At 32.3% G+C, this 132,116-nt stretch overlaps 6 protein-coding genes across 9 annotated transcripts in view; 2 read left to right on the plus strand and 4 right to left on the minus strand.

The window, feature by feature from the left end:
* The window catches only part of LOC111703498 (uncharacterized), a gene marked incomplete at its 3' end in the record, with an annotated part of 4,767 nt that extends 1,172 nt beyond the window's left edge, over window positions 1–3,595 (minus strand). Inside the window, exons 1-3 of the mRNA XM_023475447.1 lie at window positions 3,500–3,595; window positions 2,745–2,816; window positions 1,553–1,674 (exon numbers count right to left, since the gene is read on the minus strand). Of these exons, the coding sequence (XP_023331215.1) occupies window positions 1,553–1,674; window positions 2,745–2,816; window positions 3,500–3,517 (212 nt within the window). The remainder of the gene's footprint in view (window positions 1–1,552; window positions 1,675–2,744; window positions 2,817–3,499) is intronic.
* A 17,689-nt stretch (window positions 3,596–21,284) lies between these two features.
* On the minus strand, window positions 21,285–22,635 carry LOC111703497 (uncharacterized). The gene is made up of 2 exons (XM_023475446.1): window positions 22,239–22,635; window positions 21,285–22,062 (listed from the first exon to the last, which is right to left on the minus strand). Exons 1-2 carry the CDS (start codon window positions 22,454–22,456, stop codon window positions 21,900–21,902), a joined length of 381 nt encoding a protein of 126 aa, XP_023331214.1. The 5' UTR covers window positions 22,457–22,635; the 3' UTR covers window positions 21,285–21,899.
* Window positions 22,636–26,291: 3,656 nt separating this feature from the next.
* Window positions 26,292–36,877, plus strand: LOC111703499 (electroneutral sodium bicarbonate exchanger 1). Of its 2 annotated transcripts, none has more exons than XM_023475448.1 (7): window positions 26,292–26,426; window positions 28,965–29,071; window positions 32,875–33,001; window positions 33,370–33,424; window positions 33,712–36,389; window positions 36,483–36,575; window positions 36,724–36,877. In XM_023475448.1, the coding sequence occupies exons 1-7, from the start codon at window positions 26,409–26,411 to the stop codon at window positions 36,802–36,804; spliced, it is 3,159 nt and encodes a 1,052-aa protein (XP_023331216.1). In that variant the 5' UTR covers window positions 26,292–26,408; the 3' UTR covers window positions 36,805–36,877. The 2 variants fall into 2 exon arrangements, with proteins under 2 accessions (XP_023331216.1, XP_023331217.1); XM_023475449.1 differs by lacking the exon at window positions 26,292–26,426 and adding an exon at window positions 27,890–28,020.
* A 3,723-nt stretch (window positions 36,878–40,600) lies between these two features.
* Window positions 40,601–81,274, minus strand: LOC111703495 (myosin-VIIa). Its single transcript, XM_023475444.1, has 35 exons — window positions 81,109–81,274; window positions 79,418–79,509; window positions 75,063–75,166; window positions 74,270–74,379; window positions 73,722–73,779; window positions 72,735–72,842; window positions 72,379–72,442; window positions 69,222–69,293; window positions 67,483–67,530; window positions 66,521–66,643; window positions 65,492–65,556; window positions 64,916–65,030; window positions 62,600–62,696; window positions 61,861–62,065; window positions 61,550–61,560; window positions 60,972–61,000; window positions 59,488–59,556; window positions 58,936–59,039; window positions 57,682–57,768; window positions 57,445–57,506; window positions 57,044–57,137; window positions 56,902–56,967; window positions 54,373–54,450; window positions 53,308–53,424; window positions 51,782–51,898; window positions 51,370–51,425; window positions 50,495–50,703; window positions 49,489–49,545; window positions 48,141–48,256; window positions 47,721–47,796; window positions 46,774–47,499; window positions 43,670–46,483; window positions 43,493–43,592; window positions 43,241–43,342; window positions 40,601–43,112 (listed from the first exon to the last, which is right to left on the minus strand). The coding sequence occupies exons 1-35, from the start codon at window positions 81,122–81,124 to the stop codon at window positions 42,730–42,732; spliced, it is 6,750 nt and encodes a 2,249-aa protein (XP_023331212.1). The 5' UTR covers window positions 81,125–81,274; the 3' UTR covers window positions 40,601–42,729.
* A 5,339-nt stretch (window positions 81,275–86,613) lies between these two features.
* LOC111703492 (uncharacterized) lies at window positions 86,614–101,579 on the plus strand. Of its 3 annotated transcripts, none has more exons than XM_023475438.1 (19): window positions 86,614–86,696; window positions 87,659–87,699; window positions 90,894–90,957; window positions 92,065–92,151; window positions 92,611–92,710; window positions 93,195–93,304; window positions 93,488–93,576; window positions 93,977–94,090; window positions 94,281–94,387; window positions 94,572–94,648; window positions 94,729–94,836; window positions 94,894–94,950; window positions 95,087–95,158; window positions 98,685–98,812; window positions 99,114–99,212; window positions 99,277–99,365; window positions 99,518–99,621; window positions 100,965–101,057; window positions 101,423–101,579. In XM_023475438.1, the coding sequence occupies exons 1-19, from the start codon at window positions 86,629–86,631 to the stop codon at window positions 101,562–101,564; spliced, it is 1,749 nt and encodes a 582-aa protein (XP_023331206.1). In that variant the 5' UTR covers window positions 86,614–86,628; the 3' UTR covers window positions 101,565–101,579. The 3 variants fall into 3 exon arrangements, with proteins under 3 accessions (XP_023331206.1, XP_023331208.1, XP_023331207.1); XM_023475439.1 differs by lacking the exon at window positions 86,614–86,696 and adding an exon at window positions 86,827–86,897; XM_023475440.1 differs by lacking the exon at window positions 94,729–94,836.
* Window positions 101,580–108,057: 6,478 nt separating this feature from the next.
* LOC111703496 (ammonium transporter Rh type B-A) lies at window positions 108,058–126,960 on the minus strand. The gene is made up of 13 exons (XM_023475445.1): window positions 126,849–126,960; window positions 120,218–120,281; window positions 115,858–115,963; window positions 114,872–114,953; window positions 114,025–114,099; window positions 113,316–113,433; window positions 112,692–112,799; window positions 112,274–112,437; window positions 111,464–111,573; window positions 111,143–111,218; window positions 109,885–109,935; window positions 109,647–109,766; window positions 108,058–108,310 (listed from the first exon to the last, which is right to left on the minus strand). The coding sequence occupies exons 1-13, from the start codon at window positions 126,916–126,918 to the stop codon at window positions 108,138–108,140; spliced, it is 1,317 nt and encodes a 438-aa protein (XP_023331213.1). The 5' UTR covers window positions 126,919–126,960; the 3' UTR covers window positions 108,058–108,137.
* Window positions 126,961–132,116: the final 5,156 nt, after the last annotated feature.

Raw genomic sequence — 132,116 nt, forward strand, 5'->3', positions numbered from 1 at the left:
CCCCGTACCCCTTGTACTCTCTAAAAGTCCCCCCCCCTGCAGCTTTAAAGTCTCTGATATCAGAATATCATTCCTCCTTCAGCAAGTCAATATTTTCCTTAGCTTCTCTACTCTTCTTCCTTACAGGGATATTCACAAAGAATAAGAAACTCTTTGAATATAATGACGGCTTAAATCCTAACTTAAATATCTTTTTATTGCATATTTAACAAGTTAAAAAAGAAAGAATTGCGTCTATTACAGATGCAGGGACCGAATTTAATGATTTTTGACTACCTACACGCGCCGGTTTGATAAAAAAACGATCGTTTTTGAAAACGATCCTTTTTTAAATGAAAAACAATATTTTTTTTTAAAACGACCGGTTTTCGTTTTTTCTTCGTCGTTTTAAATTTAAAAGATCATTTTTTTCAAAAAATTGGAAACGACCCATCCCTAGGTGACCAGCAGCCTAAAAGCCTTGTTATATATCATATTTAACACAGGTAACTAAAATAACTTTTAGATGTAATAACTATAACGAGTTTCAGTTTTACTTAATCTACAGATTAGGACGATTGATATTAAAAGTAACAGATCCAAAGGACATGTATTATTAAAATAGGGGAAATAATATCTTAATATAAAAATGAACCCATACCAGTTACCCTTTATAAACAGTACCCAAAGATAGACATACAGATAAAACAGAATTTGAGCCGTGGGGGGGAGAAGGGAGAAAATGTTGTCTTTCTTATTAAAATCTCATTCTTTGTGGAGTACCCTGTATGTATTCCCTTTTAGGAAAATAAGCAACTCTCTGCTAATTAGTTCGAGAACCTTTAAACTTTAATACAGAAATTGAGAGGAGGGGAAAAAGAGGGTAAGAAGTGGAAACTTGTATTTTAATTTGTGGACGGTATAAACAACAGTTAATACAGGAATTATGTCTGCATAAAGGTAAGGTTGGGGAGAAACGTTTTTTCCCACCTTTACAGGTGGATCAAAGGGAGAGAACCCTTAAGTTTGTCTGCAGGGGGGTGTTAGGTATTTTCCCCAAGGCAATTTTCCAAGAGCGACTTCCCAAATGACAATTTCCCAAATGTGTAATTTCCCAAGCGGTTAGGTTAGGCCGTTTGAGGCGCCTCAGGTTGCAATGTGGGCCGAGTGATTCGGCTAAGATGGGCCAGGGGACCATGCGCTTTTGGTAGAACAGGATAGTGGCCGAGCGCTGCGGCTAGGACAGACTTGGGAAGTTGCCGCATGGGATATTGCACAGCTGGGAAGTTGCCTATAAGAACTACAAGACCAACTGTATGACTTACATTGCTAATATAAGGACTTCAATGCCAACTGTATGACTTACATTGCAAATGTAAGGACTGCAAGAGAAAATATTTGACTTACAATGTTAGTTTAAGGACTGCAAGAGTAACTGCTTTACTTAAATTGCTTGTTTATAAGGACCTCAAGATTAACCATTTGACTTACGTTGCTAGTATAAGGAATACAAGACCAACTGTATAACTTACGTTGCTAATATAAGAACTACAAGGCCAACTGTATGACTTACATTGCTAATATAAGAACTACAAGAGCAACTATTTGACTAATTTGTAGAAGATAAATCTCAGATTGCTCCTCAGCTGATGGAGCCTCTTCTTGTCCCCGCATTAGATCTCTCTGTAAAACAACCTAAACACAAGGTTTGGCATTTTCTCTTTTTCTATTAAAAATAAAGATCATTCTTCTATTTATTTATTATAAAATGTGGATTATTTTACTAGTTTCTTCATCAATAAAAAAAAAGAATTATTCTAATTCTGCACAATAGACATAATTTTCTTCCATTTTCCTATTAGGAAATATAATTTTTTTCCTATTCTTTCTTCACAAGCAAAATAATATATTCTTTTATTTATTCATTTAGTTATCTTTTTCAGACTGACATTTAAAAAAAACGTGACAATATAAATTATAAATGAAGTTTTGATAATTTGTTCCACTTAAGCTCCTATTCACCCCCTGGGGCCCCTTTATCTTCTACCCACATCCATACTCGTTAGTTCTTTTATCTTATAAATTAAAAATTTATCTACCCCTCGCCCCCCCCCGTTCATCTTCTCTCACTTGTTTCTACTCAACTTTTTATCTCTATCTAAAAATAGTTCCAACTTTATTGTAACAACCCCCCCCCCTGTACNTTAAATTGTTTGAGTTACACTCCTGGTCCCCTGGGAATAGATGATATTTTATTAATAAGAACAAATTTAAAAAGTAAAACATTTTTGCAAATTTCGAGAGGGATCATAGGGGTTAACCTAAACCTGACTTTGTTTTAACTATAGATTTGCATAAACTTATTAAAAATCCAAATACATGGCTTTCCAATTCAAGACCAAAAATATTATATTTCTGCATGGATTAGAAGAAAAGACCAACTTTAAACCTTAAAATATTAATTTCATGGCATTTCATGATTTATCGAGTATTGTTCAGAACTTAATTAATATACATTTTTCTCACGATTCAATGTCTGAATTTGATTTCCTACAGGAAACAGATTTATTTCGCAACGCAAAGTTTCGTCTCATGATCAGAATTAAGGGATTGCAAACGGATTTTCATGTGACCCTCCATTTAGCATAGCCAATTCACAACGGTAACCGTTAAACTATAGGCTGATAACGAATGACGGAGTTATTCTTGTTTTATTCACAGAAATATGTTTTACTCTTAATTTTTGTATTCAAGCTTACAGTTACCTCGCCATAGCAGTAAAGTACTTTTCCTTTAGTAAACCCTCCTTCACCTGAGGAGGCGCACATACACGTTCCCTTAAGCAATACCAGCTCAATAGTAAATAGATATAGTGCACGTTCCCTTAAACAATACCAGCTCAATAGTAAATAGATATAGTGCACGTTCCCTTAAACAATACCAGCTCAATATTAAATAGATATAGTGCACGTTCCCTTAAACAATACCAGCTCAATATTAAATAGATATAGTGCACTTTTCCTTAAACAATACCAGCTCAATAGTAAATAGATGTAGTGCACAGTAAAGTCCTATAACAGTAAAGTGATGTACAAATACTTAAGATTTGGTGACGATGCTGGACCAAACCTCATAGAGTTGATAAAGTAGGTGTTAGTTCCACATTTTATTGAAAATATATTTCTGTATAGGTTGACCCCACGTCATTCCAAATGATGATAAACAAAAAAATCTTTAACAAAATTTTAAAATTATAAATAAAAAATTAAAACTAAAAAATAATTCCCTACCTTAAGAAACTCACATTAAATAGTATAAAAAATAAATTTTGGAGAGTATTACTATTAGGGGGTGTATTAAAGATGTACGTCAAGACACATTAAAAAAAATTGAGTTGATTAAACTTTTACTGTTTTTAAATTGTTTGAGTTACACTCCTGGTCCCCTGGGAATAGATGATATTTTATTAATAAGAACAAATTTAAAAAGTAAAACATTTTGAGAATTTGAAATACAATACCTGACAAATATGAAACATCTTGGCTGAGAATTAAATATTTTTCTGGATAATAGTTTCCAAATATATGCTCTTCACATTTCATCCAGTTTCCATTCTTTCTCTGAAATTTTATGAAATATAAACATTTAATTTGAAAATTTAATCCTGAGAATATAAGTATTTGAAAAATATTTTGTCTTGAGGGGATAAAATTTGACTAGATTTGGACCCTTGACAAATTTTAAAAAAATTACACCAAAGTACTGATGAATATTCTCTTAATTAAAAAGATCATTAAAATTACACTTTGTGTTTATCATAAATCAGTCATAAAAAAGATATGTTAGTAGAATTAACAACAAAATTTTCTTTTATTTTTTCTTTTAAATGGACCATCTCCTTGAAATTTGTAAAAACACTTTTAGCTAAATTTTTTGAACATATGTTTGCAAAATTTCAAATAAATATTCTTTATTTTCTCTTTATTTAAGGTTCGTGCCAACTCATTTCTTCAATGACTCCTATCAGTCTATTAAATAGCTCTACTGAGTCTACTTGAACATTCATTAGTTTTATTTTATTCATTAGCTAGAAGACAGTCTAATTAAACCAGTTTTACTGAAATATCGGATCAAACAAGGAACAGGAGGTTTCGTATCAAAAAGTTTTGTTTCCTTTCTCTTCAGTGAGGGTTGATTAAAGAGTGTGTTTAAGTAATTCTAAGTGACCCTCCGTGCATTAATGACACTGCCCGATTTATATTTGTAGTCTGTACCCTTGAAACCTTTATCTGATCAATAATGTGAAATGTTTTTCCGGATTTGAAAATGTTTTTTTTGAGAATTCCAATATTTTTCTGCAGTAGAAATACCCAGTCACTTTTGTTAAGAAACCTCCACAATTGAAAATAAAACTCAAAATTATACTTGATTAGAGAAGGCTTTTAAGGGCACCATTGTAAATCGGGCAATGACATCTTTGCATGAAGGGTCACATGAAATTTAGCATACAGTTCCTTTAAATCAACATAGAGATCGCAGTTCTAACTTAAAGTGTATTTTTGTTTGTTGTAAAATTCCATATAATCCTAATTTTTTTCTTGTTTGTTTCAGCAGAAAGCAAGGTTTTCCCCTTTGCGTCATGTCGTCTTCTTTGTTTATTTTTCTCTTAGGTTTATAGAGTATTGACGTTTAGAGTGAGCTACCACTCTGTATCCCCTGTATCCTCGGTATCCCTTTGTATCCCCTGTATTCCTCTGTATCCCCTTTATCAATCTGTATCCCCAGTATTCCTCTATATCCCTGTATTTCTCTGCATCCCTCTGTAACCCCTGTATCCCTCTGTATCCCCCTGTATCCCATTGTATATCCCCCTTTATCCCCTGTATCACTCAGTATATCCAGTATTCCTCTGTATCCCTTTGTATCCCCTGTATCCCTCTGTATCCCTCTGTATCCCCTGTATCCCTCTGTTTCCCCTGTATCCCTCTGTATACCTCTGTATCCCCTGTATCCCTCTGTATCTCCTGTATTCCTCTGTATCCCCCCTGTATCCCCTGTATCCCCCTGTATCCCCTGTATCACTCAGTATCCCCTGTATCCCTCTGTATTCCTCTGTATCCCTCTGTATCCCACTGTATACCTCTGTATCCCCTTGTATCCCTCTGTTTCTAAATAAGACGTTCATGTGTGGATAATTAGGAAAAGTGGAGGGGAAGGGGAATTTTGGTAATTACTCCCCACCCCCTCTCTCCTTCAACTCACTCTCATTGTTCCTTTTAGGGTCCTTTAAAATAGAAATAAAAACACCCTATTGCAACAAAACTTTAAATTGATATTTTATTTCTAACAGCGAAAGTAGTGCATTGATTTTGATATTTCAAAATAAATTTTGTATTATCTTTTTCTTTAAACTGAATATGGAAAACAAAACGATAACAAGCCTCTGAACGCCCGATCAGGATTACATTTTAATTCTTGAAAACTAAAAAAAAACTTAATTTAATTTTGAAAGAAATTGAGTCTTTGCCACAAATCACAATTTTCTAATACCTACATCTCTAAAACCAGATGGCGTAAATCTTTGATATTTCAATCTTTAATTATTTGATCCATCAGAGATGTAGAGATGAAGGGATAAAAAAATCAGAGTTTGTGGCAATGACTCAATTCCTTTGTCTTTTTCTTCTATTGTAAAAATAACAATTTCATCTTCAGACTCGGTATTTACTTAATACAGGGTTACTTATACATAGACACAGGGTTACTCCTTCCCTATACATAGATACAGGGTTACTCATTCCCTATACATAGATACAGGGTTACTCATTCCCTATACATAGATACAGGGTTACTCATTCCCTATACATAGATACAGGGGTACTCGTTCCCTATACATAGATACAGGGGTACTCGTTCCCTATACATAGATACAGGGGTACTCATTCCCTTCACATAGATACAAGGTTACTAATTCCTTCTACAAAGAAACAGGGGTACTCATTCCCTATACATAGATACAGGGTTACTCCTTCCCTATACATAGATACAGGGTTACTCATTCCCAATACATAGATACAGGGTTACTCATTGCTTTTACATAGATATAGAATTACTCATTCTCTATACATAGATACAGGGTTACTACTCACTCCCTAAACATAGATACAGAGTTACTCATTCCCATACATAGATAAAAGGTTTTTTACAATATACATACTCAGACATAGATGGAACATTTGTATTCTCGGAGCTTTACTTTTTAATATTTTTTCGTTTCCCTTTTTCCTCTGCCTATATTAGAATCCCTCGTGGATAAGTTGTCTTAAACCCAACAGCTGTATTTGATAAATTGATCCCTAATGATTCATTTGGATGCATATATTCATATAATTTATAGATATATTTCATAAACATTGCTTTATTGTCCGTATATATCTACAGTACAGGGTTACCCACAAAGGATAAGACTTTAATGATAACCTGCAACTCTTTAGTTACAACCATTTTATGGTTGTGTTTTGAATTCTTTCCTAAATCTAGACTTTATAAGTGGTATTATGGAAGATTTGACAAGAAATAACAATTTTGCAGGAATGAAAGAAAACTTTCAAAAGAAATGAAGTCTGATCCTTTATGAATAAACAATACCTTGGTGCCGGTCAGAAAACTAACGACTGATGATCAAACGAATTGGATCGTTCAGAGAAATAAAAAATATAACAATTTGTAACGAACGAAAATAAACCCGATTTAAATCATTGAAGATCGTTTATGGATCAGTCTAACCATAAATGAGCTTGAAAAAATTATTGTTTTAAATAAAAAATGCTTTTTCTGAATGAACTGTTTTTAACGAAGTTTTAAAGAGGAAAAAACTATCGCTTTTTCACATAAAGAAAGATTTTATTGAACAAACGATCTCACTGAACAATTGCGATTTGATTGAAAGGTTGTTCAGTTAGAAAATGAACGATAATTCGGAAAACGGCCGAGTTGAAATAAAATTGAACGCAATCTAATCTTTTACGAGGAAAATCTTGCAATTTTTTAGAAACTTGAATAACATTTGTAAACAGGAATTACACACCAAAAATCTTATTTTCTAATCATCATATCTTCACAAACGGATGCTGTAAACCTTTGATATTTTAAACTTTAACCATATGATCTTAGCTGACAAATCGTGCATAGGATGAATCGAGATCTTTGCTTGATCTAGATTTTTTTTATCTGCAAATTAATGTATTTTTTAATCGATATCCCGAATGGTAATCTTACCCGTTAGGTTAAGCCTTAATCCTTGAATTAAAAGTGTCCACAGTGGATATCGGTATTATGTGTATCCAAAACAAAAGTTCCAAGCTCCTGTGTAAATTATGTTTGAAATTTCCAAGGTCTGTAGGACGCCAGGTTGCAAAGGTAAAAAGATTAAAAATTTAAATTGATTAATTGATTGAGAATTGAGTAAATGATTCTGTTAATACCCCCCAATCAGGCCGTTTTTCTTTTTACAGTGGTACATTTTTTTTGATTATATTAGAAAGATTTGCAATTAAGTCTCAATTCCACTTTTAAAGTCGTAAAACGTTCCATATCAAACTTTAAAAGGGCTGACAGCATATATGCATCATGGTTACGAAAGAAAGATTTAATAAAAAATAATAATAATAATAAATGTCTGAGATTAGTATAAAGGTTAACTATATTGGTTTCTGTTGTTAATAAAAGCTTTCCCATGTTATATCATGGTTAATCCTAGTTTCAGAGCTGGGGTTTACAGGGTGAATATATTATATTATTATATTGGGGTTTACAGGGTGAATATATTATATTGGGGTTTACAGGGTGAATATATTATATTGGGGTTTACAGGGTGAATATATTATATTGGGGTTTACAGGATGAGTATATTATATTGGGGTTTACAGGGTGAATATATTATATTGGGGTTTAGAGGATGAATATATTATATTGGGGTTTACAGGGTGAATACTATATTATATTGGGGTTTACAGGGTGAATATATTATATTGGGGTTTAGAGGATGAATATATTATATTGGGGTTTACAGGGTGAATACATAATATTGGGGTTTACAGGGTGAATACATTGTATTGGGGTTTAAAGGGTGAATATATTATATTGGGTTTTACACTTTACAGGGTGAATACATAGTATTAGGGTTTACAAATTGATGTAAACGCAAGAAAGGTTGAAAAAGATAAACTCATATTTTGAAAGAAAAAGGAAATAAATATATCTCAAGTAGATTTAATCTTCGATTAGAGAATTCATTATAGAACAAGTAGAATCAGAGAAAGGATGAAATAAAAAGAAAGGAATTATATTTTCAATAAAAGAGTTAGTTCAAGAACATATAAGAGCATTATGTCATGTTTTGATCACATTTTTCATATGAAGCTCTGCCAAAGTTATGAGCAAAACAATCGATATTTTTTCAAATCATTTTTGTTAATTTTTGCTGGTTGACAGTTTGAAACTTTCATTTTTAAATTTGTCATTTATCTCTCAAGCAAAAATCTACTTCTCAAAAGCTAAATCAAAAAACAAGTATAGTGTATTGTGTATTGTGCATACCAAATGTAGTATAGAAAACATACCTTTTTCTAAGTGTAAACAGCACAATGCAACATGACGGTAGCAAAAAAAAAAATATCAAAATGTTGTAGCATAGAAAATGCTGCACATCGTTTTCATTCATTTTTGCGATAATTATTTTGAAATAATTTGTATACAAATATATTTCGGCAAAGGCATTACGGAATTTCTCCAATACTTAAAACTTCATTTATTTCAAGAATGTAATGCATGGAAAGTTATTTCAGAAGTGCACATCTTTTGTACTACAGTGTACTTACTGTCTCTGGGCGCTAATGTTAACACAGACGGATGTCGAAGCCTGACATGGGATCCATCTTTCACATCAAAAAATCAATGAAATATTCTGGTCATAGGAAACTATTATGTCAATTATTAAAATTATCAAAACTTAATGCAAAATTTTAACCTCCTCGGATACTAAACAAACACTGATGCATCAATTCTTGTTTACAAATTCCGCCCAGAGAGAACTGGTTTCAATATGTACGCAGAGTATACACGACTGCAATTAACTTTCCTTTCTTTACATTCTTGATTTATTTCGGGTTTGGTTTCAAAATCTATCTACAAATTACTAGGGTTGTTAATTGTTTTATGACAATTTATTTCAATTTTTTTCAGAAATAAGAGTTTATGAATATTGTCTAAGATGATTTTTATTGACAGAAATATACTGAATATTTTCTGACGTTAACGTTGTTAACGATCGTTAACGATCGATAATGATCATCAAAATTAAAAAGTCCTACCTTTGTTATCGAAACAACGAAATAAAACTTAAAAAACGACATCTTCGTTTTTTTATTTTTAAAAAACAGTCTTTTTCAAAAACTATAGTTTTTAAAACGATCGTTCCGTTTTGGGTTTTTTCTTCTTCGCTTTTAAATTTAAACGATCGTTCTTCAAAACAAATAAAATGATCCCTCTTTAATTGCAACACCAATGATTTACCGGAAAAATACTCTTTTATATGTGTAGGGAATATATAAAACTAACTTAATCCATGGAAACTGCTTCAAGTCCAATCAAATCCTTTGCCATTTATTCATCATCCTAATTTAGTTTACTGGATCTTAGTTAGATTTCTGTTCTATTTTAGTTGGATTTCGTTCTATCTTAGTTGTATTTCTGTTCTATTTAAGTTGGATTTTTGTTCTATTTTAGTTGGATTTCGTTCTATCATAGATGGATTTCTGTTCTATATCAGTTGGATTTCCGTTCTATCTTAGTTGGATTTCCGTTCTATCATAGTTGAATTTCCGTTCTATTATAGTTAGATTTCCGTTTTATCTTAGTTGGATTTCCGTTCTATCATAGTTGGATTTCCTTTCTATCTTAGTTGAATTTCTGTTCTATCTTAGTTGAATTTCTGTTCTATCGTAGTATAATTTACGTTCTACCTTAGTTAGATGTCCGTTCTATATTAGTTTGATATCCGTTCTTTCATAGTTGGATTTCCAATCTTTCATAGTTGGATTTCCAATCTTTCTTAGTTGGATTTCCGTTCTATATCTTATTTTTTACTTTCAGTTCAGTTGTATCTTAGTTTCCATTCTATTTAATCTAGTTGTATAATGTAGGAAAGAACGCAAATTCACTAAACTTAGTTTTGTGAACATTCATTACATCTTCAGTAAGTATATTTCAGTTCTATCTTAGTTCTAATAGCTCTACCATATTTCACTTTGGAGTTTCTAATCTTTTTTCGTTTTTTAAAAATAATTTGTGTTTCTATTAAAATGGATCTTAATACATCTGTAGATTTCTCTTCTATACTTTTCTAAATCCAGAAGATTTTTTTGGGGCGGAGGAAGTAGGATAAAATGGGGGACATCGCATATTTGAGAAAACTGTATTTTTGCTAAAGCAAATTTAAAAAAATAGATGATACAAGGTTAAAGGTTAACAAGACAGTTCCTCATTGTTTATTGTTCAACAGAGTTCAGTATTTTCTTATTTCACAATCTAGATTTTAGATTCTAGATTGTAGATTCTAGATTCTAAACCCTCCCCCCCAGTTTGGGTATAGAGTGGCAACTTGCAATGCATAATTATTTTCAACAAATTATTGCCTAATTTTAAAGGTTAAGGCGCAGAAAAGGTAAATCGTAAAAATGTGGAAAAATATTTTGAAAATAATAATGTTTGAAATAAAGATTTAACTAATTAAATATTTAGATAAGATTTTAATATTATTTCTGTGTTCCCACCTTTGTTATAAAATTCAAAATGTAAAATATTATAAAACAATTTATGCTAGATTTGTTGAAGTACAAAGTCTACAACATTTATTCAATTTCAGATTCAAACTTTTCAATATTTTCAAATTCCATGAAATTCCTCTACATATGTTTTGAAGACAGTAGAATGTCAAAACCACAGGGTAAGATTGCAGAACATTTTAGTAATGGAGGTGTTCGCACAATCTTGGATTATTACCCTTTTTTACTTTCATGCTGTGTACTTTAATTTCATTCAGAGGGTGGGGGTAATTTGGTTGTTTTAATATATATTTCTAATTTCATATAAATGTTTAAATATCTTCACATTGCATCTTCTCTGAACACATTTAAAATGTAAAAACAAAATACTTTTTACGAAATTTGCAATTTCCAGAGTCAATAAATACAAAGCTTATATAGGACGAGATCGATCAAGCTAACTGAACTCGATGATTGTTTGGAAAGATAATTCGGCGAAAGATAAATGGGCATTTAATTCCTTGGATTTAGGCTTTTAATTTTGTTTCAACCAATCAGATTGGGTGTTTTAAAACTATATTCGAAGTTTTATGATAAGACCCTACAGTCTATGTGACTCTACACCCTTCAAAGAATAATCTAATTCTGTTTTACATCTTTCGTATTTTTTAATTATCAATTGTTCATATTTAAAGAAAAAGTATTTACATCTTATATAAAAAACATTTTAGTTGTTAATTAATTTTTCGAAATTTTCATTTTCGGCATCAGATTTCCTAAACATATTTGAAGGTAACGAAGCTTTCAAAACTTTTGGAAAGACCTTCAATATATATACAGACCTATCAATCAATCATCTGTTTTCAAAACTACCAATCGACATGCAAACCTATCAATTAATCTTTTTTAGAACTATACCTATCTACATGCAAACCTATCAATTCATCTATTTTAAAACTATCTATCTACTTGCAAACCTATCAATTCATCTATTTTGAAAACTACCAATTGACATGAAAACCTATCAATTCATCTATTTTCAAAACTACCAATCGACATGAAAACCACTCAATTCATCTATTTTCAAAACTACCAATCTACAAGCACACCTATCAATTGATTTATTTTAAAAAATTACCAATCACACGCAAAACTATCAATTCATATTTTTTCAAAACTACCAATCTACATTGCAGACCTATCCATTAATCTATTTTGAAAACTACCAATATACATGCTAACATCAATTCATCTATTTTGAAAACTACCAATATACATTCAAATCTATTACTTCATCTATTTTCAAAACTACAAATCTACATGCAGACCTATCAATTCATCTATTTTCAAAACTACCAATCTACATTGCAGACCTAAACTACCAATCTACATTCAAACCTATTACTTCATCTTTTTTCAAAACTACCAATCTTCATTGCAGACCTATCAATTCATCTATTTTGAAAACTACCAATCTACATGCAAACTTATTACTTCATCTTTTTTCCAAACTATCAATCTACATTGCAGACCTATTAATTCATCTATTTTGAAAACTACCAATCTATCAATAAATCAAGACTAGCAATCTACATACAGACCTATCAATTCATCTATTTTCAAAACTACCAATCTTTCTGCAAACCTTTACATTCATCTATTTTTTTTTAAATAACAATCTATCTATCTATCTACCTATCTATCTTTACTATGGTATGAAATTACGTGTAAGTATCTATCAGACTGTTGGCACACTTGCTATTTAATGATACTTCAGGGGATTCAAGGATAGGGAGTTAGAGAGACATAGATTAGAGGAAGAAGGGAGTAGACAGGAATATATGGATTAAGGGAGTATAGGGAGTAGACAGACATATATGGATTAAGGGAGTAGGAAATAGACAGGAATGTATGGATTATAGGGAGTAGACAGAAATATATGGATTAAGGGAGTAGGGAGTATACTGAAAGATATGGATTAAGGGATAATGGACTAGACATAAAGATATGGATTAAGGGAGTAGGGCGTTGACAGAAAGTTATGGATTAAGGGAGTATGGAGGTGACAGAAAGATATGAATTAACCCTATAAAGGCTGGGTGGTCTGAATATATGATTGAAATGCATATGTTCATAGCCCAATCTTTAAAGGTCAGCTCATTGAAAAAAAAAATTAGACCGATAACTTGAATAGTTTGGGTGCTAGGAATGGTTGAAAAAAATGCCAAAAAAATGGGTCTGAAAATGTAAAAGTATTTATTTGTTTAAAACACATATGCAAATTTTTCTACATGCATTTTTCGGCCCTGTACTCTACCCTATGCATTAAAGAAATTGTTACAAAATATCCTTTAAAATACTATTCATTAAAAGTTGAAAAATGTCACGGTGATAGTATTGAAAAGGAGAGTGCTAGGACAAAAAAACTACAGAGGGGACGCCCCCCCCCCCCCCCCCCTCCTCCCAGCCTATTAAGAGTTGAGGGAGTAGAGAGTAGACGACAAAACGACCAGTGTGGGAGGAAAAGTTCTAATATTATATTTACAGTTTGCATATTTAGATTTTGTGAGAAAACACTCAAGTTTTGGTTCAAATATTGTCAAGGAGCAAAATAAAGTAATTCAACAGTTTCAAGGGGTCTGTCCCAGTTCAACCTTAAAGAAAATATTCCAGAAAATATTCAAGAAAAACAACAGAAATCTCGAGATCCGCCAGCAAAATATATTTATTGTTATTACATAAGTTTCTAATATTTTCATTTAACTTAGTTTGTCTCCTTGTTAATTTCTTAAATCATAAATTACAGTTTTTTCACTTTCTCATTTTCTTTTATTAGTTAATACAACTAAAGGTTAAGTGTTTAATACAAGGAGTAGAAAACTCTAGAATGTTCTATTATTAAGGGAAAACTGAAAACAAATGGTAAAAAAACAATTGTTATTTTTAATACAAATACATTCAACATTATTTAACGGACCACTGTAATTTTAAAAAATTTCTTCATAAAAATAATCCGTAAAAGGAATCTTTCCCACAAACTTCAATATTTTAATCATTATACAGGGTGTCCCACGAAACATAACAGTTGGAAAACAGTTTTGAATGTCGTCTTCCATATTTTATATAAGGTGTCAAATACTTTTTAAAGTTTATTCCTTCAAAAGGATCTGTTACTCAAATTTATTTTACTTTGAAATCAATTTTACTATAATATGACTGTCATGTAATATATTTTATTATTCTTTTTGGTATCAAAGAACTTAACAAATTATGGAGGACCAACTATTCACCAACTTTCATGTTTCGTGGGACACCCTGTATATATTTACAAAATGATGGTGTAAAACATTTATATGTCAAATTAGATAATAGAGTAGAATATATTTTAATTAAGGTTGACACTATTTAATAATTGTATAAAGAAAAAATAATTTTTTCATGTTTTTTAATTCATATGTAATTTTTTTTTGCAATTCCAAATAAAAAAATGCTTTTGTTCATTTTTGGTGTTAACTGAAAACTGGATAAATTAAGTATTGCAAAGTCATACCAATAACTCTGCCTAAATTCACGTCTTCCATTAGTTATGATTGTAATTGTCGTCTTCTATAAAAACTGAGATCTAATCTTTGTGTGGATTTTGTTAATCTTGAACGCTCTCGATGTACAGTGTGGACCCTTTTAAATTTCAGAATCAATGCGTTATCCCTCCATTAAATGAATGAATATCTAAGCTCATGATCCCGAGTTTGAAAACACCAAATTTAACTTCTGAAGATCTTATTGTATCGTAAATTTTCCTTTCTAACCCAAACCAAGGCTTTTCCTCCAGATATAATCAAATATAACCTTCAAGTAGGACACGATGGAGTGACAGGGGGGGGGTCGGCAATGTTGAGTTTACATCATAAAACTCTTATTCGAGTCAAATAAGGCTCGGTCGCTTGAGTCTCTATGTCATCGTAATGTTGAGTTTAAGTTCTGAAATATGACGGAAAACTGATGATTTCCTTGAAAACTCTTAAAATGGGTATTTTATTTGCGAATCAGAGCCCAAACCATTACTTGGGCAGGCTTGTGGCACCCCTGCATCTTTGTAAAAAGCTATAAAGTAATAGTTTTTCCGAAATAGCTCGCTTTAACAAAGACGACATCTAAATAAATTGCGGGTTTACAGGATCCATTCAAGGATAAATATATGAACGGAAAAAGTAATTATAAATTTAAATCATTATAAATCAATACAAGCTACAATTGATACAATGTTTATCAGAATATATTCATTTTGTCCAAATTCTCATCATGAAACACAGACCAATGCATCTAAAGAGGAGTATTGTGGCAAAAACCAGTCCACCCCCCCCCCTGACTCCATAAAATACCCCACCGTGGTATCGCGAACTCCAAAAATTGGATATCTTAAATTTTGATGGAGATATTCCCCTTTAAAAATAAACTCTGTTTTGCATATATAAAATCGGATTCTTTAAACGAAGTGAGTTTTTGACACAAACTCAAATTTGCTAGTCCCTATATCTTTGCAACGTGATGGTGTAATCCGATGATATTTCAACCATTTAACCTAATAAATTGCAAATATCTAAGGTGTATCAAGGTTGCAACTTGCAAAGATATACAAATAAGAAAATTACAGTTTATGGGAACAAACTCTTTTCCTTTGTTAAAAGCTTAAAAAATAAAAGCTCTTCATGTACAATTTTCGGTGAGAGGGGGGGGGGGCTGAGTGATATTTCAGTTAATTTCAAAGTTGATAGTGTTATGCACGATAATAACAATTTCGACTGAACACTGCATGTATTGGTTTCTGACAAAATTATAAAGAAAAAGCATAAGAAATATGGTTATACGGATAATATTGCTTAGAAATCCTAGACTATAATTATATAATAAACTCGTTTGATATTGATATCAATACAGTCTAATATATACTTTTTTTATTTCGAAAAAGAAATGTATTTTGATCTTTTTAGAAACTATGAAATAGCGACCATAAGTGTACACGTAAAACAGTTAGTTCGTTCTTGTTTATGAAAGGAGGATACAGGATACACAGTATACACGATACAGGATACAGGATATTTATACTTTTGCAGGATACAAGTAAATACGAAACTGGATAAACATTTTTACTAGCTTGGAAACCCAGCTTTGTCGGATGACTTAACATTTTCTAAGTAATCAGCCATATCACTTAACAGTTTTTTTAAACAAAACTTAAACATTTTCTGTGGTTCTACCGAATTCCCTAAAAAAATGAGACACATCGGTCAAAGGGTTCGCTAAGTTATTATCAGACACCCAAACAGATAAACATAATTCTAACATAATAAAAATTCTTTAGTACAGCTTAGTCTAGGTTAGTTGGATACAGGATACAGGATATTCTGAATACAGAATACACAAGATACATGATGCAGGAACAGGATACACGATACAAGATACATGGCACAATATAGAGGAAACAAAAAATACGGATAAAGAATACAAAATTTCTACGCCAAGCACAACAAAGAATGGATACAAAGGATATAAAATCCATTTATTTTAGCATTTTCTCAAGTTGTGAAATTAAAATTCTCATTTCTATGCAAATTTTCACCGTTATTTATCAAGTTTTCCCGCTCCCTGCATTTTAATATGTTTTCTTTAGTAATTTAGACTTTTACAAAATAACAACACTTTTATATACTTTCAGAATTTTCTAGAAGTATGAACACGTGTTTTTCTAAATCGTTTAAAGGTTAGATTTAAAAGGAGTAAAACATCTACTTCTGTAAGCAAAATAAAACGTACAAGAGAATTAACATTTATTATCTTTGCTCTGCGCAGCATATTTTATTTTTATATTTTTAACACAATCTGCAGTTAAAAATTTAAAATTTAAAAATTTAAAAATTTAAAAATTTTAAATTTTAAAATTTTAAAAATAAAAGAAGCTAGACCTCATTTAAGGAAGTTTTTTTGCACACGGTTTTTTTTTACCCTTTTTGTCGATTATTAATATTGAAAAACTAAAGACGACCTTAAGTTGTCTCATGCCTTTTATCAAAAACTGACATGAGTTAAAAATTTGCATGATCCGAACCAGTAAAAGGACAGTAGTCTTGTCTTTACCGTACCATCCCTTCTAGTGTAGTTGGCTGACTGAATTATAATGACCTACATCGTTTTTTAACCAATTAAAACCGATCTGCACTTTAACAATCCAAATTTTAGATTTTTCTCCTAATAACGTGGGAAAATAAGCTTTTATAAACTTATTTTAAAGAAAAATCTTTGTAAAGGAATTTTGTCTCCGCCACAAACTCAAATTTGATAATGCCAATATCTTTGCAACCTAAATATGTAAACCTTTGATATTTCAAACGTAGATCATTTGATCTAGCCAAATCAACAGTTTGAAATATCTAAGGTCTACAACATTGTGTTGTTAAGATATAGGGATTAGAAAATCAGAATTTGTAGCAAAGACTCAATTCCTTTTGTAAAATGTCAGTTTAAATAAAGTAAGTAAGTTCAGATAAAGCATTGACGTCTGAACCTAAGTGCAGAGTATTGTTAATCTTAAACTCATGATCTCGATATCCAATGTGGGCACTTTTAAATCTGAGGCTCAATACTTAATCACCCATTAAAAAGGTTTGACCATCACGGAGATTAGATTAATCTGCAGGTCAACATGAGATGAAAGTCAATGCGCGCCTTGGTCCAGAGATTCACAACTTACAAGTTCTGACTACTGGATCGATCATTTTTTAATCTATGTGTATTCAACGTGTCCTGTGTATCGTGTGTCTAGTAGTCTAGTGTAGCCTGTATCCAGTGTATTCTGTATCCTATATGTTCACTATGTAGACTGGTGCATTACTGTGGACGGGTAGGAGTAGGACGGAGGGATTCTATATTTTACGGAGAAATATATTCTCTGTCTGCAGGTTCTAGTTCTAGAATCTCCGGGTTCATTTATCTCCACCTTAATTCTCTCCTCTAGATTCCTGGACTAATCTCGTACAAACATCTTACAAATATAAAGAATTTGATAAAGAAAATCTACAACATTTGCAAAATTACTATTAATCCAAATTACTAATTAAGAAAACCTGACAAGATGGCAGTGAGAGGTTTTGTGAATATAGAACAAATCTTCCCCTTCATTTCTAACACATTTTTCTCAAGAACCCTGTACAGTGTAACACTGCATGTACAGATTGGTCTAAATTTCTGGTGATATAATTATAGATATATAAACATATCTGTGTCCGAATTTAATGAATTTGAGCGGCGTCTCAAATCCGCCAAAAACCTGTTCAATTAAGTGCTGGTTGAAATCTTGAAACATTGAATATAATTTTAAGTTAAACCAACCATATTTGAACCGCGACTTAAATTTAAGCCGCCGCTCAAATTCTTTAAATTCGGCCTCTGATGTTTAAACATAGATGATTGTTCCTATCTATTAATTATCTAATTATCTATTGATGTTCAAATAAGGAATAAAACATGAAATTCTAGTTTAAACATAACCAATAAAATGTGAATACATGGATTCCTAAAATTATTAATACATAAACTTTAATTATAAGTTTCTCTCTCAGGAACATTGAAGAGGCAATCAACAAACTGAAGTTTTATACTTCTGAATAACTTTGTGTGATTGGGATGATATTTGATTGATAAACACTTTTTTATGTTTTTTTTTTTATCTTTTTTCATCAAAATCGAAGAATAGCATAAACATGTTAAATGAAGGTTTTTAAATTTAGTTTTTGCTATTTTTGTTTTCAATCTAAAGGTAAAAGTTGTGTAAAATTTTTATTCTACAATTCACAATATTCTTTTCAGTCTGGAACATCAGGGTAGCCAAGCAAGAAAACTGACATTAAATTAACCTCAAATTGACATCTATTTAGAGTGATAGTAACGTCATTTTAACATCACAAAAAGACATCAAATTAATGTAAAAAAGTTTTCATTTTAATGTCAATGGGATGTCATTTTAATACGTTAGATTGATGTCAAATATCCTGAAATTATGTCAATTTGATGTTTGTTTCATGTCATTTGGAATGTTTTGAGTCATCATAATGACAATATTAAATTATATACCCAAAATGAGATCCATATTTACGATACCTAACATCTCAATGACCTTCTAATAATGTCACTTAACATCTCAATGACCTTCTAATAATGTCACTTAACATCTCAATGACCTTCTAATAATGTAACTTAACATCTCAATGACCTTCTAATAATATAACTTAACATCTCAATGACCTTCTAATAATATAACTTAACATCTCAATGTCCTTCTAATAATGTCACTTAACATCTCAATGTCCTTCTAATAATATAACTTAACATCTCAATGTCCTTCTAGTAATGTCACTTAACATCTTACTGACCTTCTAATAATGTCAATTAACATTTAAATGGAGTCAAAATTATATCTATGAACATTTTAATGACATTTCATTTATGCAGTTATACTTTTAAATGACGTCAAAATAGAAGAATAGAAGAATAGAAGACTAGAAGAATAGAAGAATAAAAGAATAGAAGACTAGTAGACTAGAAGATTAGAAGACTAGAAGACTAGAAGAATAGAAGACTAGAAGACTAGAAGAATAGAAGAATAAAAGAATAGAAGAATAGAAGAATAGAAAAATATAAGAATCGAAGAATAGAAGAATAGAAGACAAGAATACTAGATGAATAGAAGAATAGAAGACTAGAATACTAGAAGACTAGAAGACTAGAAGATTAGAAGAATAGAAGACTAGAAGACTAGAACACTAGAACACTAGAACACTAGAAGAATAGAAGACTAGAAGACTAGAAGAATAGAAGAATAGAAGACTAGAAGAATAGAAGAATAGAAGACTAGTAGACTAGAAGACTAGAAGACAAGAAGACTAGAAGATTAGAAGACTAGAAGACTAGAAGAATAGAAGACTAGAAGACTAGAAGAATAGAATAATAGAAGAATAGAAGAATAGAAGAATAGAAAAATAGAAGACTAGAAGACTAGAAGACTAGAAGAATAGAAGACTAGAAGACTAGAAGAATAGAAGAATAGAAGACTAGAAGAATAGAAGAATAGAAGAATAGAAGACTAGTAGACTAGAAGACTAGAAGACTAGAAGACTAGACGAGTTAATGAGAATAGTAAAATAAAGAGAAGAAGAGAAGAAGAGAAGAAGAGAAAAAGAATAAAGAAAAGAGAAGAAGAGAAGAAGAAGAAGAAGAAGCTGTTGTTGTTGTTGTTGTTCTTGTTCTAAACAAATAGATAATTTAATCTTTGAAAAAAATTCTTTCTAAATAATCTAAAAAATTATTAAAAATTGTTAATTGTAAAAAAAGTTCAGAGGTGTTCTTTTACTTTTGAATAGATATATTCCAAAGACAACATTTTCACAGCTTGAAAAATCAAGTCCACCTGAAAGACTCTTCTGTATTAACATATGTGACAACTGACAGCTAGCATATAGAAGGGGGGAAGGGGGATAAGATTTTTAACTTCAGAAGGGGAAGTCTGGGAAAGTTGTAAAGCTTTTATAGTCTTGGCATCATGTCTTGATAAGACGACTAACACATATGGATGAAATATCATTATTAAATAATTAAATGTAATTTTAAAAAATTTTAAAAATCAATCCTTAAAGTTCTCACATTCCCACTGCAATTTACAATGTAAATATATAAAAATGCTAAATTAAAAGTGAAACAATATGTAATCAAATTGTTATAACCGGAAATATAAATATGTAGATCCAAAAATATTCTTTTCTAACATTTCCAAACTATGTCTTTTCTACTCCAAGTAATGGTGTTTAATGATCTGGATTTGAAAAGAGAGCGATGAAAGAAGTAAAACCTTTATTTGAAAAATCCATTTATTCAAAAGTCTTCAAGTATAAATCAGTGAAAATGACAGTTTCAAATTTAGAATAATGTTTCATCTCTAAAAAATTTCTAGCACATACTACATAAACTGTAGGTTAAACAGTGCAACCCGCACAACATTATGCATTATGTAGTGTGTGTATTTGTATTCTAATTTTCATTGTGCAGCCTGTTCTAGCTAATTATAAATTGGATTTTGATTCACTTTATATAGTGTGACCAATTTACAGTGTACAGACAAGTACCACATGGTAATTTGTTACTATGCAATCTGAGATTGTACATAATCTGTACATTATTTTACCATTGTTCAACGGTGTATCTATAAAACGCTACCCTAAAAAAACGCTACACTAAAATAACGCTACACTAAAAAAACGCTATACTAAAAAAACGCTACACTAAAAAAACGCTACATAGGCTATATTCGCTACAAGTTTATTGCCTGTTTCTGTTTGTGTATAAGATTTTTAAATTCACATAGTCGTAAATTGAAAATAAATCATAAGTTTATAATTTAAGAGATATATACTTTTAAATTATCATAGTCATAAATGGAAAAATTATAAGTGTACCACATATTATTCCGGTCATTCATTCTTGAATGGGCAATTAATTCTATTTTTATGACATTTTACATGTACATAACGGCCACAAACACACCTCTTTCAGCCTCTCTTACGTTTAAAATTTAAATTACAAAGATGACAAATTCTGGTGATGGTCTGGTATGGATGAGTGATATCTGTTGTATCTGACAGTTTAGTTCTTTTGGGGCTGGAACTATCTAAAAATTGAAATACTTAGGAAATATTCATTGGAAACAAATGTTAATTATAAGCATTATTATATTTTTCATCATATTGCCTAAAATTGTTGTGGACATTCTTTTTGTTCTGCACTGGGTCGATGGTTTGTTTTGATCTAATCTCTCCTGGAGCAAGGTTGGAGTTACTTGCATAATTGCAGAACTATGGATCTCAGGCTGTTGAATTTGCTCAACATCTGAGTTGACAGATCTCAGTGTCATCCTGGCAACCTGAGACTGAAACAATCGATATGTTGAGTTATTCATCCTATTGTAATGCTTCATTATAATGCTGGAATCAGTTGGAGTAATGGACTGATAATGTCCGGATTGAAAAAATGTTTCTTCAAACCATAGAAGAGTTAGTGGAGCACTATATGGATCTCGATTATCAGAGCGAAAGCTGGCGGGATAAAAAGTCTTCTGATGGCGTATATTTGAGTTTGTAAAACTTCATACGGTTTGATCGAATCCAAAAACAAAATTTTCTCTTCCCGGACAGACAGTTCTCGAGTGAATACAGATCTAAAAATGTTAATATTAATTTCGAAGTTGCTTCAGTAATATACACAAACTTGAAATATTTTAATAACAAAATTTGTCCATAACAAAACAAATCATTTTTTTTCAGCTAAGTAATGTGTATCACACTTAAAATACTAAAAGTAAAAAAATAAATATGTTTACATATAATTTTAAACCTGGTTTTCTTATAAAGAGCAGGGATTGCCTGGCAAGGACCATTTCTCAGCTCATCTAATTCTTGTTCGTGGAACTTTGAAACTTGATCTTCTATACCAGATAAAACACATGCATGATTGTCTGGATGAGGATAGGAATCAGGCTCCAGATGATATTCGTCATCTTCCTCTTGTTCTTGGAGCAGTACAGTAGCGAAACAACTTGTATATGTTTTCATCCGTTCACAGGAAGTACAAACAAATTGAGCCCTTACTTTGCCAGCCGATTTCTTTCCAATAACTCTTTTCTTTCTATAAACATAGCTTCCTTCTTTCAGTTTAACAAACACTTTTTTAACAGTAGTTTTTGTCTTAACCTCATTGATAATAATGGTTTTAGTTCCATCCTGCACAGTTTTAGAGAAAAAACAATATATAAATTATATATATTTTATATATATTTTATTTTAGAATAGTAGCGAATATATATCTCTATAAATTATAAACTTATACACACACAGAAACAGGCAATAAACTTGTAGCGAATATAGCCTATGTAGCGTTTTTTTAGTGTAGCGTTTTTTTTAGTGTAGCGTTTTTATAGTGTAGCGTATTTATAGTATGACCTGTTCAACATGTTCAGTGTACAAGATGCACATACACCCCGCCGCACAAAGTGATCTGAAGGTTGCAAGGTGGCACGCGAAGATCTATAAGAACTTTGCCGTTTTCTTTTAAAAATAAGTGTTTTCTTTTAAGTTCTAAAATGATCATGTTTCAGGTTTAAAAAACTATAAATGAATTACAGGCGGTTGTAGGCTTCAAAGTTGACCCGGTCTTGAAAATGAGGCAACTTTTTACAGCAGTCTGGATCTATGTGCATGCACCCGGCCTATCATTCTACAACCTCCATACCCCTTCCAATAACACCTACATAAACAACTACCTTTACTCAAACCCATGCCTGCCGACGAGATGCGTTCGGTTTTATCTTCAGTGTTTGGCATTTATATCAATAGAATGAAGATTACGTTTTTTGTTCAAGTTTTGACTGTTAAAGAGTGACAAAACTGAAAGATGGTATGGGCTAACGTCGAATTAAATTCGATGGTGATCCCTATACTAGTCTAACTTCTATCTGTTGCGTCTGTATGGAAAAAATGGTTAAACAGGGCTCATACCGAAGACCGTAGAGTCTGTAAAATTCGCTGAGTTGCAATATGTCACTCAGATCGTAAATAATTCAATTTAATTCAAAACTAACCATTTAGATATTATAGCCTATCATGATTAAGTTTAATTCTATGCAAATATATATAGTTGATATTTCATAATATTTTTTTATTTGTTTTACGTATGATTTACTTTAAACGATGATTTTTTTGGTCGCATAGGTGTTGCTAGGTGTCTCACCCACGCGGAACCTAATGCATCAAGTGCAGAGACACCAAGCGGCCAAATCATTATTGTTTACAGTTTATTGTATATGAAACAAACAAAACATATTTTTGAATATCAACTATTTACGAATGCATCGAATTAAATTCGATGATTATAGGTTGCAATATCTGAATTAAATTAATTTTAAATTGAATTAAATTCTTTTCAATCTGAGGGGAACACTGCAACTTTGTGGATTTGCATGGACGCTACGTTCTTCAGTGAGAGTTTTGTTTAATCTTTTTCTCCTTGTAGGCGCAACAATTTTCGCAAACACTCCCTTTTACAATTTTTTTTCGAATTACCAGTTTACAAGTAATTATAAAGAATTGTTTTCCTAATTTACCGCTTCTTTTCACTTCTTTGTTTATGTGTATCCAGGCTGTTTGTAAGCTTGATGGTCTTCATCGTATTGATAAAACCACTGTAGTTAAACTCAATCGCGTTTTAGTCTATAATTCAACAATATTTAAACTAACGGAGTTATCTTTTTAAATCTTTCTTCAAACGCGTCCACAAACATGAAACAGTTATACTAGAGAAAAATCTCAAAACTCCTTACTCACTTTACCCTCTGGTAAGTACTAGTACAAAAAGCAACATCTAAGTCCCCCCCCGCTCATGCTCCTTCTAACTATAAATTAAGAAGAAAAGTTATCCGCCTCCTCCCCCCCAGCAAATATAACACTGGAGTTGAACAGTTTAAACTTCTAATAATTTTATCTAAAGTTTGTAGATAACTTCTCACAGATGTCATCTAGAATAAAAACTTTCTTAAAAAGGAAACACATTTTTAAGTATAGAATCTTGAAGATAATTTACTTTTGCGTCTTTTTAAATTTCGAATGAAGGCTTTTTTTGTAATCTTATTAATTTTTTTACTTATATATGAGTTTTTTTTTGCTTGTGAAATAAAAAGTTTAAAAACCATTTCGAAAAGGTTGAGGTTCTACAGTTGACAAAAAAAATTCACTTACTTCATGTACACTCACATGGATCCAAAACATATAAAACTTGTATTAAAAACTGCTAAGCTGCTGTAATTAAAACTATACTCCCCTGTTTCAAAATAACATAAAATTAAGCCTTCCTTGTGGAGTTTTTGTATGCGGAAAAAACAAACGTTGCTCATAATTTCCGGATCTTTTCTTTTAGATTTTTTGTTTGGATTTGAAAAAAAACGTTACTCAATTTATTTGTATTAAGAATTTGACTGCCTGCCCTAAGCATCCAAATAAAATACATTAAAAAATACAAGCGCATAAAAAATATTCCAAAATACTGAAGACTGTACAACTTATGCAGTAATTTGTGTACAAAAGATCATAAATATAGCCTTATACAATGTTTTGAAAAAACAATAGTTTTTTCCTACGTCGTTAACAAAATGATCTGTTCATTTTTAAAAAAAAATTAAAACGTTTCACCCCTAATTGTGCGGGGAAATTGGTAACGAATTTTCAAACCTGAATTTGCATCTGTCAAAAACAAGAATGGTCTGAAGTGTAGAAAACCAAGAAAATAACAAGTATTACTGCCTCAATGTCTGAATTCAATCAAAATCACGCAATTTAGTGAATTAAAGGTTGCTTGTGGCCGCATAGTACACTTTTCTTATACTGTGCACAGTGGGACGAAATAGATAAAAAATACAATTAATTTAAACTAAAAAACAGAATTATAAATATATGCTAAAGTATAAATTAATGTCAATATACAAACGAGTTTTTCTTTGTCATAATTAAAAAATACGAATACTATTCTATAAAAAAGAAAAAAATAACCAATAATAATATCTTGTTTTAACCCTATTTCTTTTTCACATACAATATTTAGTATACAATCTATACTTACAATCTACCACCAATTAATTCAAAATGTAAAAAATAAATATGTATCTAAATTCCTATTTTAAAAATTGGGTGGAAATATACTTATAACCAATATGTTTGGAGATTGTTAAATATTTCCTTCTCAAATATTTTCTTTTAACAATATAATCTTTCTGCATATTTAAATCTATTCAAAGTAAATATAGTATTTATACAACAAAACCACCCTTGACTTGTATTATCTGAAAAACGTCATTGCGCAATATTTTCTAATTCAAATACCATAATGGCAAAATGGCAATTTGATTCTTATTTAAAATAAAATATCATCCGTGTATTTTTTGCAAACAAAATCTTTTTGATTTGATATTTTTATTTTTATTTTGAGATTGAGAGACAGTTTTGAAGAGTTAGGTTAATCTAGGGAATCTCCAATTTAAAATAGCGTGTCAGATTCACAAAACAAATTAAAAGATTGAACATTTGTAAGAAGAACATTTGTATGATTATAGATATTAAGAAATGTAATATTGGGGTATTTCATGAATAGGACATTTCATAGATATATAAGACATTTCATAAATATATCGGACATTTCATATATTTATAGGACACTTCATAGATTCATAGGACACTTCATAGATGTAAAGGACACTTCATAGATTTTTAGGACATTACATAGATAGGACTTATCATAATCGGACATATCAAAATAAGACATATATATCACAGACAGAGAAAAATCTGTTTTCTTATATCCCCCCGCTACCCTACAAGTTTTACTACCACTGTACCATTGCGGCATGCTTGTTCTGCATGTTTTGTATTTAGTATAAATACCTGTTACACATATTCTTTTCTCCAGTCGTAAATCAATTCAAATCTGAACACGAACTCCACGAGCTCCACGCTACAGAACATGTTTTTTTCTAAACAGGTAAACACTGTTTGTTTGTTTATGACCGTCCTTGTAATTTCAAGTGATCCTTCATTTAAAAAGGTAAATTCACGATCGAGAAAGGTACTGTTCTGATCAATAATGTCAAAGATATCTTCGTATTTCTAGCTGAAAAAGTGTTCAGTGTTCAATTCTAAAAAATAACTATTAGTCCTTCTGTAAGCTTAACATTACATTTTTTTAATTGATTGTCACTTGAATTTACGCTTACAGTCTCTTTAAGTATATTTTTGAGAGAGTGAAATTACTTCCTGCTTTAATGTTAGTATAGTGCATTGTATATAGAACAAATAAAAATATGATGAGATATCAACTTTATACAAATGCGTCGAAAAAATAACAATGATTATAGGTTGTAATATAAAATTGATTTATTTGGAATTAAATTGATTTTTTTACGATCCAAGTCGAATGTTGCAACTTTCTGAATTTGTATGGACGAGGCGTTCAAACAAATTCAGAAAGTCTTCGGTATGAGTCCTTTTAACAATTGTCTCCTTATAGACGCAACAGATAAAAGAAGGATTAGTAGCGATCACCATCGATATTTTTTCGCCGTAAGCCTATACTCCTTTCATTTTTAGCAAAAACTCCAATTGATAAAAGCGTCACCAAAACTTAATCATGCAGAAGTGCAGGAGAAAATTTAGAAAAATTGAAACTCTTTGTTCAAAGAATGAGAACATGTGATTTGCGGTGCCTGGTGCAAAATTGTACCTTTTTGTGCAACACTCGATCCTGTATGGTGTTTTTCAATACTTTTTTGAAAAAATTGTAATTTTTTTGGTACTCCAATGGCCTAAAAGAAATTCCGTGAACCTTTTTTTCTCTCAAAATCAAAAGTTCAGAAAAGCAAAAATGTGTTAATAAATTATTTATATCGAAACCTAAAATTTTTCAAAGATTGAATAAAAAAATCACAGAAAATTCGCAAAATTGTAATGAAAAAATTCGCAATTTTTAGTTCTAATTTTTAAGGAAACGTTATTTAAATTCTCTAGTTCCTTTCTTCTTAGTATATTATTAAGTATTAAATATATGCTGTTTAGTAAAACCTTAAGTACCATTGAAAAACAATTTTTCCGTAAAAATTATACCAAAACTGAAAATTGCGAATTTTTTAATTACAATTTTGCTAATTTTCTGAGATTCTGTGATTCAATCTTTTAAAAATTTTAGTATTATATAGAAACAATTTATTTACACATTTTGTTTTTCTGAATTTTTGATTTTGAGAAAAGAAAAGGTTCACAGAATTTTTTTGGGCCATTGAAGTATCAAAAAAATTACAAATTTTCAAAAAATATTGAAAAAACACCAAACAGGAGAGTTGCACAAAACAAGTTACAATTTTGCACCCGGCGCCGCAAATCACACTTTTTTTGTCTTACCCTGTAGGTCGTAAAACCCTCTAGAAAATAAAGCATATTATAAGAAAAAAAACGGTTTTTTAGAAAGATCTTTGCCTCAAGTATCGACAAATTAGTTTTTTTGAATTGTAGAAAAATAAAGAAAGGGACAGGAGCCAGTATTCAGCGGCTCAAGGAGCATCTTTTTATACCAATATCAGCAGGTTTTAAACAAATTGAAAAATAAACCTTCTCTTATGATTGCGGTTTTTTTAATATCATTAATAATTGACGTAGTTTTTATTTATCATTTTTTTCATGAATGTTGCTTCTTATTTGCTAATTTTTTGCTGGTGCAAAAAAGGATTTGACATTTTAGATGAAATAGTTTTACCCTTATTTTACCTTATTTAATTTAAGATTTTGCTGCAGCCTGGTTTAGAAAATTGCCTGAATTTTACTAAAATATAAATTTTATTTTGAATATTCTTGGTAACGTTAATTAGTTCTAGGTCAAATAAACCTGTCCACTTTTTATATATTAAGTTTCCCGGTATTCCGTTATATAGTGTTTCAGTGTACGAACACTTTGAACTTAACAATTATGAGATATATATATATATTTATATTAAAATACCAGAATAATGGACAAAAGATGTTTGACAAGATTTGTAATATTTTAATAACGTAACATTTATTATTTCCAACAAATTAGCGAGGAAATAATCAGAAGATGGCATTTGAAACATCAAAGTACATTAAAAATTATCTTTAATTTTCTGCAAGTAAAAAATATTTTGAAAAACAGAAATGTAAAGTATGATTATAAAGTTGTTTCAATACGATGTTGCTTCTGTAAAAATTTACTTTTAATGCCCTTTTAAAAAGTTTAACCCATAGCGCGATAATACAAGCCTGCACCGGCCCCTTCTTCTTTAGTTAACGTTAAAAAAAGCAAACTTTAAGAATAATTGCGTTTTAAATTTATGCAACTGATTTTATTGCATCATTTTTGTTTATACAACATACCAAATACCGGACCAAACTTCATATATTCTAACTTTTATGTTTTACATATTTTGATTTTGACGGACGAAAATTCGGCCATTTATGGGATTGAATTGTTTTGATGATTTTAGATTATAACTTCTAACAATAGATTGCTCAGGTATCTGATGTTGAAGAGGAAGGTGAAGACCAGGTGAAGGAGATGGAAGGAAGACATGATCCGGGATCCAGGCTTAAACCAATTCAGGTTCTAGATGTAGAAAGAAGGTATGGTACTTGATGGGACTGCTTTATGCAATTTAAAATGATCCAGCATGAATGTCCGATTAACAATGGAACCCTTTCAATCTAAGCCTGATCATTGCGTAATGTTGATGTAATTTCCAGAAATTTTATCACCGCTTTTTCTTCTCAGAAAAAAACATTACCATTTTTAATCTAAAAAGACTAGAGTGAGTAGAGCTTGATACGTTCGACTTTTTTATTTTGTTAATTCATCGTTCGTGAACGACCCATTACGTTTATTTTTTTCAATCATTAAAATATTATTTTTTTCTTTCTCTAAATTATTTTTCATTTCCATCTATTTCTTTTGTTTTCTCTCTTAACGATTGTTCGGTAAAATCTTCATTCAGTAAAATCGTTCGTTCATTAAAATCATTTGTTCAGTAAAAAAAACTATGGTTTTAAAAAAAAATTTATTCAGTAAAAAGCTATCTTTTTGAAAAGCCTTTTTTCCAAGAAACCTCTTGTTAAGTAAAATGACAATATTTTTTTAAAATTTTTCTAAAATTTGTCAAGAAATGCAAATATTATACAGATAGAATTGGAGCGATAGTAGTTGTTATGGATATAAAACATTTTCTTACGCCTTTTACCTTTATGCATGTCCATAATTGATAGGTATGTAACAAATGCCTCACTCCAATAGTTATTTCAGTCTGTATCAATCCAGATATAACTCTCTGTATTCTTAAGTAGGTATCAATCCAGATACAACTCTCTCTGAATTCTTAAGTACATATGAATCCAGTTACAATTATATCTGTATTCTTGAGTATGAATCAATCCAGATACAACTTGCTCTCGAACTCTATACCCTCTACGGATATTTCTCTCTTTTCCTAACATCATTTGATCCTTGATTTTTCTCTCTTTCTTTATTATCATTTTACGGTCGTCCTTTTCTATCTTATTCATATTGTTCAAACTTAGGATTAAATTCTCTTCCCAATTCATCACTTTCTTTTTTAACATGCCAGCTGCCTGGTAGCTCAGGATTAATAGGTCGGACATTTAAACTATCGGAAATGTTTCTTAAATCAGTATTATTATTTTTCATGTATTTAACTTCAATCATCTCCAGGGTTTTCAGCCATCTGTTGTTGGAACCCTTCACCTAAAAAATAGTATCAAATGCTATCTTATTGGTCACTTCTTTAATATCCGTCATGAACTTCGCCATTTCAGTCATTTTTCCACCTTTTGCTGTTCATCTCTCCACCCTGAGCTCTGCCTCTCACTTCTGCAATCACATAGTAACTCCTTCTCCAGAGTTATAGCATGAAACTGGTTTCCTGTTCATATTTTCTGTCTTCCTGTTTGGATTCTTCTCCTTCCAGTCTTTGTAGGACTGGCAATCTCTCTTCTGCTGACAGATTTTCTTGCAGAATAGACAACTATCTCTGGCTTGCAACACATTGACATCACCAGACATCTTTCCTCTTTCATCTTCAGACTTGTACACAATTATTCCTCACAATTATTCCTGGCACTGTATTTACTTCCATGTGTATTTGTCCTGTTTTTAGCATCTTATCCAGGGGGCAGGCATAACTCTCCTAATTTTGCCTGGCTAGGTTTATACTGTACAGTCGAAAAATGTTTCCTTATGACTGAGTTGGTATCAGAGAGTACAGAGGGTTTAATCCTAAGTACATCTTTTTGTACGGTATTGTGTGGACAGTTAATTATAATATTTTCAACAATGAGATATTGTAGTGTCAAAAATTGTGTAAACAACGATGTTTCGGGTTCAGAAATTTTTCATAACATAAAAAAAGAGTGGATAGTTTAATACGCAGTGAACATTTTGACAAAAATTGCTTTAGAAACAAAGATAGCAAAATACTCAGAAATGATGCACTCTCCGCTTAAAGCACTTAGCCAAGGAGATAAAACAAATTGTAAAGAAAAATGGATTGTGTCAAAAGCTTTCAAAACTGGTGCTCCTACAAAACCAATAGATTATTTATATTTAAAAATCACTTGTTTCACGTTAAGTTCATTTATGTAAAATAAATATTTTAACAGTTTTCAGTTCTTCAATAACTTTAAATTAAGTCTAACCTAATTTAGATCTATTATTAATTCAGAATTGCTTTTCATTCTAAAAGTCAGAAACCTATATTCCGAAGAGTTAATGCACAATGTATATTTCAGATGTAAAGAATTTGATAAGAAACAAGATGTTATTAAGGAGAAGGATTTTATTTTTTTCTCTATTTGTTATGTCTCATTTTTATACAAAAATCATATGGGCTTGTTTTCTTTGCTTGAATATTGTAGGCTTCACTTCAAACAATAATGTCTTAAAACACTGATCTACGAATTTTGATCCCCCCAGGTAGAATTTCTGATCGGGTCATTGTTTACAGTGGCTGTATAACAAGAAGTCTAAAATTCCAGATGTCCCCTCTATTACTAGTATCTCGATGATCTCATCAGATCTTGTGGTGTTTCCCACTGTTTCAAAACTAAGTGTTGATGCTCCTTAACCCAGCCATATCCTTGGAATAAGATCTGGGGTCAGTGTTGTACTTTCTCAAGTTGACCAGATGGTGGTCCAGCATTGCCTTGATATTGTTTTCATGCTGCAGCTCCTTATGTTTCCTTAAGCTCTGCATTATACAGTTCATTTTTGAATTCTACCAGGCTCCTATTGTCTGGAATGTATGCTTGTATCCAGTAAGTTGGTCATTTCCTAGAGAGCAATTTTTGGACTCCCCCCACCGTCCCTCTGGACCCCTCCCCTCTATCAATTTTGTACATGGATCTTTAATGTAAGATATGTGGCCACAGCGCTCGGCCCCCTAGCCTGTCCAAGTCGCAGCGCTTGGCCAAGAAAGTGTCTTCACTTCTTCATCTGGGACAGTTTCCCATTTATGGTTAAACAAATGAGTTTTCAAATTCTTGCAACATTTGAACACTTTCTCCAGGTCTCCATTGTATTTGGAAGCACTCCTGACCAAATTCAGTATTCACTCACTAATACTTTCTTCAGATCTACTCAGCTATCCTCATGGTTGCTTTCCCAGCTATAACTAATTCATTTAGTTTTTCCATGTACCTTTGTGTCCAATCTATGTACTCTGGTACTCTGTTCATTCTAGTACTCTGGTACTTTGTACACTCTGATACTCTGTACACTCTGTTACTCTGGTATTCTGTACACTCTGGTACTTTGTACATTTTGGTACTCTGTATATTCTAATGCTGGTTGCGGTCTTAACTTGTTACTGCACTGTTACTGTTTCTACTAACATAGTTACTCTTTCTAGGGGTTCTCTTTATATCTGTTAAATCAGGTACTTGCTTTACTTTTCTTCCTTGGAGTCAGTGGCATTTAACTGGGGTTCATTGGTCTTACCGCAGTCACTACTTTTGTAACAAATTCCATACTCCAATAGTTGTATCAATCCAGATACAACTCACTCCGTAATCTTAAGTATGTAACAATCCAGATACAACTCTCTGTATTCTTAAGTATGTAACAATCCAGATACAACTCTCTGTATTCTTGAGTATGTACGAATCCAGATACAACTCCCTCTCGAACTCTCTACCGAGAACTAACTCTGACCGTAATCAAACTGAGTTCATATTAAACTACCTATATTTTGGGTTTAATGATACAGGTAAAATGTAATTGACTGATAGGTCTGTTCAGAGATTAACAAACATAGTTGTATATACAAGACATGTAAATTAGGGTTATTATAATATATATATATATATACAGGTAGGTTCAGGTTTCCAAGATATTGGGGTTATTACTATTTTTATTACAGGTATCAGAAAGTCCGTCAGCATAAGCCTAAGAACAAGATAGATTGGATGGACCAGGGACCAGGGGAGAAAACAAGAAGAAGAAAGGGAAAGAAAGTTAAAAGCAATGCTAAATATGTTGCAATACAGGTAGAATTAGGTTTTCTATATTTGAATTATCCTTGTTTGACTTTAACTAGTAAACATCAAGACTGATTAACCAATAAGGCACAGAATATTTTGAAAATGCGCCAATTCTAATAGAAAAATGCAACAAAAGTTAAGAATGGATAAAATTAGGCCACTTTCAGTGTAACATCAGTTAAAAGCTAAAATTGTTAATAGGAAATAGGGTCTATATATACTTAATTTTCTTAATTGCTCATCGAATCTAACTTTTTAATATTCCAAAAATATGACACTCCTAAAATGCTCAAATTTGTATCAGGGTTTAGATTCAACACTTATAACTATTCTAAAACTAAAAAGAGACAATAAAACATTAAATGTTGTTGTAGGAGGCCAAGAAAGCTATTGATGTAGTGAGTGAACTTCTTGGGAATACACTTTCAGGTGAAATGCTTGATAACTATTTGAATAAACAAAAGCTTAAATTAAGCATCTCCAATGAAAGAATAAAAAATAAAATACAAGAAAATGTCTAAAATTTATCTAAATTCAACATTTATCTCTAAGCATGAACATGTTGTGTGCCTCTTTCCCTTAAAGCCATTTTCTTGGGGGAGGGCTGCAGGACATTCTACCCAGGCTTTATAGATTCAAACCCGGCCTTTTTAAAGTAAAGCAGACTGTAAGAAAGATGAATCTTTGATGAAACTTTGCTAAAATAGACATTTCAGGACATGAGCCTCATCAACTCTTCTCAGAATTGGTTGAGTTACAGATGGATGAGTGGAAGGAAACAGCACGCTGGGTAAAGTTTGAAGAAGATGTGGAAGAGGGAGCAAATAGATGGAGTAAACCCCATGTTTCTTCACTGTCTCTCCATTCACTGATGGAACTGAGGACGTATTTGAATACAGGATCATCATTCCTTGAGGTGGAGGCAAATAATCTGGAGGATATTGTAGACCTTGTCATAGAGAGCCTTATTAGCAATGATTATATAACATTTGAAATGAAAGACAGGTTGAAGGCCATTATTCTTCAAAAACACAGGCATCAGTTTGAAGGAATAAAGAAGAACAGAAGTGACTCAGGATTTCTTTTGAATGCAGTGAAAAGTTTTTCAGAACTAAACAAGATAAGTTCAGGAGACTTTCATTATTCTTCCAACCACAGCATTCATGAAGCAGAGGAAGCAACAAATACCCACTTCCTAAAGAAAATTCCTAAAGGAGCTGAGGCTGCAAATATTTTGGTGGGAGAAGTAGATTTTCTCACTCGACCCATACCTGTCTTCATTCGGATGGCAAAAGCTGTGAAATTGGGAGATTTGACTGAGGTTGCATTGCCAACCAGGTTTATCTTTATTCTTCTTGGCCCACCCTTGGATGCAAGCAGCAAAGACTCTTACAAGGAAGTTGGCCGTTCAATAGGAACTAGTTTTTCAGACGAGGTATTTCATGAGGTTGCTTACAGAGCAAGAACTAAAGAACATCTTGTGATGGGTCTTGATGAGTTTCTTGACTCTGTTACAGTTCTTCCGCCTGGGGAATGGGACAGGAATACAAGAATAGAACCACCAAGCTCAGTCCCATCACAAGAGTCAAGGAAGATGTCTAGGGCACTTAGCATAGATGTTATTGGGGGAACTCCAACAAAATTCATAAATGAAGAGGTTGATGAAGAAGAGGAAAAATATAATTTAAGAAAGAATGCAGGATTGGTGTTGAGCGGAAAGTTTTGTGGGGGTCTTGTGAATGACATAAAAAGAAAAGCTCCCTGGTTTTTATCTGACTTCAAGGATGCTTTTTCTGCGCAAAGTATTGCTGTTATCTTTTTTTTGTACTTTGCTACATTGGCACCAACTATTGCCTTTGGTGGTATACTTGGTCAGGTTACAAAAAATCGTATGGCTTCCATAGAATCATTAGTATCTGGCCTAACATCTGGAGTGTTCTATGCCTTGTTTGCTGGTCAGCCACTTACCATCTTAGGACTAACTGGGCCAGATCTTGTATTTGAGACATTGGTGTTTGATTTTAGTGAAAAGCAAGAATGGGATTATCTTTCTTTTCGATTGTGGATTGGGGTCTGGATAGCCATAATTTTGATAGTCCTTGTAGTTACAGATGCCAGCTCTTTTGTATGCTACATAACAAGGTTTACAGAGGAATGCTTTGCTTGTCTTATTGCAGTTATATTCATCAAGAAGTCCCTAGAAAATGTGGCTAATATTGCTATATCTCAGCCATACACTGCTTCTCCCTGTTATTGCAAACCTGCGGACACACCAGACAATTGGAACATTACCCTTGGAGTGATTTTTCACAAGCTAAACCAGACCGAAATAGAAGAATCTCTTCAATTTTACAATTCAAGTTCTACAGGATCAAAATGCTGGATCGAAATGGACCCATCAACAACATTGGATGAAAACATAGTTTATGGTTTCACCACTAAGGGATGTAACTATGAACCTAATGCATTCTTTCTCAGTGTTATTCTATTCTTTGGCACATATCTTATAGCAACATTTCTAAAGAACTTCAAAGATTCAAAGTTCTTTCCAGTAATTGTTCGTTCATACATATCAGACTTTGCTGTGATATCTGCTATTTTAATCATGGTACTGGTGGATGCTAGTCTAGGAATTAAAACTCCAAAACTCAATGTACCAAGTACATTTAATCCAACCTGGTCTGGAAGGGACTGGTTAATTCCACCTTTTGGAAGGAACCCTTGGTGGACTGCATTGGCAGCAATAATTCCTGCTCTTCTAGGTTCCATTCTCATATTTATGGATCAGCAAATAACCGCTGTGATAGTAAACCGAAAAGAAAACAAACTGAGAAAAGGTGGAGGTTATCATCTGGATCTCCTAGTTTTGGCATTCACTATTATTGTGAATTCAGTACTTGGAATACCCTGGTATGTAGCCAGCACAATACTCTCAATAACCCATGTCAAGTCTTTACACCGAGAATCAGAAACTTCAGCACCCGGGGAAAAGAGGATATTCCTTGGGATTCGAGAACAACGGGTAACAGCAATGTTTGTGTTTATTCTAGTTGGATGCTCAGCATTCATGACCCCAATCCTTGGATACATACCCATGCCTGTTCTTTATGGAGTCTTTTTGTATATGGGAATAAACTCTTTGAATGGTATTCAAATGTTTGATAGAATATTAATCATGTTCATGCCAAAAAAGTACCAACCAGACTTCTCCTTTATCAAGAAGCTTCCATTGAAAAGAGTTAATCTTTTCTCATTGATCCAAGTTCTATGCTTTATGGTACTGTGGTTGATCCAAGAATTCCAAGCAGTATCTATTTTGTTCCCAATCATGTTGGTCATCATTATTGGAGTTAGGAAGCTCCTTGATTATGTCTTCACACAATATGAGATGAAGGTAATTTACACTTTTCACAATTTCTAAAATTTCCACATTTAATTAAGCTGAAAAAATCAACTTTCTGAAACCAAATATCATTTTTTCCGAAAGATTCTAGATGATGTCTTACCACAAACCAAGAGAAAAGAACGGTTAGACATAGAGGAGAGACATATGAGCATTATACCTCCAAGGGATTCTAAGGTAAACCAATTCCCTAACCTTATTATTTTTACCTTTAGTATGACTTTTATTGTTCCATGGTAATTTCCAACAATCACGATCCAAATCCTAAGATTTTTCCTTGTTTATTCTGGGGCACCAGATAACTCTTTAATTATCATTTTTTCAGGTAGAATTGGAGAGTGCAGATATGATAGTAGACTTTCAACCAGCTATTCTTAACTTACAAGAGATAAACCTCAATCTGTAATTCGTCATATTCACCCAAAATTGATTGTAAAATCTTACAACATTCTAATGGAAAATAAATTAGGGGCTAAATATATTTGATTTTAGAGAGATATTGTGTCTGGTTAAAGTGACTCTCCATGCAAGGATGGCAATGCCCAGCTGATTCACGTTCAATCACCCTTTTAATCTATGAGTTCTCAATGTTTCCGGACTAATTCTCATTACATGATTACTCAACAATAGCGCTTTTATAGTTGAAAAGTTTGTTTTCAAGCTGTTAAGTCAAAAAATATTAGCATCAGGGGCGTACGAGGGCTTTTGTTTAGGGGGGGGGCACAATTTGCGCGCGTAAGCGCGCCAAAAAAAATTTTTGGTCCCCCACCCCGGCAACATTGGTCCCCCCCCCTTAAAAACCCCTTTTTTGAAAAAATATTAATACCTTTTTTAAATTTTTTACCCCCCCTCTCCCACCTGGACTTATTTTGTTCACCATAAAAATACACCAAAAAGACTACTTTTTTGGGTGTTATTAACCTTAGAGTCTAAAAATTATTCCTTTGCTTGAAAAACTAACTTTTTGACTTTATAAATTTATCACTTAACTCCATCACAGCTAACTAAATCAATAATCACAGCATCATTAAAAATTATATTTTTACGAATAAACGAAATTTCTTCTGAAATTTTTAGATAGAATTTACTCAATCTACATTTTAACCAAATCTTTTAAGCTACAATTTTCTGGGATTTGCTTGCACAAACATTTCAATGATTTTTTTCAGTAGAGAGCTCAGACAGCCTTATAGGGTGTAAAGCTATAAGTGCAAGATCGTTAAGTCTGCTCTCCGTCATAGTACATCTTGTGTAAAGAAGTATTCTCTTTAGAAGGCTAAAACTTTTCTCTCCTTGTATTAACAGTGAATTTAGACAAATCCTTAGTCTTTGTCATTGTCAGGTGTTACTTTCTAAACGTAGTTTCCTTTTAATTTTGTATTTTCCAGGGGGGCAAGAGGACTACTACCCCCCCCCTAGGTACGCCACTGTGCCTGGCCTGAGGAAGGGAAATGCAAGCAGATGTAATATTAAAAGAGCCTCCCCCATGGCTGCCCCCCTTCAGCCTCTCAGGGGAGGCACGCGTAGAGGGGGGGGGGGGCGCGGCCCCCCCCTCGTACGCCCCTGATTAGCATTCACTTTCTAGAATTGACAGAAAATAAAGTTTTAGAAATCACTTTTAATGAAAAATATTCGGTCATGCCAAGAGACACAAGAAATTATTTGCTTATTTTGGCGTTAAAGCTTGGAGATAATCCAATATGATATGGGACGCTTTGTATGTCCTTGATAATCACAATTCGCTCACATGGTCGTGCAGGGAATATCTAACCCAAGGAAAGCTGTTAACTTCGGTTGTGTTTACTCTGCGTACATATCGAAACCAGTTCTCTCAGAGCCCAAAACTTAAGACAGGGTATCGTTATGAAAACCAGTTTTGGAACCCGGGTTTCACAAATGGGTTTACCCAGTTTTGTAGATATCGATATTTTTGTTTTGAAATATTATTTTATTTTATTCTTTATATCTTACCATTTTTATCGATCTCTTAAATCAGAATCAACACAAATAATAAGACCCCAAAAAGGAAACTCGGAAGTTTCGTTCAACGAAACTCTTTTAAATTTCAGGCTCTGGGCGGAATTTGTGAACAAGAATAGATGCATCAGTGATTGTCTAGTATCCGAGGAGGATTAAAGCATTCAATTTTGATAATTTTGATAATTCACATAATAGTTTCCTACTACCAGAATATTTCATTGATTATTTCTGTGAAAATGGATTAGAGTTAGGATGTCGCAATGGATGTCGAATCCGTCTTGTGCTTACTTTTCCGCCCAAAGACAGTACACTGCAGTACAAAAAATGCGTACACCTCTGAAATAACTTTCCTTGCATTTGTACCTTAATCTAACCTATATATTGTTGATATGATATGTATGTACGATAAATTTTTCATCCATGAATGAAAATGATTTACTCATACTGGAAAGTTTCTGTCAGCATTTTTCTGGAAAAGAAATTCCTGCAAATTTCCGATGGATATTCCAGTTGGAAGGGGAGGTGGGAGACCAAGAAACTTTAGAATGTCGTCTTGAATAGAGAAAATGTAGTTTTTTTATTCATTGAAAACGCATTATAATTTGTTTTGTTAGATTTTTGTATCACAGAGGCACTTTTATTTATTTTTTAAAATTTATTTTAAATTTTTATTTTATCTTATTGTAATTTTTGATTTTTAATTATTTAAATTTTTCATAACACCGAATTTTGAATATTAATAGGTTTTGAACTATACAATGTAATAAAGCTAACGACGTGTTGTTTGTACAGGTGATCTGCTCCGGCCACTTCAGAGTACCATCAGTTTGGACCTTTTGGAAAAAAGAAAATATGGTCTGTCATCGGCTCATAATTGTTAATATTTAAACTTAAACTGGCTTTATTTAATTTTTGGTAATGGTTTAGGCTATTTTAAGCACTCCAACTGGTTATTTCTATTATTATTATTAACATTTGCTTAAATCCAATTGATTACTGAGAAGAACCTAGGATGATCATTTTAGGAAATAATTTTGAGGAAAGAATTTTGAGGAAAGAATTTGAGGAAAGAATTTTGAGGAACAAAGTTTGAGGAGTTTGATTGCTTTAATAGGGATCTCTTAATACACCAGTTGTGAGTCTTAAAGAGCCAGGAGCTGCCGACCATAGCAGTGGTGAATGGGATGTGGGGTTCAATCTGGTCCTGTCCACTTACAAGAAAATTACAGTATACAAACAGAGTAACCTTGTCCGTATTCACTGTTTATCTTGCGGAGACATTATTGACACATCTTTGCAGTCTTTTACCCTTTTCATAAAATAAACTCTACCAGACATAATAATATTATGGCTTTTGAAATTAGATATTACAATGCTAATTCATAACAAAGACGATATCGAATTCGTCACTGAATTCCCATGTTTTTTGGGACACCCTGTATGTTCAGTTCTCACATTGTTCTTGCTTGGTTTCAAAACTCAAAGTCAAGTATGGTTGACTTATTTCCCCAGCTAGTTTATCTAGAAACATAATCTTTAATATATTTACCATAGTTTTAGTTATTACTTAAGAACTTATTCTTTAAACAATTTACAACCGAGTATTATTAACATGAACTTACTCTTTAAACAATTTACAACCGAGTATTATTAACATGAACTTACTCTTTAAACAATTTACAACCGAGTATTATTTACATGAACTTACTCTTTAAACAATTTACAACCGAGTATTAATTACATGAACTTTCTCTTTTACTACAACAGTATTTATTTATGAATTTACTTTTTCAAAAATTAACACCGTGCTTATTTATAAACTTACTCTTTCAACTATTTAAAAAAGATTTATATATGATCTTTCTCTTTAAACAAACCAGTTTAAAAAAAAAACTTACTCTACTCAATTTACCGCAGTATTTATTCAAAACCTTAGTCTTTACAAAATTTACCGCAAACCATAGTATTTTTTAAAACTTACTCTTTACATAATTTACCGCAGTATTTATTCAGAAACTTACTCTTTAAACAATTACCACAGTATATATTTATGAACTTACTTTTTCAATAATTAACAAAATAGTATTAATTTTGAACTTATTCCTTACACAATTACCACAGTACATATTTATTAAATTACTCTTTCAACAATTTACAACGAATTACATTATAAACTTACTCTTTAGACAAACCACATTGACTCTGTAAACTCCTAGTTTTTCTTTTCAAATGACTAGTTTTATTTCATAAATTGTACAAAGTACAAAACAGGTTTCTCGGGTCAAGCATATTAATATTTTATAACAGGATGGTGATGTATTTTATGTACATAAGTTAATATCAATATCAATTTAATGGATGAGCGATTAAAAATAATAGGTTAATATATTTCAGGGGAGGGGGTAATGAAAATAAATTGTTACCCTGGTCAATTTTTATGCAGAGAAAATGATGAATTTTAAAGGAAAAAGTGAATTAAAACGGGGGAATTACAGAAAATTTTAGCCCTGTTCAAGCAATTTTACAGGTTTACATTCCAAGGTTCGGATCATAATAATAATAATAAAACGAAAGTTTCTACTAATCTTACATAGTATTATTAATTTTGCATCTTTTTCAGGCATTTAGAATTCCGTTGAATTCTAACAATACATAGGGTCAAAATAAATGTTTTTTTAGAAGAGTAAAAAATTGTTAGAAGCGAAAATGTACACTTAACTTATTTTCAATCAGGTCAATTAGAACTAATAGATTTGTTTCGTAAAATCTTTAAATTCACATTCTGCATTAAGTGCAATCATCAAAATGCTGATCTTAACTAATTTTGCGACATTTCAGCCATCTTGATTTCGACACATTTCAGCCATCTTGTTCTCGACACATTTAAGCCATCTTGTTTTCGACACATTTCAGTCATTTTGTTTGCAAACAGCTAATCTATTATTAAACAGTGGGACCGATAAAACTGCGGGGACTAGATCAAGTTATGATTTTTACGAGTCCTCAGAACTTTAAATACAGCAATTGCGCAGTGTACAAATGACCCGAGTCAAATTGAATTAGTTGTTCTCCAAAACTTTTAACATTATTTATTTTGTCGTCTTCCTAGTTCATCGTTTTTTTTTTTGGGACCACTGAATAGTGTAGACTGTAGAATGTAGACTACTAATAATACTAAATTATTTTACGACTAAGTACACTATTATGCCAGTGCCCCTACTGTCTTGATGAAGATTCTGAATAAAAAATAGGATATTTCTAGATTTGATTTTTAAAAGACCCTTTCAGCTCTTTTTTTCTTTGACCGGAACCTTTATTTGCAGAGTGGCACTGGCGACAAGCTTACATCATATAAAGAGTAATTTCTCTCTAAAATATTCAATAAATTGTTGTTTTTCTATTGAAACAGTGCCTTACGTTATAAAAAGTTTCACATAAAAAAATAAAAAAAGAGAACAAATTGTCCTCTGACGAAGGGAAGGGTAGCATAAAAATTATTTTGGATATTATTTCTCCTTCAAAATGTGTTTACATCTGAATATTTGAAAATCTAATGAAACTACAAAATCTGAAACCTTTTCTACGTTTTAGCAAATCTTAAATGTAGTTCTAACATTTTCGGTTTTAATTGGCAGTTATTGAGTTGTTTTGGAAACGTATCTCTTAAAGGCATTCTCATAAAGAATCACAAAATGTGTACACACTTTTTAAAATGTTATAAACTGTTTTATGCAAATGTTGAGAGTAAAAAAGTAAGACAAATAATAAAAAGCTTAAGACGGAGATCAAAATTTGCGTCATGGAGTTGCATTGGGTCATAAGGTTAACAGGTATAATATATCTTTTTTAATGAAAGAAAGTGGTGTTTAAGTACATTTTAACTCATTTTTTTCACTTTCACTAAATAAATGTTAAACAAATAAGTAAAGAAGTAGAAATAGTGATACATAAAAATAATGAATTGCTATTATTAATTTTTAAATATTCAGGAATTCTTTTCTAATGCTAAAAGTTATCAGTCAAATTAAAAAAAAAAGAATTCTCCGCGCATTTAAATCATTTAACCTATAAATCTTCAACTGTCTAAGCAAACACCAGGTCTGAATATTAAGACTAGACTTTTTTCTTCATCAATTTTTGTTTTGCAGATTTCTTCGTCACACTCATCAGAAAATTGAATCGTCCGCTAATTCTGGTTTTTTTTTACTGATTCTGATAAATATCTCTGGTTTCCGCAAATTATGAGGGACCATGTGGGTTTCCGTTAATTATGAGAAACCATATGGGTTTCCGCTAATTTTGAGAAACGAACTGGATTTCCGCTTACTATGAGGGACTATCTGAGTGTCCGCTAATTCTGAGGGACTAACTGGGTTTCCGCTAACCGTTGGGCCTCTAAAATTGTCTCTGAATATTCTCTAACTAGGTTTGAGATCTGGAATGCCTGGCTTGTGTTTAAGATCACCTTGCTCTGCTTCTTGTCGTTCCCTGTTATGAGGAGAAGATGGTTGATGCTGGGCGTGTAGTCCATGATGGTCTCGAATTCGTAGGTGGTCAACACGTTCCTCGTCTTGGCCTCGAGGAGGTGGATGCCCCGCTGGTCAACTCCCAACCAAAGGTTCCTCGGCCAGTTGCTGGTGAACGTCTGGTTCACGTCGAACAAGGTTGCTCTATGGAGGGGCCAACACTGGATTAAATTCAAGAATGCTTGCTTAGCCTCTTCAACACTCATACCTAGAAACATAGGAATAAGATAACAATAACAATAACAATAACAATAACAATAACAATAACAATAACAAAATAATAATAATAATAATAATAATAATAATAATAATAATAATAATGCAACTATAAGGTACCTATAAGGGATTGATGATGCATTGAAACATGATCCTTCTGAAGATGAACAAGTAGTCTAGGGGGAAGACAGTGGGACATAACCTGCCTATAGTCACCTTCACCTTAAAACGGAGAGATTAAAAATATTTAAGCTACAACCTAGACCTACTTTGAGTTTTCTCTAAGTAAAAATGTGGGAAAATTATTTTTTAAACATGTTTTGTTGAGAGATATGTTATTTTAAAAACCTCCAAAACATTTGATTTGAGTACCTGAGAAGTTGCCAAGCTCAATTTGTGCTCTGAGTGCACAGAGCATCACTGCCTCCATATCTGTGACCGGAAACCGATCAGAGCGCAGGTCACATAGAACCTTAATTTTAGAACATTTGTTGAGCAAATGACAAACAAACTTAAATTATTTTTTCAATGACAAACTTAAAATGTTACCTGATAATAGAGTAGTTCCTTCTCTACAGGATCTCTGAGATCTATGTAATCATCAAGGAAAATATGTTTCTTGAAAAGGAACATGTGATGCCTGCTCTGACGGGACAAGGTCCCTCCAGCAGCCCTGTATTTATCCCACTTGGACATAACATCCGCTACCTTCTCATCAGCCAGCAGGCTGCGCTCCTGCTGCCCCAACACCTCGTAGATAGCATATCCTCCAGCATCCTCGCGAAGACCAATCTTGAGGATAACCAACTTTAAAACTTCAGCTGCAGTGGAGGAAGGATCAAACTCCACTGTGTGAAACTGACCGTCCATAAAGTGGAAACGAGCATAGATTGGCCGACGGTTGATGGTACACAGAATTTCCTGCTTGCTTGGAGGCCACTGTCGTCTGCGTGTCCCAAGTGTTTTGTGAAAACATTTCTCTGCAAACCGCGCATATTTTCCTTCTTCTGTCACAAAATCTGCAGAACACTTCTTTAAATGAGCCAACAGATATTTCCGAACCATCTTGTCTACTGGAAGAATAACAGAGCAGGCTAGTGCTAGGAGTGACCAGTGTCTAAGGTTGACCCTGCTGTTAGGTTCAGGATGATCAGTTGTCTGTTTAATCAACTGCAGGAAAACTTCATTGACCAGGCAATCCTTCCTCATGGCTCGATCCAATACAGTCTGGATTAACACTACATGACTGTCATCTTCGTCCTTACTTCGAACTACAGTTTCATCTTTATTTTTGGCTATTGTTTCATCTTTACTCGCCACAATTAGCCCAGCATACGTAAGAATAAGATTAAATATTTGAAGAGCTGCTTGTTCATCTTGCTCTGCCATGATTGATAGAGTTTGTGTTAGAGTGCTTTTGAAAAATGCCCAGAATGTATGAGGGAAGCCTTTATAAACCTCTCCTTGCTCATTTGTCAGCGCTTCCGCACGTAGTTTTTCCAACTTTTTGGCACTTAATTTTCTCAATGTATTTTTTATAAATCCTTTTCCATCATCAACAGGTTTCTTTAGGAAGTTGCTTTCAATCAATGACCGTCTACATGTTACCACCTGATTGTTTAATCGTTGTCTGTCTTCATTAGTTATCTGCTTAACCTTTCTTAAAGGAGCATCAGCAGATCTGATCCAGTTGGCTAGTGCAGGATGATAGCTGGCTACCAGGCTACCTACTTCAGTCTTGCTTGTAGTTTCAAGAACAAATACCCGTTGCTTGTCTGTTTCAGCCTTTTTCAGAGTGATTGTTACAACATTTTCATTAGGATCAAGTAGAATAGATTCAATATCTCGGTACGGAAACTGGAACAGAATAGAACCATCTTGATTAGGCTTGATTAATATCAAACCTAGTGGATTAATGCCAAGTACCAGTGTGTTACCATGAGCCCAATATCCACGGTAAGTTACAGGAAACATAGTGGAACCATATAATGGATACTGCATAACACATCTTAGATACCAGACTTTGGATTCAATATCAGATTTACCAGACCCATAATGAGCATGTGCTTCCGCAAGGATTGGAACCCATTCAGCATCAGTGCTAAACCGAGCAGTCTTAATCCTCTGTGGAAGAAACATGTCAACTTCATTGTAGAGTTCAACCTTGTCTCTACCAGGATCACCTAAAGCTACCTGAGCCTGAAGTCCAGCTAGTTGTAAAGCAACCTTCTCTGACACTGGAAGATCATCACATCTAACCACACTGTGAACAGCTTGTGCATAGAGCAAGCTAACCTCCACCAGATCAGAAGGAATTTCCCTGGTGTGTTTAAACAATCGCTTTTTGAAGATAAATCTGTTATCACTAGAAGCAGCAGCAAGCTTCTTGACCTGTGGTTTAGCCGGACTGTTTTTATTTGGACCTATCTTGTCTTGAAGCTGCTCAATTTCCCAAGAGCTGATGACGTCATAAAGATAATGATGGCTATTTATATGTGCTTCTCTGTTTGGTCCCGATTCATAAAGTGCCCATCCATCAATGTTTTGCAATCCAATCTTCTCTGCTAGCTTAGCTACCGAGTCTTGTGCTGTATCACATGGATGAACATCAATTGCTTTTGTACGTCCATCCAGGAAAAAAAATCTACAAACAATAGTCCCAAGTCTTTTCATAGCAGCGATTTCAACAGAGGATGGTGGAAGTTTCCTTGTTTCAACTTGATTTCTGCTCGAATTATCCAGACACCATTGAACGTATTGAAGGATTTTCCCCTCACTCTCAAGATTTAATTGCAGGAAGCTAACAAAGTATTTAAAGAGCACTTTGCTGGGTGGAAAGGCTACAACAACCAGGCACAGTAATAACCAAAGCCGCTCCACCTGGTCAGCACTAGGGTTGTTAGTTAACTGTCTTATAACCTGAACAAATATCTCATCTCTGAGTTCCTCCCGTTCTATCCCTAGCTCTATAATCTGCTGGATTATATTGATTTCAGCATCTCCTTTATGATCACCTTTAGCATACTTATTCAACTCCTTAAAGATGTTACAAGCCAAACTCACATTTTCAGGATCGAACATGTGAATGTGCGAAGTAGGGATAGAGTTTCCTTTGTAATAGGAAACCATCTCACTTTTACCAAGGATCTCCATGGTCTTGCTTCTCTTTATCGTGCCTACTATGGTTCCACTTGGAGACTTCTCATGGTCATTGAAGAAGTTTTCTGCAAACTCTAGGATATCATGGATCTCCTCTTTCTTATGCTCCCTCTCCTCTTCAACCTCTTGAATTCTCTCCAATTCACGACGGACTCTTTGAAGACGCCTCGCCTCCCGCTCAGGGTCCTCTACTCCCAAGTTTGCCTGAATATAGATTTAAACTTATTTCTCAAGGTCCCAAAGAAATCGAAGATTTTCTAATCACGTGACTTTTCAAATATTTGAAATTTTAAAAAACAAGTCTATATTACACAGTTTTCAAATAAAAATTAAACTGCTTCACAAAAAACTTTTTTCGCCGAATGCAGCCCCCTTGCCCTTACAAAAACAATAAAATAAAGAAAATTACAATACAAAACCTTTAATTTTCTTCTAAAAAACTAAAAAAAATAGGGTCATAAGCCTTTTAAATGACAATAATCTTTGTGCATTACCTGAGTGGGCTGACTGACACGCTTGAGTGGCCCAGGAGAGCTTGATGAGGATCTTCTTCTAGTTCTAGGACATGTCTCTCCAACCTTTCCATAGGTCTCTACTCTCTCCCCTGTCCTCCCATAGGTCTCTGTCTTCCCGTAAGTTTCATTTCTCCCATATGTCTCCTCTCTCTCTCCAACTTGTCCATAATTATTTTCAATCTTCTTAGGATATGGATCTACCAGAACCCTTTCTTCTCCGAATCCATACTGACTGTCCGGTGGAGGGGGTAGATTTGTAGGTGTAGGAGGTAGATGCTTGTAAACTCCATACTCGGATTTCGGAGGACTGTTTCCGCTTCCTCCAACAGGCTCAGGGCGTGGTTTGATAGATTCATAAATAGGTTCTTTATTCTTGGGTTTGGATTTTTGGCGTTTCAGGGTGTCCATGGCCTTCTGAGCTTCTTCATCATAGTGGCCTGTGGAGAAGGCATATCCATTCTGGACCGGTGGAGGGGGTGGTGGACCTTCTGGCTCTGGCAACGATGGTTTTTGTAGGTTTAGCAGTGGTTGATGTTCAGGTGGAGGGAGGGGTGGTGGTGAATATGACATCTCTCGGTCAAACTCCTCTGGCGGAGGCGGAGTGATGATAGGGTCTGTTACGGAGTCAGAAACTCCGTCACTGTTCTCTGTCTCTTCGTTGTCTGCTCCACTTATACTCTCCTGAAGACTGTAGCGGTCCATCTCCTAGTTGTAGAAGTATATCATTTTTCAGCAAAATGTAACTTTACTATTTGAAGAAAAGTATTTCCAAAAAAAAGTTTTGATTTTAACACAGTTGTAACACACTTTTGGTGCGATAAGATGTTAAAGTTCTATATCACGTTTTCCAATCTAACAGGAATATTTCAAAATAAATAAAAAACTAAAAACACAGGAAATGTCAATTGATTATAGTGTATTTCGACCTGCTGCAAATCTGCCATCTGCCGGTCAATCTCATCCAGGATAGAAGTCTTCTCAGCAGCGTCAACATCTCCATCCCTGGTAATAGATTTAGGTATGTTTTTAATTAGACTAGGACTCATAGTTAAGTAAATAAAAAAATTTCTGGTTTTTGTCATGTGCAGAATGCAGAAAATTTCTAGGTCAATCTTTCTGAATATCAATACTAAAAAAACGTTTTCTTATATCTCTTTTCAGCTTTTCTTTGTTCGAAACCTTCTTCTTTTTTTTCTTTCCAGTTTTAAACAATTTTGTTTATTGGTAACTTTTGTTTCACTTTGTTTTAATATTTACAAAAATTTTTTTATAATGATATCAGTGATAATAACAAGAATAATAATAATATTTAATAATAATTAAATAATAATAATGATAATTTCTACCTAGTGTAAGTGTCCGTTGACTCACTTCTCACAGATTCTGACTTGACTGACTCCGGGACCTCCATGGACAGGAAGTTGAAGAGCTGATCCAGGTCTACATTGGTCGGGTTCAAAGCCTAGTTCATCCATACATCAATCACAGTTTAAATAAATTAATCACTTTTCAACAATGCCTTATTATTTTTACCCAATTGATCAATTATCCCTTCTGTTAAGTACGTTTTTCACCTAAACGGCCCTCAATGTAAAGATGACTATGCCCTATTCACAACGGTACCCTTACAAGCCCTTGATGATTGAGTACGAAATAAATATTCATTTTTATAATTTTAAAAAACGGTTTGTTTTTAATTGAATACTCTACAAAAATGACTTGCGCATTTCTACTGCAGAAAAACAAAGAAATCACTAGAACAAACCAATTTAAAACCTAGAAAAATGACAATATCTTCCCTATCATTGATCAGATAAGGGTTTCAAGGATACCGGTGTCGGGCTGTGCAATCTTTGCATTAGGGTCACTTGAAATTCTGTATACGGTCCCTTTAATTTAAAAATGTCAAGAATGAACGTCTAAAAACTGAACTTCAACTTCGTAAAATGGGTCAAAATAGATATACACATTAAGGAAACCCCGGGTTGTGTATTTAATGTTAAAGTCATCAAGTAACAGTTGATTAATGAGACCCTTTAAATCTTCGGTCTAAGCAGAAGTGATGAAGATATCTGTTTTTCCATTCTGAAAATCTATTTATCTTGCATATTTTTGAAATTGGTTTTAAGGGTATACGGTTGCTATTCGAGCATTCTGCACTCTATAAATTACGTTTACACAGACCAAGAACCATAGATAAATAAATAAACATAGATAGCTTATGTACGCAAAATCACCAAGAATTGTACAGTCCACGAACTCATACTTCTAGGGGTCAAAGTGTACTTCAATGATAAGCGGGGTGGTTTGGTGTTTTAATGGATTTCATAATTATTAAACCACTCAGGAGTGAATTTTATTTTGAGAATATCAAATTATTTCACTGAGCAATCATATTGACGAGAATTGAAGAAGGACATGAGAAGGACTAAACTAACTTAAATTTCTTTTTACAGAACTCATTACACCACAAGTACTCAATGACATAAGAACAGCCAATGTTCACAACCGACCTAGTTAATCTATATAATAGGAATATCTTTAAAACATCTCTGTACATTTATACAACCTTTCAACGTGAAAAATTTCGTCTTCGCAATCTATCTTTATCTATGCCAAGCACACATTTCACTATCAGTTATCTACTCCTGATCCTGACCTAACCCATGACTGATTAAATTGATTGATGTATTCCTGTTGATCATCAGCTGATAATATCTGGGAGTTAATTTTATCAGCCAGCTGAGCTAACTAAACCAAACAAACAGTATTATTCAATATATTAGAATTCCATGCTGCAGATAGTTTTGCTGGAAACATGAATGTTGGAAACTGAAATGAGTTGTTGGTACTCGATTTAAAAAAATGCCCAATAACAATGGGAGAGGTTCATTAATAGACGTAATGCTATTTTACGCCAGTTTTAATTTTGATCGGACATTTAAATTTAAAGGAGGGGGAGAGGGGGGGGGGGGTGACCAAAGTTTATAGGAAACGACACTTTAGGCTCTCTTCATGTCCAACTTGTGTAACAGAGTTAGTAAAATATCAACCCAGATCTTTTAGATTTGAATTCTATATGAAAGGCGAGAGGGAGAGGGATTAACTTATAAAATTAAGTTTTGTTTTTAAGTACAATTATTAATTTAGAAATAGTAGTTATGTTTTCAAAATTTGTTACTAATTTTTATTAGTAATTACGCATTTTAAATATTCGTAACTATTTCTTTTAACAAAATGCCGAAAGTTTTTCCCCTCCCCCTAAAAATAAATTAACTCCCAACATTGTAAACTTTCTAGTTGTATGCATTGGTTTAACTTCCTGCAATTTATAAAACAAACTCGATAATATTAGACAAATTTTAATATGCGGTTCATAAATAATCATCAGTAAAGTCATTTATTTCAAACGAAGGGTTTCTGTTAATTAAATAATTTAAGTTTGAAACATCAAAGGATTACATCACGAGGTTGCAAAGATATAGGGGGATTGAAAAGTTATTGACAAAAACTCATTTTCTTTGGAAATAAAAAATATTGTTAAAAAAACTAAATTTCGAAAATAATTGAAAGGGATGATAAGGTTAGAAAACCGCGGTAATTGATCTTAATGAAATACCCTAACACTAACTGTGATCCCCCCCCCCCCAGCTTATGAAGGGGGGGGGGGAATGGAATCTATAATAATATTGGTTTGTTCCTTGTTGATTTCTAGCTCTGCTCCTGTTCCATCTAAATCCGCTAAACCGCAGAATGATTCATATTTCTCCTCTTCATCATCTGCCTTGCTTCGCGTCACCTCCAGTTGCCGCCGCTCCCGCTCCTCCGCCAAACGTTCCTGCCTCCGCCGTTCCTCTTCAACCCGGCGCGCCTCACGGAGTGCTACAGCAACCTCACGCGCAAACATTCCTAAGAATCAATATTTACAAACCATGACCGAAAACGACATAAATTACAGATTGATAGAAAAATGGCTGAACACATTTTTACAGGCAAGTACAGTTTAAACAATTAAAATTGTGCTTAAATATAGTATAGTATATAGTACAGTACAATGATGATTACCTTCAAATGTACTTAATAATTGTATAGTACAGTACAATACCGCAAGTAACACCCTAAAATGTACTTGAATATAGAATAGTACTGTACAATACAACAAGGATTACCTCAAAGATGTGCTTTAATTTAGTTAAGTAGAGTACAGTACAACAAGGATTACCTCTAACAACACAGTACAGCGAGGATTTCTTCTAAGATGTGCTGGAATATTAAGTTTAGTACAGTACAACTAGGATTACCTTTAAGATGTACTTGAATTTATAGTATAGTACAATACATCACAACGAGGATTACCTCTAAGTTGTACTTGAATCCATAGTATAATAATGTACAATACAGTACAACGAGATTACCTCTAAGATGTACTTGAATTATATAGCTTAGTACAGTACAGTAAAACGAGAATTACTTTCAAGATGTACTTGAATATAGTTAAGTACAGTACAGTACAACAAGAATTACTTCTAAGATGCTTGAATATAGTTAAGTACAGTACAGTACAACAAGAATTACCTCTAAGATGTGCTTGAATAACAACTGCTGCTCTTCTTTGCTGAATAAACTGAAACCTAAAATAAATAAATAGTTTTAAGAGATTATTAAATTATAAAGGTACACAGAAGTTTAAAATTAAAGATGAGAAATACATGAAATAAGACCAAAAACCATGTTATTTAAATACAATTTGGGCCGGGGGGGAAGGAAAGGAAAGATGGAGGAAATATCCTCCAAAACATAAGTACGTTTACAAAATTTAAGTTTTGGGAAATGATTTCCTAGAAAAAATATACTCCTGTACCTTGGGCTGAAAAATAACAGCCTTGGTACTGAAATGTTGCATCTGGCAAATTCAAAAAAAAATTAAAGGAGGAAAGAATCTGTAGATCATCCCAGCAAAAATCATTGAAAAAAATTATGTAAAGACCTGAATTTCCATGAGAAGAAATATTCTTGTATTCTCTTAGCTGCAGCAACCATGCGGATATATCGTAACCTCAACACCCGGCCTCTATACATCTTCTGGATCAGGATTGCTGACCTCCTAAATATAAAATCATTTTAATAAAAAATCCAATATCTAAATAATTCAGAATAAAAATATCGATCTGTTTGTTGAATCAATTCCCGATCTTTTGGTAGTTGGAGATCGGTGTTGGGTACTTTCCCTAAGGCATTTTCCCAAGGAACAATTGCTCATGTAGTAACTTCTCAAATGTGGAATTTCCCAACCATCAATTTTCAAATTAAGAGGCTGCCACTTGCAGATTTGGGAGGTTGCCATTTGGAAAAAACGTCCTTAGGAAAGTGCCTTTAGGAAAGAACCTAACATCGTTAGAGAAAGGAGTTAATTCATTTGTAATATTTTAATTATTTAAAATTTTCCGGATTTTTCTTATATGAGAAGAATAAATTTATTTATAAAATCCAATTATATATTTTTCATTTGAAACAAAAATTATTTAACTATCTTCACCCAAGTAAAAAATTCAGTTTGTAAAAATCAGACTTGCACCGACTTCTAGATTAAAATACTATCAATTAAATTTTGAAAACAGCCTAGGTGGTTAAAGAAATCAAAGTGTAATCTCTTTTTCATAAAATCTGTTACTATTCCCCACCTTTCCTCAAAATCTTAAGTATTGATTATAGTTTATTAATATAAGTATTAGTATTGTGTGAGGTGGTTTTGGAATATAAATTTTGACAATTTTTTTTTTTTAAAAGAGCTTTGGCTGCTCAATTTTTTTTTTAGCTGATCATACATCTGTTTTCTGAATTCCTCATTTGTAGATCTACGCATTCTAATCCTTTGTAGACAAAGGAAATATGCATTTTGACACATATGTCTGTCTTTGTTTCTCCCTAATATTCCGGATATTTTCCAGAGCTTCAGCTCTCTTTTTGGCAATTTTCTTTTTCATACTTTTCTGTAATTTGATATCTTGGCGCCCGAAATTTCAAATTAAGTATAATAGAAAGTTACTGTGTGTGATCCATGCAGAGGTGTCAAATTTCTCTTATGAAGTATATTTAGGAATTCTTGAGAATTGCTGATGCAGCTATTTGCTCCAAATCGTTCATATTTATCAGATGTATTCTTGCAGGTTGGAATAATAAAAGACACTGCTAAGAGGGGATTGAAAATTCTGTGGATTGGATGCATTGTCAGAATTCAGAATTAATAATAACACATGGAATAAGAAAGGCTAGGCTAGGAGTGGATATTTTCGACAAAAGAATTCTTGATTCTTGTAAGTCATTCCAGTTTATCAGAAGAACTCCTGCACTCTATTTTCTCAGGCCTAAGAATTCCTTAGGGAGCTGGAATATTGTCAGCCCTCTTCTCAGAATAAAAAAAACATGTACGGATGAATGTGGTGCTAGATTACAACCTCTGACAAAGACTACAATCCGTTATGAACAATTCATTTAAAATGTTTTTTGTTTAACCTGAGAACTTGTCGTCGTTTCTCCTCTAATGGTTCATGAACACAGCTTCTCAGAAATACTTTAGTTTTTCCAATCTGCCATTCTGTAGACGCCATTCCTTCAGCCCGCAGCATAAACCTATATAAGTAATATATTTCAAATCAGATGAAAATTTAACATAATTTAATAAAATAACTCTTATTTTTTAAGGGATATTGAGAAAGACAAACATGTTTTAAATAGCTTAAATGCAACATAAGAATTTTATTCTCTCTCATACGAGGTCATACAGCTCTATCAGTAAATTTGACCCTTTTCTATGATTTTATAAGTGAGCCCAAAATTTTATTTTGGTTGGAAACCTTTTCATGCAACCAAACAAGTTTGTCTTTTTTACTCTCTTAGTTGTAAACTGAACGCTAAGAATTACAAGGTTGCAAAGGCATATCAGTAATTGGGTAAAAATTAATGTTCTCTTAATGTTAAAATTGAAATGAGAAGGAAGTTCAGTATTATAGTAAAAAACAAGATCAGCATTTAAACAGAGATTTAAAAAATTAAAAGTTTTGAAAGTCGTCTTCTCTTTTTTAACATATATTATGTAAGCCTGAATCTGTATCTATATATAAAACGTAGTACTGAGAACCCCAATTTTGGCCCTGGATAAATTCAAAATAAAGTTGATTAGACCAATGCGAACATGGTGTTTGCTTTGCCTAGCCTTAAAGCTTCTTGGCAAGCAATTGTTCGTGCAAGGAATAAGAAAAATCTAACTCCAAAGACATCCAACTTCTTGAATGAAGTGCTGGAACTATTTCCTAATGATATAGATGGTAACTTATGTATACACTTGTTTGCATAATCTGTATGTATCTGGTACATTAGTAATTGTATAATTAAAATAGAAAATATTTAGATTTGAATTTGATCATTTACACAAGACAACTTGATTAAATATAGTGTGAAACATTCACTAAAATTTAATTCACAGTTAAAAGAGATTTTTAGGAGTTTGTATTTTAGAAGTTTCAGGAGTTTGTTGTGGCACCGTTTACAGTCCCTTTACTAGTGTTTAGATATGTATACCTGACTCCTTCCTTCTCATCTTTAGGTATCTTGAATCTGTTCTTGATATTGATACAAACATATCTTGTTTTAAAATCACTAGATTACAATCAACTTCAATACTTGTCAAATCTAAAATATTTTTTCACAAAACTTATCAATCAATTTTCAAGGTGCGATAATTAAGATTTATTTTTTCAAGTCATAATTTTTAAATTACTCCTGGAACACAAGTGCAAACTACAGAGCCATGCTATTGATGGTTTGATTGGCTTATCATTATTCTCGAAGGGGATAAACTAGCAACAGATGAGCTACACTTCAAGCACATCTATGTGTGTGTACTTGGGCGATAAACACTGTAATAAATCATGCAGGCCTATATTTGCCTGTTCAATGGACCTAAGTAAAGCATTTGACATGGTTTCTTGGGCTAAACTATTTCCAGAACTTTTGGAAAGAAAAATATCACCTTTGATATTAAAAGGCTTAGTACATATTTACTCATATCAAATGTGTAATGTGAGATGGGGGGGGGGATATTATTTTACAACCTTTGAATGGAAAAATGGTGTACGCCAGGGTGCAGTATCCTCGCCTATATTGTTTTGTGTTTATATAAAGGATCTCATTGTTCAACTTTGAAATCTGAAAGTTGGTTGTCAACTAAATTGCCTATACCTAGGAATCTGGGTTTAAGCGGATGACATTATATTATTATCTCCGAGTCGATCTGGACTACAGTTAATGACTAATTTTTGTGAAAAATTTGCTAGTTTTCTTCAGTTAAAGTTAAGTACAAATATAGATGTTTCCAAATCAAAAACATTATGTATAGTTTTCAGTAACCCTGTCATGCATCCTGATAATATTTGCCCGATTCTTTATAATTAACCCTTATCATATGTAAGTGAAATTAAACACCTTGTCAACACACTACAGTCTAATGGTTCTATGTCAAAAGATGTTAGCTTTAAACGTGCTGAAGTAATTGAGTTTTTGCCACAATTACTCTGATATTCTAATTCCTATATCTTTGCCAATGTCGTAGACCTTTGATATTTCAATTTATGAAAACTCTAAGTCCCGGCACCGAACCGGCACCGAGTCGGCACTGGCACCAAACTCATAGGTTAGATATCTTTGCAACCTAATGTCGTAGACCTTTGATATTTCAAACTATGATATCTGATATATTAAATAATCTAAGTTTAAAATATCAATTATGTACTCCGTCAAAGTGTAAATATAAAGGAATTAGAAAATTTGCGTTTGTGGCAAAGACCCAATTTCTTTATTTCTAAGATACATTCTATTAATCGAGAATTTCATTATGCTATTATGCTAATACATTCAATGTGTTAATATTGTATGATATATATAATTGTGATTTCCATAGCTACATTCTCTGGGATTTATACAGTAGGGATGTTCAAAAACTCCTGAATTCAGGGAACGTTAATATTCGCATCTTATTTGATCTACCAAGAGAAACCCAAAGATATTTCATTGAGCCCATTTCTAATGCTCCTCATATTCAAACAGTGTTATGCACTCGTTTTGTACAATTTGTGACCAGTTTATCAAATTGTCATTAGCTATGTATTCCACTTTTAGTAGATCTAAGTAATCATGATTTAAGAACTGTTTTATGTAAAAATCTTAATCTATTGCACAAGATTGTAATGTAAAATCTAGAAATCTAAACAAATTTTGTGTGAAAAAATAAGTTATGCAATCAGATTCCTTTAGACCAAGAATGGAAATTACCCATTCTTCATGAATTACTTTAAGTTATAGATGATAATTTTGTTCTTAACAATTTTGTTGATAATGAGATCGCAACCATGATTACCTTTGTATGTTCCGACTAGAAACTTTATTTCTATATTATACTTAATTCTTGTTTTTGTTTTATCATATTTTACCATTTTACTTTTGTGTACGAAATAAGTCTATAATTTAATATAGAAAAAGTTTGAAAACAGCCTTCGCCGAAACTAAAAAAGTTTTCCAAAAAGGTGTTCAGGGGTTTCTTTCTCTATCTCTATACATATGAAGTTGTAATCTTTGTTTGTCTGTCAGTTTGTTTGACCGATCAGAACCCAGGAACTCCTAGACCGATTTACCTTAAATTTTGCTTGGGGAACTTGGGAGACACACGGGAATGTTCTTAACTTGGTTTAAAGATGCTAAGGTAAGTGGGTCGACTTTCATAGCGAAATTCAGTTACCCGGTAAAATCGGCCAAGTGCGGGTAAAAGGCGGGAGTAACTTTTGATTGGGCACTAGGCAGCGCTGGTTCCCCAAGCTAGAATTATATATTATAACTTTCATATTGTTTATTACTGACAGAACCTATCCGACACAATTTGTGTAATACCTTATATGACCTCAGGAAAGATTCATGGACCTAATTGAAAAATAATGCATAGCAATGAAAAACAGACTTTTAAAATAAATCGCATTCCATAAAATGTTTAGGTTTTTAAAGTACGAGGAAAAAATGGCCATAATCATTACTAGAAAAAGATGAACTATATTGAAGTCCCTGAATGGATAGTGTACAGGGAAACCCTGTTTTTTTATTCTTATTATCTCAAGCATTCCCAGATACCTAGTAATAATAATAATATCAAACAATATAATAATATATAAAATAATAATAATAATAATAATAATAATAATGATACCTAAGTTGATCCAGCACTAGTTTCTGATCATATAGTCCTGGAGATTTATCCATGTTTGGTTTGATGCATCTCACATACCATGGATTCGTGTTTTCTAAACAAATCTGTTTACGGTGCCAACTTAATAAATTTAACAGGCTCAGGGATAGTCCTTGAAAAATGGATGTAAAATCAGTCTGTGTCACAATTTATTAATTGTATATATCAAACACTTAAATTTTATCGTTTTCCGCTTTTTTTTGCATTTTAAAAAAAGCTCCCTAACTTTTAGAAATTGTGGTCTGTTTTTTTTTAATGAGCTGGCCTTAAAATATAAATGATAAACACGTATTACAAATTCATATCCTTTACTATAATCAATAGATCTTCTACTAGAACTTGTAACTGTAACATATAATTACCTAAAACAGCAACTAGAACTTGTAACTGTAATCGGAAGGCATCACTAACCGTTGGTTTAGCTCTAAACCGTAACATTTAAATATCAGATTCAGAATATTAAAAAGAGCCAAAACCCTAATGGCTAGTACATTGTTTGTTTTCAAAAATTAAAATGAATATGATGGGGGAAGATAGCTGGAAGAAATTATTTCAATGCTATAAAAAAAACATTTTGAAATTTTCAAATGTTTAAGTTCCTGTTCGTCATTCTCTTTACTGTTCCTTTACTAAATGATCCATCTCCCTTCACATCTCCTAGTTGGGCAACCTTGGACAACAGATCCCTATAATAATATTAATAATAATGATAATAATAATACCAAAAATAATAATTATCTTATTTACATAAAATGTTGTAATCTCTGTTTGTTTGTTTGTCCGATCAAAACTCAGGAACCCCTTGACCGATTTGCGATTTGGAAAACTCGGGAGATCCATGGGAATGTTCTTAGCTTGGTCTTGCAATTCTAAATTAAGTTGGTCGACTTTAATGTCGAAAATTTTGTTTCCCAGTTAAAATCGTTTCAAGTGCGGGTAAACGGTGGGAGTAACTTATAGTAACCTTGGCATGGCGCTGGGTTCCTAAGCTAGTAAATAATAATGATGATGATGATAATAATAATAATAACTAATAGTGATGAATTTAGGACTGGGGAACGGAGATTTTCGAAAATAAACGAACGAGTTCGTTAACGAACGGCAAAAACCGTTTTGATTTAAAGTTGTAAAAAAATATCAACATGTTTTAATGTTTATGATTTTTTTCACCGCTTCGCACTGTTAATGCAGTCACTTCTGTAATAGACCAGTAACGGCTTCGCCGTTAATAATTTCATGAACCACAATTTTTTCGGCACTTCACGACGTCAATTCTGTAATAACTATTGAACATTTTTCATTAAAGGGCGCCGTGAATAAAATCAAGATCGTTTACTAACGGTAACTTTGAAAAACCCGGAAACTACCGTTAATGAAACGAAGTTTCGTTCTTACCCTCTAATACTGATGGCTACTTAAGATTTAATTTTAAAAACGGTTGGAATTAACTGTTAACGAAATGGCTTTAAAAAGTTGGAACGTGCCCAGCCTCATGATGAAGATGAAAATAATAATAATAATAATGAATACTGATGATGATGATGATATTAATAATAATTATGAAAAATAACAATGATAAAAAGTAATGATGATTATAAATCTATGTATATACTTTGCTTGTCTGGGTGTCTGTCTGTTTGTGTCCAATAAACCTCAACTAATCGGGCCAAAATTTTTTGGGGGATCTTTGCGACTGACAAAATTCGATTTTTCAAAATTTTAAAAATCCACAAATTTGTTCATAAAATCCGCGAAATTTTATTTTGGGTGCAAAGCGCCGTAAAAGCCTAGTATATATAAATATATAATATATAGTATATACCCCTGATTTTGTTTTCTAAATGGAATTTCACCTGAATTCACAAAGTTCTAGAACAAACTTGGATTGTGACTTGCCGAGAATATCAAAGAAAACATCTTGTTGACTATCTCTGTTCTTAGAGACAAAACCTTCAACCTGAAAAAAAGATATATGTATAAAACACAAAAATTATTTTACTTTGACTGGAAAAAAACGAAAGAGAGGGAATGAAATTGATAACGATTGAAGTTGAAAAAACTGAACACTTGCCTCAAACTCTAACTTTATGATCCCTATATCTTTGGATATTTCCAAGTCAGACTTTTGATAATTCAAAGTTGGAAATTTCCAAAGTCTAGACAGGTGTTGAGCTCCTTTTATTTTAGATTAAAAAAGCGGATGCTTCCAAACTTTGATTCTTCTTCTTGATAAGAAAAGAATGTTAAAATCCTTATACATATGCAATCAAGTTTGATTTTTTCTGTCATGATGTCGCAAAGTCGTTACAGCAATTACACATAAATTTTACCTCTTTCCCCTTGACAAAAATTGGAGTTGGAAAATTGTATGGTATTAAAGTTTTCCGTATTTTACTACTACATACCTTATAAACTACCGTTCCAGCATAATGTCGAATACCAAACTCCTTATCCCACATTCTTCTATCATCTCCCTAAACAAGCAAAAAAAATTGTTGACTTGTCTGTTTCAGTGTCTGGCTTACTGGCTGACTGCCTACCTGACTAACAACTGACAGCCTGCCTGTATGCCTGCCTACCTTCCTGCCTGCCTGACTATGATATATTAAGGTTTAATGTTTCCTTGATGGAATCCATTTTGTAAACAATCCTTTTCATCATAAATCAAGGGCAGGGAGGCCAGTTTCAGATCCAGTCAATTATTAAACTAATGAGTTTATGAGCTAGAAATTTTGTAAGCTAGTAAATTGTTAATATAATGAGTTTATGGGTCAATTTTTGAATGATTGAGTTTTCATCTATAATAACTTATGAAATTGAAGAGTTATTGAAAAGAACAAAAAGGATTTGAAGTGTATATCTCTGACCAAATAAATTTGTTTTTTACATTTATGCATAAAATCAATACTAAAGGGGCTACGAGGAGGTCACAAAGTTGTACCAGTGAGGTCGCATAAATTTTACTTTCTCATTCTGTCTACTTTGCAGTGTAATACCTCAAGGGTACCCATGGGTTTACTTAAATACTTCAGACAATTTTGTCCAGCCGTTTGGCCAGCTATAGCTAACATATTTATAAATAAATCTAGAACATTTTCTATACAAATAAATAAATATATCAGCGACTAGCTTTATCATATTTAAACCTGTTATTGTCCTTTAAAACATAAATTTGTCCTGTAAATCCCCTGTTGTTCTATAAAATTGACTGTAAGAAAGTAAGTTCAAGATTAAATTTGCTTCACCCAATTACTTAACTTGGAAACCAAACTATCTAGGTTATCCCCTCCTCACTCCCAACTCCTTTATTTCCCTTCTTCACCCCCCCCCCTCCCATGTTCCCTTCCCTGTGTGTTTCCTACATCCCTTTTCCCTACTTTTAGACTCAAACATTAAGGGAAATTAAATAAAATAATAGAACTTTAGAAAGAGATAAGCAGCAAAAAAATCAGTTCGCTTCGTTTAATTTGTGCACAAAGAAGAGTAATAAAGAAGTGGGAAAATAAGCAAAGGAATTGAGTCTTCGCCACAAACTCTGATTTTCTAAACCTTATATGTTTGCAACCCAATGTCGTATATCTTAGATATTTCAAACTATGAATTCTGTTGGATTAATTAACCAAAGTTTGAAAAATCAAAAGTCTACACTATCAGGTTGCAAAGAAATAGGGATTAGAAAATTTGAGTTCGAGTCAAAGACTCATTTCCTTTATAACATTCTCAGTATTCATAACCATGGAATTCATGACAGTAGTTTGTCTGAAACTGGAATATTGGCGTTTTTTTAAAACAAACAAATAAGACCAAAACAAGCATTCAGATTAATGCAATATTTTACCTTTACATAACCCTGATGGTTTTCAAATTCTGAGTAAACACAATATTTTACCTTTACATAATCCTGATGGTTTTCAAATTCTATAAATAAAACACATACTTATCATAATAATGTAGAATAAAGTAAATGTCTGCAAAGGAATTGAGTTTTTGCAACAAGCTCTGATTTTGTAACCCCTATATTCTAGCAATCCAATGTCGTTGACATTAGATATTTCAAACTATGAATTCTGTTATAACAAATAGTTTAAGCTAAAATTATCTTAGGTGTACACCATCAGGTTGCAAAGATATTGGAATTAGAAAATTTAAGTTTGTGAAAAATACTCAATTCCTTCAAAGCTAATTCCAAATAAAAAAGATCAAAAAAAATTGAACAAATAGATATTTATTTGTACTTTTACAGAAATAAAAAACCGATACAATTTTTTTCTATTTTTTTTTATTATCGCAAAGATCTAATGATATTATATGTAAAGTCAACGTTTGGATTAATCTCTCTAAGATATCAGGAACCAAACATGATTAGATCGAGAATCTTCAAAATCATGAACTGCCATGGGTTTAGATTTACTAGAAAATTGTCTCACTATAAAAACAGTTTAAAACAAAGATATGAATTATATGTACTTCTATTAAACCTATCCAAAAGTTGTGAAACTTGTATGTTTTTCTTATAATGACGACAGTAACTGTTTTTATGTTCATATATATTAGATGGAATATGGTTAAAAACAATATCTAAAAAAGTATAAGAAGAAAAAAAGCTGGAAATTTTTTATAAAGAATAAATAAAATAGAACTTAATGAAGAAAGATAAAATATCAAAAAAATTATTCCTTGTTTTACTAACAGAATGACATCACTATCACTTGATGGAAAGAATTTAAAAAAAATAATGTCTCAAGTCGTTGTTTTCCACATTTATTATCGATACTGACCTTGTATTATCTGTAAACGTAATATGATTGAACTTAATCTGCTCCTCTTTATAAGTCTCCTGTTCTATCTTGAACACGTAGTGGTTAAAGAACATGTGCAGCTTTTCGTTCGTGTAGTTGATGCACAGCTGCTCAAAGCTGTTGGACTCAAAGTTTTCGAACCCGAAGATGTCCAAGATGCCGATGAATTGAGTTTGCTCCGACCCTAATAAAATAATCAAGCTCATTTTCATTTAGTGGACGAAATAAATATGTTTTTCAACTTTCAATTTATGAATATTAAAAATAAANCAGTGCAATAGTAATAAACAGCAGTGAAATAGAAATGTACAGTTTTTATTAATAAGAAAGAAAGCTTTTTACGAAAACTTTATTTAGCTAGTTATTTTACTGTGTTTTTCCCCTGAGTTTTTCAGCAAAACATCATTTTTTTCATGCAAAATGATTTCATTAGTTTAGCACGAAAGTACGGAGAAATGATTTTATTAGTGCTTTGGATTATTTCATTTTATTGCGGATGAGGTTCCGACCTGATAAAAGGTATCCGGCCGGATCCATGAACCATTCAGAGATAAGGATTTGTTTTTTCACAACTATTCAGATTTAGGTTTTGAGAGCAAAACTGTTGTTTACAGTTTTTTGTTGATATTTAGATCAGGATCCAGGAGACAAAATGTTGCGGATCCAATGGATCCAGATCCATAGGACTAAATTGTTCAACAAAATATAAACCCCTGACTAAAAGATTCTAGGTAAAGTACAAGTTTGTTTACCTGGAGTTTCAAAGGAATGTTTGTTACGTTTCCACTGATGTTTATTTGACGAACTAGTGCAACCTATACATATTAAACTTTCTTATATATCAGTCGTCGAAACTATAATCTAGGTCATCAAGTACTTTAATATGTTATGACTGACCTAAAAAAAAAACTTTAAAGGGAGTGTTCGCGAAAAATGAAAGGGGGTATAGGCTTAATGCGATAAAAAAGCGCTTTTGATCGCTACTAATCTTACTTCTAGCTGTTGCGTCTATAAGGAGAAAATTGTTAAAAACGACTAATACCGAAGAACGTAGTGGCCATACAAATTCAGAAAGATGCATAATAAGACTTAGACCGTAAAAAATCTTTTTAATTTCAAACAAATCATTCAGATATTATAACCTATAGTTATCGATTATCTTTCGCCACATTTGTATATAGTTGATTTTTCATAATATGTTTTGATTTTATTTTTAAAATAATATTTAGCTTATAACTTGTTTTCGAGCTTTCCTGGAAAATATTAAAATGTCGTCTTCATTACCAAAAATCCTCGAAACAGGAATAAATGTTTTATAAGTAACTCTAAGATCATAACAATTAAAACATATTATGAGAAATAAACTATATAAAAATGTGGCGAAAGATAATCGATGACTATATGGTTGTAATATCTGAATGATTTGTTTGGAATTAAATAGATTTTTTTACGGTCTAAGTCGTATGTTGCATCTTTCTGAATTTGTATGGACACTACGTTCTTCGGTATAAGTNTATCGCATTAAGCCTTTATCCTCTTTCATTTTTCGCGAACACTCCCTTTAAAGGGGTAACTTCAAATGATCCTTTGTTTATAATATGGCATATCAGATTCACCTCGTTTTTCTTGCTATAAATGATGTTTTCAAGTTTGGTTTGATTTGTAAAACGGAAATTTTCCTATTGTGGTTCTAATTGTTGTTCTAAAGTTTAAAGGGTCCGCTCTGAATCGGACTTGTCACTTTATAAATATAGGATAACTTGAAATTACATCTTCAGCCAACTCAAAATATCTTAAAATCTTAAACTTCTTAAAACTCAAAATATTTTAAACTTCGTCTTCAGAAAGATAAAACTTAAATCTTATAGTTTTTTGTGAGTAATAAAAACAATTCGTCCATTTATTATGTTAATTCATTAATATTTTATTATTATTAATATAATAAATTTTACATAAATCTGTCGCATACCAACAAACGTAAAGACTAAAGATTCCACAATATAATGTATTTTGTTCTGATCATTTCAATTTTTAACTCTTAATATCTACTTTCGATCCCCTAAACCCCATCCCCCTTTCACACTAGCCTGGTTCATCTGGGATTTCTAACTTATGGTTCAAAAATTATTAAATGGAAGAAAACAATTTACTTCAATCAAGAGTGTTGACTCTTCACATAAAGAAATCTCTTGTGGTGTACTACAAGGGTCGATATTAGGACCAATTTTATTTTTGATTCTTATCAATGACCTTCCTAAAGCATCTACTTTTTTCACAATTCTTTTTGTTGATGATAAAAAACCGCAACTTTCTTCAAAAAGCTTACGTTGTATGATTTGGAAAATTTTGAGCTCTCTTAAATAGAAGATTGGTTTAAAGCAAATGATGATAAAGATAGAGTAGGAGCTGGATGTAAAATGAATCTTTTAAAGTATTTTAGACGAAAATCTTAACTGGAACCATCATCTTAAGTCGGTTAAAAACAAAGCATCCAGTGCAGTCTTTGCATTGTCAAGAGTAAAAAATATTCTTACTAGTAATTAAAAATTAACTAACAATTAAACTTCTTCCTTCCCCTTTTGAAAATATTTTTTAAAAGCTTGGAAACTTTGAAAGATCTCTTAACTATCAACCTGACATTTTCAATATGAGCGCATTACAGTATTTACGATCAAACTCTCAAAGTATAGTTAAAAATATACTACTAAACTCTCTTTTTGAAAATTACATTACAATGTTTTATAACCCGAATTGTTATTCATATAAAACTAATTTAATATATGTTTTAATATGTTTTGATATTTGTTGTGTACATGTCAGAAAATTATTTTAATCTCTAGTTATTCTAACAAATGTATTAACTATTTTGCATCAGATAAAATCACACCCTTAAATCTATTAAATTGAAATGTTTTGTTTTCATTATTGAAGTTCTGTGGAAAAACTAACAGAACAGCCAAGAACTATTTTCCAATAAACTAGAGATGGTTGTCAGAATATCCCCCCTCCCTCCCTACCCTGATTCATCTAATACCTGTACTAGCTGGTCATAATCTACAGCTAGTAAACTAGAGATTGTTGTCAGTATATTCTTGTCTTCTGCAGTTAAAGCAGCGCTGTCAGAGGAACACTCATCATTGTTTTCACCCCTACACAGACAAAATCAGCACCATGAGTAATCTTTTATCAAATCAAAGATTCAAAAACTTGCAAAGGTTCACTAAATGTAGAATTAAAATGCTTTCTACTAGATGTCAATATAACTCACATAGTAAAAAATGCAATTTTCAAAATAACAATTTTTTTAAATTCATCATAGATCCAATCTTACAAAGCCAACATTTCGATTTTCTTTCTGTCTATTTGATCCAAAACACGCCAGACTGGCTGTGCAGATCAGGTTTAAACTTTTTTTTAGAAAAATCCGAATACCTTTCTGAAATACAAAAAAAAAGACGCGTAGTTAAATCCCAACAAACGAAACATGAGAAATCTCAACAATGCACCAACATAATTATTCATTAAATTAACAAGAACCAATCCAGGTCAACATCAAAAGCTTAAACTTTGTTCTTAACTCTATAAATTCAATATTAGCAATTGTTTATACCTGTATTGAAGGTTACCCAGCCAAAGAATCGCAGAAATAACGGCAAACAAAGAATCTGTGCTCTCCTAAGTTTCCAAAACTCTAATTAGTCAAACGAACTATTATGTTGAGGATGAGGGGAGGAAGGCAATCCACATCCGTTTTACTTCCCAACCACAAATGACGGCACAAAACGACTTTTCCGCTTCACATTTACCCAGATGACTTCCGGCCCACATCCGTTTTGTCTTCTAGTTAAATGTCAGTTTTATATTCAAACTGTATGAAAATTCTGAAGGATTGCATTATGATAGTTAATTACAATTATTTAAAGGGAAAAATAATAATTATCTTTATATTCTGCGGCGTTGTATGGGTTTAACAGTTTTTGTTTGTATAAACCTTTGATTTAAACTTAACTAGGTTAATCTTCAACTAAATATACAAAATAAAATAAAAGAATGAAAACATGTAAGGCTGCACCACGGCACTTGCACAGATTTGGACTTTGTAAAAACATGCTATTACATAAAACAAACAACTAAAACATTTTTAAAAAGAAATTTATCCATCTTATATCTGCAGTCTAAAGTGTAAGCAGGGGAAGATCGAGTCCGAATCAGGTGTTCAACTATTGCGATTAGTGCAGTACGGTTTACGGACAATCCTGATTCGGACGGCAAACTCCCCTGCAGATTAAACTTATAACTTTCTCAGCTGCACAGTACACAAAGCATAAATTTCTATTTGAAAAATGTAATGAAAAGTTTAATAAACGTAGATATCTTAATTTTTTTTATAAACTTAAATATTAAGGAAAAAACATTTCAGACAAACCTGCACCAGTGCACACTGCACACTCACACTAACTACACAGATGAAATTATTTCGATTATTTTCGGTAAATGTCTGTGAAACAAGAAAAACAAATCGGCACCAATTCAAATATCTTATTTATCCAAAAAAAAATCATTTAATAACCCCCCCCCCCTCCCACTCCCTATATTAAAATGGATATTAAATGTTGATGTTTTATATGAGTTTTGTTTCCTTGGGTATCTGAACTATCTCTAAAGCAAGACGAAGAGTATCAAACTTGTCCGCGTCATCAATTCCATCTAGTGTAGTACACCCAGACTGATTTAGGTACTGATAACTTTCAGGGGTACGAACCTTAACAATTAGGACTAACGTTGAGTTCAGTTCCAGGGTTAACATTTGCTGATTCAACTTTTCCAGTGGCTTGTTCAGTTTTATTTATTTACCTATCCGGTTATACCGTGGTACCTTTCTTATTCATTTACACCTGAGACCTAATTTAGAGAATTTGAGCCGCGGCTCAAATATGGTTGGTTCCACTTAAAAGTGAATTCATTTTTTCTTTCCTTACCTATCCGGTTATACCTTGGTACCTTTCTTATTCCTTTAAACCTGGTTTCTTTCCTTACCTATCCTGTTATACCTTTGTACCTTTCCTATTCCTTTAAACCTGATTTCTTTTCTTACCTATCCTGTTTTACCTTGCTCCCGTTCTTGTTCCTTTAAACCTAGTTACTTATTCATACCTTAATTTCTGGATCTATCCTCATAACCTAAGGGTTGCTAAATTATTTATATCTCTTAATTTAATGAGAGTTCTTTCATCACTAAGAGAACTTAACTTCTCGGTGGGTTTCTTTCAGCCAAACAAAAACACAAGTTCTGATAGTGGTGCAAGAAATATTAGAATATATATATCTGCATTAAACAAACAGAATAACAATCTATAAAAATCAGCAATGTGTGAAACCCATACATACGATCACTCATTTCTTAACACAATAGAAAATAACAAAATTGAATTTGTAAGCTTTCACCAACACTCTCAGTTACTACTTTTTTCAAGTTAAAATCCTTTATTTTCCAAAAGTTTAAATCCGCAATTACGAAAATATGAAAAAAGAAAAAAATATTCGGATTGAGTCTATGATGTTAAAATGCCGTATATGTATTTCATAGCCCTATATTTTTACCTGAAACTGTTCTGCTAATGATTTATCCCTTAGAGCTGCTGCTGTCAACTGTCAAGAACATTAGTTTAAAATATAATTTCAAAACCAAAGTTTTTTATTTTCTAATTTTATTGATTAAACATTGATATTAACTCTCTAATCATAAACTAAGATTATCATTAAATAATAAAACAACCAACCTTCAATCCGTGGAATGTTAGGGGTGTAGGTTAGCTAATATTAATAAATAATATTTGTGCAAGCAATTTTCGCTAAAGAGATTTACTATTATTGGATTCATTAAACTATGGAAAAGAAAGGCGATAATTAGGCACTCTTTTTGTGTACTAAAAGTTGTTATGGCAAAAAGCCTTACCAATAGATTGAACAACAATTTAATTAAGTGGGGTCTGTGTATCCTGCAATTGTTGTATTTCATGTTCATTTAACAATTTAAAATCCTAAAAGTCGTCTTCTTATTCCAAAGGTTTATGGGTCTGACTGCAGATGATGGAAGTACCTCTGTACTGGCACAAATAATTCCTTAGTTTGCCAAACAACATTCCTAGTCTTAGTATATACAGTACACATGAATATTGAATATGTGGCACCAAATAATATAAAATTAGAGAGAAAATTATAATGTATACATTACTGCAATTATAAATCATACTTATAATAAATAATAAGAAATAAAACGGTGTGTTACAACAATAAGTTGTAGCACACCGTTTTTATAAACTACAGGGTTACCCCAAAGGATGAGACTTCAAACTCAAAGACACTGCACTGAACGGTATTTTTACTCTCTGTTTCCTTATATTTATAATTTCTTTTTAACTTATTTTCTTTACCATATCATTAAACAAGCAAAATTTGAAGCCCACATTCATATCATGATTTAAGTAAAACTTGGTATCGTCCAACATATTTTAATTAATTAATTTGAAATTACTTAAAAGTTCAGAAACTCCTAAATCCTGGACCAAAGATAGGATAAACAGGGTTACCATTAAGGAGGAGACTGTTTTGAGGACTTAAACTTGGTATCGTCAAACATATTTTAAGTGTTTTATTTAAGTCCTCATAACAGTCTCCAGGATTTAGGAGTTTCTGAACTTTTAAGTAATTTTAGGATTTACTATTACAGTGGGAAACACAAGAAACATATAGGAATTCAGTATTTGCCACCAACTCTGATTTAAGTAATTTTAGGATTTACTGTTACAGTGGGAAACACAAGAAACATATAGGAATTCAGTATTTGCCACCAACTCTGATTTTCCAATCCTTATATCTTTACAACCCAATGTCGCACACCTTAGATATTTCAAACTGTAAATTATGATAGACCAAATAATCAAAGTTTAAAATTTCAATAGTTTACACCAGCAAGTTGCAAAGATTTAAGGATTAGGTTTAGAACATTAGCGCTTGTGGCAAGGATTCCTTTCCTAAAAGTAGAACTTCTTAACCTTAGATAAATCTACTTAAAATTGCTACGGAATGATGATTGACCATTATTATTTTTAGGATTATCATTATTATTACTATTAATATTATTATTATTATTATTATCATTATTATTATTATTATAAAATAATCTGGCGTAGTTCTACAAAACGCAAGCTGCATGAAAAATATGAATGTTTATTTTATTTACGTATAGAAAATAACAAGCTATTTATCATCCTATAATGTTTTATCTTTAAAAAGTAACTTCGTGTGTCCCTTTAAGTTTGAAATAAACTAATGTTTGCCTGGTAGAAAACATGATAATTCCTCTCTTTAGAACTCTGATGGATAATTCTGGACTGCTCTAACAGGTAATCCTGGAATTTATTATATAATTTGCAGCAGACCTTGCTTATACAAGAAAAATCTAGAAACAGAAGATCTTTGAGTGTGCTGCAATTCAATAAGTCTTTCTTCTATTCAAAATGTAAAAACATTTTGAGAACAAAGCTATATTTAACCCTCCAACAACATTTTAAAACCATTTTTTCCCTTTTTCTTGAAAATGGGTTAAATTTGGATCGAGCTAAATACGACCATTCCTCTCTTTAGAACTCTGATGGATAATTCTGGACTGCTCTAACAGGTAATACTTTATCTTTATTTAAAAAAAATTATATATTTTTTCATACAAATATTTTCTTTAAATATAGATATTTTATCTTTATTTAAAAAAAATTATATATTTTTTCATACAAATATTTTCTTTAAAAATAGATATTTTATCTTTATTTTTAGATTGAAAAACCAAGATTTATTTCTTTAATTTACCAAACTATAATTTGGATCTTTTATTATTTCTGATCAAAATTTTGCTAAATATTAATGTTTTCATAACATTATAAAAATAAATAAGTCCAATACTAAATCTGTATTAGTTTTGCATTACGAGCGGTATTAAACTTTTAATGTTTCTTTAAAAAAAACATTATTTAAAAGAAAATAGAAACACATCGACATTAAAAAAACTCATGGTTACTGCATCAAAGTAAAAAGTTTACATCGAACAACAATATTCTAGGGATGAAGATTGATTATCCCCCCTCCCTCCCTCCCCCCCACTTCATCACCCTTGCTCTTCTCTAGGTGACAGTTCAGGCGGAGGGGGGGGGGGGGGGCTCAGTAGGTGGAGATTACATCATTTACCGTACAACACATATATTATTCTTATTACTCTATATATACAAAAACAAATAATAATATAAAACATGAAGTAGGAGGGGAAACAATCCTAAGATAAAATTAGAAGAAAAAACCCGCTTTGTGTTAACAAAAGTCGAAGTTTTTTAATGTTAAAAGTAGAGAAATATCTTTTGTTAACAACATTGTTAAAACCTATTTTTGGATTCGAAAAAATACCATTAAATTTTCCAGGGTTGAGTAATGCTTTGTAAGTTGTGTACAGGCAGAGTACATGAACTTTTGAATGGAATGAAAATAACTGTGTAGGGTTTTAACCGTTGTATTTAGATATAAAGATTGTATAGGGGAAAGTTGATAAATTTTAGGATAAAAAATATCAAGGGTGAAAAAAAATTAACTAATATCCATTTTCTCATTTCAACCCTCCCCCCCAAGACAAATCCTCCCCCTCCTTTTCTTGAAAATATATAGTATATACCTCTGGTGTGTAGGTTATGTAATGTATTATACAGAGTTATATAATTTGCAGCAGACCTTGCTTATACAAGAAATATAAACCGAGCACTGTATTACATATTTAATGAATATACAGAGTTATATAATTTGCAGCAGACCTTGATTATACAAGAAATATAAACCGAGCACTGTATTACATATTTAATGAATATAAAGAGTTATATAATTTGCAGCAGACCTTGCTTATACAAGAAATATAAACCGAGCACTGTATTACATATTTAATGAATATACAGAGTTATATAATTTGCAGCAGACCTTGATTATACAAGAAATATAAACCGAGCACTGTATTACATATTTAATGAATATAAAGAGTTNTATATATTTATAGAACTCAGCTTTTCCTTGAGTTTTCCCTATAAAATGCAATCCACTGAACTTAAAATTCTCAAACCAAGCTAAGATCATTCCAGTGGTTCCGGTTCCCCAATCAAAATTTAATCAGTCGAGAGATTCATAAGTAATGATCGAATATCCTAACAAATGGACAGACAAACACAGATAATTACTTCATATATATATATAGATATATGTAAATGAATTGAGCATGAACTATTTCTATCTCTGGTATATGTATTCAAAATGGAATATATATATGTATCGGATTCAGCTGTATATTCCCAAACATAAAAAAGTATCTATATGAAACCCTTCCTTCGACCATTTAAGATTTTAAAAAAACATGGTAAATTTTATGACAACCTGGCAGAATTTATGTTAACATGGCAATTTTATAACAGCTGGCAGAATTTATGACAACCTGGCAGATTTTATGACAACCTGGAAGATTTTATGAGAACCTGGCAGAATTTATGACAACCTGACAGATTTTAGGACGACCTGGCATAATTTATAACAACCTGGCAGATTTTATGACAACGTGGTAGATTTTAGGACAACCTGGCAGAAATTATGACAACCTGGCAGGTTGTATGACAACCTGGCAGAATTTATGACAACCTGGTAGATTTTGTGACTACCCGGCAGAATTCATTACAACCTGGCAGATTTATAACAACCTGGCAGATATTACACAACCTGGCAGATTTTATGACAACCTGGCAGATTTGATTACAACCTGGCAGATTTTATGACAACCTGGCAGATTTTATGACAACCTGTTGAATTGTATGACAACCTGGCAAATTGTATGACAACCTGGCAGAATTTAAGACAACCTGGTAGATTTTATGACAATTTGGTAGATTTTATGACAACCTGGCAGATTTTATGACAACCTGGCAGATTTTATGACCCCTGGCAGATTTTATGACAACCTGGCAGATTTTGTAACAATCTGGCAAATTTTATGACAACCTGGCAGATTTTATGACAACCAGGTAGATTTTATGACAATTTGGCAGATTTAATGACAACCTGGCAGATTTTATGACAACCTAGTAAATTGTATAACCACCAGGCAGATTTTGTGACAGCCTGGCAGATTTTATGACAACCTGGCAGATTTTATTACAACCTGGCAGATTTTATGACAACCTGGCAGATTTTATGACAATTTGGCAGATTTTATGACAACCTGGCGGATTTTATGACAACCTGGCAGATTTTATGACAACCTGGCAGATTTTATGACAACCTGGCAGATTTTATGACAACCTGGCAGATGTTATGACCCACTGGCAGATTTTATGACCCCCTGGCAGATTTTATGACCCACTGGCAGATTTTATGAAAACCTGGCAGATTTTACGACCCCCTGATACCAATTCTTAATCTAACCTGAATAACACATCCTGCAATCTTGAACCCTGAATCAAAGCAGACCTGCATGAACCGACCAAATCTACAATAATTATTATTTATGTCTATTCAATACTCTAAAAAATAAACTGGAACATTTAATCAGATTTTTGTGTGTTACGGTAATGTTAGATAGACTTAATAATAATAATTTGGTTCCATATAGAGTAAAGAGTTTGATTTCTTTCCTTGAAAAAAACTGCATTGACCTAATTCCAATTATAATGCAATTTGTATTATGTTATTGGATAACAAAAGCAAGAAAAAAAACAAGAACGCAAAATAGTGAAAAAATCTTATGAGAAAAGGAAAAATAAGAAAAGAACAGATTGTACCTTGAAGAATTATCATTTCTGATTGTTTTAGCGTTTCCAAAAGCTTCTAGAATATTGTTAGCTTCCAGTATCTGCTGCTGAACCCAGGTAGATATGTTAGCAGTCACCCTGTACACAGGTAAATATATAAGCGGTCACCCAGTACACAGGTAGATATATCTGTGGTCACCCTGTTCACAGGTAAATATATATAAGCGGTCACCGAGTACACAGGAAGATATATGAGCGGTCCCACTGTACACAAGTAGATATATTAGCGGTCATTCTGTACGAAAATAGATGTATTAGTACAGCGGTCACACTGAACCCTGTAGATATCTTAGCGATCACCCTAAACACACGTAGATATATAAGCGGTCACCCTGTACACAGGTAGATATATAACCGGTCACCCTATACACAAGTAGATAATTTAGCGGTCACCCTGTACACAGGTAGATATAAGGAATCATAAGGAAGTGAAATCTGCAAGAGGCCCCATTGTGGACCTCCTAGACTGCTGTCACCCTGTTCAAAGAAATATTTTAGCGGTCACCCTTCACACGGTAGATATGTTAGCGCTCACCCTCTGAACATAGTAGATAAGGGTAGTGATCACCATGTAAACAGGTAGATATGTTAGCGGTCACCCTGATCACGGGAAGATATAGTAGCGGTCACCCTGTATATACCTTAGCGGTCACTCTGTACACAGGTAGGTATATTAGCGGTCACCATGTACACAGGTAAATAAATTAGTGGTCACCCCGTACAAAGGTAGATATTTTAGCGGTCACCCTGCAGATATATTAGTGTTCACCCTCTTCACAAGTAGATATATAGCTCAAATATCCTATTTTTACCTGTAGAAATGTAGAAATATTCTATATTTACCAGCAAAATATTCTATATTTACCTGCACAAGTATCCTATATTTACCTGCACAAATATTCTATATTTACCTGCACAAATATGCTATATTTACCTGCACAAATATTCTATATTTACCTGCACAAATATTCTATGATAAACTTTGTATTCTCGGTTTTCCCTGCTCCACTTTCCCCTGTAAAAAAATTCAAAATCAAAACATTATTTTAAAATAATCCACGCAATTCCGCGCAATTCCACACAATTCCGCGCAATTCGAGCACTGTTGCGCGTAATTTCGAACAGCTGTGCGCAATTCCACGCAATGAAATTCCGATTGCAAACCCTAGCTTAAAGTCTTTCTTTCATAATTTGATCTAGTATTACACTTAAACACTTGAACTAAGTATCTAATTTTGATTTCTTACATATAAAACGTTGTTGGGAGATACCGAAACATCTCTTGAATTACAGGAGAACGAAATTTGGTCAAATTTTTATTGGCTTTTAATTGTTGATCGACCCTTTAGTATATTTTGTAGGATTAAAATTTCATCAAAAATGGCTCCAGTAGCTGAAAGATGTAGAATTACTTGGACCACTTCCCTTGTACACTAGTTCAAGTTCAAGTAAAGTGGTTTAACGTAGTCTACGTAGTTCAACTACTTCTCAATATGGCATTTTACCTGATATAACTAGAGATTGGTTCACTGTCTCCGACTGTAGGCTGATATAGGCTGATTCTGCCAGGGCGAATACATGAGGATCCAAGCTACCCAGTTTAGCTCCATGATAACTGAATTCAATTTTTTTTTTGGAATTTATTGACAGCTAATTAAATTAATTTCTCAAAGAAATTACTTGTAAACGTGAACATATTGATCTTTCTTCACTTTTATTATATTACTAGCTTGGGAACCCAGCGATGCCCAGGTTACTATAAGTTATTGCCGCCGTTTACCCGCACTTGGACGATTTTACTGGAAAACTAAATTTTCTCTATAAAAGTCGACACAATCAATATAGAATCTCAAAACTAAGCGAAGAATATTCCCGTGGTTCTCTCATATCTAATTCAGAACATGATACAACTTGATCTGTTTTGATTTTCCATCATGATAATAGAGATGCTAATTTATTGCAAAAAATCATTATTGTTCATAAAAACCTGAAAATTCCAGTGTTGAAGCAATTTAAGGTTTACGTTAACCTTTGTAAGAATAAGAATTAGAAGTAAAATCAAGACCCCCAAAATGGAGTCCCCAGATTGCCATCGACACTGTCCCCCTCCCGCTACGCTCGGCCCAAAGCCAACAGATTGCCCAGGAAAGTTCCGCCATTTATTTACAATCCTTGTTTTAGCTTTGATTAACAGTCCTGATATGTTACAATCAAACCCCTGCCTTTAGTATAAATACTTCATTGTACTATATTACCTTGAAGTTATCTACTTCTCTGTATGGATTAAACCTATATTACCTTGAGACAGTATGAGTATTGTAAACATCTATTTCTCTGTATGGATTGACCGCTACAAGGATGGGTCCGGTATATGTGTAAATATCCCCTCGTTCAAACCTCACCTAAACAATATGATAGATTTCAGTACAGTTCAATCAAGTACAGATTATAGGGAACCATGTACGGTACCTAAAGAGCAAGTACAATACGTACAAATCAGAACGGATTAAAGACGCCATTTCAATTTTCTTTAAAACCCTTGTTTTTTCTATAAAAAACTAATAATTTCTAATTGTGGTTTTCTTACAAAGCAGCAGAAACAAGGCTAGTAAAACGACAATATCCTCCCTGTTGTAGATCAGAAAATATTTGAAAGGAACTATTGTGAATCGGACATGCCAATGTTTAGATAGAAAAGTAATTAGGTCTACAATCCCTTAAACTTACGGTGCAGAAGAGAAAAATACAAAACTCCCTTTATTGCATCTTTGAAGGAAAGAAGAAGAATATTTTGTATTCTACCATAACCCACATTTCTCAAATTTACTCTCGACATTTCTCTAATATACTTTATTGCATCTTTGAAGGAAAGAAGAAGAATATTTTATATTCTACCATAAACCACATTTCTCAAATTTACTCTCGACATTTCTCTAATATACTTTATTGCATCTTTGAAGGAAAGAAGAAGAATATTTTGTATTCTACCATAAACCACATTTCTCAAATTTCCTCTCGACATTTCTCTAATATACTTGAATACTGGGATATCAAATATTTGAGAGAAAATATCAGAGCACATTAAAAGAGTTAAAATGTTTATTTTACTAGTAAGGTAAACAAAATCAACTTTATTGACTCCACATTACCAAACAAAGTTTCTAAATAAATCTACTGTTTCATTTTTGAACACAACTCAAAATAAAATAAAAAAAGTTAACCAGCGACGGTTCTATAATGGTATTACAAATGTCTTCCTTGCTGTCTCGTTCTAAGTGTTAACAAAAGTTTGAGATGCAAGAATGCTAAAAAAAATACAATCAATTTCTTCTTTAACTGACAAATTTGTTAGATCCGCCCAGGAAATATATAGACCAGGAACCGCCATATTTCATGCGTCAAATCTGTGTAGTGCAGTGGTTGGAGATCAAAACAAAAAATTTAGGGGCAACGCATCATCTTTCGGGGAAAAGGGCCCAAGGGGTGGATTAAAGATATATTGCTATTGTATTTTTCCATATTGACCAGAAAGCCAAAAATCATATGAATTCGCTCTAACTTGATTTATTAACTTGTTTTTTGTTGGACTGTAACAAAACATCAGAGCTGTAGTCCTTTCCCTTCAACTTCTGTGGGGGCACTGGGTTTGTTTACATTCCTCCCACAGTGTACAGTACATAATATGCGTATATCTGAGTTGTGCGTTCCTGCATATAGTTCCTTGGATCCACCCACTCAGATTTTGTGTTGTAAATCTCCTGGTCAACCACTGCGATCCATCTTATGCACATATCTGAGTTGTGCGTTCCTGCATATAGTTCCTTGGATCCACCCAGTCAGATTTTGTGTTGTAAATCTCGTGGTCAACCACTGAGATTCATCTTATGCACATATTGTCTTATGCACATATAGTTCCTTGGATCCACCCAGTCAGATTTTGTGTTGTAAATCTCCTGGTCAACCACTGAGATCCATCTTATGCACATATTGTCTTATGCACATATAGTTCCTTGGATCCACCAAAACAGATTTTGTGTTGTAAATATCCTGGTCAACCACTGAGATCAATCTTATGCACATATTGTCTGAAAAGAGGAGAATTCTTTTTAAAACTGTAAATCTCCTGGTCAAGCACTGAGATCCATCTTATGCACATATTGTCTTAAAAGAGGAGAATTCTTTTTAAAACTGTAAAATACAAACATTATTTAGACACCATGTACATAATTAGCCACTTTATAAAGAAGGACATAAGCAGAGTGCGAAACTTTTGCACTTTTAACCCTTAATTTCAGCGATGAGACACCCCCCCCCCCCCATGGAACCCAAAAAAATATATACTGTAGTTTCTTACTCGTTGTTGGACAACTATGGGATGCAAGTTTCTTACCCCAAAGGCGTTGTGCCTATTTGGTCTGTGCATTTTTTCTAAATTTGAATTTGCCTTGACTGTACTTTTATTTTAAAGAAAACATTTCATTTGGGTTTAAATAAAAAATAGTAAGCCAGGGGTGTCAAATAAGGGTTGAGGGCCAAAATCTCCCTTTAGAATTTTAAAATAGATAAATGCTTTTTTTCATGTTCGAGAAAAAAATTTGAATTTTTACTATTGAATAAGGATTTAATCGACGTTTTAAATTACAAAATAAAGTTATCTGCCTGTTAGAGCTGCGCGAACCTCGCGCTATTATCTCATTTTTTATTTGACGTTTGTACTCGACCGTAAAAGTCGGTTAAGAAATGGAAAACTATAATCAAAGCGTTATACTGAAACTTGTATTAAATTTATCGCAATAAAAATTTCTTTTCGATTTACCCATACATGAATTATTGATGAAATATCTTTTAAACAAGTTCTCAACTTCCTCTTTAATTGTTTTCAAAATCCACTGCACAACAAATACCTTCGATATACTTCCTTGAACTAGGATGTGAGCAGTACATGATTTATTGATATTGTAAAGAGAAATTGAAATATATTATGTAAGTGGTTACGAGGGGAAATTCGTTGATGATTGCATACTAAATCTGCCGATTAAGAGCAAATACAGTCTAAGAAAGTAATTAGTGAAACAAAAGACCAATGTGCAAAGAAACACCAGTTCTTTTATTTAAGAAATTTGCCGCAAACTCCAATTTTCTAATCCCTATATCGTTGCAACCTAAAAAGTGGAAATTTTTTATATTTCAAACTTCGGCTATTTTATCAAACAGCATAGTTTGAAATATCTCAGGTCTTCCACATTCGACTAAAAGATATGGGGATTAGAAAATAAGACCAATATCATCAAACTTGGTCTTTGATAATCATGGAAATTCTAAAGTCTGGTAGATATTGATTACAGAATCCCATTAACCAATTTACAAAATTCCCAGGGGAACCTGTGTTATAAAGAAGGAGAGGGGGGGGGTCATAGATCACCCACCCCCTCCCTACATTTATAATGCAACTAGTTTAAACTAGTATAAACAAAAAAATAAAATTAACTAAAATCTTAAGAAATTTTTGACCGAAAAGGAAACCATGAGTTTTTGCCCACTACACATATTTTCAACATCACTGTTTCTTTGTAACCTGATGGCGTTAAACATCGTTATTTCAAACTTAGTCTAATGGACCTACGGAATTCATAGTTTGAACTATCAAAGGTCTAAGGCATCGGGTTGCACTGTCACAGATCCAGAATTCTGTCAAAAGTTGCATTAATTTAAAGACTAGATCCACTTTGAAGCGTCGTAACTCCCCGGCATTTGATTTTACAACACAAAGTCATTTAATATTTTTGTAGGTTTCGTCTAGTACATTTTAATAAAACTATGAATACTTGTTTTTAGCTTCAGCTTTTAAGAAGTAAATGGCAAAATTCCTATTGATTTTTCTGTTAGAACTTGTAATCACTGTAATGTATAGGGATTATGAAATTAGAATTTGTGACTAAAGAAATCTGTTCCGTTAGTCAAATCTATATTTTGTTCAGTTTATTTTACGAGATTGATCCAGATTGACCCGCTTAAAATGTGAAAAAAAATCGATGAGAATTTTGCCAATCATTTCTTAAAACCAAAGCTAAAAACAAGTTCTTTAAATAGTGCTAAAATGTGCGTAAAGGGCTACAGAAAAGCACAAGTGAGTTAGGCGGTAAAATCAAAGCCCAAGGCGTTACGACACTTCAAAGTCGACCCTGTCTTAAAAATTGATGAGACTTTTTATGAGCAGGCTGAATTTATGTGTGCCAAGCAATAATGGTTTAAAATCATACGATAAAAAAGAATCGTTAATGGCAAACTTTAATTTTAAATCCGATTAAATGTCTTAATACTTGAAGCTTTAATGTAAATTCTTGTCGTTCAATTTATTACAAGGATTTATATTTTTAGCAAACGATGCAGTTCTTATCTCTGAATATCAATAATTTCCCAAAACAAAGCAAAATAAAAATGACATTTTTCAAAATTGTAGAAATTAGGTTTTCCTTTTTTCAACAAAGAGTCTGGTTTAAACATGAATTCAATTTCAAGCAAATAAAAAACTTTGAGGAAAAGTTTGATAAATTCCATATTTTGAATAAATTATCAAGGGAAGTAAATAAAAAGTCCTAAAACAATGACAAAAAGAAAAAAGTCCAAAAAAATCTACCAAATATGTGTGTTACCTGTAAATTTTTATTTATTCCATTTTCGTCCATATCTGATATTCTGGTCATATCCGGTACTCCATCTTCCGCCCTGCAACCGCCTCCGCCCCCTGTAATAGAGACAAATGTACTAACTGGTACTTCAGACTCCGCAATGTATAGTCCTAAGTTTTCAAACTGTTACTTTCTGCTCCACCATGCATCCGCCTTCTGTAAAAGTTATAAGTTTCCTTTCTGGCACTTTATACTCCGCCCTGCATCCGCCTCCTGTAATAGTCTTAAGTCGTCTATCTGGTACTTCATTCTCCGTCCTCAATCCGCCTCATATATTAGTTCTAAGTCAAATATCTGGTACTTCAAACTCCGCCCTCCCTCCGCCTCTTGCAAGCGAGCTCGTAACCTAAGCTAAAAACAAGCAAGTTGCAATTTCATAATGCACATGCCAAGGGCTACAATAAAGTGTAAGTGTGTCGGTGACATAAACCCAAAGGACAAGCCTTTGTAACACTTTAAAACCGAGGCTATCTAAAAACTTGATTAATAACTTTCAGAGTTTTATAGGTCTGAGTGGGCCCTTGTTCAATGAGCTGGTTTAATTATAAATCTACAGTGTTTTTTTTAAAATACTGATCTGGCCCTGTTGGACCATATATTTGTCTTAACCAATAAACATTACTGCAAGACGTTCTATGACAGCTTGTTTTACACAGGCCGGCGTGAGGGAGGAGGGGATGCGGGACGAAGGGAGAAATTTTGTGATATAAAAACAACTTTTTATATTTTTCATATTGTTAACTCTGACCTGAAGACAACAGCCTGATTTGTTCAAGCTAATTAAAATCTTACGGTAAGTCCAGAATTCCACATTATAAAAAATTAAAATTAAAACTAACAATATCACTTGAAATTTCATTTTCAATTGAGCGGACGATTCAAATCTACAGTTTCACTTTTGGGCTGATAAATAAAACATGTTTGATAAAACAAAATTCTCAAAATACATTCTATAATATTTGACTGGTCCGATATGACAACGCGTGACATTTCCTAAGGGGTGAATGATTTTCAAGAAAAACTTTACCCCAATCTTGTTTCAATAGTTTACTATTATTTTGATGTAAAATAGCCCGGACGGAAAGGATTTATTGTATAATTAGTAAAATGAAAGGATTTTTTTTCAAAGTTAGCAAAATTATGATTTTATCTAGCTTTACTGACGTATTATGAGTAATATATATTCACCCAAAATCAAAATACTATCTACATCTTGTGTATTAGATATTGGTACAATAATGTAAACAAACAAACAAACAAAAACAAAATACTAAAATAATATTATTAGAATATCCATATAATCATGAAAAAGTAAATTTCCATTTGCATACCTATTTTGGAGTCTGTCCTAGAGAACGATTTTTGGATCCCCATTTTGTACATGTCCACTATTTTCAATTAAATTAGTATTTATTTAGGGTTAGGTTAGGTTAAGACACTTTCTGGACCGAGCACTGCGTCTAGGACAGGCTAGGCGTCCAAGCACTGCGGACTCATGTCTAACATTTAAGATCCATGTACAAAATTGAGGGGGGGGTCCCAAAATCGTATACTAGAACGGACCCCGGTCCATTTTCTTTAGTCCGATCTTTTATCGATGGCGTATATCCTGTATAAACATACTATAGTAAAAATAAACGTAGATCATCATTTACCTGATTTACTCGACATTTTAGTTAATATCGCTTAATTGTTTTTCCAACAATTGTTCACTTTGTTTTGAATTGTTGTTGTTTACACATGAACCGGCTGTGACTCACTACTAAGTGACTAAAAGAGAAGAGGGACTCCGGACTAGTGAGTCTAAAATCAGCTGTTTTCCCAGCCAAGCCTAATACATTGATCCTCCCTCTGGTTCTTCCACCCGCCGCTAGGGGATGGATTGGCGCTATATAACAATAACAAAAAGTATAATAGAGTGAAGAAAAATTATTTGAAAGAAATCTATAAACAAGTAACAGACCCAAGGGCTCCAAGGGCGCAAGGACAAGGGGGCGGGGGTACCTTCGACCCCCCTGAGCTATTATCGGGAAAATGTTACCAATTAGTGTTAAAATAATTTTCTTAATTTATCTAATCTTTTGAACACATTTTTCAAGTTATTTGAAGATTCGAATTATGATATCAAATACAGAAACAAAGAACTTGGTTTATCAAATCATTTTAAGAAGAAATGTCGTGCAAAATTAAAATAAGGAACAAAAATAGGTTTGTTAAGCTAGGATTTTAGGAACAAAGTAAAATCAGAAAGAACAAAAGGAGTATTATAGGTTTTTAGAAAAATAAGGAACAGTATAATAACACAATTGTTGGGTTGGGCGACCGCGAGTTAGGAACAAAAAAGGAAGAATAGGAACATCAAAACTCAAAAGAGGAACAAAAGAGTACGATAAAACGGGAACTATATATAGAACAGGAATTGACTATTGTGCCAGCTTGGAACAAACAAAAAATAGTTTCATATATGCACTAGGAACAGAAAAACAATAAATAAAAAACATATAATCTAAGGAACAATAAAAAGATTGAATAACGAATTGGAAACTTAAAAAAAGGATTGAGGGCAGGGATAAATATTTTATCTCTCTTTCAATCAAAACTAGCAGAAAAAAGCATTGTTTCTAAAAAAAATCGACATTTTATTTGTATTATACTGTTATGTTAGTAATAATTAGTATTTAAACAAGAGATAGTACAGTATACATATTGATTCTCAAAAATGCATTATATAGTGGTGTAACTTTCGGCAATTCTTTCTTTGAAATTCAAAATCAGAAATTAATCATTGCAGGCATCATTGTTCACCTGCCATAGTTCTTCATTTAGTTTTACTTACAGGATTGACTGCATCTGATACATTATTTATATATTTTTTATTATAAATAATTTACGTAAACACGACACTTTTTCTGTTTTATTCTTCTTTCTCCTTTCTAGTTATTTTGGGACAGGCAAATCAACTAAAAAGTATACTGAGCTTTACCTGAATCATAGGAATAACAGATTCAATTTTGGATGATGATAAAACATATTTTGGATGATGATAAAACATATTTTGACAATTTAAAATTTTTTTTCAAACATTGAAACTTGAGAATGTAGGTTGATATATTTACAAGTTATTGAATATTAAATAAATGTACAGAATATGTATTTAATTTAATTATGATAATAAATTGTTGGCCCTTTTTTTAAACTTAATTGTCAAACTTAAAAATTACATTAACAAAATATTGGCTGAAAGTTCTGATTAACCTGCGAAACATTACTTACAAAATAAGGTTGTAATTACGCGAAATTAAAATAATTCTAATAAGGCACAAAAATTGCTGTAATTTTGCGCAATTGAAGGTTTGCTAATTTCTGTAATTATTGCAAAATTTTGCGAAATTACTTTATAGAAATTACACAAAATTACGCTGTAATTTCACAAAATTGAAGTTTGGCTAATTACGCGTAAATCTGAAACATTTCGTGAAATGAAAATAACATCGCGTAATTGCACGTAATTTTGCGTAAGTAAATAATCTATTATGTTGAAATCCTTAAAATGAGCATTAGCTATTCGTGATTCAAAAATGTTCAGTAATACATTTACTTATAGATTAACTGAAATTTATAAAATCTTATACCTCCAGTTACTTTGTTTTGATGCAAATAGCCTTAAAACATGATGTAAAACAGGCAAAATATCTATCTTAAAATCTTTACGTGATAAGTTAAAAATCATTTTTTAGTCTACAGTCATTAATTTTAACCCTTTTGGAGTTTTTTTGGCCCAACAAAAATGTTCCCTGCGGTGTGCATCTCTTTTGTTTCTATACTTCCACATTTATTTGTGCCAAACCAATAGAGTTCCCCCCCCCCCCCTTTGACTTAAATCCTGTATCCGCCCTTGAACAGAACCTCCGAACTTCGTAATATGGTGGTCTCCAACAAAAATAGGAGGGGGGGGGGGCTTTAAATGAAAATTTGGGGATCTCAAAAGAAATTATGTAGGTCATGTTTTCATTGCAAGACTCCCAGATTTTCATTGGGGACCCCAAATATGGGGGTCTTAAACTCGAAAATAATATAGAGATCCCCCAAAAATGTTAATTGGAGACCCCTAGATTTGCATTGGTGACTCCTCCCAATGGAAAAGGGAATTAAATCTGTGAAAGCATGACATATATCTAAGACTAAATCTAAAGACTTATGTGCTCCCTCCCCCCTCTAGCTGGACAAATTCAGTTAATCGCACCTGATGGTTTAATCCTTAAAATATAAAATTGTTGAAATTAAATATATAAAGAAAATGCATGACATCGACCTGTTTTATTGGCACAATACAAAATTCTATATATTTAAGATTTTTAAGCTACAGCTTGGGGTCCCAGGGATAGAGATGGGCATCACTTTTTTAAACGAACACAAATTTTTGGTTTCGTTCAGAAAAAAACGAAAATGAAAAATTATCGTTTAACAAAAACGAAAAAAATAATTAAACTTTAAAAAATCTATGTAACAAACGAGTTCACTTAATGAACAATTTTACTTAACGAAAGAGTTACTGCTTACTAAAATATCTTCCCTTATGCTGTAAATAAAATTAAGATTATTAATCAAGGAAAGATTAGTAAAGAACGGAAAATACTTTGTAGGATGTCCTAGGCCCATCTCCAGAAATGGATCGTTTTCACTGTTCAAAAAAACTGTTTGTTTCGTTAATGAATTAAGTAGAAAAAAGGGAAAACGAAACAAGCGCTTTTGAAAAGAATCTTTTATTGAACAAAACAAACGAATTGTAGTAATTTTTTAACGATACTTACAATCATACCTTCATTAACGACATCATTTTTTAAAATGTCAAAAAACTTTTTTTTTTAAATTGTTTTAATATTTTTTTACTTTCATTAAAAAATCAATAACAGAGGACCGGTCACTAACGTAAAAAACATAAGCAAGAAGAAATTCATGAACTTCTCTAACTGCAGAATCTTTCAATGACGTCGTTACATTTGCGTAAATGAAGTCCCGAAAGTCTAGATGTTTAAAAATCCGATTTATTTTGTAAAGTTTTATTCAAACGAAGATTTTATCTATATTCTAAAATTGTGTGTGATAAGAATAAGAAATTAATCAATATTATTCACAATTTTAATCACAATAAGAGTAAAAATGTAAAAATGTTTAAGATTGATATTGTTGTAAATGTCACATTTTAATCTTTATCTGATTAATTACGTGAAGACCCTGAAATATCTAACATTTAATTATCAAATTGATTGATTCAAAATTATACATAAGTTCATATTTCTTAATTTCATTGAAGTTCAATTTTGTAAATGTTAGTTTAAAACGTTATTTCGAAAGAATAAAACATTTATTGACGTTTTAGCTATAGAGGGGCCATTGCAAGAAAAAAACCACTGAACTCTGTAAAATCATCCCTGGGGGTTATATTATTTTGAAACAATGCTGTTATTATCATAAGCCTCATCTGTTGTTTACTAAATGAATAGATGTGGTGCAATGCCCTCCAAGGCCTTTCAGTTTGTTATTGCCATAGTATATTTAATTTGTTAAAAGTATGTGTATGAATCGGAATTAATTTTAACAAAAATAGGATTTCTGAAGAAAAATTTATTTATATGAAATTTAGTATTTTTTTTTTTAATAGTAAAACAGATAACCGTGGGCCTGCAATCTTTAAACTAAAGCAAAGTTTTTTATCATTGGTTCAATATTTCTATTTTAAGTAGAAAAGCTAGAATGTTCAATGCATTGAATATTTTAGTCATTGTTTACTTTAAAGCAATAAATGTTGATAACCAATAAGGATAATTTTATTTAGAACGCTTGATCTTGAGGATTAACTTGAGGATTAATGCTTGATCCCTCAGTAAAATTTATCCCTGCAAGGTATGACCATCATGGGTAAAGAGGAGGAATATAACTTCTAGATCTGCATAAGATGGAGTTGGAGATCAATGTTTGATCCAAGATTCACACTGCTCAAAATTTCTGAATTCAGCAGTGATTTTAACTTATTGAATGAAAATCTAAAGCCCTTAAGACAACAATTTGAAGAATGGCAAGATATGAATTGTAATTAAAGATAGATTTTCCGATTAAACGGATTTAATTATTAATTAACTAATTGATGTGAACCTTTTATGTTTTAATTAATTGCCTGACTGGCAACTGTTAATTGCCGAGTTTCTGTTTAAATTGGTCAGATTTAATCAACCCTTGGGAGAACTAAGACTTCCGCTGATTTATTGGACAACCCCTATTTCTATACGGAAACCCCCCTCCCCCTTACGTTTTTTTATCTCAATAAAAATTGATCTGAGGCTGCTCAAATTTTCTAAGAAACACTTTTCCCTAGCACTTCTGGCTAAAAACCTGGGCTTTTATTCCAATGCCATAGTCCTGACGCATACTGCCTGAATGCCTTATTTTACTTTGCTAGGATATATATGTATTATGTAGAACCACTTCCAGTCATTGGATTTCAAAATTTTATACAGCTGACAATGAAGACGACTTTTTATTTAAGTGTTTATTGTTAAGAAGCTTTTTTCGAACTACAAGTTCATAAGTTATCAAAGAGAAACTTTTTAAATTGAAAGCTTTTCTTTACTTCTATGTTTATGTGTATCCATGCTGTTTAACAGCTTGATTTTAATAAAAATTATAACCAAAAGTCATCTTCATTGTACTGATATAGTCGCATACTTCTGTAGATTTTTGGAAAGGCTTTTCAAATATTCGTAATTAGTTGTATTTTGTGCAACTTTTGGTTGTCCACATTTTTGCTTAATAACTGGATTTTGCAATAAAATTTAGGATTTTTGAAAAATTGCAATTTCTTTTTCCAGATTATTAAAGTATAACCCCGGCCAGGGCATTACTTAAAGTGTACGAAAAGTTATAGATTAGTATTATATAAAGAAAACATAGGGGGGGGGGGGAAGGAAACGTCAATATGGAATAGGGTTAACAAGTTCAACTTTATTGATACAACTATCATTTTAAGCAAATAATTTGAAATGAAAGATAAATTTCAATATTTAAAAAAATTCTTTACATTCATGAAAATGAACATGATAAACTTCAAAAGAATATCTTGATTATAACATGCAAATCATTATCAAATTTTTAATTTAATGTTTTCATATTTTCAGGATATGGCTTTTAAAAAGGTTGTATTCCTTTTCTTCCTGTCCTTTTTCACAGTTTCTGAGGCAATAGCAAGGTGAGAAAAACAAGTTTATAATTTTTTAAAGCCAACAAAATAAACTTACGTTTATTAATTTGATTTGATATCTTGATTATAACATGCAAATCATTATCAAATTTTTAATTTAATGTTTTCATATTTTCAGGATATGGCTTTTAAAAAGGTTGTATTCCTTTTCGTCCTGTCCTTTTTCACAGTTTCTGAGGCAATAGCAAGGTGAAAAAAACAAGTTTATAATTTTTTAAAGCCAACAAAATAAACTTACGTTTATTAATTTGATTTGTTTTCTAAATTAGTATCTATACAAGCCTACACAATTTTTAATTGATTTTCAGCTCTTGTAATTGATTTAAGAGGAAATTACATTTTTTGTACTCCTTTTGCCCACCATGTTTAATTCAGACAAATATCTCAAACGTGCCTTCGATCGTAAAATGTTTGTGAACAAACAGATTATCCCATATTATCCGTAGCGTTAGGTACAATGTAATATATAATTAATACACCATAAAATTCAAATTACTCTTTGAAATGTTTAACTGCGGAAATAACTATGTTTAATATATACCCTGCAGTAAACTGTGCCAGCTATAAACATTCCTGTAACATAGTCCTAAAGGAATATATTTTGATATTATTAGGAGATGTGTAAAACATTGAACGTCATCAAGCAGAGTAACTTCTATGAAATACTGTGAATTTTCCTTTTTCTTTATTCCTTTGCACAAGAAAGGTCAAATTCCAACACTAATAATTTATTGTAATTTTGAAGAAATCCGCAATCTTAATTCCTTATAATGTTATCAAAACTAATGTAAACTTTAAACGAATGTATAAAAATGTTATAAGATGTAAACCAACTTAATATTTGCAAACCATAACCGAACGGAAAATATAAATATTTAGATTCAAAAATGTCTCAAACCAAATGTATTTAACTATTGGATGACGATGAGTGACAATATATTTTTGTCTAGTCAGTATGAGATTCTTTGGAAGACTTTAAACTCTGTCAAAGGAAATCGATATAATATTCAAATTTGTACGTCCAAAATTCAAATTTTTATGTGCAATATTCAAAATTGATTTTAAAAATTGAAAACTTGGGGTCTTTATTGCATTTGCAATAAAATGAAATTGTAGATTCAAACCTAGAATTGTCATTTTTTGGTTCAAACGTTATGATTTAGACAGAATATCCCCCTCTTTTTTAAGATAATCAGCATTTCAAAAATAATTATTTAAAACCTTTTGAATTTCAAAATCCAGTTTAAGAATTGTGACTTAACAAAATACCCAAATACCTTTAATTAGCTAAATATCTAATTACCTGAATATTTTAAGGTCACAAACTCCCTTAAAGGGAGTGTTCGCGAAAAATGAAAGGGGGTATAGGCTTAATGCGATAAAAAAGCACTTTTGATTGCTACTAATCTTACTTCTATTTGTTGTGTCTATAAGGAGAAAATTGTTAAAGACGTCTCATACCCAATAACTTCAGAAAATTGCAACATACGACTTAGACCGTAAAAAAATCAATTTAATTCCAAACAAATCATTCAGATATTATAACCTATAGTCATCGATTATCTTTCGCCACATTTATATATAATTGATTTTTCATAATATGTATTAATTTTTATGATCCGAGAGTTACTAATAAAAACATTTATTCCTGTTTTAAGGATTTTTGGTAATGAAGACGACATTTTCATATTTTCCAGGAATGTTCGAAGACAAGTTGTAAGCTAAATATTATTTTAAAAAACAAAATCAAAACTAGTATGAAATATCAAATATATACAAATGTGGCGAAAGATAATCGATGACTATAGGTTGTAATATCTGAATGAATTATTTGAAATTAAATTGATTTTTTTAAAGTCTAAGTCGTATGTTGCAATTTTCTCAATTTGTATGGACGCCATGTTATTTGGTATGAGACGTCTTTAACAATTTTCTCCTTATAGACGCAACAGATAGAAGTAAGATAAGTAGCAATCAAAAGCGCTTTTTTATTGCCCTAAGCCTATACCCCTTTCATTTTTCGCGAACACTCCCTTTAAATACTGCACGGTTATCACGGTTATACAATTAGGAACTCTATATCAACAAATCCTCATATCTGTACTGCATTGTTGTTTAAAAAAAGAGATAATGGGGTTGGAAGAGAATGAGAGTATAGAAAACTACGCATGAAAGGCATAACAATGAAGACAAATAGGAGGGGGGGGGGGAGAGAAAGAAAGGATATTAAATGAAAACTACACTGTAACTTAGGAAAAAGAAGAAGAGAGAAGGGGGAAAGAGAAGGAGGAAAGCAAACTGTCATGAAAGGAAGAAAATTGAGAAGAAATAGAAGTGGAAGTGGGGGGGGGGGGGAAGCAGGAAAAAGGAGAAAAAAGGAAATGTTTTCATGAACGGAAGAAAAAGAAATAGAGAGAATTAAGGGGGACGAGAAAAAGATGAAAGAAAATTAAAAGAAAGGAAGGGGGTTGAGGACAAAGAAAAAGGAATGGTAGATATAATTAGAAACGAAAAAAAAGATGAAAAACACAGGAGATGATAGTTATACAAGTTTAAAAAACAGAATGAAACCAGTATGCCAAAAATTGCAAAAAAAGCAATGCAGAACAAAAAATTTAAGAATTTTCTAGCTAGGGTTTCTAACTAATAAGCATACAACATCTGAGTGTGCTTGTGAACTTAGGTATTTGGGTAATTAGGTATTCAGTCATCATGCCAGGTGAGGGAAGGGAGGCAGAGCCGCCATGAGCCCCGCAAAATGACCACCGGAACCTCCAGATTAGGAGAAGGACCCCCTATCCAATCAAAATCGCCCTCGTGCTTCACACTACTTCTTCAAGCCTTCACGTCTAGCATTCTTATCTCTAATAACAAATATTTGGCTTTTGTATCCACCAAAAACCTTTTATTCAAAAAATGTCAACATAATCAAAACGGTTTTATAATACATAAACAATTTGTCTTAAATAGTCAACTTTAATCAAGATTAAGAATTCATTTTTTTTAAAAAATATGTATGGCACAGATACAATTTTCTCTCGAACTCACTAGTCAGATCAATAATAATCTTTCTCTATCAATCCCACTGTTGTATTCTTTAGTATGTACCGCTGTATATCCAACTAGATAATACTCAATCTCTTTCAATCCCGATAAGACGCTGTTGTATTTTTTGGCATGTAGTCCTCAGATACAACTAGCCTTCTATAATTATTATATTATTATAAAGATTTATTCACACACAAAGATATAAATACATATATAAATGGGGTAGTTTAAATTTGTTTAAATAAATTTTTGAATACTCAATCTATATCAATCCAGATAAGACTCTGTTGTATTCTTTAGTATGTATCCCTCAGATACAACTATAGCTCTCTATAATACTCAATCTCTGTCAATTCAGATAAGACGCCGTTGTATTCTTTAGTATGTATCCCTAAGATACAACTATAGCTCTCTATAATACTCAATCATATCAATCCAGATAAGACGCTGTTGTATTCTTTAGTATGTATTGCTAAGATGCAACTAGATCTCTGTATTGCTTAATAGGTATCCTTGACACAGCCACTACACTAGAATTTATAGGTGTATAAACCTAATGACACAAGAATTCATGGTTAACTGATTTATATTTTCTTGGAATTAAATTAATGAACGTAATTAAAGTAAATCATAATACATGGTAACAATGTGGTCTTATCTGAAAACTTTTTGATCATTTTGAGATTTTTTGAGAAAAAGGCTTTTTGTGGATGTAAAAGCCAAATGTTTGTTATTGGAGAAAAGAATGCTAGACGTGGAGTAAGAGTTGTGGAGGCTCTGTGATGTAGCGTAAGGCACAACCGGGGTTGATTTTGATTGGCTAGGAGGCCATTCTGCAAATCTGGAGGCTCTGGAGGTAATTTTGCGGGGCTCATGGTGGCTCTGCACCCCCTCACTAGCCGGAAATAATGATTTTTTTTAATTTCATGTTTTTGATGGAAACATATTTTTTTAAATCTTGATATTTGCGGTAAATCAGAGAGGAATTTTCTCCTGAAAGGGTATTTTTAACTTTTACAATGCAAAATATAAAATGTATTTGTTACAAAAAGATTGCAGATAAACACTCATAGACAATTGATTTATGTGTAAGTTTGAGTTGAGTTGGATGAAGCTTATATCTGAGTAAAATCCTAGACACTGATTTGACATGCTTGCTAGTTGTTATTGGTCTGGCCAACGAACTGAAAATACCAACCAGGATAAATATGCTTGACATTAATTTTTTTCTTACGTAGTTTTTGTAACTTTTGTAAAGAGGAGGGGCGGGGACAAAGAATAAAATGAGAGTTGAGAGATGACTGGAAGGTCGTCTTTGTCAAAGAAATAATTTGTTATATTCATTCATCAATAAATGTTTACATGTATGATTCTAGTAACATTTCGTGAACATGGTCCGTTAGGGCATTTCCTGAATATGGTCCGTTAGGATATCTTAGAGAAATTAATTTAATCTGTCTGCAATAAATGTAGATTTATTCTAGATCTGCTTTTAATGAACAATAATACAAAATAAATGAGGCCATTGGGACTGAATTAAATGAATTGTATAGGTTGCTGAACTACCAAGCCCCAGTTCAAATCCTAAGTTACTATTCAAATTCTCATGACTATATCATCTTTAAATTGGTGATTTAGGATTTTAACCGGTGGTAAGTAGTTCAGCTTCCTCTCTCCAATTTAATAAATTTGGTCCCAGGCCACAAAAGTAAAATGTTAGAAGAAACTTTAATTAAATTTGAGTTAAGGTTAATTTTGAAAAGACAAAAATAAGATTAAAATTCTAACTGAATTCTTAATACTTGCAGTCCATCACATGACTTCTGGAGCCTTCTTTCCGATACTCAGATTGACCTCAAGGCTCATTTTTTTTCTAAATTCACAAAACACAATAGTTTTTGTAAACTACTTGAATTTGTAATTTTATTGAATGCTCGGTCCAGCAAACTTTACACAAGAATGCAATTTATGATTAATTGGATAAATTAATATTTAAATTTTTTGGATTAAACGATTCTTTAAACTATTGAGGATTCCTCTTGAAGAGAAATATTTGGATTATTGGTGTGTTAAGCCATAAAAGGTAAAGAAAAAATAAAAATAGCAAGCAGAGATCTAAATGCAAGGCGCGGAGACAAAATGAAAGGTCAACAAGAGGCACGGAGATTGTTTCAAATGGCTTGGAGGTCATTCTGCGTAACAAAAGGCTTCGGACCCCCTTCCTCATGGTACATATGCTACTAGATTAAGTTTTTCATAATTTTTTATTACAAACATAGTCAATTTAACTCCAACATATTGTCAAAAGTGAGAAGAATGTGACAGTATTGCAGCTATCAGGAACTTCAGAGCTTGAACCTTACACAAACCTCATAAATCAGTCAGGATGTGTTAGGTATAATATCGTAAAACAATTAAAAATATTTGAGAAATCTAATCATACAAGGTTCTGAAAATCTAAAGAAAAAAATCTATTTTTTAAAGTATTTCTAAAAATCCAAACTAAATCTTGAATACAAATTATGTATGTAATAAACATAGTAGAAAACCCCATATCTGTAAACTTGAACATACCCATATATAAGTACTAAGTAGATGTAAACGATATATGACGTAATAATATTATACCCTATTTTCATGAATTTAACTATGTAAAACCTATCCGTCCTTATCCTTAACATGCATTAAAACCTAACTAGGCTTAAGTTACTAACTACATAAAAATTGTATTATTATTTTGCTTAAATACTACTAATTAATGTTAAATCTTGATCCTACTGCTAATTTCCACCTAGCGGAGGAACTCTGCACTGAACCCAAACTAAATCTTAACTGTGAAAGATGTATAATTAAGGTTTATTGTTGATTCTAATGCTAATATCCACCTAGTGGAGGAACTCTGCAATAAACCAACTTCTTGTCTTACAATCTTCCTTGCAGATCAAACAACACAGGAATTCAACCAGAAATACAATTAGTATAATCAGAGGCGTTTATAAGGGGGAGGGGGGTTATTGGAGTCAAGTACTCACCCTAGAATTGAAATCAAACCCATTGAAAAACCCATAATTTGATATACATGAAGGGGGTAAGTTGAATATGGTCTAGGAGGGGTTAACAAATTTCTAGGTAGGCAAATGGTAAAACTTTACCCCCTACCGCAGAAAAATCCTTATACATGCCCCTGAGTATATAGAAGAAAAAAATGACATCCGTACTTTTATAGCAAGCAAAATTGCAAGTATTGAAAACAAACTTATAATTGTCAAATTACGTTAGTTTCAGAATTGTGTCAGTTTTTTTGACATCTTTTAGGATGTCTGTCTGAAAGTTTTTCATAAAATTAAACATTTGAACACAGCAAGCAAAAAAAATAATCATATTAAATCACCTTTTTGTCATTTAGGAAAAAACTAAATAATATTTCTGCTTTTATAGAAAATCTCCCTTTATGCTAATGTAGATCCGCAGTTGGTGCGTGTGCTGGTTATTCCAAAAAACCCTGAATCAAAGAATTATGCTATCAAACTGGTTTGTCCTTACTGCAGGTGAGTATCTTATTTTATCAGGAAGAACGAACAATAGAAAAGTATGTGGTCCAGAATTTATCATGATACTTTTAAGAGTTTTGAATATCATATTTTGTTTTTATATTAAATTATTCTAAAATTGCAATAATTTATGTAGAATTTCCTAATTTAATAAAATACTTCAGATGAACTTATAATTAGGAAAAAGGTTATAATTGCAAACCTTTGGAAGAAATCTGGAAAGCTGTTATATGAGAAATCAAATATTAAATGTTGCTTTTACCTGTCAGGTTTATTCAATTCTATTTCTACTTCTTCAAAATTCTTTATCCCNAACCGGACTTCCTCATTCTCGAAAAAGGAAGGAACGGTTCTGTTTTATAATAGTATAGGGTCATTTGACGTTACATTCACGATATATATTGTCAAATGACAGTACTACCGTAGAACGGAACTGTTTCTTCCTCTGTAAACATACGATAAACTTCCTTAACCGACAAATATCAGAAAAAAACGCAATTTTAAATCAGAGATAGATACATATGAAAAGTTCAGTTTTTGACAGACAGAAATACAGTGTATTGAAATGTCAAGGGAAACTTTATTTTTAAAACTTTTAAATATTCAAACATTAAATGAGCATTTATATAGAAAGAACCTTTATAATACTTATAATACTTCATTGCCTAGACCGTGGAGTATTTAGAGTACAAACCTTTGTGACTCAAACAGAAGTCAATGATCCCTCAAATCAGCTAAGAGATGAGATTATCAATGGAAAATTGGTTGTAAACGCAAAATCAGGCATAAAATTTTTATGAATCTAATTGTCCACAAACTATGAATAGTGTATGTTCTAGTCGAAAAATGGAAAACGTTTCTGTTTGAAAATAGAGCTTTATTTTGACTTGTAAACAATGTATGTGCTATTCTGTGAATTCTCAAAATATCATGCCTGCAACCTACAGTTTAAAAATAAATGTTTTTTTTTCAGGTGCAAACCTGAGATTCTGGTATCTCATGTCAACTTTGTATCATTTTGACATTGAAATTATTGATGCTCCAAATACTTTGGAGTGGAAAAGTAATCTGTTAGCCAAGGAACTAAATTTTAATTTATCATGAAAAAAACAGAATAAAATCCAAAAACAATGCTGACCTCCTTAAAGAAAAAAATTGGAAAACTGTTGAGGATTTTAATCCTTGAATCCCCGAAAAATGCATTACCTATCTATAAATTGCTAACAGTAAAATGATTTTACATCTATGATAAATTTAAATGAAGAAGTTTGATCTGATCCCATTCTCAATGACCTCCTTATTGGCTGTAGATGGTGCTTATGATAATGTGTTTATCGGTAGGTAAGTGCTGGGTATATATTGCCAGTTGATTTCTTGTAATAACATCATCAGTCTATTTTCTTGACCGATTATTTGTTTAGAATGGGTGCCTATACTGATAGACCTATCATGCTAATGTGCCCAGTACCAGAGATCAAACCAAAATATTTTAACATTATAAAACCATTTTCATTTGACTTATGGATAGGGTAAAATTTTTCTAACATTAAAGCTAAATTTTTGAGTTTTCTGTTATAAATATTTAGACTGATTGTAGCACTTATTGGGAGCTCTCTTGTATTTCATCTGTTTCAAGTTCACAGGAATACATGAAAACAATTTTTTTCAAATTTTGGCAATAATAATAATCTTTTTCAACATTGGACAAAATATATTTCAGTGGTTTTTGGGGTTTACGAAAAAGTAGACATCAGTTTTTTAAAACTTTTTCATGTTTAGCAAGGAAGAATCTTTACTGGACCTGCAAAATTCCATTTTTCATATTTACGGAATGGTTTTTAATAATTATGGGTAAGATAAGAGTGTTTTATTTTAATTCTATAGTTATGTTGGAGCAAAGTAAATGAGTATATTCATCAAGTTATCTGCAAAATGTATTATTCAAGTTTATTTATTAATTAATTTATTGTTGCAGTGACATAAAAATGAAATGTATTGGATATGATATAGCAAAATTGAGGCCTAATGTAATATAAGTCGTCATTTGTTCACATCATAACTACAGAACTCCTGTAATGGAGTGGAGTGGAGATCTTTGCTAGTTGATTTAGCCTTGAATAAAATATAGCTTGAAAGATAGCTTGGGTCCTTGTTGAATTATACAAGTGGAGATCTTTGTTAGTTGATTTAGCATTGAATCTAATATATATTTATATATTTGGGTCCTTGTTAAATTGAGTTGAGATTTGGACTGTGTGTCCTTTAAAACCGGGGAGTTAAGCCTGGTTGAGAAATTACCTGTCTAGCAACTTCAATTGCCTGTGTGACTTTTATAACTGCAGTTGAGATATTGCCTGTGTGGCATTTAGAAGTGAAGTATTATTCCTATTGGATCTTCTTAGTGAGTAAACCTGGATAGATACGTCTCTAGTAAAATTGTTATTGAGTAGGCGTTTACTACAATGATTGAAGTAGATCTGTGTTCTTTAAAATGAGTTTTATTTCTTTCAAAAGAGTAATTCATTTATGTTAACGACCATTTATCATTTCCCAATTTCTTTTGCATTAAATCACAAAACATTTTAGCATTGAGATTGGTGAATGCATTGCAAAAATGCACTCTTTCCCAAGATAAGACACGTACCAACCATGAGACTTGTACCAACTATGAGACTTTTACCAAAGTTGAGACTTGTACCAAAGATGAGACTCATACCAAAGATAAGACTTGTACCAAAGATTAGACTTGTACCAAAGATAAGAATCATACCAAATATAAGACTTGTACCTAAGATGACGCAGATCATGTCATTCTTGTCTAGGCTTGTCCCAAGATTGTTCTTTTGAAACATTCTGGCAGACTATCTTGAGGATATTCTGGCATACTTCAGTAGGTTCATCACAACCTTTTTCTTTGGGTACCTCCTTGCACTGCATAGAGATCACTTCATTAACATGGATACCATTACAGACAGGATTGTTTACAAGGTTGCATTCACTAACCTAACTAACTCTTGTTCAGGAACCTGTCTACATTGCTGGACATTTTCAACCTTGCACTGGGGATCAGTCCCTATGTTGCACCCCTTCTCATCGGTGATCTTCTTCAAGGACTACTGCATGCTATTGCAGTCCTTCTTCGGGTTATCAGAACACTTTCTCCTAAAAACCACCTGACACAGTTTGCCATGTTCATTGTCTCCAACTGCTTCTCCTTTACATGCCCCAGTCCTGTTCGTGTGTCTGTGAATACCACTTATTGTATCCTATCATATAATCCTATTTTATCTTTGATGGTATACTTTTTGTTATAGTTGTTGTTACACTGCTGTGCGTATTTAGTCTGGCATTGCTGCTTGGAAACGTCTAGGTACTTTTGTTCTGGAATGAGGGAGGTTTAAGCACTTGCACAGTGTTGCACTTTTGTACATACTGATTATGACACTTCTGTTCTTGCCATACATTTTCTTTCTGTACATCTTGTTGCTCCAAGTTTATTTTATTTTTTACTCATCAGGCTCTCTCTCCAGATTGTCTGGCTCCAGGTTGATACTTGAGTCTGGGTCTCTGCTGACTGATGGTTTGGCCCTCATAGTATTTTGTGGTTCAGCTAATCCGCTGTGCTATTCTCTGTCAGCTATCCTGTTAATCTATTTAATTCTTCTGCTTTCACATTTTTTAATTACCCAGAATAGGATTTAGTCTCCATTGTCCTCACTGTCATGGACCCTTAGACAGTGCCTGTTTTCATTCTAGTCTGAGGCGTTCTCCAAACTTAAAACCTGCCAGAAGAACCATAATAACAACATGACTATGTGTGACATCATTGCAGAAAATGTCTTGCTCCTCCTAGTTCTGTTTGTTTTCTGAGACTGGTTATTAATGTCAGATTCCTGCCTGAAATTGACTGCTATTTTTGCTAGACTACAGATTTTCTCTGACTATGTGGTACTGTCCCGCTTTCTCTTTCCCTCTGTCCCGTGCCAGTATCATCATCTCTTGTCCCTGTTTTCTCATGATTGATCCCTGCTGCATCCCTTTCATTATCTTGTCTAAGACTTTCAATCAAACCAAACAGTTTTTTTCAGCATTTTTCCTGCTGTTTTGTTGATTTTTCTTGATTTACTTCTCTGGGTCTTTATCCCTGTTTGGTTAGTTTCTAATTTTGTTAGTTTCTTTTACCTCTGTTCCAACTGTATTTTTCTTGCCTCTGTAAACCCTTTCAATGTTATCATTCGTGTCAACATCGTTCTCAGTTAAAGCTGTGAGGAATAAGGATTGGAGCATGTTTTCACAACAGTAAGATTTTCTCTCAATCCCTTCCCATATGCTTGTTGTCTTTCTGATCTTTCTGTTTTCTTTTATCTTGTTTTCTTTATATCTCTTGATCTTGATTTCTTTCTTCCGACCTTGTTTCCACTATAGGTATTTGTTTTTCTGTGTTTATACTTAACATGTTTACCACCATGTAACGTTCTTTCTCTTGATGTTTCTCTCAATCTTGAAGTTAGTTGTGATCTTGATGTTTCGCTTGACCTTGATCCTTATCTTGACTTAAGCTGTGTATAACAGGCAGGTATCCAGCACATTTCCGCCTCTCCTTAGCTATTTTTGCTGGATCCATTTCTAGATCTGTTGCAAATGTTATTTTCTAATTCTCTACCTGCTTCTTGTTCTTCTGGTAGCATGGATTTTCAACACTCTCATCTTTCCAATTCTCCTCTACTCATATTTTCACTGATTTTGCACTTCCAGCAAGAATGGGCACTTTCTCTCTTAATTCAGGTATATGATTCATGGTAGGTGGCTTTTCTTCGCTTTCTTTCCCAATTTATCTATCTTCTCTTCCTTATTCATAACTGTGAATGGAGAGTCCATCACATTTTATAACCTGGTTAGTCTTTCCTGACTTATACTTCCAGGTACTAAATTTGCTTCTTGTTCTAAACATGAAATTGTCACTTCCTGTTTTACTAATCCAACTTCTGCAGATTCTTTTGAATGTATGATAATCCTTCACTGTTGCAGAATTAGCAAACATTCAAAAGAATCTGCAGAAGTTAAATTAGTAAAACAGGAAGTGACAATTTCATGTTTAGAACAAGAAGCAAATTTAGTACCTGGAAGTATAAGTCTGGAAAGTTTAACCAGAGCTTGGAACTTTAGAATGGAGTTTCAAAGTGTAATAGTGTAATAGATAGTTCTTATCTGTAGAATGTCCCTGTAATTCTACAAGTTTTAAAATAACTATTTTTTTCCAAATTGCTTGAAAGACAATCAACAAAAAAGTAAGATAGATTTAAAGAGCAAAATATAATAATATTCTAATATATTGTATTGTTTGCCACCAATTGACAGATTTTCGTTTTTTATTTAGGAAAATTAAAGGTCCTGGAAAATATTTTATTGGAGCAGGATGGGCAGTGTTTGTCATGTTCTTCATATTCTTCTTTAATAGCAAACTCAGTGCTTACTTAATCAGTTCAGACTATAATGATCCAATAGGTACTATAATTAACAGCATTATTACAAATACACAATAAATTTTATTAGAGAGAGTTTGGAAGATCTGTTTTATAAATCCAACCTCATCCTTACAATTATATATACCTTATAAACTATATTATAAATATACATTATAAACTATATTATAGAGAGCTTGGAAGATCTCGTTTATAAATCCAACTTAATCCTTACAATTATAAATATACATTATAAACTATATTATAGAGAGTTTGGAAGATCTGGTTTATAAATCCAACTTAATCCTTACAATTATAAATATACATTATAAACTATATTATAGAGAGCTTGGAAGATCTCGTTTATAAATCCAACTTAATCCTTACAATTGCATCAGACCGGCAATGGGCCCTAGAAAATGAGAAATACTACCGTACTCTAGGTGAAAAAAAAACTTGTTTTAAATGTGGATATAATATGTAATACTAATAGAGCTTTTTTTTCAGAAGAGCTTGGTCGATTGAATGATGTTGGAGGAGCTAATGATTTCAAATATGCAAATAAAACTCATTGTGCTGCTCACATCATTGCTACTGTAAGTGTACAAGCAAATTTTGCCATTTAACTTAAATAATTTTGCTAGAAACACATTTAGTGCATGGCGGCAGGAATTTGCTCAACTATGAATCCAGATGTTCTTAAACCTTATATTTTCTAAAGGATTTTTAATTAATTTAAATGTTTTAGTCAGAGGATGGTATTTCTAGAAATCGGGTGGATTATGGGGAACCAATTGTAAGAATAGGAAAAGTTCCCTACATATATGATGAAGGGATTTCTTTTGCATGTAGGTAGGTTGAGAAGAACATATATTATTTCTTATTGGTCGGTTGTTCATCAATCATGGGATATATCATAAATAAAAAAAAATTAACCCTATCTCTGCTGGGGTACTTGAAAACCAATTTGACCCTCTAAATCCCATGTTTGATGTCCAAATATGACAAATTATTCATCATTGGAAAGCTCTTGTGCTCTTCTTTTAGAATCTGCAAAAAAATTTGCAAATTTGCAAAAATTGAATTTTTTTATCGCAAAATCGAGTTATACTGTATAAATGTTTGCAAAAAAAATTTGTCCAAAAAATGAAAAATTATACATTTTTGAAAAACCCCTAAACAAGCCAATTCAAAAAAGCAAAAAATTTTGCAAAATTTTAAATAACCTGAATTTTAATCAAGAAAAACTAAAAAATGTGCAAATTTCTTATGACAGTTTGTTTGCAAAAAATTTGCAATTTTTTTTCGCAAAACTTGTGCAATTCGTTTTCAGGCAGTGTGCCTGAGGACTCAGGCAGTTAGTATTAAAGCCCGGTTTTAGGCCTCAAGGGAGGGCTTTGGGTATGTAGGAAAAGTCAGAGAATTTCAACAGCCTCAGACCAATACATTCTGAGATATTTAAAAAAAACTACAGGGGGGGTCAAATTGACCCCAGCAGGAATAGGGTTAAAGAAAACATATTTAAGAAAGTTTAAGAGACTGTAAAGGAAATAATGAAAGGGGGTATTGGCTTAAGAATCCGAGCAGTTGAACGATACCTATAAGACATCTATCTGATGTTCCTTTCTCGAGAAATTGATATAAAACAGTGTCAAAATTATACGAAAATATAAATAATTAAATATATTTGCAATTTTGTATAAAAGTTGTAATATTAAACAGATCATATTCAACAAATACGCAATCAATCTGAAAACGACTGTATCCCACAGGAGCCTGAGCATCACAGATTTGCTCCTATTATAATTTTTGTTTTTAATAGATAAAATTGATAATATTATAACATATAGTCCGTACAGTCCGTATTACGTCACCAGAACTTCAGCCAATGGCAGTGCAGTATACTGGTCACGTGATTTCCGTCTGTATCACGTGACAACGATTGGTTGCGTAATGGTTGAATTTGATACTACAACTTTTAAACAAAATTGCATAAATATATGAATTTTCGTATAAATTTTACACAGATTTATATTAATTTCTCGAGACAGGAACATCAGATAGATGTTTATAAATGTATCTTTTAACGCCTGAGATTCTCAGGTTTCATCCTATACCCCCTTTCATTTTTCCTTTACAGTCCCTTTAAACAACGTTTTATTTTTGTTGTGTGATTTTACTAACATCTTGTTTAGAAAAAAAAATAACTTCTGTGAAGAGCTTGAGAATAAATTTATCTTGGCTGTAGAGTTAGGAATATTCAAGAAAATAGAATCACAGTTCATCAGGAAACTTTTCTAGACATTTTTTCTTATCTATAAACCATTACTTTTAACCCTTATTCAACAGTTGCAGAAGGCTTTTATTGGCTTATTGTAAAATCCAAGGTAACTCATTTAGATTAGAATAAATAAATGGTACATATGGGAGTTGAAACCCAGAGAGCCAAAAAGTTCATTTTTTTTTTGTCTAAAATAAAGTTTGTATATTGAATAACTCCAGAGAAAATTCTAGATTTGATTTATAAAACAGAAACAATAATATTGAAGCTAAATGAATTAGGAACACATGATCAATCTTACTCTAGACCTTAAGGAAAGCACCATTCATTTCCCATCTAAAACTATCAAAATCTAGAAAAGTTGCTTTAAAGGATTTCTAAAGCGCAGAAGATTCAAACGCCAGCCAACTCCCTGGCCCTGGAACACTTCCTCCTTCCCTCCATTATTCTACTTGGAGGAATATTAATTTCATTCCTTGTGTTTATTCTAGAACTCGCCAAACAATCAAAATAAAAGATTTAATGTTTAGCTGAATGAATCTTAGAGTGGTTGCAAAATGTTTTGTCTCAGTAACATATTTTTTTGAAAGAATAACTTATTTTTAGGATTTGCTAATATCATATTGTATACCCTAGAGCAAAATCAGACAGACAGTAATTAAGGCTGTTTTGTTCATAAAAAAGAAGCTGAAGGGCCTGGCGTTAATTTTTAAACCGTTAGCCGGTTTTAAAAAAAAATTGTCAGTTGAACACAAAAACAGCGTGGATTTGTTTCTGCATAAAATTGCATTAAACTTAAGATTACATGGTTTGATGTTTCTTAATGTCGTCTTCTAAATTTTGAAATTTGATATTTTAAATTTTAAATTTGAATTTTTCGGAGAAAAGGATGAATATAGTTCAACTGCTAGTGCCGTTAACGATTTGACAAACCATTAACGCCGTTAATACTACAAAAGTACGTTAACTGCTGCACCGTTAACGATTTTTTAGTTGTTAAAAAGTTTGCAAAATACGAACGAAAATGTTCGTATTTTTTCGCGAAGCGTTTCGTTCACTGGAAACCCTAACCCAGACCCAAACTGAAATAAATTTGAAAATTGTGTGCGAATGAAGGAACAGGTCTGCAGCATAATCATTTAGGTGATGACTTTTACTGTATCCAGGGATACAAAGGGTAAAACGACAATTAGGGTCTAAATTGAAAAAAATATTTTGTGTATTATTTCAAGGTTAGGTTAGGTTGAGAAAATTTTTGGGCCGAGCGCTGTAGCTAGGACAGGCTAGGGGGCCGAGCACTGCGGCCACTAGTTCTAATAAACATAAAAATAGTTTGAAATTAACCAAAAATAGACTAAATGAAATTTTTTCCGTTTGCCGAACTTTTTGACCCAATGACGTTTTACCCTTTGTTGTTTTACCCTTTGTCGCGTTTTTGACCGTTTTTCGTTTGACCCTTGGGCCTTGGTCGTTTTACCCTGTGCCCTTTGACCCTATGGCATTTTACCCTAGGTCGTTTGACCCTATGTCGGTGAATCAGTCTGGTTGTGCATTATGTTTGCCAATTTTAGTGGTTTGGTGGAGGACGTTATTGAGGTCGAAACAAGTTATTTTCTATACTATATGTTTAGTGGTTTGGTGGAGGACGTTATTGAGGTCGAAACCAGTTATTTTAGTGGTTTGGTGGAGGACGTTATTGAGGTCGAAACAAAAATTTTACTGAACGATCGTTCAGTAAGATACGACCGAAATAGATGGAAATTAAAATATAACTTTAAGAACAAACAAAATCTTCTTTTTGAACGATGGAAAAAACGAACAAAAAGGGTTATTCACAAATGATAAACAAACGAAATAAAAAAATTAACGCGCTGTCTTTAGGAAAAGATCAATTATCTATATCTATCTAAATTTACATGTCTTACATGATTGCTAAAAGTGTAAAAAGATGGTTTGAAAAAATACTTACATTTATTTCAAAATATTAATGTAGTCGTAAACCTAAACCGTCCAGTGGCTTGCCAACCATTAAAAGGAACATAAACCTAAAAAAGTAGAAAATTGGCAAAGGAACTGAGTTTTTGCCACAAACTCGGATTTTCTAATCCCAATATCTGTGCACTTCAATGTCGGAGAGCTTTGATACGAATTTAGAACAAATTTACAGTTAATGAAAAATGGTAAAAATAGTTTGCAAAAAGGACATATATTGCTAATTGTTGCAAATTTTAAACTACGGATTTAGTGAGGGGCGTAATCTGATTTTCAAGAACCCCAGTCGGAAAAGTTAAAAAAGAATATGCATCTATCTATTTATATACTTTGTTTGTCCTGGTGTCTGTTTGTTTTTATCCAATAGACCTCAAAACGGCTGAACCGAGCGGGCCCAAATTTTGTGTGGGATCTTTCATCACGTGACCCCCGGGAAAGGTTTATGGGTGACCAAAATTTCAAAAATTTGCCTTCAAGAAAATCAGATATTGTTAAATTTAAAAAATCAACGAAGTTTTTTTTTATAAAATCCGCGTATTTTTTTGTCTTACAATGTACACAAAGAGAAAAGGTTCAGAACTAAACAAGAAGAGGGGCGTGAAGCCCCCTGAAAGCCTTGTAAATTCTATTTTATAGTTATGATTAAAGTTCAATTAAAGATAACCTTCCATGCAAAGATAGCAATGACTCACTCAAAACGGTATCTTTAATCTTTATTTTATATCTTTATTTTATTATTTACCAAGGTTTAACAGTGTTTAATTCTGATAATTTCTATATGTTTTTCTGCAGCAGAAATCCCAAGTTATTTTTGTTGAGAAACCATAATTAAAAATAATTAACATTGATGGAGTTTGATATTTAATTCATAGCTCATCAGACAAAGCATTTAAAAAAACCATTGTGAATCGGGCCCTGCTAAATTTGAAAGTCAACGGTAGACATGCCAAATAGTCGTTTACTGCTTTAACCGTTAATGGTTGTTCAGTTAGTTTTAGGTTTAAATTTTAGAAAACATTTGTTTGTGTATTTATAATTTTTGAATAAAATAAAATTAACATCATTTGTTGTTTTTCTAGATCTGATAATTCCAAATTATTTTACACATATGATTGTACATTCATTTTTTCAAGGGATTTTTAAGTAGATAAATTTTAGATATGTAGCTCAATCATAAAAAGAAAATTATCCAACTTCTGATTTTTGTAAAAAGGTTTAATTTTCAGTATTTGTAAACGGTAGAATTATTTTGAATAAAAAGCAAGAAACCATTAATAACAGGTGTCAATAATGGAGTTCAGCCATGATGAAAAGGTACCCCGTCAAACTCGTTTGATTTTTGACGGATTTTCACATTTTTAAATTTTTTGAAGTTACAACTGTTAATAACTTTTTTTTTACTGTTTAAAAATATGATTTAGAATCCATAAAACAATGGGAATTTGTTATAACTTACACTACTAATCATAATATCAATTAATTCTTATAATTATATAGTGACTTTAATTATTTTTTTTAGGTAAAAATATTATGGGTTATACAACTTCGTTCGAAAAAGTCCCTTTAAAAAGGGAGTGTTCGCGAAAAATGAAAGGACCGAAAAATAATCCCTTTTGATCGCAACTAATCTTACTTCTATCTGTTGCGTCTACAAGGAGAAAATTGTTAAAAACGACTTTCATATCATTTTTTAATTCGTTTTGTATAAAATGCACTTAAAACGCCGAAATAGGTGGCCGACAGGTGACTCTGCTCTCGATGCTTTGAATGATTGCACCCTTTTTTATTTTTTGCGAACACTCCCTTTTTAAGTTTTTTTTTGCATTCAAAAATTTATAATCGTATGCAATATCTTTCTCATTCCAAGGTTTCATTTTCCTAGATTCTGTTCCAGGTTTTCATTTTCTAGATTCCATTCCAGGGTTTCATTAATCTAGATCCCATTCCATGGTTTCATTAATCTAGATCCCATTTCAGGGTTTCATTTTCTAGGGAGTGACCGGCAATGTAAGGTAGTTGAACTGAGAATGTAGTATTGTGGAAAAATATTTTAAGATTCATTTGAGATGTATAAAACAATTTAATGATGTGTAAGTTAACTCCTGAGTTTGGGTGGTTAATTTTTGAGAATCAATTTTTTTAAATCATGAAATAGCGAAGACAAAAATGTATCAAAAATTCTATTAGTAAACTTATTAGACATTTAGGAACATTTTTCTCAAAAGAAATAAATCAATTTGTCAATAAATCATTGTTATATTCAATTATTTCTTTTTTATCATTATATTGAATTGCTTATTCTTCATGAATTTGTTCGCAGATTTCTACAAATTCTTTAAATGTCGTTTTTGAATAAAAATTCCAGAAAATCTACAGAAAATTTTTGTGAACATGAGAGGTTACAGAACTGACAAAGATTACTTATCTTCGATGATAAGAGTTCATTTTTATTTTCTCAACCTGTTCCTAAACAACTAATTAGTTTACTGCAGAAATTATTGTTACATTTTTTGTTGTCGTTATTTCATAATTAAAGAAAAATAGATGCTCAAAACGAAACCACCCAAATGGATGATTTTGAAAGTCGACTTTGCGTTCAAAATCAGTAATTATACTTATACATCATTAAAACGTTTTATGTCTCAAATGAATCGAAAATATTTCTCCACAATACTACATTCTCAGTTTAACTACCATACATTGCCGGTCACTTCATTTAAATGTTAAGAATTATAAGCTCACTAGAAATTCAAGGCGCTTCGCGCCATTCTTTCTAGCATTAGAGGGCGCTTCGCGCCCATCTCCTAAATTAATGGTGAACATGTTCTCTTTGTGTACATCGTAAAACAAAACAAAAATAATTCGCGGATTTTCACAAAAAATTTCGCGGATTTTCAAAATTTTAAAAAATTTAATGACGATCGAATTTTGATGGAGACAAATATTTGAAATTTTGATTATTCNCCGGGTCAAGACTGAATGCCGGGTCAAGACTGAATGCCGGGTCAAGACTGAATGCCGGGTCAAGACTGAATGCCGGGTCAAGACTGAATGCCGGGTCAAGACTGAATGCCGGGTCAAGACTGAATGCCGGGTCAAGACTGAATGCCGGGTCAAGACTGAATGCCGGGTCAAGACTGAATGCCGGGTCAAGACTGAATGCCGGGTCAAGACTGAATGCCGGGTCAAGACTGAATGCCGGGTCAAGACTGAATGCCGGGTCAAGACTGAATGCCGGGTCAAGACTGAATGCCGGGTCAAGACTGAATGCCGGGTCAAGACTGAATGCCGGGTCAAGACTGAATGCCGGGTCAAGACTGAATGCCGGGTCAAGACTGAATGCCGGGTCAAGACTGAATGCCGGGTCAAGACTGAATGCCGGGTCAAGACTGAATGCCGGGTCAAGACTGAATGCCGGGTCAAGACTGAATGCCGGGTCAAGACTGAATGCCGGGTCAAGACTGAATGCCGGGTCAAGACTGAATGCCGGGTCAAGACTGAATGCCGGGTCAAGACTGAATGCCGGGTCAAGACTGAATGCCGGGTCAAGACTGAATGCCGGGTCAAGACTGAATGCCGGGTCAAGACTGAAATGCCGGGTCAAGACTGAATTTCTAAATTGATAAAGATCAATCAAAAATTAGATTTGTTTGAGTTTTTCAAATCAATTGAATTAAACTTTTAGCTAATTATTATGCAGTTTTTCCTTTTTCATAAAGTTTATTTCAGGAACAATTTCTGGAGCTGGACCTGGCAAGCCAACTTAGGAATACATGTTTACATGTCCGGAATTTAATGAACTCACCATTGCGGAACCTCAACCTTGCTCAAAAATGAATTGTTCAAGACATTTTCAACAAAATTCTGATAAAAAAATTTTTTTCACTGCAAACGAACGAACGAACAAAACTCAGCGGGAGCGGTTGAACGAGCGGGAGAGATCTAGCATAGACTCTATGCAGTTCAGGATAAGAAATTACTAAGAAATTTACAATTTGTTCAACCGTTAAACCGCACTTTCGTTCACATTTTCAACAAATGAAATATAATTTTTCCTGAATAACGCGATTTAGCGGTTGAACAAATTGTAAATTTCTTATTGATTTCTTATCCTGAACTGCGTCGAGTCTATGCTAGATCTCAACCGCTCGTTCAACCGCTCCCGCTGAGTTTTTTTTCTCCAAAGTATATATCATTCGAATTTTTTTCGAACCAACTTGTAAAACTAAAGGAATGTATTAATACAGGGTTTCTGACTAAACTCACCTTTTTATTGAAATTAATTGATATAATGATTAGTAGTGTATTAATAACAAATTCTCAATGTTTTCTGGATTCTAGATCATATATTGGATTTTCTGTGAAGCAGGCAGTCAGAAAAAAGTTATTAACAGTTGAATTTTTCAAAAAAATTGAAAGGTGTGAAAATCTGTGAAAATCCGCCAAAAACCAGAAAACTTCCCAGGGTCGGATTTACTTTTTTTTGCTTTTAGAGATCTACAGACACACATACCTCACATATCCAAGTGATTTTTGCGAGGTACCTTTTCATCGTGGCTGAACCCCTTTTTTGACACCTGTGGGCATTTTTTAATGATAGGAAATAGACAAAATTTGATTAGATTTTGATTACTTTTTTGTTTACTCATATTTACTCATATTTTGATTGATATGGTAATTGGAACTAGATTAGTTTTTCATAATTATCCACATTTATTTTGATTTTGATTAATATGATCATTAAGAATAGTTAAGTGAACCGTAATTGCTTTAATTTGACCAAAATGATGGTTTTGAGCATTATTAGTTTTCTTTACATGCAAGGCCAAACAGAAATCATAGAAAAAAATATTCAAATTTGACGGGTCATTCTAAATATCCAGAAATCTCTACCGACAATTATTAGGTTGGAGGTTTGACCCCCCCCCCCCTGAGTTAAACTCCTGATATTTGTAAGGGATTGTTTATATTTGATGAAATGTTTGAAAAAAGGTAAAAAAATTGCCAATAAAAACTACATTTACGAGATAGATTTATTGAATTTGATTGGAAGAATATTAGCTGTATATCATCAACTATGTATATATTTACATAATTAAACTTCAAACTGGTGAACTAGGAAGAATGCATTGTCATCGTAGAGCAGTTCTTGGGGTATTGCAGTCTTAGACTTGACTACAGTAGCAGTAGTCATACTACCGTTATGAGTATGATGAACAGTTGTATCATTGTTTCTCGTAACCTCGCCAACCTTCTTCATCACAAATCCTGGAATATTCAAGTTAAAGGGACTGTAAGCGTAATTTCAAGTAACCTTTTATTGCAGGAGGGACATCCCAGATTCACAACAGTACTCTTTAAACCTTTGACAGATCATCAAGAGGAGTAGGACGGAGATCTCAGTTTTTATATCTCTGATGTTATGTAAAAATCCGGAAAATTTATAGTTAGCGCACTGTGTAAATTCAACAAATATGACGTCACATTTATTCCTGTAAATTTAGAATATTCTCATTGCCTTTTTAAAAACGCGAGTGAGAATTTTTTTTTTCTAATAGGAAAAGTCTGCAATCCTTGATCAGTTTAAAGTATACAGCTTTATAAAGCGGAGAATCCCCCTCTTTAAATGGACGGTCACTTGAAATTACACTATAAAGGTCCCTTTAATTAATCATGATGAATTAACCAGAGCACCCTGGACAATCCAGGGCGAGATGCGTTAGATTTCTTCTATTTGAATACAATCTCGTTTTGGTCTATAATTCAACAAGCTTTAAAATTACGAAGTTGTCTTTTTAACACTTTTTCATTTAGACCGCCTATGCCAACAATATAAATACAAAAGAGAAATGGCAAAAGATGTATGTTTGAGAGGTAAAATTGTGATCGAAGCTAGAATTATGACCAAAATGATCCACGTGAGAGGTTTGAAATCTGAATTAATGAACAGCAGGAAAAAATAATTTATGGATGGAAAGTTAAATACTTTTAAACTTTCGGCCAAACAAGAAAATTAGTAAAATCATCCATTCCTAGTTGAATTACTTTTTCCTGTTCATATAACTCTACTAGTGTACAATTTTTTAATCATACCTTCCTTTTTGATGATAAAATAAAATTTAAACTCTTTATTCAATTTTGTAATAATTTAAAAATTTCAAAAAATATAGATTAGGATTATTTTTCTGTAAGAAAATGTGATTGGCACAAATAAATTAATTATCTCACTTAATGAAATCCATAATTTTAATACAGACAAGATAGGTATAGCTTGACTTAGAATACTTGAAAGTCCTCTTTGATCTTTTGAACTAATTTGTGACATTCAGTCGAAAACGTACTTTAGCATGCTTTATTTTTGAAACAATAACCACAAAATTATTCTAGTCCTGGCATTTCCAAAATGGGGTCTGTCTTTCTGTGATTGAAAGCGCAAAAAAGGCAGACCACATTTTAGAAACGTCGGGGCTAGGGGTATTTTGTGATTACATCACTAGAATTTTATTTCTAAAATAAGATTGTCAAAATTAAAGCATCAAATGAAACCAAAAAGAAAAGACGACTTTTAAGTCGTCTTGGTACTGTCATGTTTTGTGGGACAAACCTGTAATTGTTCCACCAACGATAGCAAAGAGTAAAGTAACGACAATTCCAGACATTTGCACCCCAGCCTGCCAGCCTGACCCTTTCTCCGGGTGCATTGGAAATATCTCATTCAGACTAAAATATTATTTTTATCATTTTAAAAAATATAAAATTATAGTCTTAGATAATTTTTAATTTTTTCTTTATTCTTATTATTAAAATTGTCATCACTATCATTATTATCAGTATTATCAATTTTAACATATCCCTGTTTGCTATACCCGCCAATAATACGGACAGCATTCCTCCTAATCATTTAGAAATTAACTATTAATGTACGACTCGGGACAATTTTGAGGTAAAACATGTCTCACCCCTGTAAATTATCCCTTGAATATAAACCATTAGATACTTGTCCCGCAAAAAAAAATAATATCCCGCACTTTCTAAATCAGCAGTACATTGGTAATTTTATGTCACTTTGCCTAATTTAATATCACTAATATTTTCATGTACAATTTCTAAATTTCTCCCATTTTTATCCAAATAGTCCCTACGGATTATTTAGAAAAATAAGATCCACCTTAATTCCATGTATTTAAGAAAATATTGTTTTCATTGCGCATTTTCTTGGCAAATTTTGTGATTTTTGCGTTATCAAAAAAAAATTATTTCATGAAAATATTTTTTTCATTTGAAATTTAAAATTTATTCTTAACACATCCCAAATAGATGGTATGTGATTGCAATGTGACATAAAATTACTTATAACACGGTTATTTTGGTTCCCAGTGTTATAAAGTGTTTGGCCCGAAATTTTCTCTTTATCGAGAAGGTTCAAGCCTTTTTATTAGATTTAATTTTGTCCCGAGCTTTAGCGAGGCACAAAATATAATCTTAAATGGCGAGAACCTTCGAGATATAAAAAAACATTTTTGTCCAAAACCTGTATAGCACGTCGTGCCAAGTTGCTCTTTTAATTCAAATATGCTTTGAAACAAATCAGAAGTCAAAATATAAAATTGATTGCAATTTCATTATCATTTCAACTGAAAAAAATATTTTGGAAACATCCTAATTCTTTTTGAGAAAATCCGGGAACCAATGAAAACTTTATAGCACACGTACTATAATGTACAGCTAATTTAACTTTATAGCGCGAACATTACTTTATGGTACGTTCATTATGAAATTCACGATGAAGTGAGTAAGAATGATAAAGTAAACAATAGTTTCATAAAATAAGATTTAAATTTTTGTTCTAAGAAAAGATAAGCATTTAAACTAGATTATAATCTGATTTCTTTTTACATCTTTTGAAAAATACGGTATAAAACAAAATGTAAACCCGTCCTGAAGGGACCTACTCTGAGTAAATACCTATATGTAAGTTTCAACAACAATTCAACGAACAAAAGTATCCGGGGCTTGCAATGGGTTAAATAAATTAATTAAATAAAAATGAATTTATGAAGGGAGTTTCTTGAAAAATCGGAAACAATCCCTTTATCTGACCTAGAAGAGAAGGCATTCCATGAAGGTTGTTTACACCACAAGTATCGTTTATTTTCCACTTAGAGGACAGGAACGGCTACAAAATATTTATAGTTTTATATAATTCAAATTTAATTATAGATAACCACCCAGTATGTGAAATACTGTCCATACCAGATTTTTTTCCAAAGTCATGTCTAATGGGAAAGTAACCTAGTCATACATGCATATTAAAAAGCTATGTAGTTGGAAAACCAGAGTTTTAGTTGAGTAATCATGAAATTCCATTATTTAGAAAATTGGAAAGATTCGGACTTCATTAAACATTCAGTCCTACCCTACCGTTGCATAATGGAATCCCCAGGTTGAGATGAGCCCTGCTGCAAATCCAATGACGATTGCTCCAAGAGGTGTAATCACCATATCTGCTGTGGCTCCAACAGCAACTCCACCTACAACATATATTCTTTAAATGGAGTCTTCAATCATTTTTTTAGTTTTTTTAAGAAGATCTAAATTAGTTTCAGTGTTATTTTACACCATTACATGTTAAACTCAAATAAAAGAAGACATCAGAAGAATTTTAAAAATGTCGTCTTGAAGATTTTTACTAGGTTTGCCGCTGAGAATTATATAATATATATATATACGTTTAAATTAGCGCCCAACTATAATATGCTGTTAGATTACTCGTTCTTCATATTTTGGGGATATTTTGTACTACACAAAATAAATAACTTTGACTTACAGCACAGAAATTTTGATGATATATTCTTTAGTAATTTACACATATCTCTAAGAAGCTGTGAACTAAGGCCTTTGACAGCTTGGGAATATATAATTTACAAAACAGTTTTCAAATGCAAATTCAAGACGAAATTGCATAAATTATTACGGTGTCTTCTAAGATAAAGTTTAACCATGTGATTTAAAATTGTACAGTGCATGCATGAGAGAAGATTAATTTTAAACAAAGTACACAGCAAATCATTGAAAATCGTAAAAAGAATTAATCATTTTTTTATCATTATATTTTTTTGTAGAGGGTTTTACATTTTGATTAGTAAATAAATATAAATTTTTACAAAATAAGACAATCGATTTTTTATTCACTGAGTTCGTGTTTTAAATCCAATATGGCGGTTATATAACCTGCTAAAGTAGCATTCTGTATGTGTTCCATAACAAACTTCCGGTCAGGAGCCAAGAAGGAGGAAAGTGCAAAAGCGGACATCACGCATGCGCAGAGAGAGAGGTAAGTGTTGATTACGCATCTTGCTTGTGCGTCCCCCTCAGCTGCAGCCCCAGCGTTGAAACTAGAATATATATAGATTACGGAACGATATTTCGGATGAATCAAAAAACACTATTTACAGATAGATTTTTTCAGTTTTAGCGAAAATTATTTTGTTTCATTGTTTTAATCACATAATTCCTTTTTGTTTGCATGTTAATGTTTTCTATTTATTAACCGCCTGTTTTGAAGTTTTATAGAAAGACTGGCAACTCTTTTTTTTATAAACTATCATATTTGATAAGTTTTAAACCAATCCTGTTTTATGAAATATACCTGGGCCAAAACATCCAGAGGAAAATAGTTCCAATCATAGAGAATAGATCAGATATATTGTTAGCGCCAGCATTCTCACTGTCAGCATGCTTTTTACTGTATAGTACTCTACGAAAAAAAGATTTATTATACTAAATTCACCTGAAGAGATGTAGTCGTATACATAGATGTCATTTTAACAATGTTAGGTCCTTTCTCCAAGCGACAGCTTCCCAAGGGTATTTTCCTAAGTGGTAACCTCTCAACTGGGTATTTCCCAAAGCCGCAGAGATCAGTCCCCCCCAGCCCATCATAACCGCAGTATCCGGCCTCCCCCCATTGCAGCCTGCAGTGGCTCGGCGTCTAGGAAGGTCTAACCTGACCCTGGGAACATATATATACATGCCTGGGAAGTTGCCGCTTGGGAAATTGCACATTCGGGAAGTTTCGACTTGGGAAATTGTAACTTGGGAATTCGCCTTTGGGATAACACCTATTACCATTTCAAGTTACCCTTTATTTGTAAAAACGCATTTACGTTCCACAACAGTAACACGTAAACATTTATCTGAGTTAAAACGGTTAAGTTAAGGAGAGTCACTTGAAATTATGTTGACAGTCCCTTTAAAAATAAGATTAGTTTACCTGGATGCTGCTAGACCAAAGTATGCTCCGAACATATGAACGAAGATTGTATCTCCAGCATCTACAGTCATAATTTCACCTCGACCAACATACTCGTTTATGTTAAACACAACAATCTCTGTAGAACAATCATTAGTAACAGTAATACGTTTCAGACATAACCCCACTCCTGCCTGTGAGGGGGGGGGGATTGCGATTGTTTTTTCTATTCATGATAAAGAGCGGTATAACCTCTTCCTATTCATGATAGAGATAAGCATAAACCTCTTCCTATTTATGATACAGATTGGTATACACCGCTTCCTATTCATGATACAGATAGGCATAAACCTGTTCCTATTCATGATAGAGATAGGTATAAACCGCTTCCTATTCATGATAGATATGCATAAACTTCTTCCTATTCGTGATACAAGCATAAACCTGTTCCTATTCATGATAGAGATAGGCATAAAATTCTTCCTATTTGTGATACAAGCATAAACCTTTTCCTATTCATGATAGATATAGGTATAAACCTCTTCCTATTCATGATAGAGATAGGCATAAACTTCTTCATATTCATGTTACAGAAAAGCATGAACATTGGCCCAAGGTTTCCGATATTTATGAAAAAAACATCTTCATTCAAAAAGGTTTTAAGGGTTCGTAAAAAGAATTTTTGATCGAATTATGATAAATAATGGTATTAATTTAATCTAATGTGTTCCTAAAAAGACCATTATAAGAAGCTGAAGCGGGGTTGTTGTTCCAATCACAACTCCAAAGGAAATCAGAACAGCAGCTAATCAATAAAATTATAAATAGAAAAGCAAATATGTTGTCGCATACGTTTAATTACTTTTTTTCAATTACCATGGTTTTCGTTTTTTGACAAAACTTAAAGTTTGATGAAGTACAAATACAGTAAAATAAGAAGCTTTCGTAAATTCAACCATGTGTGTTTTCAAATTTCATTTATAATGTGTTTTTTCGAGGGGGGGGGGAGCACACATTTTTTCACAAAAAATTCTTTGCATTTGAAGTAGAAAATGATGGAAAATGATTTTGTCTTGAAAATTAAAAAAGTTTGGTTTAAAAATACAATATAAAAGCTAAGTCTTGATTTGCAATTGATTAAAAAAAATGTTGTTGTTGCCACCTTAAATACCAAACCAGTTTTTGACACGTATGGAAAAATGTAGTGCATTTACATTTGTATTTGAATGAAAATCTTTTTAAACAAGAGAGACGTTTTCATAAAAGTATTATTACATTTTAATGAGGGATATTTTATCATCAACGATTTAAAAATTATTAAATTTGCTACATATAGGGTACCATAGACAATTAGACTTAGAGATACATTTTTATAGATTGCGCCAATACCTAATTATGATTTTCTCAATGTTTGCGTTAATTAAAATGAATACGAAGTAAAACAAATTAAAAGATTGCAAAATACAATTATAACTATTTGCTGAAAAAAGTACTGAAAACAACTTTGATCTAGCTCAACCATATTGTGGAAAGTACTAAAATGAAGAAAATTTTTTTTTCCATAATAATTTTGATTCCTGTGGCAAAATCTGCATTGAGTAGAGTCATTACGTTGATATCTACCCAGCCCCAGCTGGAAGGACAATCATCCCATGGAATCTAAACAAACAAATATAAAGTATCGTCTTCTTTGCTTAGCTCTAAAATGTCGTCTTCACTATAAAGGGATAACATGATTTCTTCTTCATGAATATTAAAATTTGTCTTCTTTTTGAAGCTTTCAATGTAATTTTCTGAATGTATCTCTTAAATATCGTATTTTTATGCAGCTCTTAATGCATCATATAATTAGACATACAACTGTTCTCAATCAAGAACATTGATTGTGTTAGCTTTTAAAGACGGATTAGCATTAGGCTGGATTTGATATTTTTGTGAGAACGAACGCTTTCTTTACAGAAATGTTCACTACTTTTCCAAAATAAATTTCCCTACTAAGTTGAAAGTTGCGACATGCAAAGTTTACAATTTTCCAGATTTTTTAGCCGTAGCATGCACTAGGACCCCCCCCCCCCCAAGCCTATTCAAGCCACAAAAATTACTCAGTACATGACTAAACCCGTTCGAAAAAAGTGTTCAGACAACACATTTAGATGACAAAATAAGTTTTTTGAAATTCATAAACCGAAATTTGTCTGTTTTAAATTAAGCTAAATATGGGCACATTCGATTTTTTTATTTCGTTCGTTCATCGTTCGTGAACGACCCAATTCGATCATTTTTTCAATCGTTAAAAAAAATGATTTTGTTCGTTTTCAAAATTATCGTTCATTTTCCATCCGTTCATTTCTCACTGAACGATCGTTCAGTAAAATCATTCGTTCAGTAGAATCGTTTGTTCAGTAAAAAAGTTTTAAATCTTGGGTTTTTTAGTTCGTTTTTAAAAAAATTGATAATTTTTTTATTTCTCTGAACGATTCATTTCGTTTGTCCATAGTTCGTTTTTTTTCTGAACAAAACATTTCGTTCGTTCAAAAAACAATGCCCATCTCTATACACCTACATGAGGATCCTCGCAGTGAGGATGGAAGAACCCTTGAACGAGGATTGACCACTGTATAGAGAGAACTGAACATAACATATTCAAGGAAACAGCTGACAGACCATACCTGCAAAAAGGAAAAAGTTATGATCCCCGTTAAAAAAATATTATTCTGTGCGATAAGCTTGAAAACAAAGTGGGACAAAAACACTTTAAGATACTGCTCGCCTCAGAATAGTTCTGAGATGCAGGGCTCGGAAAAATAATTCTTTCTCTTGCAATTTGGCTAGCTGCAGATACATCCAAAAAATTCATTTATTTTTATTTTCAAAACTAGCCGAAGTATGAGTATGAAGTATGGAAGATCAAGAAGAAAGAATGAAAAACAAGAAATATAGAAGTCTCAAAATGTTTCCATCTGATATCATATTCAAATTTAGAATATTGTAAAATTTAAATAAAAAAATTGTTAAGGTTTAATAGATACGGAGTAATTTTAATAGATAAGGAGTAATCTTAAGGGACCTTTTTTTTGTTTGTCCGATCAGCACCTTTATTATCAAGGATGACGGAGATACAGGGTTACTCACAAAGGATGAGTCTGTATAAACGATAGGAACCGATCTCAAGGTTTAATAAGGTCCTCTGTCTTAAATATAGTCTTTTATCTGATTAATAAATAATTTGGCAAAGAAATAAACAAGTTTAAAGTTTCAGGGAATCGTTTATACAAAAGAAATTTACATTATAAATCTTGTACTGACGTCTTGTTACATTCCAATCTTTATTAAGTTTGTGTTAATTAGACAACAAATGCAACAAATATGATAAACAAACACATTTAAAGCATTCCTGATTCTATAAAAACTATCTTTAAACATTCCTAGGGTTAAACTTGCCCACCTTTTTTCCTAAAAATATCAACCTGCCCATCCCTAATTCTAAAAATATCAACTTGGCTATCTATTTTTCCAAGGATAAACTTACTTATTCCTAACTCTAAATATATCAACATCCTTGCTTACAAAAATATCAACATGCCCATCCCTAATTCTAAAAATATCAACTTGGCTATCCATTATTCCAAGGACAAACATCCTTATCCCTCATTCTATAAAAATCAACTTTTCATCCCAAATTTTAATCAATTTGCCCATTCCTACTTTTATAAATATCAAGATGCCCATCTCTAATTCTAAAAATATCCACCTATTCTTCCCTAATTTTAAAAATATCAACTTTCCCATTCCTACTTTAATAAATATCAAGATGCCCATCTCTAATTCTAAAAATATCCACCTATTTTTCCTTAATTTTAAAAATATCAACTTTCCCATTCCTACTTTTATAAATATCAAGATGCCCATCTCTAATTCTAAAAATTTCCATATTTTCTTCCTTAAATTTAAAAATATCAACTTTTTTCTAAAAATATCAAGTTATCCATCCCTAACTCTAAAAATAATTACTTGCCAATCCCTGAATCTAAAATAAAACCTTTAATGCGTCATTTTGAAGAGGCTTAGAGACAGGCTTAGAGGACTAGTGCATATCTTTCAATCCTAACATACTTAAACAACAAACACTGTTGCTTTTACATTTGAATATATGCAGACTTCACTATTCAAAGTCATTAAAATGCCTGGATCTTTAAAATCTTTTAAATTTTTTCATTAATCCTGAACAGGCTGGGGCGGTGCCGGTGAGGGGGGGAGGGTGGGGAGCGTTTGACGCCCCAAAACTCTAGTTTTTTGAAGGATATGGTACACAGGGAGAAAAAGAGTCCAACCCATGTTAAAAAAATCTAAAATAGCCCATGACTTTTTTTTGTGACTAACGCTAAAGCCCTTGAAAAGTGGTTGTAAATTTAAACTTGTGGTCTATTTCTAAAAAATTGGACTATGAACATGCATTTCAACCCTTACCCTAAAGCTATACATATATATATTCAGAGGGTTTATTTATAGGGTTAAAGGAAATATGTGCAGGGTAACAAACAAAACATTTTAAATTAGAATTTTAACAGCATAAAAATTGATGAGACGGTTTTAAAATTGATAATAATTGCAGCAATCTTAATTACTCCATTTTTCTTTACTACCCTCTTTCCTTAGATTTACTTTTTGTGAATTGTTTATCAATTATGTATCATATATGTTTACAAAAGGGTTCCTCATTGAAATTAACCAGCGCACTCCTGTATGCCGAGTCCATTATTAGCGCCTGATCCAATCAGGGTTCAGTCATGTGTTTGTTGTCTATTCTGAACCAATTGAAATGGTATAGCCGTAACATCTATCTTTCTATCATTCTCATTATCCAATTAGGGATATGAATCCTTCAATTGGCGCTATCAGTAAATGGAAATATTTACTTCTACTGAAACTATAGTGAGCAATATGGTGGGAGAAACTTTAATACTATTTTTTGAATGAAAGGACACCAATTATTGACACGCAACAAATACTTTCACAGCAAAGGTTTAACTCAAATTGACTGTAAAGGAAAAATGAAAGGGGGTATAGGTTGAAGCCTAAGAACTTCAGGAGTGGATCGAGATATAAAAGAGTTCTATCTGATGTTTCTGTCTCGAGAAATTGATATAAAACTGTGTCAAAATAATACCAAAACTTTTGTATATAAGGTTTGGTATAAGATTTTAAGTTTTAAACAGTCTCTTTAAAGAAATAAAAAAACTTTCAAAAATAATGACTTTGCTCTTTATTAATTCAAGAAAAAGCTCTCTATATAAATTAATAAAAAACCCTTGTTATAGGATGTTTGTATAACAAAATCAAGTAAATCGGCTTCAAAAGCATATTTAAGTAAACCCAGTAAGCCGCAAGTTTACTAGATGAGGAGGGTTGAATTCTTAAACCAATTTTTCAGATGAAAAAAGTATTTCCAGTTAGAACAATTTAATAATATGGATTATATGGAAACCAGTTATATTTGAATTGAAACATTTGCAAAACTTACTAAACCATAGAATTATTATTAGTGTTTAAAATATGTTTTTGCATATTCGTTAATAGGTGTGTCCAAAGTACATCTTTACGTGTACAAAATCTTGAAAATGCTTTATTCTTTCTGTGTACAGGTAATTTTATATCGAAATAAAAATCGTATTTTTTATATTATTGTTTTGATCCCTACAAGATTAAAACCTGTTATTGTTACATACCATCAATTATTTGATTTCCAAAATTTAAACAGCAAATGATGATTTATCATGCAAATAAACTTAAATGTATCAATATTTATATTTTGCTTCGATTGAGTTATGTAGTAAATATGTACTAATATCTAATTGAATATGATGCTTTTTGAGTATTTGGTATTTGTTGCCGGAATATGATCAAGGATAAGGTATCTTTCTTCGCAAAACAGTTATTTTTTTTTTTTAGAACTTTTTCTTTAAATTCATCGATTTCGTTCATTTCTGGGGTTCTTCTGCAGGTAAAGTAAATTTGCATTAGATGCCTGCATCTTGGCAAACTATGCAAATTCGGAACAGATGAAAAATAAAAACCTGTTTTAGTTGTTAATGACATTGACTAATAGGTTTAGGAGTTCACGAATACCAATTGATAAATAACATCATGTTTGATAATCAGGAGGGATCAGATGGAGAGATGGAACCTTGTTTTAAATGCAATTTCTTCTGTTATTTTTTTTAAATATTCATTTTAATCGAATAAATAATAGGCGAATATTCAAAAATAGAAAATAGAAAATAGAAAATAGAAAAATAGAAAATAGAAAATAGAAAATAGAAAATAACAATCCGGGATGAATATATTCTATTTTTTTGTAATTATAAAAAGTATTTTAACTTTTTATTCAAATCTTGATTACATTAAACGTTACTAGAAACAAATTATATTGTTTAAATGTAAACCAAAACAACCAGAGCGGTCATAAAAAACCTTAATTTTGCGCATAATTTATTTGGAATGTAAATAAAACGGAGGCTACAGGACAGATTCCAGAGAAACAAGACAAGTTTAATCAGAAAACTACTTTATTTTATTGTCTTTAGAAGACAGGTTTTCTCCTATAGATTACACATGGGAGGTCACTGCTTTTGTACACAGGTTCTACTGAGGATGAGGAGGGGGGGGGGGGGCAATGTTCACTGAGTAAAACATTACTTTTTTGCGTCCCCCCCCCTTAGAGTTCTATGTGAGGAGAATAAAAGTTTTAAAAAGACTAGTTAATTATCCATGATATATATGCTGATTGCTGACCATTGGTATGTTAATAATAGTGCTGATTATTAGTGAAGAAGTAAACTGATGAAAATTGGTCATTTACAATTGAGTTTAGGGAATTAGGTCACAAATCTGTTTGTGCTATGTGAAGTTTAGAAAATACTTACTTTTTCAGGAACGTCATGAGAAATCCAAACCCAATAAAGATCATAACATGGACATCTTGGAACACTGAACAAAGCAAAAATAAATAAGAAAAGTTAATGTAAATTAAAAACGAAATCCACTAAATTTACGTAGAGCGGAATTGACTCCAATAAGTGTATATTCTCTACTCTGTGATACAATTTTTTATCTATACATACTAGGGGTAAAATTGTTTTAAAACAGAAAAAAGTATCTTTTTATTAAAATAGTTTAAACCTTATGCAATACACAATATCTTTGCACGATCCGTGCTGGTACTATATGTATTATGTACTGTAAATACTCGCACACCAGTCTAAACTAAACAGTGCATTAAAGTCGACCCTACACGTTTTATGCCACAAACGAAGGCTCGTAAGTGGTAAGATCTATGTGAGAAAGTATACATAAAAAGTTATTTAACTTTAATTCCGCAATATAACACGCAAGCTGGAATATATATGATTTGTCCTGTAACATACACACAATAAAAATTGGAAGCAACAATACAAACTGCAATACAAGTTTCTACCAGTTTATATCCATCAACTTAGAATAAATTAGTATTTTATTCATAGATTAATAACAGCACAGATAGAACACTATATGTCCTCTTTTTAAGATTTAGGGTTTTTCATTCACAATAACCCTGAGGCAGAGGCCCAAAGGAGTTACGTGCATGCAGCGTAGAACAGGCTTTTTCTCTGTCTTGTAATTTAACGCAGCATGTGTATAACTCCTTTTGGATTCTGTCTCAGGGTTATTGTGAACGAAAACCCCTTAAATCTTAAAAAGACGACATCTAGTAATCTGTCTGTATTGCTTTTAATCTTTGATTTTCTTTATTAACTTGGTAACAGTACAGATTTAACCAGAAATGATAAGCCTTTACAGATGACTGCACACTTTTATTATATACATTTCATGCTAGTCGGAGTTCTTTAATTATTCTATTTATTTTAAATGTGAATTTTTTAAAGATCATTTTAAAGTTTCTTTTTTTTTATCTTTTTTAAGGTATATTCAAAGTCTAATTCTTTTTGAACACCCCTATTTAACACAGGGAATTATTACAAAATGTTTCAGGTCCACTCTTTTCCAATTTCTATATTCTGAAGCTTCTTTTAAACTGATAGGAATAAGTTGTTCATCCACCCCGCTTGTCCAAATAAAATTGATCACTACTGATGATATCTAAACCTGAATAATATTACTTTACGGCTAAAAAATATTTCTAAAAATAAAACCAGATAAAATTGAAAGCTAAACACCTTTTCTTTTTGATTATGAATAAACACCGTAAAAATGTTTACTTTCATCAAGCTCTACATCATCAAGCTCTACATCATCAAGCTCTACATCATCAAGCTCTAGACGTCTCAGGCCTGTAATTTTTTTTACAGAGCTCACTCTATCCATCCCTTTTGTCTTCTTCCAACGGACTTTATTATTCTAACTTTTTAAAAATTTAAGCCGCCTTTCTGAGAGGTTGTTTTTAATACCAACAAAGGAAAGAGCACTTGGGATGCCTGATACACAAAAAAATCGTGCCTAAAACTTTCCAAATATAAAGCAGACACCTTTAACCCTATCTCTGCTGGGGTACTTGAAAACCAGGATATGCTGGGTGGGGGGGGAATTTGATCCCATGTTTTATGTCCAAATATGACAAATGATACATCATTAGAAAGCTCTTTTGCTCTACTTTTAGAATCTGAAAAAAATTGCAAATTTGCAAAAATAAAATTTTTTATCGCAAAATCCAGTTATGTAGGAAAAATTTTTGCAAAAAAAAAATTGTCCAAAAAATGAAACGTTTGTGGAAGACGATGCCTGGCCGCGTTAAACTAGTTCCACAAGATTCAACAGAATGAGATAGAACAGATACGGGGCATTAGTACTGATATCATCTCTACAGTCTACACGTGCGATATCGATATTGCCTCTAGTTCTGAACCCTCTAGTAATAAGTTATAAGAAATATATATAATACTTGTATAAACTAGTGAGTCGAAAAAAAGTTTGGAAACTGTTAAAACTTAAATAAAAGTGGAGTCTTCAATGTATTGATATATTCGCCTACCACTGTAGGGGAAGTCTGAAATCTGAAATATCAGAGGTTTCAACATACTTTATGAATTTAAGGATTAGAAAATAATTTAATCTTGTGACAGATAGATAAGGTTGATTTACTAGTTTAACTTTTACATTTTAGGAAATTTTAAACAAAAATAATAAAAATAAAAGTATTTTTGTCATTTTTATAAATAATATTCATAACTCTCTCAAGCGGGAGGGGTGTCCCCTGTCCATTAGGATCCCTGAAAGAAATTATTAACTAATTTCAACCTTTTTATTAATACCTTCAGAAAACTTCACTTAAAAATCCTGCTTTTTTCTAGTTGTTCCCTGAAATTTCTAGGGAACGTCCCTAAAGTTTCAAACATAGACACGGGCCCTTACCCCCCACCCCTTCCCCTCACTGTGAGCCGCTTTTGGTTAAACCATACATAGGTAGGTAAGCATGCAATGATGGATAGATAGTTAGCTATACTAGGTAGAGTAAATCTTTGGTCGAGTTAAAGCAAGAATATTGAAGATGGTTAAACAAACCGAAAATTTGGCAAAAAGAGTTTTTGTTTCACGGATCTGAGAGTGTTAGATTTAGAAGAATTGTACACTAGGTAGGTAGGTAGGTAGGTAGGTAGATGGATAGATAGATATGTGTATAGATAGGTAGAGGTTAGCTATATCTATTTAATAGGTAGATGTATAGGGATAAAAAGGCGTTCTAGAAAAACTAGTTTTTCTAGTTTCTTTCATTGAAAACAACAACAAGTGGACTGAGGGTTGGTGTATACAGGTTGCATGTCAAAACAGTAACATTTTTCGCATTCATTAGGAATATATTAATGATTCTATGAGAAGTTGGGAGAGGAAAAAGGGGGGGGAGGTGTTCTACGCACTTCATTTTTTATCTACACCATCAATAACAAACTAGTCTGTGCCCCACCCCCTGGGGCGTTTATTCCAGCATTTTACCAGAAATGTCACAACTTTTATTTAAGATTTACGAAAACATTTGACTTTTTTGTTGATTAAGTTAATATTATCCCCTGTAGACCATGAATCTATTTAACTGATTGTTAGCTGTGTCCCAAAAATATTTTGTCCAGCAAATTTATTTATCTTTTAAAATAGTTTTTAATTCTCGGAGTGTTGCTTTCAATATTTTTAAACTCCAAAAACAACTAGTTTATATTTTCTAACCCCTAATTAAGAATACAAATTCAGTGGCATAAAACTCAGGGAAAATATAATTAGTTCAGCTTAGTATCTATAATCTGAGTTCCGGAATTGCTTCAAACAGAATCGCAAATTCTTAACAGTAGCAAATGTACTTTGCCTCTCTTTTCTACTCCTTTCTTTTTAATTTTTGCACACGCTATCAAACAAGATATATACTGGCTACTCATGGCCAAGCCCCCATAGATACTNGGGGGTGGCGTGTAATAAACTTGAAAAAAATATTTATAGTTCAGGACACCATGCATCGATGTACTTTATGAATTCTGAAGATACCGAGCGCAAGAAAAGTACAACGATGCTTTGAATTTGTGTAAAAAGATTGTTGCTTATATATAATATCTTCTACACTGATGTATAGGTATAGCAAGGGTAGCAATAATTAGATTTGATTTTCTAGAACGTTTTCATTAATTTTTAACCTCCTAATCTTCTTAAGGGCCTATATTTTGAATTGTGTAGGAAACAAAAATGTTGATAGTAAACAATTTTGAAATTTAGAAAAATTCTCAAATTTTTTGGAACTTTCAGAACCCTTAAGAGACAAGGGTACAGGGGTACAGGGGTTTATCTATTTCTCATAGAAAACTGCTGCATCGTGTTCGATGACTACAACAGAAGGTAAAGCGGTGTGAAGCGCTCTAAATTGGTACATGCTTTTATATATGTATATATATATATATATCTATATATAAATTTGGCTTGTCTGAGTTGGTGTTTGTCTGTTTGTTTGTTTGTATCCAATAAACGTCAAAACGGCTGAACCGATCGGGCCCAAATTTTTTGTGAGACATCACGTGCCCACAGGGGAGGTTTATGAATGATCAAAATTTCAAATATTTGTCTCCATCAAAATTTGATCTTCATTAAATTTTTGAAAATTTTGAAAATCCACGAAATTTTTGTGAAAATCCGCGAATTATTTTTGTTTTGTTTTACGATATACACAAAGAGAACATGTTCACAATTAATTTAGAAGATGGGCGCGAAGCGCCCTCTAAGGCTAGTTTCTTATAGTTTATCCCATTTTTGTATACAAATCATTCATTTCTTATAGTTTATCCCATTTTTAAATGTTTAAGAGAGTAGAAAATCAGCAATTTTTTTAATCAAATCTGCTAAACTAGCTTTTCTCGGAAATTGCATGGAACATGGATCGTCTCGTGAGATTTGAGTAAAAGCTGCAACAAAAGGATTGTTACCGAAAATCGACTGAAAATCTAGGGTGACTCTATCATCTTGTACCCCAGGATGATTATCCTAAAGTCTCTAGCCAGTGAACTTCCTAAGTCGGACAAATAGCCAAACTTGTATTACAAATATGTTAACATATTTAAAAATACAAAAATAATATGAAAATATGATTATGTATGATTAGTTTAGTATGAAAATCGTATTTATGACAAATGAAAGTTATGACTTTTGTAATTTATGACTTGCGAACTTTATGAAAAATGTAATTTATGACTTTTGTTATAACTATGACAAACGTATTAAGAAAAACATATTTATGACAAAAGTATTATGACTTTTGTTACTGCGCCTTATGGGATATTTAAATAGATTTTATTTTGGTTTAATACATATTTAATCTTTCAAATTATTGATAAGAGAAAGGGTTTAAAGGTACTGTTGTGAATCGTACTCTTTTAAGAGTCAAGCAGGACCGGTTTTAAATTACAATACAGACAAGACGGGGTTTTTAAACTATACTCATTAATTTTATTAATGACAGTTTGAAAGAGTTTTTTGAAAGACTTTTCTCGGTAAACTGGAGAAACTAGTAGTGAGAATAAACTTTCGAACCCATTTTCATTAATTAGATTTAGATTAATCGTATTCTATAATTCATAATTTCATTTTTTGGACTTTGCATTTTAAATATTGATGTTGAGTAAAGATCATAATATGACTTAAAATATACCAATACTGACAAAATGCACTTAAAGTGATATCAAGTTCGAAGAATAAAGTTTAAGGAAAAGATCTAAGAAAAGATGAGTACAAGTTCTATTCTTTTATAAGGAGCAGGCAAGGAGGCTAGAACTTTTCTGCTTTTAAAACTAAAATCGTTTTAGATTTCTGAAAGTCTGAGCAAGTATTTAAAAACTCTAATTTAAATTTTATAAAGATTAAAAACTAGACTTAAATTCAAGTCATAGTTTTTTTATAACTGAACTTAATTCAGTGTAACGTTGGACACATCAAACTTCATTCCTGGTTTAAAGTTTTGGTCTCAACCTTTAACATGCATTTAAAGTACAAGTAAACAAGTGAGTTGCACAAGCACTGTAGAAAAACAGGTATATTACATTATAAAACAAGTATCAACTGTAAAAGTGTCACTGTCGTTGTCGAAAGAGGAGGGGGGGGGGGTGGATACAAGGGGATTATGATTTTTTAAAACTAGAATATATATGAAAATATTTGCAAATTGTTCAACAAGCGAAGAACGACGAAAAAACCGTTGTTGTTATAACAACTAGATTATAGTTAAACGTGTTGTTATAACAACTAGATTATAGTTAAACGTGTTCTTATAACAACTAGATTATAGTTAAACGTGTCGTTATAACAACTAGATTACAGTTAAACGTGTTGTTAATAAAGCATGAAAAGATATCTTTAAAAGAAATTGACGCTTTTTTTGTTTATTTCCACTCTCTAATAATAAAAATCCTTATTTTTAAGACTTGGTTCAAAATGCCTTTATGGTTGCTTCTTCAACCCTTTATGAAGACTGGGTTTGGGACGTGGGGGGGGGGGCGCCCAATGCCCAGGGTTTTAGCAAAAAAATAGGGGAGGCCGGGGAGGGGGGGGCACATACCCCCCTCCCCCGCCTTTTAGTTTTGACCAACTCTGACAGATAATTTTACCCAAGTAAGGACCACAAGGTACCCAATATATTGTTATTTAATGGCATTTTAAGACTTCAGTGTACCGCAATTTCTGAGTGAAATATTAACCCAGTTCACCCTGAGAAGCTCTGAGTTTGTTCACATTTCAACCAGAAATTGGAGGACCTTTTACGAGTAAAAAGGTCCTGGTGTGAAAAGTTAAAAGTGGAATTATGAAAGTGAAATTTATCATCCTAATATCTAATTTTACGATGTTTTCTCTTATTACGCTAAAGTCTCTGAGGTTTTGGTTTCCAGAACTGCAAAGAAATAGACAGCCTTCATTTATACTTTTTTACATATAAGTTGTCAGAATTTTGCGATCTTAAAAATCACTTGAATAAAAAACTGAAAAAAATAAACGTTGTGTCAAATTCCTATTTTGGGATCATTGACAATAAAAACTTACTTGCATATGTTCTTTTCATGTGCTCACTAGACTCCTTGATATTATCATGCCCCCCATGATTATTTCGCATCGCCAATTTAGGATCATATCTAAAAAAATAAATAATTTGTATTCTCAGTTTATGGAGTTTAATCAACTGAAGTGTTTCTTTGTGACACGTTAAAATAATACCATTATTAAAATAGACCAGACAAGAGATGGGAATCCTTTTCCAGAACAAACACAATTATTTGTGAACGATAGTGTCGTTATCAAAAATAAACGACTTATGAATGAATGATTAGATCGTTGCAGAGATAATATAACCGATCCGTTTTTAAAAACGAACAATTAAATATCGTTACCATTTTTTTCGAACAAACTTGAAAAAACTTTTATTTTTAACTGGAATAACGTTTTTTTAACGACATTTTGAAAAAGTCGCTAAACGAGTTATTATCGAATGATGAACGAGCGAAATGAAAAAAACGAAAGTGCCCTTTTCTAAACCTGGCACTGCTGCAAACACAACCAAATTAGACACAATATGCACATTCATGAAGAGACCTTAGATTTAATTTAAGTCACCCTCCATTTAGAGAGGGTTGAATAAAGATACAATTTCAAGCTTTATTTATCCTATCCTAGAGCGGCCAATATTATAAAAGATTATATTATTATTACAAAAAATAAGCATGTGAATTCAATGGACAAGAACATTTTATTTTTTTAACAAAGAATTTTTTTTGCTTTACTTAATTTTTCTTTTCTTGATTTTTTCCACTTTAAATTGATCATTTGAAAACTTCATAATTCATCTGATTGTGCTAAACACATGTTTAAATCAATAAAAACAGAAGAAAAAATTTACTAATTTGACACATGCTTCAAAATATGAATTTGTTTTATTTTCTTATCATGTTTACGTTGTAGTGAACATATAAACTTTCTGTACTTAAAACTTAAATATTACCATAATTAAAATTCTATTTACTTTCGATGTCAACAGCGATTTTCACGTTATTGAATTTCAAAATATTTATGAAAATTTCAAATCGGAATAAAATTATTGTCTTTTTAAGAAAATACATATTTGAGAGTTTCTGCAATAGATTATTTATTTATATATATCCACAGACAGTGTTTGTTCTGATATTCTACGGATTGTTTTATTAAAAGGTTATAAGCTAGGTTGTCAAAAATTAAAGCTTTTTGTAATCTTTCTTACCCTGTTTAACGTGTTTATTTTTAGCTTCTAATTGTTTCATGCATCACATTTAAAAATATCTCCTGGAAGTTTTAGCTTTCAATGCGGCGCAGTAAAATGTATATACTAGCCCTATACACAGGAAAAGAATTTTGCGGAAAATCCGCGGAAATTCGCAGAATTTTTTTCCATGGATATGCGTAAATTCCCAGGAATCTTTCCAGGGGAAATCACGTGAATATGTCAACAGAATTTCCGTGTAAAGATTCTCCATTAAGAATGTGTTGGGATGAACACCGTATTTTCTAGTGATTATTCCGGGAAATTTATCAGAACCAATTCCAGAGAATTTCTTATATCCAATTGAGAGGAATTTTTTTGTAACCAATTCTAACAAATTTTCATTACATATTCAAGGAATTTATCAGAACCTCTCCAAGAAAAAGTTTTCTAAAATAAACCAAATTCAGAGATAGTCTTGGGAATTTCCTGAGAATTCTTGGAAATTTTCTGAAAAAGTAATTGTAGTGCTTAATTCTGATTTCTTGTGATAAAAATAGACAATACAGTGCAGTTGTGCTTTATATTGTACACAAAGAATTTTTCTGTAAAGATAGTTATTTCAAAGGTGTACGCATTTTTTGCAGTGCACTGTCTCTGGGCTGTAAAGTAAACATAAGACGGATGTCACAGCCTGACATGGAATAGGGAGGGAACCCCCGCACGCCATGAGCCTCTGCTATTCAGACACCGAGCCTCCCAGATTCGCTAGGCAGACCGAGCCTCCAGTATGCAGACAAAGCCTACGCTATGCAGACCGTGCCTCCGCTATGCAGTTAATGGGCCTCCACCATACAGCACAGCTTTTTTTTTAAACTTGGTTTTTATGAGTGATGAAAAATTTTAACAATTTATTTTGACGAAGTGGCATAAGAATTTTACTAAAGATTAGAGTTGTTCTTTGATTGTCATGATTAGAAACATATATGGACTCATAAAGTGGTTTATAAGATTTATATTAAAACTTTAAACATTTCTTACGCAAAAAGGAAGATATTTGGAGAAATATTTCTGGAGTAAACTTGGTTTGTTTTGTTGTAATCTTTGATTTAAACAATACCATTTTTGAAAAATGTTAAGATTTAAATGTTTTATCAACGTTTAGTTCCAACTGTTTTTAAAATAAGATCTCAGGTAACAAACTTTGTTTCGTTAACGGCATTTACCGTTTTTTTAAAAGTTACCGTTAGTTAACGATATCAATTTTATAAATGGCGTTAACAGAAAATTGTCAACAACCATTACTATTATTAAAGATCCAAGGATGTATTAGCGGCGTTAATGGCAAGAAGCTCAACAAAAAATAAAAACATCAAAACATGTAAAAAATATAGTTTTTTACAAGAAAATGCAACTTTAAGCAAAAAAAAACTAATTCACATTGTTTAAAAAATAATTCCGTTACATTTTCTTTTTCAACCATTTTTTTTCAAAGCCAGCTAATCCGTTTTATTAACGATTTAAAAACTAATGGTTGTTGCTGTGTTTAACGGACTCGACCTTTTATTTTCAAAAACCTCTATTTTCATTAGAGGAACTTTGCCCAGCCCTAGTTATGTATTCCCTGTTTTCCCAATAAAAAGGCCTTAGAGTAATGGTACAGGGCTGCTATGCATGTTCATAGCCCAAATTTTCGAGGCCAGCTCGCCGACTCATTGATAAAATCAAAACGTTAACTTTTATAGTTTGGGTGCAAGGGGAGGTTTGAAAAAAAAGTTTAAAATAGGCCAAGAAAATGTGAAAATTTATTTTGTATGTTTTTGAGAATTATTTAGCTACAACATGCATGTTCAAACGTCCATTTAACATGGGAACATTAGAACTATAGATTTAATAACAAAAATAATGATGGCTATTTTAGATCTTTTTTAACATGGACCAGCCTTTTGATAGTCCTGTACCCTCCCCAACACATAAAAATTGCGCAAAAACCTTTCCCTAAAATTTAAAGCCCAATTCTAAGTAGATTGGATTAAACCGCAGGTTGCGGTTTAATTGCAGTTTACTAATTTCTCTTAGATCGAAAATTTAACAACTAAACCTTTCGGATTTACCTAAAATATAATAGTTTAAATATTTTATTCCGTCCTACCTGACCGATTTAGACCGACTGCAAGTTAGGGTCAGCCTATACACTTATATATGTAAAATCAGTACCTATTGGCAACTTATCAACACTCAATATATAGTTGTATAGTTAAAATCAAAAGGATTCAAGATCTACGCAAAACTAAACTTTTAAATTAATATCATTTGCAAAAAGATTATTAATTTTATAGGAATAAATAGCGGGGTGGGGGGGTGGCCGTTGGGACAATTTTTCACAAAATTTCCTTAAATAAAAAAAACGTTATTGCGCTTGGAAACCCTAGTATTTACGTATTTACTATAAATGAAAGATACAGGGTAAGAGGAGTATAGGGGTAGAAAAAGTGTCAAAAGCTAAAAAAGTAGTTTCAAAACTAACACTTGGCCCATTTCTAACATTGAATGTTAGAAATGGGCCAAATCTGCAAAGTTAGCTATTTCAAGCGTATATATCTTTAAATCCAAGCCGAGTTAAACAAACTACACAATACATTTATAAAAAATGGCTACAGCTATTTATTGAAACAAGAATTGTCAATTTTAAACTTATAATAAGGTGTAAATTTTGATGATTCTTTTTTTAATTTACGAAAATATCTCTATTTTGAAACAAATAGAAAATAAAAAGAAAAGATATTGTTCTTTTGTAATGTAGATTTAATTAGAAATGCGGGAAATTGATTTTTTTAAATGCAGGAAACTAAATCAACTTTATTCTTTTATTTAACAAATATAAATGTGAAAACTTAGATTCTAAATATAATTCAGCATTTAATTTAGGCTTCAGAAGATAATTTTTACTTTCAGTGATTTATTTTGTAAGTTTTGAAAATGAGATTTGTTTCGAATTGTGGGATATACTTAAAAACGGGAAAATGAGTTTTGTCTCGAAAACGCAACAATGATTCAAATTCAGGATATGTTCGAAAATGGAAAACCTGACATATTGTCTTGAAAAGAGTAAAGGGTTTAAAGAAAAAAGTTTAAAATTCGGAATTGTTGTTCTTTTGACGCTAAATAAAATAGTTATTATTATCGACTTTTTCCCTCAATATAGGCTGGGATCCTAAAACCCCTAGTCTTTCAATTAGTTCCCATTTATAACACTCAGTGATAGAAATGGGCCAAGTGTTAGTTTTGGAACTAATGTCCCCTGAAATAGTTTCAACAGCTACTTTTCTCTTATATTGTGTAGGAAAATGTTGACAGGGTAAACATATTGAATTGTTAAATGTGATAAATATGAATTGAGCTCGTCAACTGTTTCAAACAACTTGCTTGTAAATAGTTAATCGATTTAAATCAATCTTTAAACTATCTAACTCCTAAATATAGAAATTCACAGTAATTTGACCTAAGCTTCTCATTGAATGACGACATCAAAGTTTCGCACCATTATTTTCAACAGAATAAAATCATCAAAATGCAGGACCGTGGCTAGGAACTAAAAAAGGGGAGGGGTACATATCTTATAAATCAAAGAAATAGCTATTGAAGGAGTACGCCGTAGGCAAACAATTGTTTTGACCTTAAAAACTCAAAAAAGGTCAAAATTAATAACTAAACACTAAAACAACTTTATTTTTAACTTGTAACACATTATACTTTATTATGATAGAAATTTTGCCTGTTTTGCATTATGTTTTCTTGAGAACTATTGAGAATATATTTGCATCAAAAGAAAAATTGGAGGTTTAATGATGTAGGATTTGAGTTAAACTAACAATTAATGTATTTCTGTTGTTATATCACGAATCGCCAATACTAATCCTTGAAAAAGGAAAAGTAAAGAATATAAATTCTTGTGAAGAGTAAGAAAAGCATGAACATCTATAGTTTTCCCCCACCCCACTCTCATCCTAGTTATCCCCTTTATCCCCCTTACCTCCTCAATATTTATTTCATCATAACCCCCCCCCCCCCCCCCCCCCCCC

Source organism: Eurytemora carolleeae, unplaced genomic scaffold (assembly GCF_000591075.1).
Source record: "Eurytemora carolleeae unplaced genomic scaffold, Eaff_2.0 scaffold536, whole genome shotgun sequence".
NCBI lineage: Eukaryota > Metazoa > Arthropoda > Copepoda > Calanoida > Temoridae > Eurytemora > Eurytemora carolleeae.

Bases quoted from the DNA above. Each gene is read 5' to 3' on its own strand.
- LOC111703497 (XM_023475446.1), bottom strand. From the start codon at position 22,456: ATGAAAACATATACAAGTTGTTTCGCTACTGTACTGCTCCAAGAACAA. The intron at 22,063-22,238 runs GTTTAAAATTAT...TAACATTTTTAG, and splicing joins GCTCTTTATAAGAAAACCAG to ATCTGTATTCACTCGAGAAC.
- LOC111703492 (XM_023475438.1), top strand. From the start codon at position 86,629: ATGGCTTTTAAAAAGGTTGTATTCCTTTTCTTCCTGTCCTTTTTCACA. The intron at 94,837-94,893 runs GTAAAATTTTTC...ATAAATATTTAG, and splicing joins TCATTTGACTTATGGATAGG to ACTGATTGTAGCACTTATTG. The intron at 99,366-99,517 runs GTAAGTGTACAA...TAAATGTTTTAG, and splicing joins CTGCTCACATCATTGCTACT to TCAGAGGATGGTATTTCTAG.
- LOC111703499 (XM_023475448.1), top strand. The intron at 29,072-32,874 runs GTATGGTACTTG...TTTTTATTACAG, and splicing joins GTTCTAGATGTAGAAAGAAG to GTATCAGAAAGTCCGTCAGC. The intron at 33,002-33,369 runs GTAGAATTAGGT...ATGTTGTTGTAG, and splicing joins CTAAATATGTTGCAATACAG to GAGGCCAAGAAAGCTATTGA.
- LOC111703496 (XM_023475445.1), bottom strand. From the start codon at position 126,918: ATGCGAAATAATCATGGGGGGCATGATAATATCAAGGAGTCTAGTGAG. The intron at 114,954-115,857 runs GTAGGTGTATAG...TTGTTTGTTTAG, and splicing joins CTCACTGCGAGGATCCTCAT to ATTCCATGGGATGATTGTCC. The intron at 112,438-112,691 runs GTATATTTCATA...TATATATTCTAG, and splicing joins CTCTGGATGTTTTGGCCCAG to TTTCAACGCTGGGGCTGCAG.
- LOC111703495 (XM_023475444.1), bottom strand. The intron at 69,294-72,378 runs GTTAGATTAAGA...AATAAATTCCAG, and splicing joins TTGCAGGATGTGTTATTCAG to GATTACCTGTTAGAGCAGTC. The intron at 57,769-58,935 runs GTGAAATTCCAT...ATATTATTATAG, and splicing joins CTAGAACTTTGTGAATTCAG to GGATCTGTTGTCCAAGGTTG.